Raw genomic sequence first — 144,179 nt, 5'->3', positions numbered from 1 at the left:
GGCCCAGCAATGATTTCAGTAACTTCAGATCATAATCATTATCTGTATTTTTTGGATGCCAGGTGCTGATAATGGTTCTGCAGTTGCCATTTACAGCTCCTATACAGGCATCTTTTGTTTCTTTACTTGTCCCACTACTATTTCCTTTTACCTTGTACCATCATCCCTTTGTCATTTAATCACTCTTGCTTTCCATGCTATTACTGACCTTCCCTTTTGCTCTTTCCTCCCCTCCCCACTTTTCCTGTGTCTGAACTTGCTTCACAATTGTTTCGTCCCTAATTCCTTTCAGTTTTGACAAAAGGCCATTGACCTGAATAGTTGGGCTGGATTTTGTGGCAACAGTGGGGCTCCTAGCACTGGGCCAAAAAGGCAGGGGAGCCCTGCCTCGGCCTTTTCGAGTCCCCCCGGCACTATCTTCTGTTGTTAAGGCAATCACAGGGCTGGCAGCTTAACAGTATAGGCAGCACCACCAGGAGCTGTGGCCACTGCCGGTACTGCAGAGGCCTTGGACCAGACCCAGGCCCAGCGCTGGAAACGTGGACCTCAGGTAAGTGAGGTAGGTTCGTCGGGCCCAATCCAGGAGGCCACGGCATGGTGGGAGGTAGGAAGGTGTGAAGTCCAGGGGGAGGGTGGGGTCCATGGAAGTGGAGGATTTGCCAGCGGGTGTCTTCTGTGGGCCACAGATTTCCCATGGAGGAGGGGCCCATAGTGCACATTAGGGCCTCAATTGGTCTCTTGGTGGGAAGGCTGTTGTCAGCCTATCCCACCCCCGGCAAAATCACTTGGCGACAGAGAGGCGATGGGCCCTCTGCCACACCGCCTCCCCCACCCTCATTCACCTCCTGTCATGATTCAATGGGCTCCCCTGCCTCTGACCTCACCACAGGGGAGCCCATAAAATCCATCCCATTAACTCTGTTTCTCTCTCCACAGATGCTGCCAGACCTGCTAAGTTTTTCCAACATTTTTTTGGTTTTTGTTTCTTCCTATTTGGCAGGTTTACTTCCTGGCTTTGCAAAGCTAACTGGAATTATTGGAAGTTAGAAACTTTATGCTGAGGGAAGAGAGGTAGTTGAGACAGTTCCCGATGCGGAGGGACACTGCCAATTTGTAAACAGAGCCTTGAAGAACAGTTGGCAAAGTTTAAGATTTGCACAATCAAGCCATCAACAGGGGCCTAACAATCTCCAGCGTCTGTAGAGTAGGGTCCAGATGAAGGGAATTTTATAATAATATAACAAATTTATTATCTGGTTTAAATGTGCTAAAACATTGGAAAAGGTGAGGCAGTCAATGAGTTATTGTAATTTCACTGAAGGTGCTAGCTAAGGGATTGTTGACAGATGAACAGTTCTCTTTCCAGTGCAAAGTCTCACTTGATAGGAACACTAATTGGACAATTGAATGTTGAGAATAATATGCCCGGTTCATAGCACTCATAATTTTCTAACCATTATGGGAATGAAGTCTTACAGTTTAGAGTTTTAGAAGTTAAGGTCATCGCAGTAGAGGAAAACTATAGAGCTGTAGGAATTTATGGATCAGACAAATTGATTCTTTGAAATAAAGGTCTTAAAATCACACCATGTGATGCCAGATATGAACTCGTGACCATTCATATCAAATTCCTTTGCCTTCTATTTTAACCAAGGTGTTCATCTTTTTTATTTTAAATGGGTAAATATCTCTGTTAAAATAATCAACAAAGGAATTTCAAAATTTGAATGGAATAGGTTTCAGCTCCTGTTTAGCTCTATTGCAAGTTGGGAAAAAAATGGAGAGCCAATAAACAGCCTCAATGAATGAAATTAAGTTAGACTTAAAACAACTGTTTGAGAGAGAATACTAAGCAGTTTGCAAAAGTTATTGATTTAATTTTTATGTTAAATTGGTCCATGCAACTGGCCTCTAAATGATAAGTTCAAATCCAACCCAAGCTGGTGGGATGGAAATTCTTATGTGGAATGTGTTTGAGCAGACTGAAGCTAATTTCTACTGGGCATTAAAATTATATTTAGCATAAATGGACATAGCTTAGAATTTCTACAGACACTGTTGAGAAGCAGAAATATACAGAGTGGGACCTCTGCTTGCCCCTTAGGCTTCGCATGAATTGGTCCCATATCATGAGGGCAAGGTCATTTGAACAACCCACGCTCATCAAGGTGCAACAGGGCACACAACCTCTGTGCAACTGAAAGCTCCCTGCTAATTTGAGAGTGATGCTCCAGGACCTTATCAAGCAGAAGATGCACCAAAGCAAAATAACTTGTTATTTTTATTTTTAGTTTTTTTATGTGTTTATTTTATTTTAGTTTGTTTAGTTTGATCCTACTGTGCCTACACACTGTTTTTTCATGTTTGTGCTTGGGGCCAGGCTGTTCAGTTTTCTGTCAATTAACACCCTCTCTGTACTAATGCTTTATCTTTCACCACACCATTAACATACCGTTTGCCTTTGCTCCATGACCTTCTGGTCAGTTATTCTCTGTGACCTTGTCCTATCAACACCTTCTCTTTTGTTATCTCTTGCCCCACCCCTGCTTTACTTGCTGAAAACCTCTGCCAGTTCTAATGAAGGGTCACTGACCTGAAACGTTAACTCTGCTTATCTCTCCACAGATGCTGCCAGACCTGCTGAGTATTTCCAGCATTCTTGTTTTTAGTCCTAAGGTTTTATGTTCATCGTTTAATCAAACATGTGCTATTTATCACATTATGTAACAACTTAACATAATTGCATATAATTTATAAATTGTACAGCATTGGAATTAAGGCCTATTTTTCTATTTTGAATGAATAAGAATATTTTTTAAAAGGCAGTCAAATCAGCTACATTGCAGTTGAAGGCAATAATAAAAGAACTATCAGTGAGGGATTCAGATATCTTGCAGAAGTGCAGTAACCTATAATCAATGAATACTTCGAGGCTCAAAACCCAATAGTGGTATAATTTTGAAATCTGGAATGTATCAGAGAGAAGTGATGTGGAACTTCATCCTCCAGGGAAGAGAATAGTTAATCTATCTAGCTAGTCTCAGTAATGGTGACCATCAAACCATTGTCGATTGTTGTAAAAAACCCATCTGGTTCCTTACCAAGTCTGGCCTGCATGTGATCCCAGACCCACAGTAATGTGGGTGACTCTTAAATGCCCTCTGAAATGGCCTAGCAAACCACTCAGTTGTACCAAATCATTACAGAAAAGTCTAAAAAGGAATGAAACCAGACGGATAACCCAGCATCGACCTAGGCACCTGAAATGACAATGGCAAACCCAGCCCTGTCGATCCTGAAAAGTCCTGCTTACTAACATTGCGCCAAAATTGGGAGAACTGTTCCAAAGACTAATCAAGCAACAGCCTGACATAGTCATATGGAATCAAACCTTACAATGTTCCAGATCCACCATCACCATCCCTGGGTATGCCCTGTCCCACCGGCAGAACGGACCCACCAGAAGTGATGGCACAGTGATATACAGTCAGGAGGGAGTTGCCCTGGGAGTCCTCAACATTGACCCCAGACCTCATGAAGTCTCATGGCACCAGATCAAACATGGGCATGGAAACCTCCTGCTAATTACCACCTACCGCACCCGCTCAGCTGATGAATCAGTATTCCTCCATGTTGAACAACACTTGGAAGAAGCACTGAGGGCAGCAAGGGCACAGAATGTACTCAGTGTGGGGGACTTCAATGTCCATCACCTAGAGTGGTTCAGTAGCATCACTACTGATCAAGCTGGCCGAGTCCTAAAGGACATATCTGCCAGACTGGGTCTATGGCAGGTGACGAGGGAGCCAACAAGAGGGAAAAACCTACTTGACCTTGTTCTCACCAGTCTACCTGTCACAGATGCATCTGTCCATGACAGTATTGGTAGGAGTGACCATCGCACAGTCCTTGTGGAGACGAAGTCCCATCTTTACATTGAGGATACCCTCCATCATGTTGTGTGTGGCACGATCACTGTGCTAAATGGGATAGATTTTGAACAGATCTAGCAACTCAAAACTGGGCATCCATGAGGCACTGCAGACCATCAGCAGCAGAATTGTATTCAACCACAATCTGTAACCTCATGCCCGACATATCACCCATTTTACCATTACCATCAAGCAGGGGGATCAACCCTGGTTCAATGAAGAGTGCAGGAGGGCATGCCAGGAGCAGCACCAGGCATACCTAAAAATAAGGTGTCAACCTGGTGAAGATACAGCACAGGACTACATGCAAGCCAAACTGCGTAAGCAGCATCCGATAGACAGAGCCAAGCAATCCCACAACTAATGGATCAGACCTAAGCTCTGCAATCCTGCCACATCCAGTCGTGTATGGTGGTGGGCTATTAAACAACTAACAGGAGGAGGAGGTTCCACAAATAACCCCATCCTCAACAATGGGGGAGCCCAGCACATCAGTGCAAAAGATAAGGCTGAAGCATTTGCAACCATCATCAGTGAGAAGTGCTGAGTGAATGATCCATCTCAGCCTCCTCCTGAGGTCCCCAGCATCACAGATGCCAGTCTTCAGCCAATCTGATTCACTCAAAGTGATATCAAGAAACGGCTGAAGGCACTGGATACTGCAAAGGCTATGGGGCCTGACGTCATTCAGCAGTAGTAGTGAAGACTTGTGCTCCAGAACTGGCCGTGCCAAGCTGTTCCAGTATAGTGACAACACTGACATCTACCCAACAATGTGAAAAATTGCCCAGGTATGTCCTGTGCACAAAAAGCAGGACAAATCCAATCCAGCCAATTACTGCCCTATCAGTCTACACCCGATCATCAGCAAAATGATGGAAGGTATCATCGACTGCACTATCAAGTGGCACTTACTCAGCAATAGCCTGCTCACTGGCACTCATTTTGGGTTCCACCAGGGCCAGTCAGCTCCTGACCTCATTACAGCCTTGGCCCAAACATGAACAAAAGAGCTGATCTCCAGGATTCTCTCCCCCAATTGGTTTGTTGTCATCATTGTCCTCATTCTCTGTATATGTGGTTGATATTCATTATCAAATTATGCTGTGGTTTTAACCACTGCTGTGTTGTGCAGAATACAGAAAACTACAATGATTCTCCCCATTGTCTCTAGGGCAGATCACTAACATTACAATTGTTGTTTGAGGGCTCCAAGGGCTTGTTCCATGCTGCTATCTGCCATGTTCATATTCTGCTTCATAACGTGCATGGGAGTTATGCACCAGTGCCAGCAACCACACTTTCAGTTGGTAGCCTAGTTTCCCAAAAGCCAACCTAATAATTGATTTTCTACTTCAAACAGGGAACACAATTATGAAATCCAGACCCAAGGAGTGCTCAATATGTGCTGTGTTTGACAAAACACTTTAGAGGCATATGCAGAATTCAGAACCAGTGCACATGTTGCATACCAGGCTCACTAAGACCATAATCCTTAAATTATGGTTAGGTCTCATGCTGGAGTTTGTGAACTGTATTTTGGATGTTCATCGCCCAATTAGGCCTCTATCCGCATGTTGGGACTTTGCTCCAAACGGGCCTTATTCAATAGTGCTTGCTGCTGTTTATTTTTCCACCTATTTTGCTTCCTTGCTGTATAGTTGTTAAGTTGGTTTGCCAGAAAGGAAATTACAGTCAGCTCCTTAAAGATGCCTTCAGTCTGATAGCTCTCTCTGTTCCCCGGTAGAATTTAATTCTGCATAAATGCCTATCCTTCTCTATTTGCAGGTTTTTGAGGAGGGATAGAATCAGATAAGGTGTTCCAGCCATGTTTATTTGCATCTTAGATAAAATGTTCATAATTACTGATGAACAAACTCAAAACTAATTCAATACTTGTGAATGCCAACTTTCTCCACTGAGTAAAAAAAAATCCATGTTTTATTTTTTAAATATTTTTTCAAAGAAGGTTTGTTTATCTTTCAGCTTCTACCTTAATCCTATGTTTATGCCCCAATATTTATTTCAGTGTCTGTAAAATGATATTAAAAAGTGAAGGATAATCAGTGTTTTTCTTTATTCATTCATGGGATATGGGTGTCACTGGCCAAGCCAGCATTTGTTGCCCATCCCTAATTGCCCTTGAGAAGGTGGTGGTGAGCTACCTTCTTGAACCGCTGCAGTCTTTGTGGGGTAGGTACACCCACAGTGCTGTTAGGAAGGGAGTTCCGGAATTTTGACCCAGCGACAGTGAAGGAATGGCGATATAGTTCCAGGTCAGGATGGTGTGTGACTTGGAGGGGAACTTGCAGGTGGTGGTGTTCCCATGCATTTACTGCCCTTGTCCTTCTAGTTGGTAGAGGTCATGGATTTGGAAGGTGCTGTCTAAGGAGCCTTGGTGCGTTGCTGCAGTGCATCTTGTAGATGGTACGGACTGCTGCCACTGTGCGTCGGTGGTGGAGGGAGTGAATGTTTGTAGGTGGGGTGCCAATCAAGCAGGCTGCTTTTTCCTGGATGGTGTTGAGCTTCTTGAGTATTGTTGGAGCTGCACCCATCCAGGCAAGTGGAGACTATTCCATCACACTCCTGACTTATGCCTTGCAGATGGTGGACTGTCTTTGGGGAGTCAGGAGGTGAGTTACTCGCCGCAGGATTCCTAGCCTCTGACCTGCTCTTGTAGCCACGGTATTTATATGGCTACTCCAGTTCAGTTTCTGGTCAATGGTAGCCCCTAGGATGTTGATAGTGGGGGATTCAGCGATGATAATGCCATTGAATGTCAAGGGGAGATGGTTAGATTCTCTCTTGTTGGAGATGGTCATTGCCTGGCACTTGTGTGGCACGAATGTTACTTGCCACTTATCAGCCCAAGCCTGGATATTGTCCAGGTCTTGCTGCATTTCTACACGGACTGCTTCAGTATCTGAAGAGTCACGAATGGTGCTGAACATTGTGCAATCATCACCGAACATCCCCACTTCTGACCTTATGATTGAAGGAAGGTCATTGATGAAGCAGGTGAAGATGGTTGGGCCTAGGACACTACCCTGAGGAACTCCTGCAGTGATGTCCTGGAGCTGAGATGATTGACCTCCAACAACCACAACCATCTTCCTTCGCGCTAGGTATGAATCCAGCCAGCGGAGGGTTTTTAATGAGTGATTGCCAATCAATTGCAGACTGGGTGCCTCAACAGCACATTCTATGGGGAAGCTTAGAATCACTTCAGGATTTCTGCATTTAGCTGCACACTGTGGACTCCAGAGCTTGCTGTCTGTTTCAGAGGAGTAGTGACAGTGAATGCGTTGCCTATTATTAAGGGAAATAGTGAGGCCTTTGGTCGTCTGTAAGAAGTTACAGAATAATTAAAGAGAAGCTGGGACCACTCAAGGTGTAAGGGGAGAGTATAATTATAGAAGTTGAAATTATGGGAGAGATATTCAATAAAATGTTTACAAATGATGGTGGGAATGAGAATGCAGGTACAATATAAAGGATGTGGAACAACTGAAGAAAGTTGCTGAATGGTAACTAAATGAATGGTTCCAAAACTAAACTCAAGAAGACAACACAAGAACACAAGAAATAGGAGCAGAAGTAGATGATATGGTCCATTGTGCCTGCTCCGCCATTCAATATGATCATGGTTGATCTTGGGCTTCAATTCTACTTTCCTGCCCACTCCCCATATCCCTTGATTCCCTGTGAGACCAAAAATCTGTCTATCCCAGCCTTAAGTGCATTCAACGATGGAGCATCCACAAATGTCTGGGGTAAAGAATGCCAAAGATTTACAACCCTTTGAGTGTAGTAATTTCCCCTCATCTCAGTCCTGAATGATTGGCGCTTTATCCTGAGACTGTGGCCCTGCGTTCTAGATTCCCCGACCAGCGGAAACAATCCCTCAGCTTCTACCCTATCAAGTCCTTTCAGAATTCTGTATATCTCAATTGGATCACCTCTCATTCTTCTAAACTCCAGAAAATATAGGCCTAATTTATTTAGCCTCTCATCATAGGACAACCCCCTCTGCCATGCAAGTATATCCTTCCTTAAATATGAAGACTAAAACTACACACCGTATTCCAGGTGTGGTCACACCAAAGCCCAATATAATTTTAGTAAGACTTCTTTATTCCTGCACTCCAATCCCCTTGCAATAAAGGCCAACATGCAATTTGCCTTCCTAATTGCCTGCGCACCTGCAAGTTAACTTTGTGTGTTCCTTGTATGAGGACACCCCCAAGTCTCTCTGAACATCACCACTTACCAGTTTCACACCTTCTAAAACATTTTCTGCTTTTATGACCAAAGTGAACAACTTCCCTCCATTCGCCATCTTGTTGCCCACTCACTTCACCTGTCTATATCTCTTCGCAGCCTTTCTGTATCCTCCTAGCAGCTTACCTTTCCACCTACCTTTGTCTCTTCATCCAAGTCATTAGGTCATAGAGAGATACAGCACTGAAACAGGCCCTTCAGCCCACCGAGTCTCTGCTGACCAACAACCACCCATTTATACTAATCCTACATTAATCCCATATTCCCTACCACATCCCCACCATTCTCCTACCACCTACCTACACTAGGGGAAATTTACAGTGGCCAATTTATCCATCAACCTGCAAGTCTGTGGCTGTGGGAGGAAACCAGAGCACCTGATAGAAACCCACGTGGTCACAGGGAGAACTTGCAAACTCCGCACAGGCAGCACCCAGAACTGAACCCAGGTCACTGGAGCTGTTAGGCTGCAGTGCTAACCACTGCGCCACCCACAAGTCTTTAATATAGAGTGTAAATAGCTGAGACCCCAGCACTAATCCTTGCGGCACCCCATTACTCACTGCCTGTCAACTTGAAAATGGCCCATTTATGCTGCTTCCTGTCTGTCCTCTATCCACGCTAATGTATTACCCCCAACACCATGAGCTCTTAGCTTGCCTATTAATCTTTTATGTGGCACCTTATTGAATGCCTTTTGGCAATATAGATATATAACATCTACTGGTTCCCCTTTATCTACTCTACTAGTTACATCCTCAAAAAGTTCTAATAAATTTGTTCAACAGGATTTCCCTTTAGTAAAACCATGCTGACTTGTTCTAATCATATTATGCTTTCCCAAGTGTAATGTTAAGACTCCTTTAATAATAGTTTCCAGCATCTTCCCAAATACTGATGTTAAGCTAACTGGGCTGTTGTTCCCTGTTTTCTCTCTACCTCCTTTCTTGAAAAGAGTGGTGTAACATTTGCCAACTTCCAATCTGATGGGACCATTCCTGAAGCTAAAGAATTCTGGAAAATCATAGCCAGTGCATCCACTATTTCTGCAGCTATCTCTTTTAGAACCCTAGGGTGTAGGCCATCTGATCCCATAAAGCACAAGCTGTTGAAAGAAGTCAGAGGAGATAGTTAAAGCTCTGGCCACAATTTTTCAATCATCCATAGATATTCAAATTGTGCTTTGTGACTGGAGAGTAGCTGATGTAGCATCTTGATCAAGAAGAATGCGAAAGATAAACCTGGTAACTATGATCGTCATGATTGGGTTGAATGGTGGTGCAAGCTAGAAGGACTGAATAGCTTACTCATGCTCTTATTTCTTATGTTCTTATGTATAAATCCTTCAACTGAGTATGGTCATGATGATATAGTGGTCATAATATTGAACAAGAATCCAGAGGTTGTGGGTTCAAATTCAATAAGGATCTGGTAATGTGTGAGCCAGCACCAGGAAATGACAATGAAAGTTTCTGGAATGTCTTAAAAACCCAATTGCTCAGGGCGATAAGGGATGGATACTAAATACTGTCGTGTCAGTGTTACTCACATCCTAATGACACATAACAAACAATCTACCACCAGTTGAGGGAAATATCTTTGAATCCATAGTTTGAGATAAAATTAGTGAGAATTTAAAAGTATTGGCAGCTGCCACTCTGAAAGTCACCAATATCCTTAGAAACTATTCTTGGCACTTTAACACTGCAGCAATTTGCTAAGCTATCATAGTCTCTAGGGTATTCTGCAGGTTGAAAAAGTAGGGGGACTATGCTAGAACAGTATAGACCACTAGTTAGGCCACAGCTAAAGTACTGTGTATAGTTCTGGTCACCACATTACAGGAAGGATGTGATCATACTAGGGAGGGTACAGAGGCGATTTATGAGGATGTTGCCAGGACTAGAAAATTTTAGCCATGAGGAAAGATCGGACAGGCTGGGGTTGTTTTCTTTAGAACAGAGGACCCTGAGGGGAGATTTAATTGAAGTGTATAAAATTATGACAGGTCTAGGTAGAGGGGATAGAAATGATCTATTCTCCTTAGCAGAGAGATCAATAACCAGGGGGCATAGATATAGTTAGTGGAAGGAGTAGAGGGGAGTTGATGAGATATTTTTTCACCCAAAGGGTGGTGGGTGTCAGGAACTCACTGCCTGAAAGGGTGGTAGAGGCAGAAACCCTCATTGTATTTAAAAAGTACTTGGATATGCACTTGAGAAGTTTCAATGCACAGGGCTAGGGACCAACAGCTGGAAAGTGCGATTAGGTTAGATAACTCTTTTTCGGCTGGCACAGACATGATGGGCTGAGGTGCTGTAAATTTCTGTGATATATGATTTCCTGCAATGTGTTTCAGGCGTGGATAGTGGACTCTTCCAATTCATTATCTTAACAACATATATGCAAACTACCTCCATTACCTGCACCTGAGATTGATATTCTTAAATCATTTGAAGATTGGACCCCTTAGATTTGGGTCCCTTGGCTCATCATTGGCCCTGGAAGAAATAGCAGGTGAGTGCAAGTGTATTGTAATACCATAAGGAATCATTCAAAATTGAAACTACACATGAGGGACCTTGTCCAGCCAGGCCTGAAAAGAAAGTGAAAACAGAAACATTAAAGCTTACTTTTTCAGCATCTTCTGACCCCTCGCTGGATTGGTCTCGCGGGAAACTGTCATTTTCCACTCAGGTTGTCTTGTAAAAAACACAGTCTGGTGCCAATGACATAACCGTGACCTGACATACATGGGTATGAAATTCTCCTGCAGTCTTTGGGCATGTGTCCTTGCCACCTGAAAATCATAGCAGGTCAGTTCCAGGCAGCTCCAGGGTGGGTAAGCGATCTAAGCGAACTTAATCTCCTTTTCACCATGACAGGTGAGTAGGTGAGCTGACAATAGGGGAATTTTACCAGGCCCTTGGCAGTAGGTTTGGAGGCGGAGTAGACAAGAAAAATTTAGAAAAATGACGTAGGACAGGAATGTCAACATGTTTCCTCCACCTCCTGCTTTTCCTAAAGGCGGCTTCTGTGCAATGACGGAAACTTGCCCGGCAGCGATGGGAAGCTAATTGAGGTTGTTAATGAAGCAATTAGGGGTTATTTTCCGATGGCAATAGAACTTTATTGCAGCACATAGGACCACGCCCCCATCCCTCCCCCAACAATGTCCGCAGCTTCTTAACTCACAGGAGGCAAGTGCACAGTGGGAGGTCAGAGTGCCATGAAAGTAATATGTAATCTGCATGTTAAGGTGAAAATTAGCAAGCCTGAGGTCATCTGCAGACAGAGGCTTGTAATTGCATGATTATCGCCTGGAGACTGATGTCACAGATAGTGCTACTGGTGAAGAAGTGGCAGCTGCTTTGCCCAACTGTTTCACGCCTCCATTTTGTCTTGCTCTCTCGTCCCATTCCCTTCAGCAGCACTCTCACTGCAGACACAATGAAGGCTGTTGGCTGGCCTTGCAATCGCTGGCACTGAATCGCCCTACTGCCTCCTCAACCTGGCCGCCAACTCTAATTGGACTCGATCCCGGAGGTGCCCTCTTAATTGGACGCCTCCTGGAGGATTGTAGCAGCAGTCCTGCTGCTGCGGTGATGGTGTTCGGGACCCTAAAATGGCTCTGCCATCCAGAAAAAACCTATGTGGTAAAATTCAGCCTAATGTCTCCCAGTATCACGTTATAACTAAAGCATCTTATCCCTGATATAATTCTAGTAAATTTAATATGACTTTGATATTTTTTCTATAATGGAGCCTGCACATAGTACTCTAAAGGTGGTCAAACCATTTGTCGCATTTCAGAATTTTTTTGAACATTTTTGTACAAAATGATTTGGAAGTATAATTTACTCTTAAGCCTTAAATTTTAAAGCAACTTAGATTTAGACAGGTTTAAAAAGAAAGGCCACAAACTACCGAGCCTTGGGGAATGTGTATTAAAGCCCGGCATTGATACTGTTACACAGGATGAACAGAAACAATAGGGAAGTCGTTATCTTATCCTCGGAGCTTTCAAGAAACATTCAAACCATAGGGAGATGCAATGCCTTTTCCTGTTGAGCTTTGCAGGAAGCTAGTATAGGGAAGCAGACCCAGTAACAGATTTGATTCACAACTCCTAGGGTCAGGAACAAAGCTCCAGATTAGTGTAGGGCCAGGAAAGAGATGAACAAAGACCTTGGCCGGGATTTTGCTGATATGAGGTAAGACCCAATGTGGGTCCATTGCCTGCGCAGGAGGGCTGTGGGCCTGTGGCAGCAATCTTCTAGGCAGCGGCCAATTAAGAGGCTGCTGCTGGGCCTGCTGTCCAATAAAGGATGGTGGGCTGCCTTTCCGAGCTGCTGGCTCAATCAGAGGACTGGAAACTCTGCAGCCTTGGCAGTGCCACGAGTAGAGGTGGCTGCCTCTGAGGCTGCAAAGAGAAGGAGAGGACACCTCTATATTGAGGTGCCCTTGCAGGCAAGCTGAAAAATGTATTTTTTTTATTCTTTCATGGGATGTGGGTGTCGCTGGCTAGGCCAGCAATTTTTTGCCCATCCCTAATTGCCCTTGAGAAGGTGGTGGTGAGCCGCCTTCTTGAACTGCTGCAGTCCATGTGAGGTAGGTACACCCACAATTCTTTTAGGAAGGGAGTTCCAGGATTTTGACCCAGCGACAGTGAAGGAACGGCGATATAGTTCCAAGTCAGGATGGTGTGTGACTTGGAGGGGAACTTGCAGGTGGTGATGATTCCATGCATCTGCTGCCCTTGTCCTTCTAGTTGTTAGAGGTCACAGGTTTCGAAGGTGCTGTCTAAGGAGCCTTGGTGCGTTGCTGCAGTGCATCTTGTAGATGGTACATACAGCTGCCACTGGGAGCTGGTGGTAAAGGGGTTGTTGAAAGGTGGTTGAAATGTTGAAGGTGGTGGATGGGGTGCCAATCAAGGGCTTTGTCCTAGATGGTGTTGAGCTTCTTGAGTGTTGTTGGAAATGCATTAATCCAGACAAGTGGACAGTATTCCATAAACTTCTGACTTGTGCCTTGTAGATGGTGGACAGACATTGGGAAGTCAGGAGGTGAGTCACTTGCCGCAGAATTCCCAGCCACTGTAGCTTGTAGTCACAGTATTTATGTGGCTGGTCCAGTTCAGTTTCTGGCCAATGGTAACCCCCAGGATGTTGATAGTGGGGGAATCAGCGATGGTAATGCCATTGAATGTCAAGGGGAGATGGTTAGATTCTCTCTTGTTTGCGATGGCCATTTCCTGGCACTTTTGTGGCACGAATGTAACTTGCCACTTATCAGTCCAAGCCTGAATGTTGTCCAGGTCTTGTTTCATATGGACACAGGCTGCTTCAGTATCTGAAGAGCCACAAATGGTGCTGAACATTGTGCAATCATCAGTGGCCATCCCCACTTCTGACCTTTTGATGGAGGGAAGGTCATTCTGTACCGGGACCAGGCAGGCACGCTCCAGTGATCAGAGGGGTAATCCCTCCTGTGGTGGCACGGGGCTGCAGGGTCAGCCATTGCCGCTGGGCAAGTCCCCTCTTCAGGACATGAAACCTCTGGAAACCAATGACCCCTGCCCCCCAAACCCTGGGAAGGCACAGGGAATCTGCTTCCATGCAGCTGGCAGCCTCCTCACATGGTGATAGTCTGTGCCGCCACTGGCAAAATGCTTGAGCCTGGGAAACTGGCCATCAATTGGCCTTTTAATTATTTAAATTGGCTGCCCACCTCCCGTTGGCAGGTGACCGAGCTGCTCCTGTTCCTGCCACTGTGAATATCCCCTGGCAGCATAAGCATGGTGGGCTTCCCTCCTGCACCTTTTGACGTCATTTTCCCACCCCTCCCATCTCCAATGGGCTGGTAAAATCTTGGCCCTTATTTTAGTAGTCTGTTTAAAGAAGTTAAACATGCTGGAGGATAGTTCAAAGTCATCTTGTTTGAGTCAAGAAAGGTGACCCATTGGTAGGAGAAAATATGGGCCAGATTTTCCACCTATTGATGGACTTTCAGCAGGGTGGTCCTAACATCTGGCAATGTGAAACTACTACTAGACTTATTAGCCTTGCAGGGAAGTTTGGAGGACAGAAAAATATCCTTCATTAATTTACATACGATCAGGAGTAGTGTTTTCAGTCCCTTGAGCCTGTTTCAACATTCAATTAGATGATAGATGATCTGTACCTCAACTCCATTACTTGTTGTGGTTCCATGTCACTTAGTGTCTTTCCTAACAAAATCTATCAGTTTTGAAATTTTCAACTGATCTCACTTCAACAGAATTTTTTGGGGGTAAGAGTTTGAGATTTCTACTAACCTTTGTGTGAAGAGGTGGTTCCTGACATCACACCTGAATGGCCTATCTAATTTTAAGGTTATACCCTCTTGTTCTTGACTCGCCCACCAAAGGAAATAGTTTTTCTCTATCTACCCTATCAAAACCTTTAATTAGTTTAAACACGTCTTTGAGATCACTCCTTAATATTCTATCTTCATGGGAATACCACTGTTGAATGAGTCTGAAACTCGGAGAGAAATCCCTTCATCCATCTGTTCTTAACTTCTATCTAACTTAGTATGATAGTCACCAACCTGCCCGCAAATTCTGCTCATATGAATTGCTATTCAAAGTATGCAGATAAACTACCAATATTTTAGGGGAAAAATCCCAGTAATAATCTAACCTTAACTCCTGTCAAACCCTGGAAATAAGAATATGAATTTCAACTTGCCGTCCGGGTGTAAAATTGAAGTTGCTGACCAGCTGTATTGATTTTAATAGAAATAAAAATTGGGCATTTTCTATATAGGATGGCCAATCTGCAACACCACTTTTACACCCAGGTGGAATGTTGAAAAATCTGGCTCAGGGACACTTAACTTCTGTTTCAGAGACATTTTATGCTAATTATGCTAATGTTGCAAAGCTGTTTGGTATGAGGACCTTTATAGAAATGGGTGAGACTGGTAGCCTTTTAGTATCACCATGAAAGAGACGTTAAACTTGTTTGAGTGTTTGACATGGGTAAACAGCCTTCAGTGACTTTAGCTGCGTAGCTCTGCTTCAAGTGGCAGAACGCAAACAAATTATCCCCCCACATCATCATTTTAAAAATATAGCATTCTTAATTCAAGATAAAAGTCAAGCAAGAAATACTACTGCAGCATTACTTTCAGAATGCGTTGATTAACAAGAAATGGAATCAAACAATGGCACTTCTTGAGAAAGGTTAACAAGGGATTAGGACATTCACTTCAATTAATATATAGACAGATGTCTGGAACTTCCTGTAATTATCATGCTTGTAATAGTAATGTTTGTTAATCAGGATCTGGAAGGGTTTTTTCCTCACTCTAGTCTGTGACCTGATTTTACTATCCCCAAAAGTAGACGAGGGGAAAAGAAAGGGAAATTAAGAATTTAAAGTGTGGAGAGAGTTCTGTAGAAAGGTCATTGACCTGAAACATTAACTCTGTTTCTCGTTCCACAGATGCTGCCAGATTTGCTGAGCATTTCCAGCACTTTCTGTTTTTATTCCAGATTTCCGGCATCTGCAATATTTTGCTTTTATGTTACTGCAGAAAATTCTATTCATTGCATAATATTTGCTACCAGAATTTTGTTCCAGCTTCACTCTGAATATCACAAAAATAACTGACATTTTAATATTGGCTTGAGGGGAAAGTGGTTGTGGCTTTCCCAGCAAGCTGAAACAGGCCATAGACCCAGAGAAGAGCCCAACTACAGTACTCTATGTGTGCTTTGGAGTCTCTCCCACCCCATAAACTACAACACCACCCCCACTGATTGCCCAGAACTTATTCTTCCACTTAACCTGGGCCCAGCCGTTGACCTCTGAACTATTTGATCACCTGACCGTTTCGGGTGGGAAGTTGGACAGCAGCGTGCTAATAAGACCTGATTTTCAAAAATTGGCTGGGCCTTCTGTTGCAGCTCCCATATGACTCAGTCACTTGCTAAGCCATGATCCTGTCTGGGAGTTAAAATTTTCCCCAATATTTCCATTTGGACTCCAAGGGTTTTGCACATATCCTGAATACAAAATGCACGAACTCTACATATTTTACTTTATTGTTGTAGGAGAGTGCAAGCTGGATGAAATCTATTGATGTTATTTCCAATATAAAAATACATGGTGAACATTGTTACCCATGATAACAGACTCCCAACTCTCAGCGTTGGAGTATAGATACTCATTTCTTCAAAAATTCCTAATGCACCCTGTTTCTGCAAGAGGAAATATAGAAATGTTTTATAGCTTTTGGATCAGATGCTCTACTTTCTTCAGATGTCCAATTATGTACATTTTGGGAATCGTGTTTAGGAATATAAGGGAGACAGGGGACTCTTTGGCTCATGTGAACAACTCATGTGATAGCTTCCGACAACCTTCTGTTTCCTTCCGATGAAAGTAATTGTGCATTCACTGGGAGACTGGAATTTTTCAGCTTAGGAAAACAGACCTGGGAAAATAATTACTTGGAATTATCATAACATGTGTTGAAATCCTACATCAACTTTAGGAAATGGAAGGACAGATGCAAAAGAGGAGTTCATAATGGGTGGAATTAAATACCCACTAAACATGCAAATTAACAATTTATTAGTAACATACAATGAGGATTAGAAATCCAGCTTGCTTTTCACAATAGCTCATTTCAGATCAGTCCAAGTTCCCTGGCTTCACCATTTAATGATGAACAATTTCCTGGATACAGCCATGGAGATCTTTAGCAGGCTTTTCAATTGTAACATTAACCTATTTCTAAGTTTCAGTTTGATGTGTGAGTTTTAAGTCTCTGCTGATGGGTGCTCATCCAATGAGACTGCCCAAAGGGATGCTTGTACTGGGTGGTGCACCCACAGAGCATGTGCAGTAATTTGCACCTGTATAGCTAACATCTCTTTGCAATGTTTAACATCTGAACATTTTCAAGATTTAAATGATATTCTTTTGTCAGTAATTTTAGGGGAGGTGTTAAATAGGTTAATGCCTCTATTAAAATAATAGAGAAAACAAAACAGAAACAGAAAATGCTGGAAACGCTCAGCAGGTCTGGCAGCATCTTTGGAGAAAGAAGTAGAGGTAACGTTTCAGGTCAGTGACCTTTCATCAGAACGGAGAAAAAAAGATGTCGCACATACCAGTTAAGTGCGGATATCCTAATATCCCAGTCATCATTTCTAGGCTTACATTTTAACCACAGTTTGTTGAATGGTATTACAGTTGTGTGAGATGAGGTTGAACTTGTAATTTCACAACATAATGCAAAATCTTGCAATATTTTATATAAGTCAGAACTATTTTTTAATGGTAACATTTTCTTGTCGTTTAGCCCAACCAACTGTCTGTCGGATGAGATGTTAAACCAAGGCCCTCTCAGGTGGATGTAAAAGATCTCACAGCACCTTTTGAAGAAAAGCTGGGACATTCTTTCTGCTGTCCTGAACTAAATTTATCATTTAGCGAACATCACTAAAGCAGATTATCTGGTCATTATTGTATTCCTGTTTGTGGGCCTTGCTCTGCGGAAATTAGCTGTTGTATTTTCCAACATGGTAACATTTCAAAAGTACTTCATTGGCGGGAAGGTACTTTGGGACATGCTCAGCTCATGAAAAGTGCTGTGTAAATGCAAGTTCTGTTTTTATTCTTACTTTTACGAAAAAAAATCCTATATTATTTTCTGTGAATATAAGTCACAAAATCATCACCCCTGGTTCTTAACGTTCACCACATACAGATGGAAGAATTTACTGACACACCCTGTTGGTTTCCATTTTCTGTTTTTAAAATTCTGAAAATTATTATAATCCAATTAAGGACTATCTCGACTGTGCCAAGTATGTGACTGTTCTGCCAACTATATGAACACTTTAAGCTGCGGTACTTTAAAAAAGCCACAAGACAGGTTTTGTGATTTTTTTAATTCATAAAAACAGAACATTTTTCTCTTTTTGAAGAAGCAGGTCTTCTCCTTGGTTTCAGAAGTTAATTTAGCTTATGATTTGGAGGGAGTTTAACAAAGGAATTAAGTAACTGTTTAAAGACGAAAGGGAAAGCTTAGTCAGAGGACTCAGAGAAGAAATTTTGGGAAAAAGCAGCCTTATTAATATTATATTATTGTTAAAATCCATGGGGCTGTTAATAGTTATGACACTAGTATTTTTGGTGAACCTATTTTGCTATAAAAGGGAAACCAGAACAGTCAGTAATCCTAAAAAAGAAAAAAAAAACTTGTAAAAGCCGATGATCTAATATGAAAACAAAAACTGCTCGACACGTACAGCAAGTTAGTCACAACCCTGAAGTGACAAATATATTTATTTTACTTTATTTAGAGATACAGCACTGAAACAGGCCCATTGGCCCACCGAGTCTGTGCCAACCAACAACCACCCATTTATACTAACCCTACAGTAATCCCATATTCCCTACCACCTACCTACACTAGGGGCAATTTACAATGGCCAATTTATCTATCACCTGCAAGTCTTTGGCTGTGGGAGGAAACCAGAGCACCCGGCGAAAACCCACGCAGTGACAGGGAAAACTTGTAAACTCCACACAGGTAGTACCCAGAATCGAACCCGGGTCCCTGGAGCTGTGAGGCTGCAGTGCTAACCACTGTGCCACCCATATGTTAATGCTTTAGCTGGAAATAGTTCTCATGAAATATTTCAACTTACCTTTCTTTACATCTTAGATACTGTACAACCTGCTGCAAATTGTCAGGATTTTCTGGTTTTGAATCTTCTTCTTTGGCCTCCTTGTCTCGAGAGAGAAAGGGTAAGCGCCTGGATGCGGTCAGTGGTTTGTGAAGTAGTGCCTGGAGTGGCTATAAAGGCCAATTCTAGAGTGACAGACTCTTCCACAGGTGCTGCAGATAAAATTGGTTGTCGGGGCTGTTAAACAGTTGGCTCTCCCCTTCCGCATCTGTCTTTTTTCCTGCCAACAGCTAAGTCTCTTCGACTCGCCACTCTTTAGCCCCGCCTTTATGGCTGTCCGCCAGCTCTGCCAATCACTGGCAACTGACTCCCACGACTTTTGATCAATGTCACAGGATTTCATGTCACGTTTGCAGCCGTCTTTAAAGTGGAGACATGGACGGCTGGTAGGTCTGAAAGCAGTGACGAGCTCGCTGTACAATGTGTCCTTGGGGATCCTGCCATCTTCCATGTGGCTCACATGGCCAAGCCATCTCAAGCGCCGCTGGCTCAGTAGGGTGTGTATGCTGGGGATGATGGCCGCCTTGAGGACTTTTGCGTTGGAGATACGGTCCTGTCACCTGATGCCAAGGATTCTCCGGAGGCAGCGTAGACGGAATGAATTGAGACGTCGCTCTTGGCTGACATACGTTGTCCAGGCCTCGCTGCCGTAGAGCAAGGTACTGAGGTCACAGGCTTGATACACTCGGACTTTTGTGTTCCGTGTCAGTGCGCCATTTTCGCACACTCTCTTGGCCAGTCTGGACATAGCAGTGGAAGCCTTTCCCATGCGCTTGTTGATTTCTGCATCGAGAGACAGGTTACTGGTGATAGTTGAGCCTAGGTAGGTGAACTCTTGAACCACTTCCAGATCATTGTCACTAATATTGATGGATGGAGCATTTCAGACGTCCTGTCCCATGATGTTCGTTTTCTTGAGGCTGATGGTTAGGCCAAATTCGTTGCAGGCAGCCGCAATCCTGTTGATGAGTCTCTGCAGACACTCTTCTGTGTGGGATGTTAATGCAACATCGTCAGCAAAGAGGAGTTCCCTGACGAGGACTTTCCGTACTTTGGTCTTCGCTCTAAGACGGGCAAGGTTGAACAACCTGCCATCTGATCTTGTGTGGAGGAAAATTCCTTCTTCTGAAGACTTGAATGCATGTGAGAGCAGCAGGGAGAAGAAGATCCCAAACAGTGTAGGTGCGAGAACACAGCCCTGTTTCACGCCACTCAGGATAGGAAAGGAGTCTGATGAGGCACTGCTATGCTGAATTGTGCCTTTCATATTGTCATGGAATGAGGTGATGATACTCAGTAGCTTTGGTGGACATCACTCAGTATCACTCAGTAGTAAGTCTAGTAGGAATGTTTCAGGATAATAATGCACCATGTTAGTTCAAGGTCAGCAAAAGTGCCAACTGAACAATCACAATGCTATCTGTCTTAATGTCAAGTCTGAGAAGACTGGATTCAGCTTACAATTGCTTAGTTGCCAATAAATTAAAATATTCGCATCTGCTACAATCACATTTATTACAGTAAAATCAACAATTTGAGATCCAATTCAGTGTCTGTTAAATCAAATTTAATTTACTGGAAGAATGTCACTTGCTGCAGTCAAATTTGAATTGATGCAGATCACTGAATCACCAAATATGGTATGAACTATAGCTTTGTACAAAATGTGATATGTATGGGCTGAGATATGTCGATTTTATGTAGCTGGCCATGTGCCGCGTTATTTTCTCCTTTGAAATAAACTGGTTTTCCTCACTGGTCGGTATTTACAGTGAATTGTGCTGCAGAAAACTTACTTTTGAAACCAGAATTCTATTAGTTCAAAGAGAAAAGTGGAATTCAAAAAGTGGCAACACTGATGAGGAAATTTGACATTTGTACAGAAATCAACCATGGAACAAAATCACTATCTTTAGAACATAAAAACATAAGGAAAGGCCACTCGACCTATGGCTCCATCCAGAGTTCATGTATGAATATTGAATCAGGACCATCTCTCTCACATCACCTGTTCAACACTAAAATGGCACTTTCCTGAGTTTGTGGTAAGTGGACAACCTCAACTGCCAACTATATATAGTGGGAAATCATGGCTGCTTTGTTCTTGATGGTGTTGGGCTTCCTGAGTGTTGTTGGAGCCGCACTCATCCAGGCAAGTGGAGAGTATTCCATCACATTCCTGACTTGTACCGTGTAGATGGTGGACAGACTTTGGGGAGTCAGGAGGTGAGTTACTCTCCACAGAATTCCCAGTCTCTGACCTGTTTTTGTAGCACAGTATTTATGTGGCTAGTCCAGTTCAATTTCTGGTGAAGGTAACCCCCAGAATGTTGATGATGGAGGATTCAGCGATGGTAATGTTGTTGAATGTCAAGGGGAGATGGTTAGATTCTCTCTTGTTGGAGATGGTCATTGCCTGGCACTTGTGTGGCGTGAATGTTACTTGTCTCTTATCAACCCAAGCCTGAATTTTGTCAGATCTTGCTGCATATGGAGACAGACTGCTTCGATATCTAAGGGGTTGTGAATGGTGTTGAACACTGCAATAATTAGTGAACATCCACATTTCTGACCTTATGATGGAAGGAAGGTCATTAATGAAGCAGCTGAAGAAGGTTGGGCCTAGGACACTACTGCCAACAACAACAAAAACAACTTATATTTATATAGCGCCTTTAACATAATAAACATCCCAACGCACTTCACAGGAGCAGTATAAGCAAAATATAACACTGAGTCACATAAGAAGATAGTAGGTCAGATAACCCAAAACTTGGTCAGCGAGGTAAGTTTTAAGGATTGTCTTAAAGGAGGAAAGCGAGATAGCGAGATGGATAGGTGTAGGAAGGGTATCCCAGAGCTTGGGGGCCTGGGCAATTGAAGGCATGGCCACCAATTGTGGAGCGATTAAAATTGGGGAAGCTCAAGAGGCCAGAATATAGAGGAGTGCAGATATCTTGGAGGAATGTGGGGCTGGAAGAGATTACAGAGATAAGGCTGCGAACAGGTTTAGAAGGATGAGGAGGGAATGTTTGTCTTTGTCACAGTCACAGAGGATGTCATTTGTGACTTTTGATAAGAGATGGTTTCGTACAGTAGCAGGGGCAGAAACCTGATTGGAGCAATTTGCATGTGGAGTTCCGGGAATGATGGGAAAGAATTTGGGAGGTGACAGCACGTTCAAGGACTTTAGCGAGGAAAGGGAGATTGGAGACAGGATGGTAGTTTACTAAGTCAGTAGGGTAAAGGGTTAGTTTTTGAGAGGGGGTTGATGACAGCAGATTTAAAGGACAGATGGACAACACCGAAAGAGAGAGAACGCTTAACAATATCGGCTAGCATTGGGACCAGGAAGGGAAGTTGGGTGATCAGCAGTTTAGTGGGAACAGGATCCCTGAGGAACTCCTGCAGTGATCTCCTGAGACTGAGATGACTGGGCTCCAAAAATCATGATCATCTTCCTTTGTGCTAAGTGTGATTCCAACCAGTGGAGCGTTTCCCCCCTGATTTCCATTGACTTCAATTTTACCAGTGCTCCTTGATGCTACACTTGATCAAATGCTGTCCTGATTTCAAGGGCAGTCACTCTCACCTCACCTCTTGAATTCAGCTCTTCTGTTCATGTTTGGACCAAGGGTGTAATGAAGTTTGGAGATGAGTGGCCCTGGCGGAACTCAAACTGAGCATCGGTGAGCAGGTTATTGCTATAGTGGAACAGCTTGGCTTAAGGCATGGCTAGTTCTGCAACACAAGTCTTCAATATGACTGCCAGGATGTTGTCAGGACCTTTGCAGTATCCAGTGCCTATTTCTTGATATCACATGGAATGAATCGAATGGACTGGCATCTGTGATGCTGGGGACCTCAGGAGGAGACTGAGATGGATCATCCACTCGGCACTTCTGCCTGAAGATGGTTACAACTGCTTCAACCTTGCCGTTTGCACTGATATGCTGGGCTTCCCCAGCATTTGGGATGGGATGTTTGTGGAGTCTCCTCCTCCCGGTAGTTGTTTAATCCACTTTTTTTTTATTTACTGTGGGATGTGGGCATCGCTGGTTTGGTCTGCATTTGTTGCCCATCCCTAATTGCCCTTGAACTGAGTGGCTTGCTAGGCCATTTTAAGAGACAACCACATTGCTGTGGAGTCCCAAGTAGGCCAGACCAGGCAAGGACAGCGGATTTCCTTCCCTAAAGGACATTAGTGAACCAGATGGGTTTTTACAACAATTGACAATGGTTTCATGGTCATCGTTAGGCTATCTTTTAATTCCAGATTTATTAATTGAATTCAAATTTCACCATCTGCCATGGTGGGATTCGAACCCATGTCCCCCAGCCCATTAGCCTGGGCTCTGGATTACTAGTCCAGTAACATTACCACTCTGCCACTGCCTCCCCCTACAAAGCTTTGATCTGATCTGTTGTTTGTGGGATTGCTTAGATCTGTCTATTGCATGCTGTTTCCATTGTCTAGCATGCATGTAGTCCTGTGTTGTAGCTTCACCAGGTTGGCACCTCATTTTTAGGTATGCCTGGTGCTGCTCCTGGCATACTCTCCTACACTCCTCATTGAACCAATGTTGATCCCTTTTCTTGATGGTAATGGTAGAGTGAGGGCTATGCCAGGCCATGAGGTTACAGATTGTGGTTGAATCCAATTCTGATGCTGCTGATGGCCCAAAGCACTTCCTGATTGTCCAGTTTTGAGCTACTAGATATGTCCTGAATCTATCCCATTTAGCATGGTGGTAGTGCCACATAACACAATGGACGATGTACTCAGTGTAAAGATGAGACTTCATCTTCACAAGCACTGTGCAGTGTCACTTCTACCAATACTATCATGGACAGATGCATCTGCGACAGGTAGATTGGTGAGGGCAAGGTCAAGTAGGTTTTTCCCTCTTGTTGATTCTCTCACCACATGCTTCAAGCTGAAGGTGGTAAATACGTCCTTCAGGACTCGATGAGCTCGGTCAGTAGAAGTGCTACTGAGCCATTCTTGTGAGGGACATTGAAGTCCCCCATCCAGAGTACATTCGGTGCTACCCTCAGTGCTTCTTCCAAGTGGCGTACTGATTCATCTGAGAGGCATGGTAGATGGTAATCAGCAGGAGGTTTCCTTGGTCATGTTTGATCTGATGTCTCAAGACTTCATGGGGTCCAGAGTCAATGTACAGGACTCCCAGGGTCACTCCTTCCTGACTGTATGAAGCTGCGGTACTACCTCTGATGGGTGTGTCCTGCCAGTGGGACAGGATACACCCAGGAATGGTGAAGGAGAAATCTGGGACATTGGCTATTGGGTATCATTCAGTGAGTATGAATATGTCAGGCTGTTGCTTGACTAGTATGTGGGACAGTTTTGGCACAAGTCCACAGATGTTAGTGAGGTAGACTTTGCAGATTGCACCTTTGTTGTTTCTGGTGCCTCGGTCTATGCGGTGTGGTCTGTCTGGTTTAATTCTTATTCGATTTTTCTCTGGCGGTTTCATACAACTGAATGGCTTGCTAGATTATTTTAGAGGGAAGTTAAGAGTCCATCACATTGCTGTGGGTCTGGAGTCACATGTAGGCCACACCAGGTAAGGCCAGCAAATTTCCTTCCCTAAAGGATATTAATGAACCAGTTGGGTTTTTACGACAATCCGGTAGTTTCATGGTCACCATTACTGAGCCTAGCTTTTTATTAAATTATATATTTACACTATAACAACGAATGTCAGTGCACTGCCATCCCCTGGAAATATAACACAACTACAAATGGAAATGCAATCCAGCTCGACATCTGGTGGATTAATAGATATATTTTAAATGATTAGTAGCTCAATTACTAAATGCACTTGAATCAAAATCAAACCATACAAGTTCAAGGCTCCGTGTTGCATCATATTCCAGACTTATTTCCTTTGCTTGGGTGACTTCTGTGGGCTTTTAGTTGTCAAACTCTTCAATAACCCATTTCAATTGAAGTTTACGCTGACTCAGCTGCTTTGACACATAAATCCCATTAAATTGCATCTCCTAATTAATCACCAATCACCACTGAGAGCAGTTGTGGACAGCTCCATAGACTAGATTATTTCAGAAGATGAGGGAAAGCTGCACTGAAGAAGTAAAGTAATAAAAACAAGAAATGATGGAAATGATCAGCAGGTCTGGCAGCATCTGTGGAGAGAGAAGCAGAGTTAACGTTTCAGGTCTGTGATCTTTCATCAGAACATTACCATATTCTATTCCTGACACCTGGACAGCCAGTGCAGCCTCACAATGAAGGGTGGAAGCAAGAGCACACGCCTGATGAAGAATCACCATCACTTGATCTGACACGTACAGCCACCAGCTCACATACTCTTTAAAGGGTAGCAAAGAGTCGGGATCGGCACATGGTGAATTACCAGGCATGAGCAGGCTACAACCAAGTCAGGTGGAAAGGATAGCATGTGTGCCAGCTCCCCTGGGGTGAGATCATGGATGAGTTCTGCAGCAGAGGACATACATGAGAGATGAGAATTTTGACGGGGCGATGCAGAGGAAAAGACTGATGGGCATGCACACAAATGCTTGTGCATTGGTAGGCATGCCATGGCCCTGCTGACACTGGGCTGCATGCAGAGCTCGGAGACCATCCTTTCCAGCAGAGAAATGTGGACAACTCCATGCATGACAGCACTTGCGAACCCAGCCATGATGCAGTGTCTGGTGGCCAATATCTCAGTTTCCACAGCAGCACAAGCAGAAGCCAAACAGCATGTACCAGAGGTCATGAAATCCTTGATTGCTGCCATGCAAGCCCAGCTGCTCAGACTGCTGCCATCATGGCTGCGGATATCAATGCTCAAAGGGACTTGTCAGCTTTCACAGCAATCCAGCAATCTGTGCTCCAGCAGATTACTGGGATTACCGAGGCACCGCCCTGGGGGAGTGTCAGTGAATCCATGGAGCACGAGTCTGCTGTCCTCATTCAGGATGACAACAGTGGTGCTTTTATCACTGCCACTCCACTAGTGCCCTTGCTGATGCCTCTCAGCCAGCCAGCCCAGACTGCTGCCACCCATGTTGAGGTGGTGAAACCTGGTGCCATGCCCTCAAGACTCAGAGTTGCTCAAGACCATCCTGTGAGGCCATCTGAAGTCTACCCCAGTGAAAGTCAACAGCCATTCCACCAGCCATGCTGCAGCCACTAGGGTAGCACTGTGTAGATACACTAGGACAGGCACTAAGGGAATGGTCAAGGGGGACTAGTTCAGTTTAGTATGTATTATTGGAAGTGTTGTTGGATTAAGTTGTTATGGAATGGTTTTTTGGTGATGTATTTTATTTCAGAATTTTGGCCAAGAGGATACTGTGATGGTCCATAGCAGAGGGATGGAAAGGTCCTGAATTGTGGAGCAGCGCTGATATGGGTATGATTTTAGGTGAACCGGAGTCTGATTACCTGCTCGCAGACAGTCTGTCCAGAGTGATGGGCTCTTGGATCCCTCCTCCTTTACTCCTCTTCCTCTTACTCCTCTTCTTCTTCTGGAGGTCATCGCCGAAGGTGTGGTGGCAAAGGACTGCACTCTCACAATCACCAGGTTTTGTAGAATGCACCAGACCACTACAAATTTGGAGACATGCTCTGGTGAGTATTGCAAGGCTCCCCCTGAGTGGTCCAGGCAGTGGAACCATTGTTTGAGAAGGTCAATGGTTTATTTCATGATATTCCTTGTCACAGCATTGGCTCTGTCCATGTGTGTTTGGTTGGTGGAGGTGAGTCACTTGTAGGGAAGATAGTCCTTGTCACTAAACAGTCTGGGAGTCACTATATGCAGCCAAATGTTTACTGGGATGTCTTAATGAACCTCCATTTTCTCCAGCTGATGTGATATGTGAGAAACACGACTCAGGACCGATGATTGACCTGAATCTAATCCATATTCCTGGAGGCTGCGTTTGTGCATCTAACCCTCGTCAAGTGAACTTAACTGAATCAATTGAATTCGCTCCTCAGCAGAATAGTCCAAAATCCTAAATAGTGGAACGGACATTGTGTAAAATGAAGATCCTTGTGAAGATAGCTTCCAGCTGCATCAACCACAAAGGCCAAGGACACAGTGATGCAAAATAATAGTTTCAGCGTGTTATCAGGAAGTTTTGAGTGCTGTATATATAGACCAGACAGTAATCCAGCTGTGTAAACAGTGAGAAGCTCCCGGGCTATATAACTAACATTTCCCAACAAAAATACTAACAGTTAGATTCCTGCTCATGCAAGATCCTATTCTAATTTTCACACTACACTTTCTTACAAATCATTATATTAGTAATAAAATTATAGGAATGGTACCAGTTGCCTATATGATTCCCATAAGAAGTTATATTTAATTTACTATTTAAAGAGTCAGTTTTACATGTGGCATAAATATTGAAATTGATTGGTAGGAGTTCACGAGCTTCTGTCCATTATACACACATGTGGCTGAATTTTACTGGCCCCTCAACGCCGTGGATCGCGATGTGGGGGCCAGTAAAATGCTATGGGTAGAGGCTCGCCTCAACCTGCGGCATTGAGATGGGCCTGCTTCATTTTACCAGCAGAGGCAGGACCTCGATGCAGCCCCCCCACTGCATGGTGGTGGCACCACAATCAATATATCAGAACGATTACTTACCTATGCTGATTATGCAGCCCGCCGCCTCTCCACCGACACTGCTGGATTTTTCGTTGAACGGGCGGCCGTCACATGCCGTCCCATTCATGATCTGAAAAGCCGGCGGGTCATCTCTCTGCATTATGGAAGGGAGGAGAGAGGGGGGGATACACAGGGGCCTAACTCTGCATTCTTAAAGGGAGGAGGGAGGGGGGGATATGCAGGGGTCTAACTCTGCATTCTGGAAGGGAGGAGGGAGGAGGGAGGGGGATATGCAGGGGTCTAACTCTGCATTCTTAAAGGGAGGAGGGAGGAGGTAGGGGGATATACAGGGGTCTAACTCTACATTCTTAAAGGGAGGAGGGAGGGGGGATATACAGGGGTCACACTCTGCATTCTGAAATGGAGGGGGTCTGGGATTACTGGAGGGAAAGCTGTGCTGGCATGAAGGGAGGTACCATGTACCATCCCTCTGTAAACAGTGCATGCTCTGTGTTTGTGAGGGGGAAATGGCACACTAGGCCCCCTGTGTGTGGGGAGGGTGCCAGAAAGGGCAGGGGCATTAAGGTTTTATAGATGGTGGGGGCAATCGATTCAGCTGGTAGGATCTTGATGTGGTCATGTTGTACCATTCTTAGTGTTGGTCAAGATGGGCAATGCCATGGCATGCCACATAGTTGATCCAGGAAAGCAGCTGATGTACCCGTCAATACCAATCCCTTCCCTGTTAGTAACTTTCGAATACATGCAGGGTTCGACTTTATTTATCACATGGAAATAGGTATCGCTCATCCTACATTGTGTGATCCTCTGCATGTGAGGATCTGTAAGTGCTAGAGGCAATATCAACAAGCAGCTGTGATCCACTTAGAGGCCCCCGGTCGTGAGCAGCAGCCCCCAAGGGGAGCATGCCATTATGGTTGCCGTGCATTTACAGGCCCCACATGACATGCCATTGAATGTCAGAGCACCAGTGTCAGAGGAGATTACACATAAAGAGAGGGTGGTGACATGTCTCTGTGCCCGGCTCAAGGATGATCTGCAGCCCATGGACTCTGGTGGACATCCCATGCCTTTGTTCCTCTTGGTGGCAATGGTTCTCAAGCCTGACGCCTCTGCAGCCTTTTAGGGGCCCACCAGAGACCTTTGTGGGATCACACAGTCAGCAGTGCACTGCTACATCAGGGAGGTCACCAATGCCCTGCACCGGAGGGCCAGTGAGGATATCCGTTTCAGGATGGACTCTCACAGCCAGGCCCAGAGGGCCATTGGTTCTGGCACCATAGGTTGTAATGTTCATAGACTGCACTCATATGGCCATCAGGCCCACTGACAGGCTACCACCTGCAGACGTCACCACTAAAGTAACCCTCTCAATCTAGGTGAAGCTGGTAAGTGAACACTGCAGATGCTTGCAGCGAATCTGTGACCGCTTCTCAGGCAGCTGCCATGACACCTGGGTCTTGCGCCAGTCCCGGCTGCCATCGCTGTTCACTGAACTGGCTCAGATGGATGGGTGGCTTCTTGGAGATAAGGGCTATTCTTTACAGACATGGCTCCCAATACCAGTGAGAGACTCCACGACTGCTGCAGAGGAGAGATACAACGCCAGTCACTGAGCTACATGAGCCACCATTGAGCAGGAGATTGGCATGCTGAAAGAGCTCCTCCAATGCTTGTATGGATAGGGTGATGCCCTGTACTACGGGCCTAAAAGGCCAGCTCCTTTCTTTGCTGCTCTGCACAACTACACACCTAATAGGCCTGGCATGATGAGGAGAGATGTCATCAGGATTCCTCCTCGGACTATGAGGACGCTGAGGACCTACAATATGAAGGACACATGGGAGGGCAGATGGCACCCAGGCTCTGCACGCAGGGCTAGCAGTGAGATAGGCAGATACAGAAGTGGCTTATCAGACAAAGGCTGTCTGCTCCACAGGAACCGACATGAGCTCTGCAAGTCACACAGCACCCTCGCTCACCTGCTGTGCATCAGTCCACATCTGCAGCATCCCTGTATAAACAATTAGAGGCAGCAGCTAACTGAGCCAATGGCGATGTCACTGCATCCGCGGAGACGCTCATGCGTAATGGTGGCATGGCAATGATGTTATTGCATACGTTGGCTCTTCTGAAAGGCCAACGGTGCAGAGGGATGTGACATTGTCGCTACATGCTGGCACACATCATTCGCACAGAGAAAAGGACACACATGTTGATGAGGAACATTTAGTGAAAGACATATTTACATTGCTGTGACACCCATGCATTCCCATTTGTGTCTGTGTGTTCTCTGTAAACCTCTGTAATACCTTTTATGGTCTATTTAAGTCTCATGTCTTGGAATGTGAAAATGTAAGATTATTCACCCAGGTGCAGCACGCCTACAAGAAGGAATGTTACACTTGAGTGGAAGAAGAGGATCGCAACTTTACGGGACACAGGGACACATCAGGTAAGTATGTGGCAGCAAAGCGGAAAGTGCTGGGGAAACTCAGCAGGTCTGGCAGCATTTGTGGAGAGTGAAGCAGAGTTAACTTTCAGGTCTGTGAACTTGGACAAGTTAACTCTGCTTCTCTCTCCCCAGATGCTGCCTGACCTACTGGATTACTGCAGCACTTTCTGCTTTGCTGCCAGATTGACAGCAGCCCCACTCTTCAGCAGTCAGGTGAGTATTCTTTGACAGCTGTCAGGAAGCAGGTGCTAGGCGCTTAAAATAGGGCCCCAGCACCCACTACACAACTGTGAAAGACTCTCTCACTGCGCCGAATGTCCTGCCTCTCCCCAGGTAATATCGGGGTTGGGGGTGGGGGGGGAAGCTCAGCGCAGTGATGCAAATGAGTCCCCGCGCATAATATCGCGGGCACTCTGCGGAGGCTGCTAAATGCGGGTGCTGTGTTGAGTTCAAAGGGCGCCGCTGCAGACGGTGGCACCACAATAAAATTCAGTCCATGATATATATATTGCACTTTCTTGAGAAATGGTTGAAAATATTATAGCTTTTTTAAAATTATTCATTCATGGGATGTGGGCGTCACTGGCTAGGCCAGCATTTATTGCCCATCCCTAATTGCCCTTGAGAAGGTGGTGGTGAGCTGCCTTCTTGAACCGCTGCAGTCCATTTCGGGTAGGTACACCCACAGTGCTGTTAGGAAGGGAGTTCCAGGATTTTGACCCAGCGACAGTGAAGGAACGGTGATATAGTTCCAAGTCAGGATGGTGTGTGACTTGGAGGGGAACTTGCAGGTGGTGGTGTTCCCATGTATTTGCTGCCCTTGTCCTTCTAGTTGGTAGAGGTCGTGGGTTTGGAAGGTGCTGTCTAAGGAGCCTTGGTGCATTGTTGCAGTGCATCTTGTAGATGGTACACACTGCTGCCATTGTGCATCAGTGGTGGAGGGAGTGAATGTTTGTACATGGGGTGCCAATCAGCGGACTGCTTTGTCCTGGATGGTGTCGAGCTTCTTGAGTGTTGTTGGAGCTGCACCCATCCAGGCAAGTGGAGAGTATTCCATCACACTCCTGACTTGTGCCTTGTAGATGGTGGACAATCTTTGGGGAGTCAGGAGGTGAGTTACTCTCCTCGGGATTCCTAGCCTCTGACCTGCTCTTGTAGCCATGGTATTTATATGGCTACTTCAGTTCAGTTTCTGTTCAATGGTAGCCCCTAGGATGTTGATAGTGGGGGATTCAGCGATGGTAATGCCGTTGAATGTCAAGGGAAGATGGTTAGATTCTCTCCTGTTGGAGATGGTCATTGCCTGGCACTTGTGTGGCGCGAATGTTACTTGCCACTTCTCAGCCCAAGCCTGGATATTGTCCAGGTCTTGCTGCATTTCCACACGGACTGCTTCAGTATCTGAGAAGTCACGAATGGTGCTGAACATTGTGCAATCATCAGCGAACATCCCCACTTCTGACCTTATAATTGAAGGAAGATCATTGATGAAGCAGCTGAAGATGGTTGGGTTACCCTGAGGAACTCCTGCAGTGATGTCCTGGAGCTGAGATGATTGACCTCCAACAACCACAACCATCTTCCTTTGCACTAGGTATGACTCCAGCCAGTGGAGGGTTTTCCCTCTGATTCCAATTGACTCTAGTTTTGCTCGGGCTCCTTGATGCTATACTCAGTCAAATGCTGCCTTGATGTCAAGGGCAGTCACTCTCACCTCACCTCTTGAGTTCAGCTCTTTTGTCCATGTTTGAACCAAGGTTGTAATCAGGTAAGTAGCTGAGTGGCCCTGGCGGAACCCAAACTGAGCGTCACTGAGCAGGTTATTGCTAAGCAAGTGCCGCTTGATGGCACTGTTGATGACACCTTCCATCATTTTACTGATGATTGAGAGTAGACTGATGGGGCGGTAATTGGCCTGGTTTGACTTGTCCTGCTTTTTGTGTACAGGACATACCTGGGCAATTTTCCACATTGCAGGGTAGATGCCTGTGCTGTAGCTGTAATGGAACAGATTGGCTCGGGGCATGGCAAGTTCTGGAGCATAGGTCTTCAGTACTATTGCTGGAATATTGTCAGGGCCCATAGCTTTTGCAGTATCCAGTGCCTTCAGTCGTTTCTTGATATCACGCAGAGTGAATCGAATTGGCTGAAGTCTGGCATCTGTGATGCTGGGGACTTCAGGAGGAGGCCGAGATGGATCATCAACTCGGCACTTCTGTCTGAAGATTGTTGCAAATGCTTCAGCCTTATCTTTCGCACTGATGTGCTGGGCTCCCCCACCATTGAGGATGGAGATATTTGTGGAGCCACCTCCTCCAGTTAGTTGTTTAATTGTCCACCACCATTCACGGCTGGATGTGGCAGGACTGCAGAGCTTCAATCTGATCCGTTGGTTATGGGATCGCTTAGCTCTGTCTATTGCATGCTGCTTATGCAGTTTGGCACGCAGATAGTCCTGTGTTGTAGCTTCACAAGGTTGACACCTCATTTTGAGGTATGCCTGGTGCTGCTCCTGGCATGCCCTCCTGCACTCTTCATTGAACCAGGGTTGGTCTCCTGGCTTGATGGTAATGGTTGAGTGGGGGATATGCCGGGCCATGAGCTGACAGATTGTGGTTGAGTACATTTCTGCTGCTGCTGATGGCCCATAGCGCCTCATGGATCCCCAGTTTTGCATTGCTAGATCTGTTCGAAATCTATCCCATTTAGTACGGTGATAGTGCCACACAACACGATGGACGGTATCCTCAATGTGAAGGTGGGACATCATCTCCACAAAGACTATGCGGTGGTCAGTCCTATCAGTACAGTCGTGGACAGAAGCATCTGCAGCAGGCAGATTGGTGAGGACGAAGTCAAGTATGTTTTTCCCTCGTGTTGGTTCCCCCACCACCTGCCGCAGACCCAGTCTAGTATCTATGTCCTTTCGGACTCGGCCAGCTCGGTCAGTAGTGGTGCTACCGAGTCACTCTTGGTGATGGACATTGAAGTCCCCCACTCAGAGTACATTTTGTGCCCTTGCCGCACTCAGTTCTTCCTCCAAGTGGTGTTCAACATGGTGGAGTACTGAGTCATCAGCTGAGTGAGGGTGGTAGGTGGTAATCAATAGGAGGTTACCTTGCCCATGTTTGACCTGATGCCATGAGACTTCATGGGGTCCGGAGTCAATGTTGAGACTCCCAGGGCAACTCCCTCCCTACTGTATACCACTGTGCCGCCACCTCTGGTGGGTCTGTCCTGCCGGTGGGACAAGACATACCTGGGGATAGTGATGGCGGTGTCTGGGACATTGTCTGTAAGGTAGAATTCTGGGAGTGTTACTGTGTCAGGCTGTTGCTTGACTAGTCTGTGGGACAGCTCTCCCAACTTTGGCACAAGCCCCCAGATGTTAATAAGGAGGACTTTGCAGGGTCGACAGGGCTGGGTTTGCCGTTGTCGTTTCCGGTGCCTAGGTCGATGCCTGTCCTTTTTAATTGAGGCAACTGGGCGATTGTAGGAAATGCCTTTTTCTAAATTGTAATTCTGCCTGAAAGGTTACAGGAATTAAATACCATTCCACCAAGATCAAAGACAACATCCTCTCAGCTGCCTGGATTTCCTGATCACGAACCAGGAACATAGTTTCATTTGCATGGATCGCAGTAATAATCTGCTTCAACTAGAACTGCTGGAAAAGAGAGACTTCAGGCTAAAGGCCTGCTCAAGTCATAAAAAAACCCCCCACCCGAACCCAACAGAACCACATTGGACCCGAACCCGACCGAGCCCGAGTCCCTCCATTTTCCCTCGAGCCCGACCCGACCTGAGCCACCTTGACCTGACCCGACCCGACCACCGCAATGTTCCCTTTACTTACCTTCTGACTCCCAATCTGCAGGAAACTGCAGCATGAGCGTGATGACATCATAGCGACGCTCACACGTTCACTGCGCAGACTCAGAGTTTCCCTGCTTGATGTCCTGGACTCCCAGCTCAGGTAAGTTTTTAACTTTTAACAATTCTTGCTGTATGTGTCCGACCTGGACCCGGCCTGACCCGGACCCGGCCCTACCCGAGCCCGAAGGCCTGACCCGGAAAAGCGGCCCGACACATGTCGTTGGGTCCCGTCGGGTTCAGGTCGGGTAGCAGGCCGGGTAGCAGGCCTTTACTTCAGGCAGAGAGGTTACATCAGGAATCTTCAGCTTTCCTGTTTCATCAACTGAAAACCCTGTCCGAGAAATTTGATTGTACCTGCAAGCGTCAATTGACAACTCTGGTGAGGTCATTGAACTTTGGTAGCTCTGTCCTTTATGGTACCCATGTCCTTTACAAGGAAGAAAATGCAACCTAGGCAATGTTGAAAGACGGGGTAATTCAGACACTAGAAGGGTTTAAAATTGATAAAGAGGACGTATTAGATAGGCTGACTGTACTTCAAGTGGATAAAGCACCAAGGATACTGAGGGAATCGAGTTTGGAAATTGTGAAGGCACTGGCCATAATTTTTCAGTCTTCTTTAGACTCAGGGCTGGTGCCAGAGGACTGGAGAATTGCAAAAGTTACACCTTTGTTCAAAAACGGGTGTCAAGATAAGCCCAGCAACTACAGGCCAGTCAGTTTAACTTCGGTGGTGGGGAAACTTCTGGAAAGAATAATTTGGGACAAAATTAATTGTCACATGGACAAATGTGGGTTAATTAAAGAAAGCCAGCATGGATTTCTTAAGGGAAATCATGTTTAACTAGCTGGAGTTTTTTGAAGAGGTAACAGAGAGAGTTGATGAGGGCAATGCTGTTGATGTGGTGTACATGGACTTTCAAAAGGCATTTGCCACACAACAGATTTGTGAGCAAAGTTATAGCTCATGGAATAAAAGGGATTGTAGTAACATGGATACAAAATTGGCTGAGTGACAGGAAACAAAGAGTAGTGGTTAATGGATGTTTTTCGGGCTGGAGAAAAGTTTGTAGTGGAGTTCCCCAGGGATCAGTGTTAGGAACCTTGTTTTTCCTGATATATATATATATATGATCTAGACCTTGGTGTACTATTTCAAAGTTTGCGGATGATATGAAACTTGGAAGCGTTGTGAACTGTGAGGAGGACAGTGTAGAACTTCAAGAGGACGTAGACAAGTTGGTGGAATGGTCAGACAGATGGCAGATGCAGTTCAATGCAGAGAAATGTGAAGTGATTTTTTTTTTTATTCGTTCATGGGATGTGGGTGTCGCTGGCAAGGTCAGCATTTATTGCCCATCCCTAATTGCCCTTATTTTTATTTTTTATTTAGAGATACAGCACTGAAACAGGCCCTTCGGCCCACCGAGTCTGTGCCGACCATCAACCACCCATGTATACTAATCCTACACTAATTCCATATTCTTACCACATCCCCACCTGTCCCTATATTTCCCTACCACCTACCTATACTAGGGGCAATTTATAATGGCCAATTTACCTATCAACCTGCAAGTCTTTGCCATGTGGGAGGAAACCGGAGCACCCGGAGAAAACCCACGCAGACACAGGGAGAACTTGCAAACTCCACACAGGCAGCACCCAGAATTGAACCCGGGTCGCTGGAGCTGTGAGGCTGCAGTGCTAACCACTGTGCCACTGTGCCGCCCTTGTGAAGGTGGTGGTGAGGCTGCCTTCTTGAACAGCTGCAGTCCATGTGGTGTAGGTACACCCACAGTGCTGTTCGGAAGGGAGTTCCAGGTTTTTGACCCAGCGACAGGGAAAGAACGGCGATATAGTTCCAAGTCAGGATGGTCTGTGGCTTGGAGAGGAACTTGCAGGTGGTGGTGTTTCCATGCATCTACTGCCCTATCCTTCTAGGTGGTAGAGGTCGCAGGTTTGGAAGGTGCTGTTGAGGGAGTCTTGGCGAGTTGCTACAGTGCATCTTGTAGATGGTACACACTGCTGCCACTACACGCCGGTGGTGGAAGGAATGAATGTTGAAGGTGGTGGATGGGTTGCTAAACAAGCGGGCTATTTTTTCCTGAATGGTGCCAAGTTTCTTGAGTGTTGTTGGACCTGCACTCATCCAGGCAAGCGAAGAGTATTCCATCACACTCTTGACTTGTGCCTTGTAGATGGGGGATAGGCATTGGGGAGTCAGGAGGTGAGTTACTCGCTGCAGAATTCCCAGCCCTTGATCTGCTGTGTCCCCACAATATTTATTTGACTGGTCCAGTTCAGTTTCTGGTCAATGGTAACCCCCAGGATGTTGATGGTAGGGAATTCAAGTTATGGTAATACCATTGAATGTGAAGGGGAGATGGTTAGATTTTCTCTTGTTTGAGATGGTCATTGCCTGGCACTTGTGTGGTGCGAATGTTACTTGCCACTTATCAGCCCAAGCCTGGATGTTATCTAGTCTTTGCTGCATGTGGACATGGACTGCTTCAGTATCTGAAGAGTTGCGAATGGTACTGAACACTATGCAATCATCAGCGAATATCCTCACTTCTGAACTTATGATGGAGGGAAGGTCATTGATGAAGCAGCTGAAGATGGTTGGGCCTAGGACACTACCTGAGAAACTCCTGCAGTGATGTCCTGGAGCTGAGATGATTGACCTCCAATAACCACAACCATCTTCCTTTGTGCTAGGTATGACTCCAACCAGTGGAGAATTTTCCCCCTGATTCCCATTGACTTCAATTTTGTTCGGGTTCCTTGATGCCACATTCAGTCAAATGCTGCCTTGATATCAAGGGCAGTCACTTTTACCAGTTTGGAGTAGGAAATTGATTTTTTTTTATCAATGCCATCAATGAACAGAAATTTTGTTGTTTTAAACATTCACTCTTAGTTATGTATTATTTTCTAAAATCTTTCTCTAGAGCTTCCCTGCTTTGTGAAATAGTTAGTAAAATAGTGTCTAGTAGGATGTTATAGCTGAAAGCACTGATTTATTTTGTTTTTTTAACATTTAGCTTTAGAAGTTATCAGTCGAGGACATCTATTCACTGTCAGCACAGATCATTGATTGCAGATGCATATTGTCTTCGAGAAAGTTTCTGTACTCTGCTTACTGTTGGATATTTCCCATTTCTTAGAGATGAGTGTGCAAAGCAAAATGATCTTAGTACTGATATTTGGTCAATGCACTGGGCAGTTAAAGGAATGTGTTAATGACAAACACAGGGCAGGAAATTAGGATCTGTAGTACCATTGGAGATGGCACTATGGAAGCCAGCTGCCCTCCTGGGGGTGCGCATGGTGCTGCCAGCCACTTCCAGCACGTCCTGCATGGTGAACCATCTTGAAAAGGGCACTCGAGCAGGTCTCCCCTTTGAGCATCGGAAATAACTAAATGTGTCCTGTCATGATGTTGCTCAGCCCAAGTGGCTGATGTGATACCTGGAGACCAAATTTGGACCATGCAGGTCCATTCAGCAAGTTCATACATCACTCACAAAAGATCAAGCTTTCAGCTGCAAGTTGAACCTTGCACTTGTGTTATATAAAAGGGCTAGGTACCTAACTTGCGGCTAAGGTGATGAAGAAGTTCTGCTATTGCAAAGTGTCTGGAAGTATTCTGGAGTGTTGTTGAAGGTGTTATGGTGAGTTCCTGGATTTGTCAGGGAGCGTTGCTCCATTTTCTCAGGGTTGGCAGAGGAGTAGTTCACCTATTCACACAACACGTATGGAGGCAGCAGTGACACTGTTGGGTGTGCAGCTCAACAGGGAGATATAACAGAGGTTGCAGAGAGATCAAGTGCTGCACAATGCCTACAACTTGCAGCTGGACCTGACAATGACAGGAGGCTATCTGACATAGCAATCAATGCCCCAGCATCTTGATGTGCATGCCCATCAGTGTTTTCCTGTATGCCGCCCCAATGAGCTCCCTGTAGTAGAGCTCATCAGTGATTTTGACCTCCAGTGAGCTGGCACACAAACCATCCATTACCCTTGGTCTGGCTGCATGACCGATAACTCACCACGAGCCAATCCCAATTCTATACCAGCTTCTAAGATACGTTGTTATGATCAGGTGAGCAGGGGTCAAAGGGCTCCCCTCCTTTCCCTCTCCTTGTTTGACCACAACAGGCTTATTTCTTTTTGAAGTCGATAAACTTGCCAATTCAGTGAGTGTTTAACTATTTACAGGCCATGTTCATTAAAAGAATCAACTGGACAGGTCTTCTCGAGTTTAACAAAGAGCTTTATTGTACTTAAGCTGATCTAAGTAAAATAATAAAATACACTCCAACATTTGCGTGCATACACACACACACACACACACACAGAAATAGGTTACAGAGTGGAGAAATATAGATTCGTCAAATTAGAATTCAGAGAAATAAAAGGGGTAAACAGTCTGTGAGGTGGTGACGCGGCTGGCTTCTGGTGTGACTTTCCTTTGGTGGTCCTGAGGCTTCCAGTTTGAAGATGTGGACGCTGATTTGATGGTTCTCCAGGAGACAGGAATGTGGCTGAATTCGTTCAAAGGAATCTCTGTGTTCTTTCTGGAAATGTCTCACAACTCACTAGCACCACCTTGAGTAATTAAGCACATCAATCGGTGAACAGACTAACACAATCAAATACAGATCAATTAAACCACTGAACCCTACAGTCTGCAGCAAGGAATATGCCTCAGTGCTCACGGTCAGCAGGCAGAGTTTGAAGCTTGCAAGGTTTGAGTGGGTTTTTTTTTCTCTCTCTCTGTGCTCCTCCTGGGTGTGCTGTGGCTGGGCAAGTGGCAGTTCTTGGGTCTTTGAAAGCAGAAAATTAGAAGGGGAATGTTGGGGTGAGGGAAGGGGTGTGAGGTGGAAAGCAAGAGGTCCATGTTGACACCAACTGCAGCCAGCTCATAATGCCAGCTGGATGAGCTAAGAGTTGAGAAGGGCCAGAAGGCAGGAACCTGAAGTTCTCAGTGGTGGAGGATGCAACGTGCTCAGTCGCAGCTAGCTGCATGATGTGGAGGACCATTTTCTCTATTGGGCTTAGGAGATACAGGCCTCCTTGTCCCCTGCTGGTTCTGCCCAGCTCCCTTCTATTATGTGCTATCTAATCCTGCAAGACTGAGGGCAGAATGTCAGTGATTGTGTTGTATTGTGTTTGGGTGATATGCCTGCTGTAGCTGAATAGCTGGAGAAATGTGAAGGCAGCGAGAGAGGAAGGTGTGTGAGCATGAGGTGAATATTATGCGTGAGTCCTGAGTGCCAAGGGCTGCTGATGGCTCTGTGATGAGAGGCTGGAGAATGTGGATAGGAGATTTTTTTCTTAACTCTTGCATAGGACGTTAGCATTGCTGGCCCAGCCGGCATTTGTTGCTGATCCTTAATGGTCCTTGAGAAGGTGGTGGTGAGCCGCCATGTCATGTGAACATAGGAACATAGGAAATAGGAGCTGAAATAGGCCATTCGGCCCTTTGAGCCTGCTCCACCATTTAACTAGATCATGGCTGATCTTCTACCTCAGCGGCATTTTCCAACACTATCCCCATATCTCTTGATATCTTTAATATCTTGAAATCTATCAATCTCTGTCTTGAACATACTCAAAGACTGAGCCTCCCCAGCCCTCTGAGGCAGAGAATTCCAAAGATTCACCACTATTTGAGTGAAGAAATTCCTGGTCATCTCAGTCCTAAATGGCCTACCTCTTATTCTGAGACTGTGTCCCCTGGTTCGAGATCCCCCCCCTCCCCCAGCCAGGGGAAACATCCTTCCTGCATCAATCCTGTCAAGCCTTGTAAGAATTTTGTAAGCTTCAATGAGACCACCTCACATTCTTCTAAACTCTAGGGAATATAGGCCCAGTTTCCTCAATCTCTCCTCATAGGACAACCAGCCATCCCAGGAATCAGTCTGATGAACCTTCGTTGCACTCTCTCAATGGCAAGTATATCCTTTGGCATGAATACATGCTATGCCGAATGATTTTTTAAAAAATCTACCGGTTGAAAACCTGAATTAAATTTTAAAAAGAAAGCAGCTAAAAATGTGCAATTTGCAACGAAATACCTCACATACCAAGGTATTGAGGTGGAGACGAATGTCTGGTTAATCTCCCACCAGAACAATGGCTTGAGCAAGTTGAATGAGCCTTACCTTCATTAACAAGACTTTCAAAGCCATCTTGGAACATTAACACAAAGGGTAAACACTGAAACAATGGGACCCTAAGAGATTGGAATTTAGACGTGATCTAATTAAATTACAAAGGAGAGAATACACTGGACAATCATGTGACAGGCCCTCCAATTGTGTGAAAACGTGCAGTTTCTTTTCGCTACAGGGGCCAAGCACCTGAGTTTAACCAGTGCAGGACCTAAGTGGGGGTCCGTCTCTCTGTCTCTGGGCAACACTGTTAGTTAAAACCCTGACTGCTGACTGCAAAACAAGTCTATCATTGCTGCAGACAGACACCCCAGGGAGAAAACCATTTACATCACTGTATCTAAAATCCTGAACCAGCAAATAAACCAGCCAGAAACTTCGGGACCATGAGTTCAGCCAGAAGACAACTGAATTAACAGACTCCACAAACTGTATATTCTTCTATTTGTTCTGGACTCTAATCCAACCAGCCTATTCTTCTTCACTCTGTAACCCACTTTTGTATGTGTGATTCATGTGTGTACGTGTGTGAGACAGAATGTTAGAGCATAGTTTATTATTTTACTTAGATCAGGTTTTGGTTTTAAGTACAATAAACCAACCTTTTTCTTGTTTAAACTCAAGAAAACCTCTCCGATTGGTTCTATTATGATCATAGCACATAAAAGGGTTAAACACTCACGGAATTGGTTAGCATACCCACTGTTTAAAAGAAATAAGTCCTGTTGTGGTCAAGCAAGGAGAAGGACAAGAGGGGAGCCTTTTGACCCCTCCATACCGGATCATAACACCTTCCTTAGATAAAGAGACTAAAACAGTACACAATACTCCAAGTGCGATCTCTATACAATTTCAGCAAGGCTTCTTTACTTCTGCACTAAAATCCTCTTGCAATAAAGGTCAACATATCATTTGCCTTCCTTATTGCTTGTTGCACCTGCCTGTTAACTTTCAGTGAGTTATGAGCAAGGACACCCAGGTCACTTTGGGCATCAACATTTCCCAATCTCTCACCATTTAAGAAATATTCGGCATTTCTGTTTTTCTGACTAAAATGGATAATTTCACATTTTCCACATTACATTCCATCTGTCATGTTCTTACCCCCTCACTTATCCTGTCTAAATCCCCTTGAAGCCTCCTTGCATCCTCCTCACAACTCACATTCCCATTTAGTTTTGTGTCATCAACAAGCTTGGACATTTTGCATTTGGTCCTCACAATCAAATCATTGATATAGATTGTGAATAGTTGGGGGCCCCAGCACTGATCCTTGCGGTACCCCATTAGTCACTGCCTGCCAACCTGAGAATGACCTGTTTATCTGCCCATGAACCAATTTGCAATCCATGCCAGTATATTACCCCCAGTCCCATGTGCTCTAATTTTGCTTACTAACCTCTTGTGTTGGATCTTATCGAAAAGCTTCTGAAACTTCAAAGACACCACATCCACTGGTTCCCCCTTATCGGTTCTGCTAGTTACATCCTCAAAAAACCCCAACAAATTTGTCAAACATGTTTTCCCTTTCATAAATCCATGTTGACTCTGCCCAATCCTACCATTATTTTCTAAGTATCCAGTTATCACTTCCTTTACAATAGATTCTAGCATTTTCCCTGCGACTGCTGTCAGGGCACCCAGGTGAAGATGCATTTACTGACCTTGACCACCCACGTGAGGTCATTAGACTACTTGTGGCACTGCTGCCAGGTACACGATGATGGGAATTGATCTTCCTGGCCAGCTGCTCTCACACCCTTCTGAGGGTTGTCCTTGAGCCCTCCTGGGCCCCCGTAGAACCATAATGCCTTTTCTTCTGTCCACCTCCACCACTAATGCCTCCAGCGCCACATCTGTGAACCTGGACCTCTTCTGATGTTCCATTTTCCTTGTTTAGAAGTGCAGCAATAAATTTAGCAGCAGCCTCTTGTAATTCAGTGCATCTTCCCTTTAAGAGGGTGAGACTGCCTTTAAGAACAGAAGACTGGTTGCACCATATGCTATCAGCAAATGCTTCTCATCTCCCTGTTGAGTGCAGAGTCAGCCAGCAGTGCCGAGAACATTAAGCTCTACACTATAATCAGATAAATGAGGTAGCAGCACCGAATTTGCGTCCTGCCCAACTCCACCAGAATGAGTGAGGGCAGGTTATGAATCTTAGCCTCCCCCCCCAACAAATAATGATGCAAACTAATTTTTAACCCACAATCTTTGGCTGCTGTTTCTTGTACAACTGGTCTTAATAGGTAATTTCAAAAAGAATCTGAGTAACTACTGAATGACAGACTAAGATTTACTCGTCAGGTTTTCAGCCCCAGCTACCTTTATTTTTCAATGGGAAATTGACACTTTTGAACATTATTCCCTCCCAAACAAAATCATGTGACTAGACAATCAAAATGGAAAGTAAGCATTTGTGAATAAACATTCAGAGATCAATCTCTTTTTAAAAATCTTTTGACCATTAAACTCATCCACTACTCTGCTGCCACTGCCCTAACTTGCACCAGATCCTGTTCACCTATCACCCATGTGCTCGCTGACCAACATCGGTTCCTGGTTGATTTTAAATTTTATAATTCTCAGTCTTGTTTTCAATCCCTCCATGGCCTCGCTCCACATTATCTCTGTAATCACCTGCAGCCCTACAAACCTCCAAGATATCTGCACTCCTCCAATTCTGGCCTCTTGCTCATACCCAGCGCTGAACTTTCAGCTGCCAAGGCCCTAATGCCTGGAATTTCCTCCCGAAACCTCTCCACCTCTCTACCTCTCTTTCCTCATTTAAAACACCCCTTTAGTACTCTTTCATCTCTCCTAATATCTCCTCATGTAGCCTGGTGTTAAATTTTGTTTCCTGTGAAGCTCATTGGGATGTTTTCCTGCATCAAAAGAGCTAAATAATGTGAATTCCTGTTGTTCTTATTGCAGGTCTCAGTCTCAGTTCAGTGGTAGGAGTCTCACCTCATAATTTCAAACCCCATTTCATCAACTTGAGCACATAAACTCGGCTGACACTCTAGTGCAGTACTGTTGCACTGTTGGAGTTGCCTTCTTTCAGATGCAATGGTAAACTGAGGTCCTTTCTAACCTTACAGGTGGACATAACAGATCTCAAAGCACTTCTTGAATAAGAGTAGGGGAATTCTCCTGTGCCCTGACTGACATTTACGCCTCAAGAAACATCAGAGTTTAATTGGTCATTTATTTCATTGTTGTTTGTGGGAGCTTGCTGGGCTGGACTTTGTTGCACTGAAAAGACGAGGGGAACCCTGCCAAGGCCTTTCGGAGCCCACTCCCCACCCCCCCTCCAGTGTGATTTAACGGCGCTCAGACACTTAATTGCCCGGCGCCGGGAACCCCATCCCTTGAAAGATGGGGACCTGCCTCTAAGAGCTGCCAGCCAATCAGAGGGTCGGTGGCTCAGTAGTGTCAGCAGCTCCACTGGGTACGGTAGCCACGGCCAGTACTACAAGAGGCCTTGGACCCAGGCCCAGCGCTGTAGCCCGGACTTCAGGTGTGCTGCCCTTGTCCTTCTAGTTGGAAGAGGTTGCGGGTTTGGAAGATGCTGTCGAAGGAGGCTTGGCGCATGGCTGCAGTGCAATTCATAGATGGTACACACTGCTGCCACTGCGCTTCAGTGGTGGAGGGAGTAAATGTTGAAGGTGGTGGATGGGGTGCTTTGTCTTTGATGGGGTGTTGAGCTTCCTGAGTGTTGTTGTAGCTGCACTCACCAGGCAAAGTGGAGAGTATTCCATCGCACTCCTGACTTGTGGCTTGTAGATGGTGGACAGGCTTTCGGGCATCAGGAGCTGAGTTACTTGCCACAGAATTCTCAGCCTCTGACCTGTTGTAGGCACAGTATTAATGTGGCTACTCCAGTTCAGTTTTTGGTTAATGGTAACCTCCAGGATGTTGATAGCGGGGGATTCAGTGATGGTAATGCCATTGAATTTCAAGGGGAGATGATTAGATTCTCTCTTGTTTGAGATGGTCATTACCTGGCACTAGTGTGGCGTGAATATTGCCACTTATCAGCCCAAGTCTGAATGTTGTTCTGGTCTTGCTGCATGTGGACATGGACTGCTTCAGTATCTGAGTTGCGAATGGTACTGAACATCATACGATCATCGGTGAATATCCCCACTTCTGACCTTAGGATGGAGAGAAGGAGATTGATGAAGCAGCTGAAGATGCCACATGGAAATATTAATTTAATTGTATGGAACTTTGCCTGAGACCTTTACTGGACACTATTACAAATAACTTTTAAAAAGCAGAACAGAGCAGCTAAAGATGGCCATGCACGAATTTTCACATGAAAAGCCAAAAGCCGACTGGAGACAGAGGTCTAGCTAGAATAATGGGGTGCACCCTGATTCAATTACCTAGAATGGTTTTGTCAATGTTGATCATCAAAAGCCATCAACACCCATTGACTTTGAAAGAGTCAACCCCGCCCCCCCACCAAGTATGTCTGAACAGCCTTGAATTTCAACGATCATTCCAGAAGGTGCTGTTTCAAACAAAGAGGTAGTCACATGACATGACTGCCTGTGTAACTCTGAGACCCAGGGAAGGAACATCTCCTATCATGATTAAAAGAATAAATCTTGATGTGGTCAAACCAGAGAAGGGGCAAAAGGGGAGCCTGAGACCCCTTCCTTACCTGGTTGTAACAATGGGATAGTGCAGAAAATGGCATTGACGTAGAAGATCAGCCATGATCTAGTTGAATACTGGAGCAGGCTCAAGGGGCCGAATGGCTTACTCCTACTCCTATTTCCTACATTCCTAAATACTTCTCTTGATGTCAAGGCCAATCACTCTCACATCCCCTCTTGGGTTCAGCTTTTTTGTCCATGTTTGAACCAAGGCTGTAAAGAAGTCAGGAGCCATGTAGCCCTGGCAGAACCCAAACTGAGCATTAGGGAGTAGGTTGTTGCTGCTTAAATGGCACTTGGTAGCACTGTTGACGACACTTTTCATCACTTTGCTGATGACCGAGAGTAGACTGATGGGGTGGTAATTGGCCAGATTGGATTTATCCTGCTTTTTGTGCCAATGGGGGAGAGCCCCATTCCATTCCACCCACCCCCCCCCCACCAAGCCCATAGTGAGGTCGCCTCGTTTTTACTGGGCGATCACCCCGCATGGCGGAGGCCCCCCCCCCACCATTGGTTACATCCCAGCTGCAGTAGGAAGAGGCCCTTAAGTAGCTGGTAATAGGCCAATCAAGGGCCTCAATTGGCCTCTGGGCAGGAAACCTTTGTTGGTCTATCCCACCCATGATTAAATTCCAGTGCGACAGGAAGGTGAAGGGCCCTTTGCCCCCGCCTGCTGCTGCAATTCTATCGGCCCCCCTGCCTCTGTACCCGTCTATGGGGGCTCATTAAATTCAGTTCGCTGGGTGCAAATTGGCTGCCATGGTTCCCTATACTACAACAATGACGACAGTCAAAAAGTAAGTTATTTGCTGTAAAGCCCTTTGGGATGTCCTGAGATGATGCTCTATTGATGGAAATTCTTTTTTTGATCTTTCTTAATGATGAATGGCAGAATTTGTGCATATACAGATCTGCCTGATTCTTTTAATTTTTTGTATTGACTTTTTCTTTGGTGACATAAATATAATAGTGTAAATTATAACAATAAACCATCTATTACTATCTTACTTCTTGTATCTTTCTCACCTTCCAATTGTGATGATGTGAAGAATTGCAAAAGAATGTCTTCCACATAGGTTTCTTTGCAGAATGAGTAGCATATTGTTCAAACAGAAAGAGAGAGACACACATGCACAAAGCACAATGAAGGCATGTTACAGTTAAAAAAGTACACATTCCTAACTAATATCTCCTTTTTTGTTAAATTGACATGACATAAAATGTTACAGCTTGTTTGCCAAGGTAAGTCCTTACTGCTAAGTTGTTTTATTGTGAAGCTAATAGCAGCAGAATGTTTTGTTTCTTGTGTGCACTTTTTGACAGAGCGTTTGACTAATGACAAAATGTTCTATTGCTCAGTCAACCACTGAGGGCAAGTAATCTTTTGTTACTTTGATGTGATGAAGTTGCATTATATCTTTCTACCACTAGATGGCAGTGCCTCACTGCACTGTTAGATAATTTTTGCGGGAGAAAATCATCCAGCCCTGACATTATATTTGATTACATGAAATCGACAGTAGAATGATTATACCTGCTATGCATGAACAAAGCACCGTTTGATAATCTATGCCCAGAAGCCAAAAATCTAAAGACCAACCTCCTTGGCTCTAATAATATAAAATTTATAATTTATTGAACAGCTCAAGAATATTAATTACATTTATTGAAATGATTTTGAAATCTGTCATATGTTAATAATAAAGTGGTTGGGGTGGAAGAGCACACTGGCAATCTTACACTTGTGTCACAGGCCTGGTACAGTGTGAATCGACATCCACAGTGTTGCATTCTGGTTGTATATCAGGACCCAATCTTAAATAGCCTATCAATGGGACACATGGAATAAAGTTTTGGCATCTCTCTGTTGGGAGGGAGATGAGAATAATGAGAGGGCAAATAAAGGTGTTTCCATATCTTCTTCTTCTTTGGCCTCCTTGTCTCGAGAGACAATGGGTAAGTGCCTAGAGGTGGTCAGTGGTTTGTGGAGCAGCGCCTGGAATGGCTATAAAGGCCAATTCTAGAGTGACAGGCTCTTCCACAGGCACTGCAGATAAAATTGGTTGTCGGGGCTGTTACACAGTTGGCTCTCTCCTTGCATTTCTGCTTTTTTTTCCTGCCAACTGCTAAGTCTCTTCGACGCACCACTCTTTAGCCCCGCCTTCATGGCTGTCCGCCAGCTTAGGCGATCACTGGCAACTGACTCCCACGACTTGTGGTCAATGTCACAGGACTTCATGTCGCATTTGCAGACGTCTTTAAAGTGGAGACATGGACGGCCAGTGGGTCTGATACCAGTGACGAGCTCGCTGCACAATGTGTCCTTGGGGATCCTGCCATCTTCCATGCGGCTCACATGGCCAAGCCATCTCAAGCACCGCTGGCTCAGTAGGGTGTATATGCTGGGGATGATGGCCGCCTCGAGGAATTCTGCGTTGGAGATACGGTCCTGCCACCTGATGCCAAGGATTCTCCGGAGGCAGTAAAGATGGAATGAGTTGAGACGTCGCTCTTGGCTGACATAAGTTGTCCAGGCCTCGCTGCCGTAGAGCAAGGTACTGAGGACATAGGCTTGATTCACTCGGACTTTTGTGTTCCGTATCAGTGTGCCATTTTCCCACACCCTCTTGGCCAGTCTGGACATAGCAGTGGAAGCCTTTCCCATGCGTTAATTGATTTCTGCATCTAGAGACAGGTTACTGGTGCTAGTTGAGCCTTGGTAGGTGAACTCTTGAACCACTTCCAGAGCGTGGTCACCGATATTGATGAATGGACCATTTCTGACGTCCTGTCCCATGATGTTCATTTTCTTGAGGCTGATGGTTAGGCCAAATTCATTGCAGGTAACTGCAATCCTGTCGATGAGTCTCTGCAGACACTCTTCTGTATGGGATGTTAATGCAACATTGTCAGCAAAAGAGGAGTTCCCTGATGAGGACTTTCCGTACTTTGGTCTTTGCTCTAAGACGGACAAGTTTGAACAACCTGCCATCTGATCTTGTGTGGAGGAAAATTCCTTCTTCTGAAGACTTCTGAAGACTTGAATGCATGTGAAAGCAGCAGTGAGAAGAAGATCCCAAACAGCGTAGGTGCGAGAACACAACCCTGTTTCACGCCACTCAGGATAGGAAAGGGGTCTGATGAGGCACCGCTATGCTGAATTGTGCCTTTCATATTGTCATGGAATGAGGTGATGATACTTAGTAGCTTTGGTGGGCATCCAATCTTTGAAGAGATCTGACGAGGTCAAAGGCTTTGGTGAAATCTATGAAAGCAACATAGAGGGACATTTCTCCTGTAGCTGGTGAAGGGAGAACAGCCTGTCAATGGTGGATCTCTCTGCTCGAAAGCCGCAGTGTGCCTCAGGGCAGACACGCTCGGCCAGTTTCTGGAGTCTGTTTAAAACGACTCGTCCCTAGGAGTGCAACAAACTGTATACCCACTTTCCTGCTGTCCAGGGAATAATTGCCTTGAAGTAAGACTTATTAGTGGGTGCAATTGATTTGTGTTCATTGTACGAAACAGGACCATAGTGAATCGACAGCTTTTTTTATACCTTGCCCCTTTAGTGTATTAAAATAAGCAGATGATTGCCTCTGTTAAAATAACAAGACAAGAACTTTCCTGTAAATCTAATTTCAAGTGGAATGTGTAATGAGGAGTGGAATATAATAAGAAAATAAACATCAAAATGTGCAATTTCAAAAATAACTTTCATTGATAGTTTTAATGTGTATATGTACACATTGGTGAGTACATGTAGGAAGTTATCAGTTGAGAGGATGCCAATTCTTGCAACTTCTTGTGCTCATCCAAACATTTATTCCCATATGAGGTGCATCATGGACTGTCAAATAAAGGTGTCTCTACCCCCATGTTGGAACAAAGAACAAAGAACAAAGAAAATTACAACACAGGAACAGGCCCTTCGGCCCTCCAAGCCTACGCCGATCCAAATCCTCTATCTAAACCTGTCGCCTATTTTCTAAGGGTCTGTTTCTCTTTACTTCCTGCCCATTCATGTATCTGTCTAGATACATCTTAAAAGACGCTATCGTGCCCGCGTCTACCACCTCCGCTGGTAATGCGTTCCATGCACCCACCACCCTCTGCGTAAAGAACTTTCCACGCATATCCCCCCTAAACTTTTCCCCTTTCACTTTGAACTCGTGTCCCCTTGTAATTGAATCCCCCACTCTGGGAAAAAGCTTCTTGCTATCCACCCTGTCTATACCTCTCATGATTTTGTACACCTCAATCAGGTCCCCCCTCAACCTCCGTCTTTCTAATGAAAATAATCCTAATCTACTCAACCTCTCTTCATAGCTAGCGCCCTCCATACCAGGCAACATCCTGGTGAACCTCCTCTGCACCCTCTCCAAAGCATCCACATCCTTTTGATAATGTGGCGACCAGAACTGCACGCAGTATTCCAAATGTGGCCGAACCAAAGTCCTATACAACTGTAACATGACCTGCCAACTCTTGTGCTCAATACCCCGTCCGATGAAGGAAAGCATGCCGTATGCCTTCTTGACCACTCTATTGACCTGCGTTGCCACCTTCAGGGAACAATGGACCTGAACACCCAAATCTCTCTGTACATCAATTTTCCCCAGGACTTTTCCATTTACTGTATAGTTCACTCTTGAATTGGATCTTCCAAAATGCATCACCTCGCATTTGCCCTGATTGAACTCCATCTGCCATTTCTCTGCCCAACTCTCCAGTCTATCTATATTCTGCTGTATTCTCTGACAGTCCCCTTCACTATCTGCTACTCCACCAATCTTAGTGTCATCTGCAAACTTGCTAATCAGACCACCTATACTTTCCTCCAAATCATTTATGTATATCACAAACAACAGTGGTCCCAGCACGGATCCCTGTGGAACACCACTGGTCACACGTCTCCATTTTGCGAAACTCACTTCCACTGCTACTCTCTGTCTCCTGTTGCCCAGCCAGTTCTTTATCCATCTAGCTAGTACACCTTGGACCCCATGCGGCTTCACTTTCTCCATCAGCCTACCATGGGGAACCTTATCAAACGCCTTACTGAAGTCCATGTATATGACATCTACAGCCCTTCCCTCATCAATCAACTTTGTCACTTCCTCAAAGAATTCTATTAAGTTGGTAAGACATGACCTTCCCTGCACAAAACCATGTTGCCTATCACTGATAAGCCCATTTTCTTCCAGATGGGAATAGATCCTATCCCTCAGTATCTTCTCCAGCAGCTTCCCTACCACTGACGTCAGGCTCACCGGTCTATAATTACCTGGATTTTCCCTGCTACCCTTCTTAAACAAGGGGACAACATTAGCAATTCTCCAGTCCTCCGAGACCTCACCCGTGTTTAAGGATGTTGCAAAGATATCTGTTAAGGCCCCAGCTATTTCTTTAGATTAGAGATACAGCACTGAAACAGGCCCTTCGGCCCACCGAGTCTGTGCCGAACATCAACCACCCATTTATACTAATCCGACACTAATCCCATATTCCCTCCAAACATCCCCAGCTGTCCCTATATTTCCCTACCACCTACCTATACTAGTGACAATTTTTTATAATGGCCCATTTACCTATCAACCTGCAAGTCTTTTGGCTTGTGGGAGGAAACCGGAGCACCTGGAGAAAACCCACGCAGACACAGGGAGAACTTGCAAACTCCACACAGGCAGTACCCGGAATCGAACCCGGGTCCCTGGAGCTATGAGGCTGCGGTGCTAACCACTGCGCCACTGTGCCGCCCTCTCTCGCTTCCCACAGTAACCTGGGATAGATCCCATCCGGACCTGGGGACTTGTCCACCTTAATGCCTTTTAGAATACCCAACACTTCCTCCCTCCTTATGCCGACTTGACCTAGAGTAATCAAACATCTGTCCCTAACCTGAACATCCGTCATGTCCCTCTCCTCGGTGAATACCGATGCAAAGTACTCGTTTAGAATCTCACCCATTTTCTCTGACTCCACGCATAACTTTCCTCCTTTGTCCTTGAGTGGGCCAATCCTTTCTCTAGTTACCCTCTTGCTCCTTATATATGAATAAAAGGCTTTGGGATTTTCCTCAACCCTGTTTGCTAAAGATATTTCATGACCCCTTTTAGCCCTCTTAATTCCTCGTTTCAGATTGTGCCTACAATCCCGATATTCTTTCAAAGCTTTGTCTTTCTTCAGCCGTCTAGACCTTATGTGTCCTTCCTTTTTCCTCTTAGCTAGTCTCACAATTTCACCTGTCATCCATGGTTCCCTAATCTTGCCATTTCTACCCCTCATTTTCACAGGAACATGTCTCTCCTGCACGCTAATCAACCTCTCTTTAAAAGCCTCCCACATATCAAAAGTGGATTTACCTTCAAACAGCTGCTCCCAATCTACATTCCCCAGCTCCTGCCGAATTTTGGTATAGTTGGCCTTCCCCCAATTTAGCACTCTTCCTTTAGGACCACTCTCGTCTTTGTCCATGAGTATTTTAAAACTTACGGAATTGTGATCATTATTCCCAAAGTAGTCCCCTACTGAAACTTCAACCACCTGGCCGGGCTCATTCCCCAACACCAGGTCCAGTATGGCCCCTTCCCGAGTTGGACTATTTACATACTGCTCTAGAAAACCCTCCTGGATGCTCCTTACAAATTCTGCTCCATCTAGACCTCGAACACTAAGTGAATCCCAGTCAATGTTGGGAAAATTAAAATCTCCTATCACCACCACCCTGTTGCTCCTACATCTTTCCATAATCTGTTTACATATTTGTACCTCTATCTCACGCTCGCTGTTGGGAGGCCTGTAGTACAGCCCCAAAATTGTTACCGCACCCTTCCTATTTCTGAGTTCTGCCCATATTGCCTCACAGCTCGAGTCCTCCATAGTGCCTTCCTTCAGCACAGCTGTGATAACCTCTTTGACCAGTAATGCAACTCCTCCACCCCTTTTACCTCCCTCTCTATCCCTCCTGAGGCATCGGTATCCTGGGATATTTAGTTGCCAATCATGCCCTTCCCTTAACCAAGTCTCAGTAATAGCAATAACATCATACTCCCAGGTATTAATCCAAGCCCTAAGTTCATCTGCCTTACCTACTACACTTCTTGCATTAAAACAAATACACCTCAGACCACCAGTCCCTTTGCTTTCATCATCTGCTCCCTGCCTACTCTTTCCCTTAGTCACGCTGACTTCATTATCTAGTTCCTTACAGGCTTTAGTTACTACATCCTTACTCTCCACTGACCTCATTTGGTTCCCATCCCCCTGCCACATTAGTTTAAACCCTCCCCAACAGCGTTAGCAAAAGCACCCCCAAGGACATCGGTTCCAGTCCGGCCCAGGTGTAGACCGTCCAATTTGTAATAGTCCCACCTCCCCCAGAACCGGTCCCAATGTCCCAAAAATCTGAACCCCTCCTTCCTGCACCATCTCTCAAGCCACGCATTCATCCTGACTATTCTTTCATTTCTACTCTGACTATAACGTGGCACTGGTAGCAATCCTGAGATTACTACCTCTGAGGTCCTACTTTTTAACTTGGCTCCTAACTCCCTAAATTCTGCTTGTCGGACCTCATCCCGTTTTTTACCTATATCATTGGTGCCTATGTGCACAACGACAACTGGCTGTTCACCCTCCCCCTTCAGAATGTTCTGCAGCCGATCTGAGACATCCCTGACCCGTGCACCTGGGAGGCAACATACCATTTGGGAGTCTCGTTTTCGACCACAGAACCGCCTATCTACTCCCCTTACAATCGAATCCCCTATGACTATAGCCCTTCCACTCTTTTTCCTGCCCTTCTGAACAGCAGAGCCAGCCACGGTGCCATGAACCTGGCTACTGCTGCCTTCCCCTGGTGAGCCATCTCCCTCAAAGAACAAAAGAACAAAGATAATTACAGCACAGGAACAGGCCCTTCGGCCCTCCAAGCCTGCGCCGATCCAGATCCTCTCTCTAAACATGTCGCCTATTTTCTAAGCTTCTGTATCTCTTTTCTTCCTGCCCATTCATGTATCTGTCTAGATACATCTTAAAAGACTCCATCGTGCCCGCATCTACCACCTCCGCTGGCTATGCGTTCCAGGTGCCCACCACCCTCTGCGTAAAGAACTTTCCACGCATATCCCCCCTAAACTTTTCCCCTTTCACTTTGAACTCGTGTCCTCCAGTAATTGAAACCCCCACTCTGGGAAAAAGCTTCTTGCTATCCACCCTGTCTATACCTCTCATGATTTTGTACACCTCAATCAGGTCCCCCCTCAACCTCCGTCTTTCTAATGAAAATAATCCTAATCTACTCAACCTCTCTTCATAGCTAGCGCCCTCCATACCAGGCAACATCCTGGTGAACCTCCTCTGCACCCTTTCCAAAGCATCCACATCCTTTTGATAATGTGGCGACCAGAACTGTACGCAGTATTCCAAATGTGGCCGAACCAAAGTCCTATACAACTGTAACATGACCTGCCAACTCTTGTACTCAATGCCCCGTCCGATGAAGGAAAGCATGCCGTATGCCTTCTTGACCACTCTATTTACCTGCGTTGCCACCTTCAGGGAACAGTGGACCTGAACACCCAAATCTCTCTGGACATCAATTTTCCCCAGGACTTTTCCATTTACTGTATAGTTCACTCTTGAATTGGATCTTCCAAAATGCATCACCTCGCATTTGCCCTGATTGAACTCCATCTGCCATTTCTCTGCCCAACTCTCCAATCTATCTATATTCTGCTGTATTCTCTGACAGTCCCCTTCACTATCTGCTACTCCACCAATCTTAGTGTCGTCTGCAAATTTGCTAATCAGTCCACCTATACTTTCCTCCAAATCATTAATGTATCACAAACAACAGTGGTCCCAGCACGGATCCCTGTGGAACACCACTGGTCACACGTCTCCATTTTGAGAAACTCCCTTCTACTGCTACTCTCTGTCTCCTGTTGCCCAGCCAGTTCTTTATCCATCTAGCTAGTACACCTTGGACCCCAAGCGCCTTCACTTTCTCCAGCAGCCTGCCATGGGGAACCTTATCAAACGCCTTACTGAAGTCCATGTATATGACATCGACAGCCCTTCCATCATCAATCAACTTTGTCACTTCCTCAAAGAATTCTATTAAGTTGGTTAGACATGACCTTCCCTGCACAAAACCATGTTGCCTATCACTGATGAGCCCATTTTCTTCCAAATGGGAATAGATCCTATCCCTCAGTATCTTCTCCAGCAGCTTCCCTACCACTGACGTCAGGCTCACCGGTCTATAATTTCCTGGATTATCCCTGCTACCCTTCTTAAACAAGGGGACAACATTAGCAATTCTCCAGTCCTCCGGCCCCTCACCCGTGTTTAAGGATGCTGCAAAGATATCTGTTAAGGCCCCAGCTATTTCCTCTCTCGCTTCCCTCAGTAACCTGGGATAGATCCCATCCGGACCTGGGGACTTGTCCACCTTAATGCCCTTTAGAATACCCAACACTTCCTCCCTCCTTATGCCGACTTGACCTAGAGTAATCAAACATCTGTTCCTAACCTCAACATCCGTCATGTCCCTCTCCTCGGTGAATACCGATGCAAAGTACTCGTTTAGAATCTCACCCATTTTCTCTGAGTCCAAGCATAACATTCCTCCTTTGTCCTTTAGTGGGCCAATCCTTTCTCTAGTTACCCTCTTTCTCCTTATATATGAATAAAAGGCTTTGGGATTTTCCTTAACCCTGTTTGCTAAAGATATTTCATGACCCCTTTTAGCCCTCTTAATTCCTCGTTTCAGATTGGTCCTACATTCCCGATATTCTTTCAAAGCTTCGTCTTTCATCAGCCGCCTAGACCTTATGTATGCTTCCTTTTTCCTCTTAGCTAGTCTCACAATTTCACCTGTCATCCATGGTTCCCTAATCTTGCCATTTCTATCCCTCATTTTCACAGGAACATGTCTCTCCTGCACGCTAATCAACCTCTCTTTAAAAGCCTCCCACATATCACATGTGGATTTACCTTCAAACAGCTGCTCCCAATCTACATTTCCCAGCTCCTGCCGAATTTTGGTATAGTTGGCCTTCCCCCAATTTAGCACTCTTCCTTTAGGACCACTCTCGTCTTTGTCCATGAGTATTTTAAAGCTTACGGAATTGTGATCACTATTCCCAAAGTAGTCCCCTACGGAAACTTCAACCACCTGGCCGGGCTCATTCCCCAACACCAGGTCCAGTATGGCCCCTTCCCGAGTTGGACTATTTACATACTGCTCTAGAAAACCCTCCTGGATGCTCCTTACAAATTCTGCTCCATCTGGACCTCTAACATTAAGCGAATCCCAGTCAATGTTGGGAAAATTAAAATCTCCTATCACCACCACCCTGTTGCTCCTACATCTTTCCATAATCTGTTTACATATTTGTACCTCTATCTCACGCTCGCTGTTGGGAGGCCTGTAGTACAGCCCCAACATTGTTACCGCACCCTTCCTATTTCTGAGTTCTGTCTATATTGCCTCACTGCTCGAGTCCTCCATAGTGCCCTCCTTCAGCACAGCTGTGATATCCTCTTTGACCAGTAATGCAACTCCTCCACCCCTTTTACCTCCCTCTCTATCCCGCCTGAAGCATCGATATCCTGGGATATTTAGTTGCCAATCATGCCCTTCCCTCAACCAAGTCTCAGTAATAGCAATAACATCATACTCCCAGGTACTAATCCAAGCCCTAAGTTCATCTGCCTTACCAACTACACTTCTTGCATTAAAGCAAATGCACCTCAGACCACCAGTCCCTTTATATTCATCATCTGCTCCCTGCCTGCTCTTCCCCTTAGTCACACTGACTTCATTATCTAGTTTCTTACAGGCTTTTGTTACTACCTCCTCACTGTCAACTGACCTCAATTGGTTCCCATCCCCCTGCCACATTAGTTTAAACCCTCCCCAACAGCGTTAGCAAAAGCACCTCCAAGGACATTGGTTCCAGTCCGGCCCAGGTGTAGACCGTCCAATTTGTAATAGTCCCACCTCCCCCAGAACCGGTCCCAATGTCCCAAAAATCTGAACCCCTCCTTCCTGCACCATCTCTCAAGCCACGCATTCATCCTGACTATTCTTTCATTTTTACTCTGACTATCACGTGGCACTGGTAGTAATCCTGAGATTACTACCTCTGAGGTCCTACTTTTTAACTTGGCTCCTAACTCCCTAAACTCTGCTTGTAGGACCTCATCCCGTTTTTTACCTATATCATTAGTGCCTATGTGCACAATGACAACTGGCTGTTCACCCTCCCCCTTTAGAATGTTCTGCAGCCGATCTGAGACATCCCTGACCCGTGCACCTGGGAGGCAACATACCATTCGGGAGCCTCGTTTTCGACCACAGAACCGCCTGTCTACTCCCCTTACAATCGAATCCCCTACGACTATAGCCCTTCCACTCTTTTTCCCGCCCTTCTGAGCAGCAGAGCCAGCCACGGTGCCATGGACCTGGCTACTGCTGCCTTCCCCTGGTGAGCCATCTCCCTCAACAGTATCCAAAACGGTATACTTGTTTTGGAGGGAGATGACCGCAGGGGACTCCTGCGCTGCCTTCCTGCTCTTTCTCTGCCTTTTGGTCACCCATTCCCTTTCTCCCTCAGCAATCCTAATCTGCGGTGTGACCAATTCACTAAACGTGCTATCCACGACCTCCTCAGCATCGCGCATGCTCCAAAGTGAGTCCATCCGCAGCTCGAGAGCCGTCATGCGGTCTAACAAGAGCTGCAGCTGGACACACTTCCTGCACGTGAAGGAGACAGGGTCATCAGCCATGTCCCTGAGCTCCCACATTGAGCAAGAGGAGCATGTCACGGGTCTGAGATCTCCTGCCATTTTTAATCTTAAGCTTAAACTTAGTTAAATGAAAAAGGAACGAAAAGTTTTTTACCAATCACACGATAAAAAAAAAGAGAAATAGAAAAAGCCTTACCTTATCTACACACCACCGAGTCCTTTTTTTTGGTTAGAGGAGGAGGGCGGGTGGGAGACACTACAGGTGTAGTGTCTCGGGTTCAGAAACGGCCCAAATATATAGGGTTTTACTTACCCAGCAGCCCCCTGGTCTCCGCCGAAAACAAAAGGAAATTAAATTTACTTTAAACTGACCTTCCCAGCTGCTCACTCGCTCGCACTCTCTGCTCCCGAAAAACAGAACAGAGTAACTTCCACCTTCAGCAGGGAAGGGAAAACTGGCTGTATCTGATTGACTGTCTGTTATACACTCCTTTAAAAAACTGCATATGAAGCCAGAACCTGGATATGGAGGTAGTTACTGTGGGGCCTTGGGGTGGAGCTTTTCTCAGTTTCAAATACTTCTGCTCCTCCTGGCCCGCAAGCAGTGCTATAAATATAGTTAACTTATGGATTCATCCCTTGTCACTTCCTTTCACCTGCCAGGTTTCCCGAGGCCTGGGAAACCCAGCTGACTGTGATTAAAAATAGAAGCACTGTTCGAGGGAAGGAACACAACCTCATGAAAATATTTAAATGACAAACCTGCCTCCTGCAAGTAGATTGCTCACGTGCCCCCTCATCCCGTCTCTGTAAAGACTGGAGGTAAGAGAGCTTAAGATGGTTTGGGCTCCTGTTTCAGATTTCTGGCTTTTTAAATTCCCACCCAAACCAAACCCATCCATTTTTGCAGGTTAAAACTCCCCCCACCACCCCCACATTGTTTTTCATTTCAAAAATAATACATTAATGAAGGTACTTAAATATATCAATAGATTATAACTTATTTAAGCATATTATTGTAACATGTATTTTTTATTCTTTTTTATGTTGCAATCCTTGTCTTGAACCTCAGATATTTGAGTTTGTGGGAAAGAAAAATGACAGAGAAAGGATCTTCCAAAAAACATATTTAGATTATTAAATTATCAATTTTATTAATGACTAAATTCAGATTTTTGCAAGAAATATGATTTCAAAACTTCTTTGAGTTTATTCGATTGGTTTCGTTTTGCTTTTCTTTTCCTGAATGACTGGCCCAGAATGTTTGATTTTGATCACTGCTACAATGAAGCAGCTACTTTGCAGACTCTGATATCTGGGATCATTTTCTAATTAGCAATATTTTAATATTTTCATTTTTCATATAATTACTGCTGTCCATTGAGCTCGACCCCAGAGACTTAAATCTCTGTGAGGCCGTCATATTACCAGAGCATTTAGAGAAAAATGGAGACTATTGAACTGCACAGAAGGCGATCCCTAGGCCTCTGCACAAGGATCAAATAGCACTGTGAAGAGCTGGGCTAAAATCAATTGTTTGCCACTGAAACGGGTCGATAAATAATATACCACAGTACTTTCAACAAAAACTTGTGATAGATTTGCTCATCATATGTGAGAAATATGCCATATTCACAAATAGGTAATGATGTTTCTTTTTGTATTTTGTAAAACGTTATCTGGTATTGGTATTAATTGATAGTTTGATTGTATTTTGTATGATTTCCAACAATTATGGCCGAATGAAAATAAATCTTAATTACTGGTCTCAATTCTGACAATATAACTATTTTCTGTATCAGTATAAGGATACATAAATAGATGCATAAATATAACAAATGAATATTGGAGCTGAAATGTGAAATGTGTTGGTGTGTGTACTTTGTTTTACTATTACCTCAGGTACAGACTTATGAAAACATGGGCCACTTTGCTAAAGTTGTATCATGCTGTCTTCAAGCTTAGAATTGTTACCTATTTGACAATGGAAGCTTTCACAGGCTAAACCAAAAAAATACAGTAAAAATATAATTACTTTCAATAAATACAAAGCATAACTTCATTAGCACCAACTTGCACTCAGAGTACCATTAAAATATAAAAATGTTCCAAGGCATTTCATAGAAGTATAATCAGATAAAAATGGACCCTGAACCAAAGAAGGAGATGTTAGGAGGGGTGTCCAAAACCCTTGTCAAAGATGTGGATTTTCAAGTGGACTTAAAGAAAGAGAGAGATGGAGCACTTTAAGGAGGGAATTTCAGAGCTTAAGGCCTAACTGACATCAGCTACTACATCAATAGTGGGGTGAAAGGAGGGGGGGAGTGGATTCCACAGAAGGACATAATTGAGGAATGGAGAGCTCTCAGGGAATGGCCATTTCTCCACGTTTTCTGATATATGTCACTGTAATTATTCTACCATATGACCGTATCTAAATGTTGCCTTATTGTCAGCGGTAATGCTCTGCTATGGTGCTGATAACTTTGTTTTTTTACCAACGCTTGATTGCTATACTTCAATCAGCATATACTAAAAAAAATCTATGCTGCTGTTGGTCCTCCTTTTTTTCCTCTAAAAAAGATAATAACTGGATACATGTGGTTGAATTTATTAAAACGTCTTCTCCTTCAGTGTTTCAGCATCACAGACTAACATCCATATTTCACTAACAGAGACAGAGCAAAGAGGCAGGTCCCCAAGTCTACCTCAACCAGAACAGGAATTAAACCCATACTGTTGGCCTTGTTCAGAACCACATGCTAGCCACCTAGTCAACTGAGCTAACCAGCCTCTGGGGAAGTTCCCATTCAAAGCCTGCCATAGATGTAGATTGCTATTATTACTAACCGAGGCAACTGTCAAGCACAAAAAAAGTCAAGACCTTATACATCAGACCAAGAAAAATAATCTAAAGAATAAAAGCAAAATACTGCAGATGCTGGAAATCTGAAATAAAAACAGAAAATGCTGGAAATACTCAGCAGGTCTGGCAGCATCTGTGGAGCGAGAAGCAGAGTTAATGTTTCAGGTTAGTGACCTTTCATCAGAACTGGCAAAGGTTAGAAAAGAATTGGTTTTAAGCAAGTGAAGATGGGGGCGGAGGGGGGTAGGAGAACAATAGGGGAGGTGTGTGATAGGGCAGAGTGCAGGAGAGATTAAATAACAAAGCTATCCTGGGACAAAGGCAAAGAGTGTGTTAATGTTTGTGGTGAAAGACAAAGCATTACTCCAGAGAGAGTGTTAATAGCAGAATAATGAGCAGCTCTGTCTACATGAAAAACAGGCGCATGTTTAAAAAATAAAATAAAATAAAAAATATAAAAATATTTTTAAAAAAGCCAGTCATGCTCTGAAGTTATTGAACTCAATGTTCAGTCCGCAAGGCTGTAGAGTGCCTAATCGAAAGATCAGGTGCTGCTCCTTGAGCTTGCATTGATGTTCACTGGAACACTAGAGCAGGCCAAAGACAGAAATGTTGGCAAGAGAGCAGGGGTGGTGTGGGGGGGCGGGGGGGGGGGGGGGGTGTTGGTGGTGGTGCGGGGGTGGCAGTGGGTGTTGAAATGACAAGCGACCGGAAGCTCGGGGTCATGTTTTCAGACTGAGCAGAGGTGTTCCGCAAAGTGGTCATCCAATCTGTGTTTGGTCTCCCCAATATAGAGGCGACCACATTGTGAGCAGTGAATACAGTATACTAAATTGAAGGAGGTATACGTAAATCGATGCTTCACCTGAAAGGAATATTTGGGGCCTTGTTTGGTGAGCAGAGAGGAGGTAAAAGGGCAGGTATTACATCTCCTGCAATTGCATGGGAAGGTGCCGTGGTAAGGGGACGAGGTGTCGGAGGTGATGTAGGTGTGGACCAGGGTGTTGTAGAGGGAACAATTCCTGACAGGGGAGGGGAAGGGAAGATGTGTTTGGTGGTGGCAACATGCTGGAGGTGGCGGAAATGGCCGAGGATGATCCTTTGGATGTGGAGGCTGGTGGGGTGGAAAGTGAGGACAAAGGAACCTTGTCGCAGTTCAAGGAGGGGAATGGGTCAGGGCAGAAGTGCGGGAAATGGGTCGGATATGGTTGAGGGCCCTGTCAACCACAGTGGGGGGGGGGGGGAATCCTCAGTTGAGGATAAAGGAAGACATGTCAGAAGCACTGTTGTGGAAGGTTGCATCATCAGAACAGATGCGTTGGAGACGGAAAAACTGGGAGAATGAGATGGAGTCCTTGCAGGAAACAGGGTGTGAGGAAGTGTAGTTAAGGTATCCATGGGAGTCGGTGGGCTTATAGTGAATACTAGTAGACAGCCTATCCCCAGAGATGGAGACAGAGAAGTCGAGGAAGGGAAGGGAGGTGTCAGAAATAGACCACGTAAAAGTGAGCGAAGGGTGGAAATTTGAAGCAAAGTTGATAACATTTACCAGGTCGGGGCGAGAGCAGGAAGAGGCACTGATACAGTAATTGATGTACCGGAAAAAGAGGTGAGGGAGGGGGCCTGAGTAAGACGGGAACAAGGAGTGTTTGACATATCCCACAAAAAGACAGGCATAACTAGGACCCATACGGGTACCCATAGCAACACCTTTTATTTGAAGGAAGTGAGTGGAGTTGAAGGAGAAGTTGTTCAATGTGAGAACAAGTTCAGCCAGGCGGAGGAGGGTGGTGGTGGATGGGGACTGGTTGGGCCTCTGTTCAAGGAAGAAGCGGAGAGCTCTAAACCATCCTGGTGGGGGATGGAGGCGTAAAGCAACTGGACGTCCATAGTGAAGAGGAGGCAGTTAGGGCCAGGAAACTGGAAATTGTCAAAATGACGTAGGGCATAAGAAGAGGCACAGATATAGGTGGGAAGAGATAGGACCAGGGGAGAAAAGATAGGGTCAAGATAGGAGGAAATAGGTTCAGTGGGGCAGGAACAGGCCGAAGTGATGGGTATACCAGGACAGTCCTGTTTGTGGATTTTGGGAAGGAGGTAGAAGCAGGCTGTCCGGGGTTGCCGGACTATGAGATTGTTTTCCATATACAGCTAAGAATTACAGTGTGCTCAGTCAGCTGTAAAATATTTTGTAGGCATCGCACTTCACAATGCATATCGGCATAAAAATATGTTGCAAGTGTACAGCACAAAATAGCTGCTTTTTCAATGCATGTTATGCTTATTACAAAAGAAGAGAGCATACAATAGAACATTGTGATAGCTTTACTTGATCCACTCATTGAATGTAGCAGATCTTTCCTTCATAATCCTTCATGAGTGTTTATGCCTTGTATCACAGTATTAGGTAGGATTCAAAGATGGCCATAATTCCTCATGAAAATCATCTTTCAAGTCAGAATGTCACACTGAAACAGCCATCACTGAGTAATAGCATTTTCTGATGAATACTCCACTTATTTAAGTAGTAGATAATTGAAGGTATAATTAAATAAATGTTTTGCATTTATATAGTGTCTTCCACAGCCTTATGATGCCTCAAAGTACTTTACAGACAATGAAATGCTTTTCCAATGTAGTCAGTGTTCTTCTGTAAGCAATTGTAAGAGTGACAACTATGGAATTGAAAAGAAGCAGATATAGTCTTATCTTAAAACCAACCTGTTGTCTTCAGTTCCCTTTTAGAGGACAGGTAGAGTTCTGAATCTATCATTCCCAGTTGATCACAATTTCAGCTATTTCTTGAACCACTATCTTATTTTCATTTTTTTTCAGTTTTCAAAAATCACTGCCTTGGAGTCAACCATTAGTCAAGATCTTGTTATTACTAAGATGCTAAAGAGTCGGATTAGCTGACACCTGTCATCTGTGAACACATCTCATGAGGGCATTTTAATCAACCTGACTGTCTTGGCTCATGGATAAACATACAGCATTCAGTCAGTTAGCGTCAAATACTGTGAACTATTAAATACTTCTAGAACATTCTATCGGATTATAAAGATTAATGAAATCCCCAAAAGTTTAAAAACACATCCTGTCAGGCAGTGATCATTTGAGACACTATATGACATTCTTTTCATGTACAGTGTTAAATTATCTCATCATAATTTTGTTAGCAGAAATTTCATTGATTTTTTTTATATTCAATGCCTCTGGTTCTATGAAGATGATTTTTAAAACATGGCTGACATAAATTATATTTTATTCACTATTCTTAATTTTTTAACCAATTTCTGTAAAGCACCTAAATGCTGGATTTTGGCATTTTAAAAATTGGACATTAATATGGAAACCTTATTTGCTTCTACAACCGGGTGGCACAGTGGTGCAGTGGTTAGCACCGCAGTCTCACAGCTCCAGTGACCTGGGTTCAATTCTGGGTACTGCCTGTGTGGAGTTTGCAAGTTCTCCCTGTGTCTGCGTGGGTTTCCTCCGGGTGCTCCGGTTTCCTCCCACATGCCAAAGACTTGCAGGTTGATAGGTTAATTGGCCATTATAAATTTCCGCTAGTATAGGTAGGTGGTAGGGAAATACATAGGGACAGGTGGGAATATGGGATTAGTGTAGGATTAGTATAAATGGGTGGTTGATGGTCGGCACAGACTCGGTGGGCTGAAGGGCCTGTTTCAGTGCTGTATCTCTTAAAAAAAAACATTCCATACACTGAAAATTCGCAGCATCAACTGATTCTACAGGAGGTATCTGGAATGCTGTTAAATTGTTTTCAATGTTATAGGTTCTTTTGAACCTTTAACCTAAATCATATTTATAAAATAGATGTTGTACAATATTTTATGCTTTATTTAAAAATGTATTTTGAATTACATTGGTGTAAATCATGTAACAATTTGAACATTATATTTGTAACTATTTCAAAGTATTCTACTGGACATTAGTATTATGTAAACACACTACACAGATCTATATATGAAAACTGTCATGGTTTTTCGAAGTCTAGGAAATAATTCTGTGAAGCTTCTGGTTTCAGTGCATTGAGTTGAAGGTAGTAGATATATGTGTTTGATAGTTTTATTTTTGGACTGTTGAAAGTTAACCAAAAGAATTCTGCAGCCTTTAACAAACATTACAGTTACATTTTAACTCTGAGAGTGTGATGAATGTTGACAGTATTGCTAAATTCTGAAGTCAACTCAAGTAGCAAGAACGATGGTTGAACAGAGGCCGCCACACGAGCTCAGCATGATGCCCGGTAGTCACCTCACGTCGCACATTATTGAACGAATCTTTCTTGACTGTGAGCAATTTTTGCACTTTGGAACACATTGATGCATGCCATGGTTCTGTCATTGATTTGAACTTAATCCATGTGTCGCGTGGTTATTGTGTTGCCATGATTCATTTAAAAGCAAACGTTTTTTATCACAGCTGGCTGGCTTTCACGATAGGGTGGACAGACATAGAAGGCAGATATTTCCCCTGTGCAGTTTTACTCATTGCTGGAAGGAAAATGAATGAAAACATTAGTCTTTGGTGCAAGTCTTAGTTTTGACAGTTTTAGCTAGGGGGTTTGGATTCTTGATCCATTTACTGTTGCCTGTCCAAGATCTAGTTGGTTTATTATGTTCCATGTCTCTTTCAATTTACTGAGATCTATATGATGTCCATTGAGAAAAACAGAATATATCATGCCCTTTTAGCAAGAAGAAAACGAATATAGGCTAGGAGTCTCGCATTGTGCTCTATTGGTTTTTCTCTCCATTATATTTGTTGCCTGCAGCCTAGCTAAGTTAAAGAAAGCGCTTTAGAAAGCACCAGATGTATTTTTTCTGTGCAAGACTGGGTGATTCTGGGAACCAAAGGCAGCCCTTGTTATTTGAGGTCGTGAGAGAATAAGCTTTGAATTACTGGAGGTCACAATATTACTTTTTTTCAAAAAGTGATAGAAATTCCCAGATAAGTTCTGAAATACAGCACATGGTGAAAAATGAAATAGAAATGGATTTATAACATTTACTTTTGTTGCAGTTTCAAATGTATAAATCAAGATATCCCAACCCAATTATACATTAAGATACTTTGGCTCTTATTTTCAGTCTTCTTTAGTCTACTTGTAACTGTGTGAGATATTTCTCTTACTGCTGCTGGTGTTAATGGAAGGTCAATGCTAGTGCCAGTGGAGGTTACATACCCCATTTGTACCTGTGCTAAGAACCAAGCAGTACTACACCATAGAGGAGGTGGGCCAGATAAATTCAGGGCTGGTGTACTCTGTACTTAAGCTGTAATATTTTCTTACATCTGCTCAGAAAGACATAGATATGCAGAAAACTTATGAGGACACTTTCTCAGTAGTATAGGTTGGGTTAAGTGTTTTGTCCACAAATTCCTGATTTCAATGGGAAGTCAGCAACTGAGGAAGGAAAATAAAACATCTACCACATAAATTTTGTCAAAACCTTAAATTTTGAAAGGTATAGCTGTACAGCTCTCCATTCACCTGTTTGCTATCTGTATAGCTTACAAGGTGGATTCTCAGCTGATGCTTCATTGTTGCTGCTCCAAAATCTTGGAGTTTCTCACCTAACACCATCATCACCACAAGGTTTAAACAGTTCAAGAACACCCAACACCACGTTCTGTGGGAAACTAAAATAGACAACAAATGTGGCCCTTCCAGTGCCATCCACTTCCTGGGAGTAAATGAAGATATGCTTCTGAGCCCCGCAATGTTTTAAGCAGAGTAATATTAACTTCCTGATGAGCTGCACACAAAGGAGAATGTTTGTTTGACACATGTTTTAGTTGAGCACAACTTTGCACCACTTTCATATGTCAGAGAAAGGGAACAATAATGCCCAACATTATTTCCTCCCCCCCCCAAGACTACGACTGTTGTCTGGCTCTGTATGGGTTAGATGGTGGAGGAATGGGAGAGGAGTGAGGCAGGGAATGGATGAAGGCAGAGAGCCTGAGGTAGGACAGGAAGGGAGAGGGAAAGAAGGAGGATGATGGGGAGAGGAGAACAGAGAGGGGAACAAGGAGGACAGTAAGTCTCGGGGAGGAGATGTGGAATGACGGTTAAAGGATGAGAGGAGAAAAGGAGATGAAGGAGGGTTGATTGCATGAACCCTTTTGTCATTTAATCTCTCCTGCCTGCCATTATATCATAGACCCTCCCTTTGTTCTTTTTCCCACCCTCCTCCCTTTCACTTGCTTAAAATTTATTACATCTCTAACTTTTCCCAGTTCTGACAAGACGTGAAACATTGGGCAGAATCTTCTCGGTCCCGCGGAGGTGGGCTTGAAGACAGGACTGGGAGGAAATTCTGACATGAGGGTATCAGGTCAGTGGCCTGATGCATTCCCACCTCCAGCCAATCTTGCTGGACATGGGTCATCATCGGCAATGGCTACCCATCTGACAGGCTGCCTGCAGAGGCTAAAGCCCACCAGGTGCCTGGAGGTGGCTCGTTGTTGGCTGGCTGGGTGCCCACAAGGCCTCCCTGTACTTATCCCCATCGCAGCAGCAGGGATCAGTGGGCCACAGCTGTGGCTCATGCTATCCCGTAAAGGGATTTCCCCTCCATAGGGGTAGCTTGGCAGCTGTGGCCACAGTTTACTTTCAAGATGGAGGCGCCCTCGCATTCCCCTCCTAGAGTGACAGCGGCCACTTCTGCTGATGGGGCTGCCATTCTTCCAAGGCTGCAGGTCTTCTGATTGGGCCTACAGCCTCAGAAACCTGCCCGCTGTCCTTAATTGGATGGCAGATCCGGAGGTGGACTCTTAACCGGCTACCTCGGGGAAGATCTTGTAGGTGGGTGCCATCAAGTGTGGGGTCAGGGCTCAGAAATGGTACCTCCCTGCAATTAGTCTTAAATGGAACAAGATTCCATCCATTATCCCTGTTTCTCTCTCCACTGTTGTTTCCAAACCGACTGAGTATTTCTGGCATTTTCTGTTTTTATTTCTGATTTCCAACATCAGCAGTATTTTGCTTTTGTGAAAGAATTAATGAGCTTTGATGGCTAAAATGACACATGGCGCATGGCAAAGGGGAAGACAAAAGACAGCTCAGAGTGGGTAGGTGGGAAGGTTGTGTGGGGGCATGGAAAATGCAGCTCAATTAGTAGGGAAAGTCTGGATGGCTAAAATAATGGTTGCTAACAAGGCAGGGGAAATATTCCTTAGTGGTGGAGGAATGAATCAATGACATGAAGCCCTTGGGCGGGTGAATTTAATGTCAAATAAAGAGAGGGAAAGGAAGATTTGATGAAGAGAGAGAGAGAAAGAGAAAGAAAAAGTAATAAAAAAGGAAATTTACAATTTGAACATTTTATACAACTAAAACTTGAAGGATTGTGTCGCGACCGAGGTGGAAGGAGTGCACTGTCTCCTCTCATTCCACTTCTCCACAGGCACAACATATATTTAAATGTTTACCCAGTTACCGATATGGTCAACCATGGACTCTACTCTTTATCCCAGAATAAAATACACCAACCAGGTTTCTTTAATAAACAACAAAATTATCCAATTAATATAAAACAAGACTTAATCAGTAAAAAAGCAAAGCATTAACACACAGATTGAAATATGAAAGTTCCCTTTTTACCTTAGACACACACACACACACACTCTTACGACCAGGTGAGACAAAGGTTTAGAGGTCCCTTTCTGCCTTCACCTGGTCTTACTGTAACAGGGCTTTTATTTTTTTAAACATGCTGTGTTTTTAGCTCCCCCTTGGTGAATCCTTGTTCACCGCTTTCCAATTATAAGGTAAAGAAACGAGCACAAACTGGCTTTCTTAGGTTTAAAGAAGAAAGGTGAAATTTTATTAAAACTTAAACTTAAACTCTAATTTGGTTGATGCCTATGGATACACGCCGCGCCCTATGCTAGCATGCATACGCGATACACACATGCAAGTAGAGACAGAAAAGAGCAGAAGAAATAATAAAGTGGAAAAGTTTGGGGCAGAACTCAAGAGGTGAGGTGAGAGTGACTGCCCTTGACACCAAGGCAGCATTTGACTAAGTATGGCATCAAGGAGCCCTAGCAAAACTGAGGTCAATGGGAATCAGGGGGAAACCCCTCCGCTGGCTGGAGTCATACCTAGCGCAAAGGAAGATGGTTGTGGTTGTTGGACGTCAATCATCTGAGCTCCAGGACATCACTGCAGGAGTTCCTCAGGGTAATGTCCTAGGCCCAACCATCTTCAGCTGTTTCATCAATGACCTACCTTCAATCATAAGGTCAGGAGTGGGGATGTTCGCGGATGATTGCACAATGTTCAGCACCATTCATGACTCCTCAGATACTGAAACAGTCCGTGTAGAAATGCAGCAAGACCTGGACAATATCCAGGCTTGGGCTGAGAAGTGGCAAGTAACATTCGCGCCACACAAGTGCCAGGCAATGACCATCTCCAACAAGAGAGAATCTAACCATCTCCCCTTGACATTCAACAGCATTGCTATCGCTGAATCCCCCACTATCAACATCCTAGGGGCTACCAATGACCAGAAACTGAACTGGGGTAGCCATGTAAATACCGTGGCTACAAGAGCAGGTCAGAGGCTAGGAATCCTGAGGCGAGTAACGCAACTCCTGACTCCCCAAAGCCTGTCCACCATCTACAAGGCACAAGTCAGGAGTGTGATGGAATATTCTCCACTTGCCTGGATGGGTGCAGCTCCAACAATACTCAAGAAGCTCGACACCATCCAGGCCAAAGCAGCCCGCTTGATTGGCACCCCATCGACAAACATTCACTCCCTCCACCACTGACGCATAGTGGCAGCAGTGTGTATCATCTACAAGATGCACTGCAGCAATGCACCAAGGCTCCTTAGACAGCACCTTCCAAACCAGCAAACTCTACCACCTAGAAGGACAAGGGCAGCAAATACATGGGAACACCACCACCTGCAAGTTCCCCTCCAAGTCACACACCATCCTGACTTGGAACTATATCGCCGTTCCTTCACTGTCACTGGGTCAAAATCCTGGAACTCCTTTCCTAACAGCACTGTGGGTATACCTACCCGAAATGGACTGCAGCGGTTCAAGAACACAGCTTACCACCACCATCTCAAAGGCAATTAGGGATGGGCAATATATGCTGGCCTGGCCAGCGTCGCCCACATCCCATGAATGAACAATAAATAAAAATCTCTGAGGATGTTTTTTTTGTCACTGTGCTTTGAGCTTGCTGTGGAGTCCTTGATTGAAGATATAGTCTTGCTTTTCGTTGGGGCCCAGTATTCTTCTTAAACCTTGTTCACTGTAGGAGACTTTTCTCTCTCTTGGGGTTCTTGTGGCTTCAGTGGGTATTGGAGTTCCATGAGAAAGAGATGGGAGAAGACAGGAGAGGCTCTTTTCAATACAAGAGCCAAGAGCTTTCTGCCAGTTCAAACACTATCTCTACAATTTAAAACTCTCCAAGTTGGTCAGCAGGGTAGTCACATGACTGGTATAACCACTTCTGGCTTTGTGTATTGGGTGGGTCAAAGAATGGTCCTTTGTTCCATCACTATCTGCTCATATGCAAAAATATCTTTCTGGCCAGGGGCCTGGCAATTCCTTGTAACAGGCCTTCTCTTATTCCCAGCAACAATTTGAAATTTAATGTCCATGTGGTGAAATTAATGTGCCTCATTCTTAGCAGGTAGGGGCTTGCATGACAACACACATACACATACACCGGTTAACCGGAAAAAATTGATTTTCTTTTTAGAGCTCTGTTACAAAAAAAGAATACTTTGGCTAAATACTTGATAATTCTTGAAGAAGAAAAAAAGATATGGAAAGATGTCAGTTGTCCCTTTTTTGATTTGGCTTCCCAAATACATGTCGATGGCTGTCAGAGGGATCATTTTCTGGAGCAATTTGTTCAGGCGACGTCGAGGATTTATCCAGCAGGGTTTTCCAGGGTCTCAGGAGAAATGTGGCTACATTTCCTTGTGGCCTTTCAGGAGGAATGCAGCATCAATTTCTGCATTTCTTACACTCGCTTCTAAGAGCTTCTCAAAGAGATGGAAAAGCTGGCAGGTTTTTCAAAGAGATGGAGAAAGGCTGAGCTGGGGTTTTTTTCTTTGGCAGGTTGATTCTTAAACTCCTTTCAGAAGACTGTCCAAAACCCCAACTGACTGTTCAAAGAGAAACCATAAACAATCTCAAGAGTCAAGCCTCCTGACCCCTGTAAATCTTGACCTGTCACTGCTCTGTAAACATCTCCTCCAAGTCAAAAAAGCCCCTGCTGGGTAATTATCTGAAGCCAGGTGACTTCCAGTAAGGGTTGTTTACAAATCAAATCCAAAAGACCTTACAATGACCTCTTTTTAAAAAAAAAACACAAAGCCCAGCATCTAAGGAATCCTTTTTTCAGTGTTAAAGCACACATCCTCAAAAGTTAACAAAAAATGGAAGTACTTTCATAACAATTGAGACTCCACACTTGTAATAGCTACTTTGTAGTGCCAGAGAGGTTGAGTGGCAGTAATTAATGCTTATCCTGTCGTTAAAAGGATACTTGAACTAAAATAGACAAGACTTAACTTTCTGTGCTGAGTTTAGCTCACATCTACCAAGTACAGCAGTACATCTACCAGTATCACAAGTACAGCAACTTCGAGCACACAATGCATTTCAGTCCCAGGCCAGACCATGAGGTGGTATTTTCTCAAAGCAAAGGGGGGGGGGTACGGTGCATTTTAGACAGCAATTTTTGGATTAACCGCATATCGCATGAGGTTGCTGTACCATTGGCACATAAATATTGGGGAGTACCATTAGCCTCATCGTTATTTTGACAGAAAATTATGGCTCACTACAATTTGTTGAGCATTTACCTTTTGTTTTATCATGAGACTGCACTAAGTGAAAATGCATTCCAACACTGACATTCAGTGGCTTTGTAGTGCTGTTGCATACTTACACACTGGACACAAATGTAGTCAACCAATGGAATTAACATTATGTAACTGGTCTGTTCACAATATAAGTGCCAAGTCCCTACAACATAACAGGCACTGAAGGTTAGTGTTGACACTTTTACAATGGATTTATCCTTATATATAACATGATGCAGATGTTTTCGATGCATTTTGAAACAGATGGCTGGATTTTATTTCAGGGATGGAGGCCCAGAGATGGGCCAGAAGGTGGAGGAGGGGTGGCCTTGCCTCTGCCTTTTATCGGACCCCCCGCCAAATTCAACAGTGGGCAGGTAAGTAACTGCCAGCCTTCAGGGATGCTTTCCCCTTTAAGGGACAAGATCCCGTCCCAAGAAGTGCCAGCCAGTAAGCGGGCAGGCAGTTCAGCAGTCCCAGCAGTGCCATCAGGTGTGGTGGCCACTGCTGGTACTGCAGGAGGCCCAGAAAAGTGAAGGTGGAGGAGTCTCTGGGACCAAGGTAAATGGGGTTGGGGTCGCCAGGGCCAGTTTAGGCAGGTCCCATTGAGAGGCTGGAGGGGGAATGGTCAGTGATGTTGGGGGTGTCTTGTTGGGGGAGCAGCTATCGCCACAGGGGGGATTCTGTGGGCCGTGTATTTCCCTGAGCCCACGAGGAAGCCGCCAAGTCTCACCTGGCGGTGTCTCCATGTGGCAGCGGGCCCCTCTAAAGTTGGCTAAATGCCAGTGGAGGTGGGAGGTGGCCCTTAAGTGGAGACACTTAAGTGGCTTAATTGGCCTCCCAGCTGGGGACAAAATGGCACAGGCGCAGGACAACGTTGGGTATGCTGTCTGGTGCCACCGCTTGCCATTTTGCCTGACTCCTGCCTCCTAGCCTCCAAGGGCTAGATAAAATCCAGCCCAGAATGTTTCAACCCATTTTCAACAGATAATGCTAATATTACATCAGGAATTGATATTTATTTTTGAACCAACTGGTTTATTTTGCATGAAATATGTGAATGAACAGAACAGTTTTCAATGAGCTTGAATTAATTTCCTATAGTTTCATCAGAATCTTAAGAATGTGCAACTTTGCTCTTTAATATGGGCCCAATTCATTTTACAAGTCAGCAATCTCTGAACTAATTGTCACAAACCTTAAGAACTCAGGCCTTTATGTATCCCTCTGAATGTTCCACACTCCCAACTGAACAAGGCTGCCCTTTTCAAGGTAAGAGAAAATCAAATGCTTGATCTCTGAACCCTCCCACAGCTCTCAGTGCTGAGGTTGGCTCATCAAGCTGCCAATTGAAGCTGCCACCTTGAATGAGTATGCTCCTCCTTTGATGGGAGAGCCATGGCAAAACTATTATAATGTATTTCCTTTGACCACAGTGCCAATTACATTTCAGTTATGCATAAAAAAGTTCTCAAAGGTTATAAGATAATGGCGAAATAACTACCAGTCATTGTATTTGTTACAAACAGTAGATCTGTTCTAGATACGGACTTGGGTCAGTGTCAGTGGTTACTTCCATCTGTAGACATTGTGTTCCTTATGAACTAGGGAGCCCCTTTGCTGTCCAATGTCTAGATGAAGCACAGAGTGTTATAGGGGTTAGAACAATGCCAACACTAGTTGGCATATTGTGTGCTGTGATTTTGCATGTCTGCTACATGCATTCTCTTGCTTTGCACAAGCTAAATTAAAAGTAGTCTAGTGAGATAAGATCAATTGTGAACTAACCAACTGGTTTATTTTGCATGAAATATGTGAATGAACAGAACAGTTTTCAATGAGCTTGAATTAATTTCCTATAGTTTCATCAGAATCTTAAGAATGTGCAACTTTGCTCTTTAATATGGGCCCAATTCATTTTACAAGTCAGCAATCTCTGAACTAATTGTCACAAACCTTAAGAACTCAGGCCTTTATGTATCCCTCTGAATGTTCCACACTCCCAACTGAACAAGGCTGCCCTTTTCAAGGTAAGAGAAAATCAAATGCTTGATCTCTGAACCCTCCCACAGCTCTCAGTGCTGAGGTTGGCTCATCAAGCTGCCAATTGAAGCTGCCACCTTGAATGAGTATGCTCCTCCTTTGATGGGAGAGCCATGGCAACACACTATTTTTCTATCCACACTCTAATTTTTAATTTCTGAAGGAGAACTATTCTAAAATTCAAGGTGGAAACATCTCTAGCATGCATTGCATGACTCTATTGTCTCAAACTGATCTGTTATGTGCATTTGATGTAGTCCAAATGGATTTTAGCAAGGCTTTTGATAAGGTCCCACATGGCAGACTGGTCACGAAAGTAAAAGCCCATAGCATCTAAGGAAAAGTAGCAAGTTGGATCTAAAATTGTCTCAGAGGCAGAAAGCAAAGGCTAATGGTTGATGGGAGTTTTCGTAAAAGGAAGGCTGTTTCAATTGGGGTTCCACGGGGCTCAGTAGTAGGTCCCTTGCTTTTTGTGGTATATATCAATGAGTTGGACTTGAATGTAAGGGGTATGATTAAGAAGTTTGCAGACGATACAAAAATTGACCATGTGGTTGATAATGAGGACGCATGATGTAGACTGCAGGAAGCTATCAAGTCAGATGGGTGGAACAGTGGCAAATAGAGTTCAATCTGGAGACGTGTCAGGTAATGCATTTGGGGAAGGCTAACAAGGCAAAGGATTACACAATAAATGGTAGGATACTGTGAAGTGTAGAGGAGAGGGATCTTGAAGTCCATATCAACAAATCTCTGAAGGTGGCAGGACAGGTAGATTAGGTGGTCAAGAAGGCAGAGAGGATACTTGCCTTTATTAGCTGAGGAATAGAATATAAGAGCTGGGAGGTTATGCTGGAGCTGTATAAAACACTAGTTAAGCCACAGCTGGAGAACTGCATGCAGTTCTGGTCACCACACTATAGGAAAGATGTGATTGCACTAGAGAGGGTACAGAGAATATTATCAAGGATGTTGCCTGGACTGGAGAATTTTAGTTATGAGGAAAGATTGGATAGGCTATGGTTGTTTTCTTTGGAACAGAGGAGGCTGAGGGGAGACATAGTTAAAGTATATAAAATTAAGAGGGATCTAGATAGAGTGGTTAAGAAGGCCCTATTCCTCTTGGGTTCCATAACCAGCAGGCATACATTTAAGATAAGAGGTAGGCAGTTTAGAGGGAATTTGAGGGGAATTTCTTTCACCCAGAGGGTGGTGGGGATCTGGAACTCACTGCCTGAATGGGTGGTAAGAACATAAACCCTCACAACATTTAAAAAGTACTTGGATATGCACTTGAAGTGCCTCAACACATAAGGTAATGGACCAAACACTGGAAAGTGGGATTTGGCTGGATGGCTACTTGTCGGCTGGTGTGGACACGATGGGCTGAATAGTCTCCTTCCATGCTGTAAATTTCTATGATTCAATGTGAAACAGCACAATTCTAAGATGGCTGATTCATTTGGTATTTCAACTAATTTTTCCTGAAGAACAACATAGGTAGCTTCTGTCCCTCTTTATAAACTGAACCCAACATCATAATTATAAAAAATAAACCCTTCTTGACAAAAAGAAAAACTCTCAAAATATTAGACTACTCTCTCCCAATTTGGAACACATTTTGGCTGCAAAATTGGGCCCCATAGTGCCACTAGTTTTGGTGCTGTAGGAACCTGGGTGGGGGGGACGGAAGGCACGGGTTCCGATTCCAGCCACTTTGGACATGGCTTATACAGATCATCATATCACGGGTGATAGTGTGAGCTTGCCATGCATGCTTCAAAAACATGCAGGGTGGGCAGATCATGACCTCAATCAGAGTTTAAGGCTGATTTGGTGCACGATCTGCCATTTTAGATCTTGCAGGTATGTTCAGCTGCATAAGGAACCCCCCCCACTAGCGTTATTTAAAGGCATTGGCTTGGGACTTTCAGGTGAGGTGCATTTCATTTTCTTTTGCTGCTGCAAAGTTAGAGGAAGTACTGTATACTCTATTGTTGCAGGAGCACACGTAAGTTGTTGGAGTCACAAGGGAGTGATGTTGGACTTTTCCAGGGAGTTCAGTAGAGTCTGGAGGCCTCTGAGCAGAAAATTTGTTATCACTCATGGGGGCGATAGTTGCATTCCCTCTTGGGCTGCAGCATGACAGGAAGATGGAGCATAGGCAGCAGAGATGGAAAGCTGTGTGCAGAGAGAGGAGGAGGGGGACTCTCAATAGAGGCTGTACATACCTAGGGTATTCAGGGAGCACCTCTCCTACCTCCACCTCAGCTAGAACTGAACTGAAGATAGGGAGGATCAATGCATGGCTTGAGACATGGTGCAGGAAGGAAGGCTTCAGATTCTTGGGTCATTGGAACCAGTTCTGGAGCAGGAGGCACCGATTCAAAAGGGACAGGTTACACCACAAAGGGACTGGGACGAGTGTCCTCATGGGGAGGTTCACTAGTGTGGTTGGGGAGGATTGGGGAGGATCGGGAGGTTGGGGAGCTTTTCATTGCAGCAGCTTATTCGGAAGCAGAGAGTGCTGAGCGGGTGATCAGCTGGGAAGGTCAGTTTCAACTTAAACTTAATTTTCCTTTTGTTTTCGGCGGACCGGGGGCTGCTGGGTAAGTAAAAACTTATTTATTTGGGCTGTTTAAAATAACTTGCCTTTCATTGTAGCAGCTTATTCGGAAGCAGAGAGTGCTGAGCGAGTGATCAGCTGGGAAGGTCAGTTTCAACTTAAACTTAATTTTCCTTTTGTTTTCGGCGGACCAGGGGGCTGCTGGGTAAGTAAAAACCTATATATTTGGGCTGTTTCTGAACCCGAGACACCACACCTGTAGTGTCTCCCACCCGCCCTCCTCCTCTAACCAAAAAAAAGGACTCGGTGGTGTGCAGATAAGGTAAGGCTTTTTCTATTTCTCTTTTTTTTATCGTGAGATTGGTAAAAACTTGTCGTTCCTTTTTCATTTATCTAAGTTAAGCTTAAGATTAAAAATGGCAGGAGATCTCAGACCCATGTTATGCTCATCTTGCTCAATGTGGGAGCTCAGCGACACGGCTGATGTCCCTGACTCCTTCACGTGCAGGAAGTGTGTCCAGCTGCAGCTCTTGTTAGACCGCATGACGGCTCTGGAGCTGCGGATGGACTCACTTTGGAGCATCCGCGATGCTGAGGAGGTCGTGGATAGCACGTTTAGCGAATTGGTCACACCGCAGATTAGGATTGCTGAGGGAGAAAGGGAATGGGTGACCAAAAGGCAGAGAAAGAGCAGGAAGGCAGTGCAGGTGTCCCCTGCGGTCATCTCCTTCCAAAACAGGTATACCGTTTTGGATACTGTTGAGGGAGATGGCTCACCAGGGGAAGGCAGCAGTAGCCAGGTTCATGGCACCGTGGCTGGCTCTGCTGTTCGGAAGGGCGGGAAAAAGAGTGGAAGGGCGATAGTCATAGGGGATTCGATTGTAAGGGGAGTAGATAGGCGGTTCTGTGGTCGAAAACGAGACTCCCGAATGGTATGTTGCCTCCCAGGTGCACGGGTCAGGGATGTCTCAGATCGGCTGCAGAACATTCTGAAGGGGGAGGGTGAACAGCCAGTTGTCGTTGTGCACATAGGCACCAATGATATAGGTAAAAAACGGGATGAGGTCCGACAAGCAGAATTTAGGGAGTTAGGAGCCAAGTTAAAAAGTAGGACCTCAGAGGTAGTAATCTCAGGATTGCTACCAGTGCCATGTGATAGTCAGAGTAGAAATGAAAGAATAGTTAGGATGAATGCGTGGCTTGAGAGATGATGCAGGAGGGAGGGGTTCAGATTTTTGGGACATTGGGACCGGTTCTGGGGGAGGTGGGACTATTACAAATTGGACGGTCTACACCTGGGCCGGACTGGAACCAATGTCCTTGGGGGTGCTTTTGCTAACGCTGTTGGGGAGGGTTTAAACTAATGTGGCAGGGGGATGGGAACCAAATGAGGAGGTCAGTGGACAGTAAGGAGGTAGTAACTAAAGCCTGTAAGGAACTAGATAATGATGTCAGCGTGACGAAGGGAAAGAGTAGGAAGGGAGCAGATGATGTACGCAAAGGGACTGGTGGTCTGAGGTGCATTTGTTTTAATGCAAGAAGTGTAGTAGGTAAGGCAGATGAACTTAGGGCTTGGATTAGTACCTGGGAGTATGATGTTATTGCTATTACTGAGACTTGGTTGAGGGAAGGGCATGATTGGCAACTAAATATCCCAGGATATCAATGCTTCAGGCGGGATAGAGAGAGAGGTAAAAGGGGTGGAGGAGTTGCATTAGTGGTCAAAGAGGATATCACAGCTGTGCTGAAGGAGGGCACTATGGAGGACTCGAGCAGTGAGGCAATATGGGCAGAACTCAGAAATAGGAAGGGTGCGGTAACAATGTTGGGGCTGTACGACAGGCCTCCCAACAGCGAGTGTGAGATAGAGGTACAAATATGTAAACAGATTATGGAAAGATGTAGGAGCAACAGGGTGGTGGTGATAGGAGATTTTAATTTTCCCAACATTGACTGGGATTCACTTAGTGTTAGAGGTCTAGATGGAGCAGAATTTGTAAGGAGCATCCAGGAGGGTTTTCTAGAGCAGTATGTAAATAGTCCAACTCGGGAAGGGGCCATACTGGACCTGGTGTTGGGGAATGAGCCCGGCCAGGTGGTTGACGTTTCAGTAGGGGACTACTTTGGGAATAATGATCACAATTCCGTAAGTTTTAGAATACTCGTGGACAAAGACGAGAGTGGTCCTAAAGGAAGAGTGCTAAATTGGGGGAAGGCCAACTATACCAAAATTCAGCAGGAGCTGGGGAATGTCGATTGGGAGCAGCTGTTTGAAGGTAAATCCACATTTGATATGTGGGAGGCTTTTAAAGAGAGGTTGATTAGCGTGCAGGAGAGACATGTTCCTGTGAAAATGAGGATAGAAATGGCAAGATTAGGGAACCATGGATGACAGGTGAAATTGTGAGACTAGCAAAGAGGAAAAAGGAAGCATACATAAGGTCTAGGTGGCTGAAGAAAGACGAAGCTTTGAAAGAATATCGGGAATGTAGGACCAATCTGAAACGAGGAATTAAGAGGGCTAAAAGGGGTCATGAAATATCTTTAGCAAACAGGGTTAAGGAAAATCCCAAAGCCTTTTATTCATATATAAGGAGCAAGAGGGTAACTAGAGAAAGGATTGACCCACTCAAGGACAAAGGAGGAAAGTTATGCGTGGAGTCAGAGAAAATGGGTGAGATTTTAAACGAGTACTTTGCATCGGTATTCACTGAGGAGAGGGACATGACGGATGTTGAGGTTAGGGACAGATGTTTGATTACTCTAGGTCAAGTCAGCATAAGGAGGGAGGAAGTGTTGGGTATTCTAAAAGGCATAAGGTGGACAAGTCCCCAGGTCCGGATGGGATCTATCCCAGGTTACTGAGGGAAGCGAGAGAGGAAATAGCTGGGGCCTTAACAGATATCTTTGCAGCATCCTTAAACAGGGGTGAGGTCCCGGAGGACTGGAGAATTGCTAATGTTGTCCCCTTGTTTAAGAAGGGTAGCAGGGAAAATCCTGGTAATTATAGACCGGTGAGCCTGACGTCAGTGGTAGGGAAGCTGCTGGAGAAGATACTGAGGGATAGGATCTATTCCCATTTGGAAGAAAATGAGCTTATCAGTGATAGGCAACATGGTTTTGTGCAGGGAAGGTCATGTCTTACCAACTTAATAGAATTCTTTGAGGAAGTGACAAAGTTGATTGATGAGGGAAGGGCTGTAGATGTCATATACATGGACTTCAGTAAGGCGTTTGATAAGGTTCCCCATGGTAGGCTGATGGAGGAAGTGAAGTCACATGGGGTCCAGGGTGTACTAGCTAGATGGATAAAGAACTGGCTGGGCAGGAGACAGAGAGTAGTAGTGGAAGGGAGTTTCTCAAAATGGAGACGTGTGACCTGCGGTGTTCCACAGGGATCCGTGCTGGGACCACTGTTGTTTGTGATATACATAAATGATTTGGAGGAAAGTATAGGTGGTCTGATTAGCAAGTTTGCAGACAACACTAAGATTGGTGGAGCAGCAGATAGTGAAGGGGACTGTCAGAGAATACAGCAGAATATAGATAAATTGGAGAGTTGGGCAGAGAAATGGCAGATGGAGTTCAATCAGGGCAAATGCGAGGTGATGCATTTTGGAAGATCCAATTCAAGAGTGAACTATACAGTAAATGGAAAAGTCCTGGGGAAAATTGATGTACAGAGAGATTTGGGTGTTCAGGTCCATTGTTCCCTGAAGGTGGCAACGCAGGTCAATAGAGTGGTCAAGAAGGCATACGGCATGCTTTCCTTCATCGGACGGGGTATTGAGTACAAGAGTTGGCAGGTCATGTTACAGTTGTATAAGACTTTGGTTCGGCCACATTTGGAATACTGCGTGCAGTTCTGGTTTCCACATTACCAAAAGGATGTAGATGCTTTGGAGAGGGTGCAGAGGAGGTTCACCAGGATGTTGCCTGGTATGGAGGGTGCTAGCTATGAAGAGAGGTTGAGCAGATTAGGATTATTTTCATTAGAAAGACGGAGGTTGAGGGGGGACCTGATTGAGGTGTACAAAATCATGAGAGGTATCGACAGGGTGGATAGCAAGAAGCTTTTTCCCAGAGTGGGGGATTCAATTACGAGGGGTCACGAGTTCAAAGTGAGAGGGGAAAAGTTTAGGGGGGATATGCGTGGAAAATTCTTTACGCAGAGGGTGGTGGGTGCCTGGAACGCGTTGCCAGCGGAGGTGGTAGATGCGAACACGATAGCGTCTTTTAAGATGTTTCTAGACAGATACATGAATGGGCAGGAAGCAAAGTGATACAGACCCTTAGAAAATAGGCGACATGTTTAGCTAGAGGATCTGGAGGGCCGAAGGTCCTGTTCCTGTTCTGTAATTTTCTTTGTTCTTTGTTCTTTGTTCTTTGATTTAAATTAAATTGGCAGGGAGATGGACACCAGCATTCAGAAGAAAAAAAGAGGAATATAGGTGCATAAAGGAGTGAGAGTGTTGGATAGTACCATTTTAGAATGGAGCAGACTGAGAAGGACTATGAGGAATACAAAGACAGGTTGACAATGCATGTATGTAAACAGACGCAGTGTGATGAATAAGGTTGGTGAGTTACAAGTGCAAATAGCCATGTGGAATATGATGTAGTGGCAATAACGGAAATGTGGCTTAAAAATGGTGAAGATTAGGCGCTTAATATCCAAGGATACAAGGTGTTCAGAAAAAATAGGGAAGGAAAAAAAAAGAGGTGGGATGAAAGTATTGATTAGGGAAGACATTGTAATTTTGGAAAGAATGTATGTCCTTGAGAGGGCTAAGACAGGATCCATTTGGTTAGAGTTGTGAAGCAAAAAGGGGATGATCACGCTATTGGTGGTATTCTATCGGCCTCCAAATAATGAGAGAGATTGAGGAGCAAATCTGCAGGGAAATGATGGAGATGTGCAAGAACTAGAGAGTTTTGCCCAATTATCAATTGGAATGGTGCTCGAGTCAAGGGTAAGGAGGGGGAGGAAATTCTGAAATGTGTTCACGAGAACTTCCTTGACCAGTCTGTTCTCAGTCCAACTAGGAAAGAGGCATTGCTAGATCTGGTGCTGGGGAATGAGGTGGGCCAAGTGTCTTTGGGGGAACAGTTGGGTAAGAGTAATCATCGTATCATAAGGTTGAGATTAGCAATGGAGAAGAGAAAGGAACAATCTAAAGTAGAACTTCTAAATTGGAACACGGCCTGCTTCAATTGGATGAAAGGGATATCTGGCCAGGGTAACATGGAACAGATTGACAGGAAAATCTGTAACGGAGCAGTGGGTAATCTTTGAGGAGGAGTTGTTTCAGGTACAGGCTAGGTACATTCCAACAAGGGCAAAAGACAAGGGAACCAAAGCAAGGAACTGAGGACACAGGCTTGATACACTCGGACTTTTGTGTTCCGTGTCAGTGCGCCATTTTCCCACACTGTCTTGGCCAGTCTGGACATAGCAGTGGAAGCCTTTCCCATGCGCTTGTTGATTTCTGCATCGAGAGACATGTTACTGGTGATAGTTGAGCCTAGGTAGGTGAACTCTTAAACAACTTCCAGAGCGTGGTCGCCGATATTGATGGATGGAGCATTTCTGACGTCCTGTCCCATGATGTTCTTTTTCTTGAGGCTGATGTTAACGGACTGAAAATTGAACAGCCGCAAGTAGAAACTTGACAAGAAAGTGGGTAAGCAAACTGAACAAACTAAGATGAAATAAAATAAAATAAACACAAAAAAAATGTTTTAAAAAGGAAAAAGAAAAAAATAACTAAAAATAAAAGTAAAATGGTGAGCCCGTCATGCTCTGAAATGATTGGGCGGCACAGTGGCGCAGTGGTTAGCACCGCAGCCTCACAGCTCCAGGGACCTGGGTTCAATTCTGGGTACTGCCTGTGTGGAGTTTGCAAGTTCTCCCTGTGTCTGCGTGGGTTTTCGCCGGGTGCTCCGGTTTCCTCCCACCGCCAAAGACTTGCAGGTGATAGGTAAATTGGCCATTGTAAATTGCCCTTGGTGTAGGGAATATGGGATTACTGTAGGGTTAGTATTAATGGGTGGTTCTTGGTCGGCACAGACTTGGTGGGCTGAAGGGCCTGTTTCAGTGCTGTATCACTAAATAAATAAATTAATGTTCAGTCCGGCAGGCTGTAGTGTGCCTAATCGGTAAATGAGATGCTGTTCCTCGAGCTGGCGTTGATGTTCACTGGAACACTGCAGCAATCCCAGGACAGAGATGTGAGCATGAGAGCAGGGGGGAGTGTTGAAATGGCAAACAACTGGAAGCTCGGGGTCCTGCTTGCGGACTGAGCGGAGGTGTTCTGCAAAGCGGTCACCCAGTCTGCGTTTGGTCTCCCCAATGTAGAGGATACTGGTGAGGATGATGGTTCCTCAAAGGAGTGCAGCCAGAGCAAAGTCTGTGGCACCAAGGGTGGCTCAGCTGCACAGGAGGGAAGGAAGAAGAATGGAAGAGCAGTATTGATAGGGGATTCGATAGGGGAACAGACAGACGTTTCTGCAGCTACAGGCATGACTGCAGGATGGTGAGTTTGCCTTCCTGGTTCCAGGGTCAAGGATGTCACAGATCGGCTGTAGGACATTCCTCTGGGGGAGGTGAACAGCCAGAGGTCGTGGCCCACATTGGTACCAACGACATAAGTAAGAAGAGGGATGAGGCCCTGACAGCAGATTTTAGGGAGTTAGGAAAGAGATTAAAAAGCAGGACCTCAAAAGCAGTAATCTCAAGATTACTCCCAGTGCCATGTGCTATGGAGCATAGAAATAGGAGGATTAAGCAATGAACATGTGGCGGGAGAATTGGTGTGGGAGGAAGGGCATCAGATTTCTGAGGCATTGGGACCAGTTCTGGAGTAGGTGGGACCTGTACAAGATGGACGAGTTGCATCTTAGCAGGACCCAGACGAATATCCTTGCAGGGACATTTGCTAGTGCTGTTGGGGAGGGTTTAAACTAGATTGGCAGGGGGATGGGAAACTGAGAGGGAGCTCAGATTGGAGGGAAGCAAATCTGGTAACAGGAAATAGAAAAGTAGAAAGTAAAATTAGAAGACACACGAAGTAAAGGCAAACATCAAATAACACCAGAATGCGGAATAATGTTAAAAAGACAAAGTTAAGGACACTCCATCTGAATTCACACAGCATCCGCAACAAGGTAGATGATTTGAACGCACAAATAGAGGTAAATGGGTAAGATTTAATTGCCATTACAGAGACATGGTTACAGGGTGACCAAGACTGGGAACTGAATATTCAAGGATATTTGTCATTAAGGAAGGATAGGCAAAAAGGAAAAGGAAGTGGTGTAGCACTCTAAATAAGGGACAAGATCAGTACATTAGTGAGAGAGGATCTTAAATTGAAGGATCAAACAAAGAACAAAGAACAGTACAGCACAGGAACAGGCCATTCGGCCCTCCAAGCCTGCGCCGATCTTGATGCCTGCCTAAACTAACATCTTCTGCACTTCCGGGGCTCATATCCCTCTATTCCCTTCCTATTCATATATTTGTCAAGATATCTCTTAAACGTCGCTATCGTATCTGCTTCCACCACCTCCCCTGGCAGCAAGTTCCAGGCACTCACCACCCTCTGTGTAAAAAACTTGCCTCGCACATCCCCTCTAAACTTTGCCCCTCGCACCTTAAACCTATGTCCCCTAGTAACTGATTCTTCCACTCTGGGAAAAAGCTTCTGACTATCCACTCTGTCCATGCCACTCATAACTTTGTAAACCTCTATCATGTCGCCCCTCCACCTCCATCGTTCCAGTGAAAACAATCCGAGTTTTTCCAACCTCTCCTCATAGCTAATGCCCTCCAGACCAGGCAACATCCTGGTAAACCTCCTCTGTACCCTCTCCAAAGCCGCCACGTCCTTCTGGTAGTGTGGCGACCAGAATTGCACGCAATATTCTAAGTGTGGCCTAACTAAGGTTCTGTACAGCTGCAACATGACTTGCCAATTTTTATACTCTATGCCCAAGATGTAGAATCAATCGGGGTGGAGCTAAGAAACAGCAAGGGGCAGCAAACATTGGTGGGAGTTGTTTATAGGCCACCAAACTGTAGTGATTATGTAGATCACAGTATAAATCAGGAAATTAGAGTTTCATATAACATGGATAATACAGTAATAATGGGCGATTTCAATTTACATATAGATTGGATAAATCTAATCAGCACTAATGCAGTGGAGGATGAATTCCTGGAGCAGTACGTTGAACAAACTAGGAAGTGGGCTGTTTTTTATTTTTAATATTATGTAATGAGAAAGGGATCATTAATAACCTTGCTGTAAAGGAGGCTTTAGGAAATAGTGACCATAACATGATAAAATTTTGCATTAAGTTTGAAAGTGATATAGTTCATTCTGAAACTAGGGTCTTAAATCTGGTAGAGAAATTTTGGCAAAAAGGAGAGGTAGTGACAATATAGACTAAATGGTACAGTCCTAAAGAGTGTACAGGGACAGAGGGACCTGGGGCTTCATGTGCATCAATCTTTAAAGGTGTATCACAGAACTTGCTTTGTTGAATGATAATTTTCTTTAATCCATTGACTGGAGATAAAAATACATAGTTTTTTTTTAAAGGCATTTAAAAAAGAACAGGTAGAAGATGACTATGCTGGCAGCTTAAGATGGGCACCTAATTTGCAACATTATACCCTACATTGCAAGTCCTGTGAGGAGGGAGACAAAATGTCTCCTCATTCCAAAGCAAGAACCAAGCCCCAGGAAGTTTTAGGGAACTGCTTGTTCTTTTTCTTTTAGCAAGAAGAAATACTACTAACTGCTACGCTTGAATACTGAGTGACTGTCATGTGATAAGCCTCTCCCCATCTGTGGTTTTAAGCTTGTGTTTCTCTGAAGCAGCAAGGAGAAGCTTCTGGACTCTGACATGTACAAACCCAAATGGGGGACCCTCTCTCTCTCTCTCCATTTCAGCTTACAAGCTTTGAACTCTGCTTGTTGACTGACCACCTTTGCCGACTCCGGCTACAATCAGAAACCCCATTGGAAGAGCCACCAAACCAGTCATTTACCTCTTCAAACTAGAAGCCTCCGGGCCAGTGAATTCAGCTAGAAGCCAGCTGAAACACCAAACGCCATAGACTGTATACCCCATTTTTCTGTGGACTCTAACTCAACCAATCAATCTTTTCCCACTCTGTAACTGATTTGTGTGTGTGTGTAAACCTTTAGTGTGTGTGTGTGTGTGTGTGTGTGTGTGTGTGTGTGTGTGTGTGTGTGTGTGTGTGTGTGTGTGTGTGTGTGTGTGTGTGTGTGTGTAATTTGGCGCATAGTTAATTATTTTCATTAGTTTGGTTTCGGTACAATAAAGTTAACCTCTTTCTTTGTTAAACTCAAGAAAACCTGTCTGGTTGGTTTTTTTTAATGATCATAGCAAGTAAATAATAAAATGTCTACTGAATTGGCCAGTACATCCACTGTAAGAAAGAATTAAACCTATTGTGGTCAAACAAGGTGAGGGAAAACGACCCTGCAAAGTCCTCCTTACTAACATCTGGGGGCTTGTGCCAAAATTGGGAGAGCTGTCCCACAGCCTAGTCAAGCAACAGCCTGACATAGTCATACTCACAGAATCATAACTTGCAGAAAATGTCCCAGACACCACCATCACCATCCCTGGGTATGTCCTGTCCCACCGGCAGGACAGACCCAGTAGAGGTGGTGGCACAGTGGTATATAGGCAGGAGGGAGTTGCCCTGGGAGTCCTCAACATCGACTCCAAGCACCATGACGTCTCATGGCATCAGGTCAAACATGGGAAAGGAAACCTCATGCTGATTACCACCTACCGCCCCCCTTCAGCTGATGAATCAGTTCTCCTGCATGTTAAACACCATTTGGAAGAAGCACTCAGTGTAGCAAGGGCACAGAATGTACTCTGAGTTGGGGACTTCAATGTCCATCACTAAGAGTGGTTCAGTAGCGCCATTACTGACTGAGCTGGCCATGTCCTAAAGGACATAGCTGCTAGTCTGGGTATGCGGCAGGTGGTGAGGAAACTAACAAAAGGGAAAAACATACTTGACCTCGTCCTCACCAATCTGCCTGTCACAGATGCATCTGTCCATGACAGTATTGGTAGCAGTGACCATCACACAGTCCTTGTGGAGACGACATCCCGTCTTCACATTGAGGATACCCTCCATCGTGTTGTGTGCCACTTCCATTGTGCTAAATGGAATAGATTTCAAACAGATCTAGCAATGCAAAACTGGGCATCCATGAGGCGCTGTGGGCCATCAGCAGCAGTAGAATTGCACTCAACTACAATCTGTAACCTCATGGCCCGGCATATGCCCCACTCTACAATTACCATCAAGCCAGGGGATCAACCCTGGTTCAATGAAGAGTGCAGGAGGGCATGCCAGGAGCAGCACCAGGCATACCTCAAAATGAGGTGTCAACCTGGTGAAGCTACAACCCAGGACTACTTGTGTGCCAAACTGCATAAGCAGCATATGATAGACAGCTAAGCATTCCCACCATCAAGGGATCAGATCTAAGCTTTGCAGTTGTGCCACATCCAGTCGTGAATGTTGGTGATTGGAAGATGGCAATTAATCAACTAACTAGAGGAGGTGGCTCCACAAATATCTCCATCCTCAATGATGGGGGAGCTCAGCACATCAGTGCAAAAGGTAAGGCTGAAGCATTTGCAACAATCTTCAGCCAGAAGTGCCGAGTGGATGATCCATCTTGGCCTCCTCCTGAAGTCCCCAGCATCACAGATGCCAGTCTTCAGCCAATGCGATTCACTCCACGTGATATCAAGAAACGACTGAAGGCACTGGATACTGCAAAGGCTCTGGGCCCTAACAACATTCTGGCAATAGTACTGAAGACCTGTGCTCCAGAACTTGCTGCGCCACTAGCCAAGCTGTTCCAGTACAGCTACAACACTGGCATTGACCTGGCAATGTGGAAAATTGCCCAGGTATGTCCTGTACACAAAAAACAGGACAAATCGAACCCGGCTAATTACCGCCCTATCAGTCGACTCTCAATCATCAGTAAAGTGTATGGAAGGTATTATCAACAGTGTTATCAAGCGGCACTTGCTTAGCAATCACCTGCTCAGTGATGCTCAGTTTGGGTTCCGCCAGGGCCACTCAGCTCCTATCTTCATTACAACTTTGGTTCAAACATGAACAAAAGAGCTGAACTCAAGAGGTGAGGTGAGAGTGACTGCCCTTGACATCAAGGCAGCATTTGACTGAGTATGGCATCAAGGAGCCCTAACAAAACTGAAGTCAATGGGAATCAGGGAGAAAACTCTCCGCTTGTTGGAGTCATACCTAGTGTAAAGGAAGATGGTTGTGGTTGTTGGAGGTCAATCATCTCAGCCCCAGGACATCACTGCAGGAGTTCCTCAGGGTAGTGTCCTAGGCCCAAGCATCTTCAGCTGCTTCACCAATGACCTTCCTTCAATCATAAAGTCAGAAGTGGGGATGTTCGCTGATGATTGCATAATGTTCAGCACCATTTGTGACTCCTCAGATACTGAAACAGTCCGTGTAGAAATGCAGCAAGACCTGGACAATATCCAGGCTTGGGCTGATAAGTGTCAAGTAACATTCATGCCACACAAGTGCCAGGCAATGACTATCTCAAACAAGAGAGAATCTCACCATCTCCCCTTGACATTCACTGGCCTTATGATCACTGAATCCCCCACCATCAACATCCTGGGGGTTATCATTGACCAGAAACTGAACTTTAGTAGCCATATAAATACCGTGGCTGCAAGAGCAGGTCAGAAGCTAGGAATCCTGTGGCAATTAACTCACTTCCTGACTCCCCAAAGTCTGTCCACCATCTACAAGGCACAAGTCAGTTGTCTTATGGAATACTGTCCACTAACCTGGATGGGTGCAGTTCCAACAACACTCAAGAAGCTCGACACCATCCAGGGCAAAACAGCCCATTGGATTGGCACCCCATCAACAAACATTCACTCCCTCCACCACTGATGCATAGTGGCAGCAATGTGTACTATCTACAAGATGCACTGCAGCAACGCACCAAGGCTCCTCAGACAACACCTTCCAAACCTGCAACCTCTACCACCTAGAAGGACAAGGGCAGCAGATGCTTGGGAACACCACCAGCTGCAAGCTCCCCTCCGAGCCGCACACCATCCTGACTTGGAACTATCCTGCTGTTCCTTCACTGTCGCTGGATCAAAATCCTGGAACTCCCTTCTTAACAGCACTGTGGGTGTACCTACCCCACATGGACTGCAGCAGCTCAAGAAGGCGGCTCACCACCACCTTCTCAAGGGAAATTAGGGATGAGCAATAAATGCTGGCCTGGCCAATGATGCCCACATCCCATGAATGAATATAAAAAAAATAACAAAGCATATGGGACCTTGGGCTTCATAAGTAGAGGAAATGAGTGCAAAAGCAAGGAGATTATGCTGAACCTTTATGGAATATTGCATCCAATTCTGGTCACCACACTTTCAGAAGGATGTGGGGGTCCTTAAGAGGTGCACAGGAGATTTACCAGAATGATACCAGGGATGGGGGATTTTAGCTACAAGGTTAAGTTGGAGAAGCTGGGGTTGTTCTCCCTGGAGCAAAGGAGATTGAGGGGAGATTTGACAGAGGTGTACAAGATGCTGACAGGTTTGGACAGAGTAGAAAAAGAAAAGCTGTTCCCATTAGCTGATGGTACAAGGACTAGGGGACACAGCTTTAAGTTTTTGGGCAAGAGATGCAGTAGGGAATGTGAGGAAGAAATTGTACGCAGCGAGTGGTAATGACCTGAAGCTCGCTGCCTATGAGGGTGGTGGAAGTGGAGATGGTGAATGTTTTAAAAGGAAATTGGATGGAATCTTAAGGGAAATAAACGTACACAGCTATGGGGATAGAGCTGGGGGGAATGGGACTGATGGATTGCTCTATAGAGAGCCGGCATGAACTCGATGGACTGAATGGCCTCCTTCTGTGTCATCAGACTCTATTGCGGCTCCAAATGGACCTGTAGCCATAGAGCAGGCTGAGGACGATGTTACCAGTGGCTGTCAAGGTCACCGTGGCCCTCAATTTCTTTGCCTCAGAATCCTTCCAGGCTGGAGCCACTGACATCGCCAACACCTCACAGTTTACCATGCGGCATTGCATCATGGAGGTCACTGAGGCCTTGTACGCAAGGTATACGGACTTTATTGCCCTCCCTCTAACTAGAGAGAATCAAGAGGAACTGGAACACGGCTCTACCAGGGTTGGAGGATTCCCAGGGAGCCATCGACTACACGCATGTGTCTTTCTGGGTGCCACACCTCAATGGGAGATGTACCGGAACTGCAAAGGGTTCCACTCCCTTCACGTGTAATTGGTGTGCAATCATGCACAGAGCATCATCTTGGTGAATGCTCACTCACCTGGCAGTAGTCACAATGCTTTTATCCTGCTCCAGTCAGCCATTCCTGTCACCTTCGAGCTGCCAGGTTGAACCAGAGGGTGGTCACTTTGCGACGGCTACTCACTGTATACGTCGCTCATGACTCTCCTCTGCCATCCGAACACACGTGCACAATGCTCATACAATGAGAGCCATGCTGTGTTAAGGAATGTCATGAAGCAAACAATCTGTGTTCTCAAACAGTGGTTCTGCTGCCTGGACTACTTGGGGGAGCCCTACAATACTTGTGGAGTGGTTCTCCAAATTTGTGATGGTCTGGTTCATTCTACAAAACCTCCCCTTGCCATCTGTCCTTCGGTGAGCACCTGGGAAGAGGCATCTGGAAAATCATCACTCTGGAAGTGCTTTCCATGAGCTGCCTATCAGACTCAGATTCCTCTGAAAACAACCCACATCACTGTTGCTGGACAATTCCCCACCTTTCCATCCCTCTGTTATGGTCCATCAGAGTGTCCTCTTGGTCAAAATCCTCAAATGAAAGAAACCACAAAAAAAAAGTTCCATCAAAACTTTATCCAACAACACTTCTATTAATACATACAAAATTCAACTAGCCACCCTTGTGCATCCCCTTAGTGACTGTCTTGCAGCTGCCTTTGCTTGGCCCGTGCTCCTATGCAGTGCTACCCCAGGGGCTGCAGCGTGGCTGGTGGAAAGCTGCTTTCAGTGAGGAGACTACAGATGGCCTTTCAGGCTGCCCTCAAGCAGCTCTGGGCCTTGAGGGCCCAGTTTTGGACTGCTCCTTAGCATGGACGGCAGCAGTCAGGATTGACTGGTTGAGAGGCATCGGCAGGCGCACTGGTGGATGGCAGTGGTGGGAGCATGAATGCTGTCGTTCTGAGAAAGGATGGCAAGTTTGTGCACCAAGGAGCCACTGCTACTTCCATGGGGCAGCATCTCAGCAATCCTATTAATCTGTTGGAGCACTGTTTGCTGGACAACTGTGAGAATGTGCAAGTCCCTTTGAGCACTGGTATCTGCAGTCATGATGGCAGCCATCTGAGCCTGCATGGCACTAAGCTGGGCTTGCTTGGTAACAAGCAGAGATTTCATGACTTCAGTCTGAGCTTCCACTGCAGCACTGAGACATTGGGTGGCTTCTGACTGTGCTGCAATGGAAGCTATTGGCTACTCACAGATACCCATTGCACACAGTGCATAGTATTGCAATTAAATCAGCAGGAGTTTCGGGTCAGGATAAAGAGCTATGACACTGTTATCATTGGATTACTGAGTTTGATTGAACTTTAGGAAGCAGCAGTCATGAATTTAGAGAAATGCATTAGGACCTCCCTTGTTCATTCTTTGTCAGGAGAAAATGATATGTGCTGATGGTTAACTATTCTTATCATGCTGTTGTTGGGAACTGCTGATGTCTTGGCTCATGGCAAGAGACAGGGCAACAAAATTGGTGTGGTCAATTCTGTAAGAATATCAAACCAATAATAATCTGTGAAATAATTTGTTTTTTGAGGAGAGGGGTAAATAAAAGGCAGAAACAAATTCATGTTCCCATCAGGGCAAGAATGAAGGAACCAAAGAGACGTGATTATCACTTTTCCTTTTAAAAAAATACTTTGACACTGAGAAAAAACAGTGGTCTTGAAAATCCACACCAATGTAGACACACCCACTCCCATCCTTAGACCAAAGTTTCCTTAGTTCGTGATGGAAAAAACAAATTTGGGATTGAGTGGATGGGGAGCAGTTGCGGGGTTGGGGGAAAAGTTGGCTAATTCCAACCAACATTCAGGCATCTTTGAAAGTCTACTAGGATCATGGCAGAGGTTTTTGATGGGTGCATCAGTGCAGAGCTATCAATTTACACCTATGCAGTGATGCACCCAGTTTTGGATTTTTGGAGCTACAATTTGGGGACAGTATCTGTCTGTCTATCTGTCAGTCTGAATGTCTGTCTGTCTGTCTAACTGTCTATCTGACTGTCTGCCTGTCTAACTATCTAACTGTCTACCTATCTATTTATCTATCTATCTATCTATCTATCTATCTATCTATCTATCTATCTATCTGTCTACCTGTCTGTCTGTCTGTCCATCTCTGTCTATGAAAAAGTCCATTCAGCTTGATTTTTGTTCATCACATTAAATAGCTCATGCAAATTTCTTTCACGCTTATATTTGGTTAGCTGAAATGTCATGTTCGTAAAATAGTGACAAATCACAAGTGAACAGTGCAGAACAATAGGATACTGAGTTATAAGAACATAAGAAATAGGAGCAGGATAGACCATATGACCTCTTGAGCTTGTTCCACCATTCAATAAGATCATGGCTGAACATTTACATCACTTATGAGGAGGGATTTTTAAAAAATGCTTTCTATTCTTGAAAGGAAGTGACTTTATAGAGGTAAATAAGATACATGCACAGAGTAGATAAAGTGGATCTTCAATTTCACCGAAAGAGTAGGGCAGGATGACAAAAGCTGAAAATAATCGGAACCAGATTTAGGATCAATGTAATGAGGTCAATTATAACTTGGAGCAGGGTTAGTTGATGGGGCCATGAATTGGGTGGCATACCAGAAATCTGAAAACTGGCAAGGCCCAGCCAATTTAACGGGCTGACCTCACTTTAATACCTGAAGTCAATCCACCATTCCAAATTGTAATGAGAAGCTTTTTATGTTGTCTGATGCAACATAAATGAGATGCATGGAGTTCAGTTGGTTGAAGATCTCAAACAGATTTATTAACGGCTAACAAGTATATACAGTGCAGAGCTATTTATTTACAGGACTTGCTTCTTGGTGTTGCAGTTACAGATAGAGAGACTGACATGTAGTCACATGGCTGCATCCTGGCATGCAGCTCATTAGCATACTAAGGTCTTAAAGAGACATCATTCTTAAAGGCATCCCCTTTCTTTTCAAAGTTAAGTCTTGTATGCTAAAGCAAAACAATATAAAATTAGATGACATAGATGGAGATTATGAAATTCACAAATATAGAGGCTCAAAAGTCCATATATCATTTCAGTGGTTCGACAACTCTTGCTCGGGGAATTCGAGTCTCATCTGTTGCTGTTTTTTCTGAAGTTTCTCCCTCTCTGCATTCAGTTTCTGTTGCTCTGCCTTCAGCATGCTAACATACTCTGCTAGTTTTCTCAAGATGACCACCTTTGAGGCCTTGTCATTCTTGGAAAGTTCCGGCACCTCACCTTGAAGAACAACAGACAATGCTTCAACTCATCCTCCTCTGCCTCTTCAGGCATTACGTGTCCTTCGCCTCTGCTCATCCTTCGCATCTGAAGGCTTGGGTCTCAAGGTTGAAGACTTATTGGGCGAAGAGTACTTGGTCTCGTGGAGCTATCTATCCATTCTGGCTCATTGTGGTGCTAGAAGTAAAGGCATGGCATAGTTGTAACTGTTGCTAGATTTCTAGACTGCACCGTTTGATGTTGGTCAGAGTCTGCGAGCGGGTTCCGGTCCTTGGAGATTTCCCATTGGCAATGCTCTCGTGGATAGTTATGATGCAGAGGTCTTCCACGCTGGTAGTTCTGCCACTGCTGGTCTGCTCATGTGTACTAGGCAGAACATTTGTACTTTCCATGCTGACTTGCCATAGCTTCATTGCATTATTGATGTGCTACTGCACCGGATAGATGACCCATTGTCAGAAATGGTTTCTTCAGGTGCACAGAATAGACTGAATATAGCACTGTGTCTGTGTCGACTGTGTTTGAAGTGTCTTTTACCTGTCTCACAATTGGAAATTTGGAAAAATAGTCAGTGACTAAAATAAAGTCGGCTCCATTAACAGAAAGTAGTTCAGCGGTGATTTTGGACCAGATTTTGGACTGATGGAATCTCGTGAGGGTTTAGAGTTTCATTGTGGCTGGTGGCTCTGGGATGCCTCACACATCCTCATTAACCTTTCAATTTCGTTATTCATCGCTGGCCAATAAACAGTGTCTCGTGCCAGTTGTCTTGTCTGCTCTATACTCATATGGCATTGATGAAGTTGTGACAAGATGTCCTGTCGGAGAGCTTTGGGAACAATCACTTGTTTCCCTTGAAGATGGCGTTTCTCGAGATACCGAGTTCATCTCTGTAAGGCCAGAAGCATTTGAGGGTTTCCGGCACCTCTTTTACCATGTCAAGCCAACCTTCTATGACGACACTCCACAGTGCCTTCAGTTGTGGGTTATTGGCAGTTTGACTGTAGTTGGTCACATTTGTGCTGACCAAAATGACATAAATCGATTTTGAGCACATCTTCCACCTCAATGTCCATGCTGTCTACTTGCAGATCCAGTGGAACTTCATTCTTGTTCAGATTTGGCAATCTGCTCAGCTATCCGAGGTGATCATTTTAATACCCAGTTTGTAGCAGCCGTCGAAGTCATACCCCTGTACCTTCACTAAGAGCTGCTGCAGTCAAGGTGGTGCGCTTGTCAATGGTTTGCACCAGATCATCTCCAGTGGTTTGTGGTCAATTTCCACAGTGAACTGCTTGCCAAACAGGTAGGTGTGGAACCTTGTGATCCCAAACACCAGAGCAAGTGTTTCACGCTCTAAATTTCATTAATTGGATTGTGCTGAGGATAAACATTTGACCCAAATGCAATTGGTTTGTAGGATGTACGCTCCTAGCCCTTCCTGTGAGGTGTCGACTTCCAGGATTGTCTTTTTCCTTGGATCGTAGTACTGCAGGGTACAGGTTTCTGCTGACAGTGCTTGTTTGAGAGACTCAAACATATGCTGATGGTCCTCCTGCCATACAAATGGTATGTCTTTAAGAGCTGTCTCAGTGATGATGCTTCATCAGAAAAATTTGGAATGTATGGTGCATAAAAGTTGAAAAGTCCAAGTCATCTCTGGAGGTCTTCCTTGTCTTGTGGAGTAGGCATATGCCTTACATCTTCGATTTTACCTGGGTCAGAACGGATTCTGCAACCTGAATAGATGGAGCCAAAGAGATTGATTTGACTTATATTCACCTGGCACTTCTGGCTTTTAAAAATGAGCTCTTCGCAACGAGCTACTGTCATCAGTGAATGAAGATTTTGATCATGTTCTTTGGTTTTGCCCATTACCGCAATGTCATCAGCAATGCATATACAACCAGGCACGTTTTCTATAATTCTGTGCAACAGGAATGAAATCAAGTTTTGGATGCAGGAGCCTGGCATTGCAGCACGTGGCGGCTGCTGCAGGGGACCTAAGGAAATGGTCATGGGCATAAGGTAAGCATTTTGGAGAGGATTTCAAAAGGGGCGGCACAGTGGCGCAGTGGTTAGCACTGCAGCCTCACAGCTCCAGTGACCCGGGTTCAATTCTGGGTACTGCCTGTGTGGAGTTTGCAAGTTCTCCCTGTGTCTGCGTGGGTTTCCTCCGGGTGCTCCGGTTTCCTCCCACAGCCAAAAGACTTGCGGGTTGATAGATAAATTGGCCATTATAAATTGTCCCTAGTATAGGTAGGTGGTAGGGAAACATAGGGACAGGTGGGGATGTGGTAGGAATATGGGATTAGTGTAGGATTAGTATAAATGGGTGGTTAATGGTCGGCACAGACTCGGTGGGCCGAAGGGCCTGTTTCAGTGCTGTATCTCTAAATTAAAATGTAAGGAGGCTGAGGCAAGGGAGGTCCACAGATTCCTTTAAAAAATCCTGGAGGAGCACTTCATTGATTGTGAAGCACTTTGGAGTGTCCTGAGTTCGCGAAAGGTATGATAGAAATGCAAGCTAATTCTTTACTTAGTTATAATTACAACTAAATAGATGGGACAGAGTAGCACTTGATACCCTTGATCAGCATTCTCAATGAGTATGTAATGATTTTGTTATTAATATAATTGTGATATATGAAGGGAAAAAATATATTTATTCACTTTTCTGTATTAAGCAAGTTGAACACAATGAAACCAAACCACCCCAAACCCCGATCCTGGTGTTTCTAGTGCACTCGTGCTGTAAATTCATCGGGGGTGAACTGGAAGGACCAGAAATTTTGCCAGTGCCCAATTTACCAGAACTAGGCCTTCTGCTGGAGTTTCCATGGGCCAAGGGGCAGAGCCACTTTCCATCCCTTATAATATCCAGAGGTGTCAAAAGGGGTGAGGGGTGAGGGCTTCCTATGTCATCATGTCACCTTTTAGAATTAGAATTAGAATTAGAACATTACAACGCAGTACAGGCCCTTCGGCCCTCGATGTTGCGCCGACCTGTGAAACCATCTGACCTACACTATTCCATTTTCATCCATATGTCTATCCAATGACCACTTAAATGCCCTTAAAGTTGGCGCGTCTACTACTGCTGCAGGCAGGGCGTTCCACGCCCCTACTACTCTCTGAGTAACGAAACTACCTCTGACATCTGTCCTATATCTATCACCCCTCAACTTAAAGCTATGTCCCCTCGTGTTTGCCATCACCATCCGAGGAAAAAGACTCTCACTATCCACCCTATCTAACCCTCTGATTATCTTATATGTCTCTATTAAGTCACCTCTCCTCCTCCTTCTCTCCAATGAAAACAACCTCAAGTCCCTCAGCCTTTCCTCGTAAGACCTTCCCTCCATACCAGGCAACATCCTAGTAAATCTCCTCTGCACCCTTTCCAAAGCTTCCACATCCTTCCTATAATGCGGTGACCAGAACTGCACGCAATACTCCAGGTGCGGTCTCACCAGAGTTTTGTACAGCTGCAGCATGACCTCGTGGCTCCGAAACTCGATCCCCCTACTAATAAAAGCTAACACACCATATGTCTTCTTAACAGCCCTATTAACCTGGGTGGCAACCTTCAGGGATTTATGTACCTGGACACCAAGATCTCTCTGTTCATCTACACTACCAAGAATCTTCCCATTAGCCCAGTACTCTGCATTCCTGTTACTCCTTCCAAAGTGAATCACCTCACACTTTTCCACATTAAACTCCATTTGCCATCTCTCAGCCCAGCTCTGCAGCCTATCTATGTCCCTCTGTATCCTACAACATCCTTCGGCACTATCCACAACTCCACCGACCTTCGTGTCATCCGCAAATTTACTAACCCACCCTTCTACACCCTCTTCCAGGTCATTTATAAAAATGACAAACAGCAGTGGCCCCAAAACAGATCCTTGCGGAACACCATTAGTAACTAAACTCCAGGATGAACATTTGCCATCAACCACCACCCTCTGTCTTCTTTCAGCTAGCCAATTTCTGATCCAAAGCTCGAAATCACCTTCAACCCCATACTTCCATATTTTCTGCAATAGCCTACCGTGGGGAACCTTATCAAACGCCTGACTGAAATCCATATACACCACATCCACTGCTTTACCCTCATCCACCTGTTTAGTCACCTTCTCGAAAAACTCAATAAGGTTTGTGAGGCACGACCTACCCATCACAAAACCGTGCTGACTATCGCTAATGAACTTATTCTTTTCTAGATGATTATAAATCCTGTCTCTTATAACCTTTTCCAACATTTTACCCACAACCGAAGTAAGGCTCACAGGTCTATAATTACCAGGGCTGTCTCTACTCCCCTTCTTGAACAAGGGGACAACATTTGCTATCCTCCAGTCTTCCGGCACTATTCCTGTCGACAATGACGACATAAAGATCAAGGACAAAGGCTCTGCAATCTCCTCCCTAGCTTCCCAGAGAATCCTAGGATAAATCCCATCTGGCCCAGGGGACTTATCTATTTTCACACTTTCCAAAATTGATAACACCTCCTCCTTGTGAACCTCAATCCCATCTAGCCTAGTAGCCTGAATCTCAGTATTCTCCTCGACAACATTTTCTTTCTCTACTGTAAATACTGACGAAAAATATTCATTTAACGCTTCCCCTATCTCCTCTGATTCCACACACAACTTCCCACTACTATCCTTGATTGGCCCTAATCTAACTCTAGTCATTCTTTTATTCCTGATATACCTATAGAAAGCCTTAGGGTTTTCCCTGATCCTTTCCGCCAATGACTTCTCGTGTCCTCTCCTTGCTCTTCTTAGCTCTCCCTTTAGATCCTTCCTGGCTAGCTTGTAACTCTCAAGCGCCCTAACTGAGCCTTCACGTCTCATCCTAACATAAGCCTTCTTCTTCCTCTTGACAAGCGCTTCAACTTCTTTAGTAAACCACGGCTCCCTCGCTCGACAACCTTCTCCCTGCCTGACAGGTACATACTTATCAAGGACACGCAGTAGCTGCTCCTTGAATAAGCTCCACATTTCGATTGTTCCCATCCCCTGCAGTTTCCTTCCCCATCCTACGCATCCTAAACCTTGGCCATGGTAAGCCTGTTGAGAGCAAGTAGGGCCTGAAATCACCATGGGCACATTACACTCCCTTGGCAGGGATGGATGGCCTGTGGGCTTTCAGCCCCTATTTATTTTCCATGAACCAATCACAAATCCATTCAATGTTTTTGAAACGCATAGAAACATCTTTCAGTGGAGATATTCACTTTACTTTCCACTCCCACATCTTAGGAATAACATTACTAAGGACTCTCCATAAGCAAAATAATGAAAGATCTACCAGCTGATGGAATCACTCTTACAGTTCGAACTTAGAGGCTAAGCGTCAAATCCATGCTGCAGAGCCCCGACTCCCATAAGCACCATCATCGAGATCAGCTAGTCTAATTGAAAAATAAATAATTTGACATCGCATAATCTGCATATGGTCCCTCGTTGATTATGGCCAGAATTTTTTGTTTGGCGGGAAGCCCCGTCCACCAGCTGAAAAGTCGGTGGTGAGCCTGCCTGGGGAGCCAGACTGGGATTTTTCGCTTCCCAGGCCCTTAATTGGTCTTGGGTGGGATTTCCACCTTCTTGAGACAGGATGTCCCGCCTAATGGAGCTGCCGGCCAATCAGCCATCACAAGCAAGATGAAGGATGGCCCTGGAACTAAGGTAAGTTTTTAGGGCCTTGCTGGGGCAATTGGTTAGGCCCCGGCGAGGCAAGATGCAAGATCTGTTAGTGGGGTTGGGGGGCAGGGAGATGCTGTGCATGGGCCAGTTGGGGCTTCGGGGGTGGCCCTCTGTGGGGCACAGGGTGCTCGATCAGGAGGGTCCCCCACCAGCCCGCAAGAAGACCGCCTGGTTTCACCAGCTGGGCTTTTTGAGGCATCTCTCATCTGGCCTCAAGGATAAAATATCTGTGTCAGCAGATGGAGGCCCTTAAATGCCTGTTAATTGGCCACTTAAGGGCCTTGATGGCCTGGGGCAGGCGGACATTTCTGGCTGCCGCCTGCGTAAAATTGCAGCAGGGGCAGGAGGGGATCGGGAACAGCCCCCCGCCTCCCACTCAATTTTACGCCCACCCCCCCCCAGCCCCGCCACCAGCCCGCTCATTTTGGGCGGGGGGGGGGGGGGGGGGGCGTAAAATTCTGGCCTATATGTTTGGTGAACTGTGTTTTTTATTGACAGGATTTCTTTGGATCAGGTGATATTTCAGTTGGGCACAGACTGGTAGAAACATCGTTCATCAAAAAGCAACCTATGGGGATTTTGTTAGCTGAGTGCAAAAAAGTAACATGATGATGCATTTCAGCATGATTTATGGCACTGTGCTGTGTGTTTGCAAACTAAGAAATAATAGAGGTCCACCAGTGAGTGCTCTGTTTCCAGGCCTCACTTAAAACAAGAGAATAGGATAATATCGTGAATAGCAGCTTGCAGGTAATTTAATATCCTGACTTTGACTTCAAATGCTGTATTTATTGGACTGTCATAAGGTTTGTTTATGTTTCAGTTTACTTCATAAAGTTAACAATATAAAATAAAAACTGATATTGGGAAGAGTATAAATATGATATCCTAGCAGTAAATAATACAAGGCATTGATATTTAACATATTGTTTCACCTTTTTTTTATCCCCAAGCATCATACCGTGAATGAGATCAGCATATCAATTCCACTTTGACTTTGCTGAGCGACATAAAACTGTCAGATTTGTGGAGGTCTGATGTTCCATTAAGTAATCAATGCGGATTACTGACTTTTAGGTAAATGCTGCTCAACTGTGTAAAGTCAATATTTGTTAGTTCATTGGCAGAATGATTAATCAATCAATACACAAAAGCTGGGGTCAGAAGCCGGACAATTGCAATGTTTACTTCTGCAGCCTCACAATTTTTTTGACGTAATAATTTTTTTAATTAATAGTGTTTTATTCCCTTTTATTGTGTTTTACTGTTGCTGGTGTGAGCAATTCCGTAAAGGCTATTGTCCCATGATTTTAAAAGTGCCTTGGTGCAATAGGTAAACAGAGATGGGACCAGACAGATTTTGGGCCCTGGCATGAGGGGAGTTCAGATTGCTCACTGTCATCATCAGTGTTCGGAAGAAAGCATTGTAGTTATATAGGCTGATAGCGATGGTTGATGCTTGATGGATTCTTTGCATTCTCTCACCTGGTTTTCCTACTTTCCTTAGATATGTCTAAAAAGCTACAAGTTAGGTAGATGCTGGTCAATTTAGAGCTAAGAGGTAAGACCAGAGTGCAAGCTTTATAGAAACTTTCAAAGGTAGATTTAGGAACCTTGGAACAAGAGTAGACCATTCAGCCCTTCAAACCTGTCCTGCCATCCATTAAATCGTGGCTGATCTGTATCATAGCTCCACCTCTGCACTTTCATTCTGTAACTCTTAATGTACTTGACTGACAAAATATATCAATCTCAGTTTTTAACTTTTCTATTGACCGAGCCTCAAAATATTTTGGGGGGAGAGAATTCCAAATAGTAGGGTACAATTTCAAAATTTGAAGAGGACACAAAACTTGGAAGCATTGTGAACTGTGAGGAGGACAGTGATAGACTTCACGAGGACATAGACAGACAGGCTGGTGGAAATGTGCAGACACATGGCAGATAAAATTTAATGCAGAGAAGTGTGAAGTAATACATTTTGGTAGGAAGAATGAGAAAAGGCAATACAAAATAAAGGGATACAATTCTAAAGTGGGTGCAGGAGCACAGGGACCTGGGGGTATATGCGCACAAATTGTTAAAGGCGGCAGATCAGCTTGATAAAGTGGTTAATAAAGCATTGGGATCCTGGGCTTTAAAAATAGGGGTAAAGAGTACAACAACAAGGAAGTTATGATAAACCTGCATAAATCACTGGTTCAGCCTCAGCTGGAGTTTTGTGTCCTGTTCTGGTCACCATACTTAGGAAGGTTGTGATAGGGAGCAGAAAATATTTATGAGAATAGTTCCAGGGATGAGAGACTTTGGGCTGAATTTTGTGGAGGCAGCAGAGGTCCTGCCACCAAAGCCAAAAGCGGGAATTGACCCTGGTTCAGCCAGCAGCGGGACCCAGGGAGGTATATTGCCAGCAGCGGCTGCCATCCAATTAAAGATGGTGACCTGCCCCCAAGAGCTTCCGGCCCAATCAGAGTGCCGGCAGCTCAGCAGCCTCAGCAGCATCAAAGTTAGCAGTGGCCATTGCGGAGGCGGCAGCACCACGGAGAGGGTGCCTCAATGGCGGGGCACCCTCAAAGAGCAGTAAGTGTGAACGGGGGGTGGGGGGGGCGCCAGGGCAACTAGGCCCCGGCAATTGGATGGGCGGAGGGGTTGCTGAGGGCTGGCGGCGCCATTGCCTCAAGGATGGAAATTACCCCTGGGGGGCAGCCCCTCATGGGCCATGGAGTGCCCGCTGGGAAGCCGCCAAGTTTCACTGGGCAGTCTACCCATGCAATGACAGGCCCCCCCAATGTGGGCAAAATGCCCTCAGAGGCAGGAAGTGGCCCTTAATTGTCTGCTTAAGTGGCTCATTTGGCCTCCCGGTGGCAGCCGATCTGCCAACTTTCCTGCCCCCCCAACCCTTGTAGCCTTCCTGCACCATTTTTCCATCTTTTCCACCCTGGAAAATACCAGCCTTCAGTCACGAGGATAGATTGGCGAAGGTGGGCTGTTCTCATTAAAGAGAAGGTTGAGAGGAAATTTGATAGAGGTGTTCAAAATCATGAGGGGTCTGGACAGAGTAGATAGAGATAAATTTTCCCATTGACAGAAGGATCGAGAACCAGTGAACACCAATTTAAGGTGATTGGCAAATGAACCAGATGCAACATGAGGAAAACTATTTTATGCAGCAAGTGGTTAGCATCTAGAATGCACTGCCTGAGAGTATGGTGGTGGCAAATTCAACTGGGGCTTTCAAAAGGGAATTGGATAATTATCTGAAAAGAGAAAAACTGCAGGACTATGGGGAAAAGGTGGGAGCGTGGGACTAGCTGAGTAGCTCTTACAGAGCACTATGGAAACGACAGGCTGAACGGTCTCCTTCTGTGCTGTAACCACTGTATGATTCTATGGGCTGAATTTTATGAGCTCTCTCAGAACAGGAACAGAAGCAGGGAACCCCATCAACTTGCATTGGAAGGCAGGAGGCAGCCTTCTCACCCCAGGCCAATTGAGGCCCTTAAGTGGCCAATTAATGGACATTTAAAGGCCTCTTCCCGCCACTGCCTCAATTTAATAGAAGGCAGAGGGGCCTGTCGCCATGGGGAGATACCACCAGGTAAAGCCCTGCCGGAGTAGATGTACTCTACAGGATGAGCGGCAAACTGATAACCTACGTCGCCTCCAGTCCAGAACCAAGGCCATTCCAACCTCTGTCATCGAGCTGCAGTATGCTGACAATGCTTGCATATATGCACACTCAGAGGCCGAGCTTCAAACCCTCATCGATGCATTCATGGAAGCATATGAAAGAATGGCCTTAAGCTAAACATCTGGAAGACAAAGGTCCACTACCAGCCTGACTATCAAGATCCACGGCGAACCACTGGACAACGTTGATCACTTCCCATACCTTGGGAGCCTCCTCTCACAAGGGCAGACATTGATGATTAAACTCAGCGTCGCCTCCAGTGTGTCAGTGCAGCCTTTGGTCATCTGAGGAAAAGAGTCTTTGATGACAAAGACCTCAAACCTGGGACCAACTCATGGTCTACAGAGCCGCAGTGTTACCTGCCCTCCTGTATGCGTCGGAAACATGGACACTGTACAGCAGACATCTCAAAGCCCTAGAGAGATATCACCAGTGGTGGCTGTAAAAGATTCTGCAAATTCAGTGGAAGACAGGCGCTCCAATATCAGTGTCCTCCCTCAGGTCAACATCCCCAGTATTGAGATATTGGTCAGGGCTAGTCAGTTACACTGGGCGGGCCACATCGTCCACATGTCTGACACAAGACTCCCAAAACAAGCTTTCTACTCCGGGTTCCATCACGGCAAGAGGCTACCAGGAGGGCAGAGGAAACACTACAAGGATGTCCTTAAAACATCCCTGAAAAAATGTGACATCTCCACCGATTCGTGGGAATCTCTTGCTTGAGACCGTCCAAAATGGAGAAGAAACATCCGCGAAGGTGCCAGCCAGTTCGAACAATGTCGACAAGCCCAGGCAGCAACGAAGTGCAAACAGCGGAAGGAGCGTTCGGAATTTCGAGCATCCCATTCACTTGCTTCACTAAACACCACCTTCCCCCCACCCATGGCAGAGTGTGCGGATCCAGAATTGGACTATTCAGCCACCTAAGGACCCACAACCCTGGAGTGGAAGAAAGTCATCCTCCTTCCCGATGGACTGCCTAAGAAGAAGGAAGCCTGGAGGCCTCCTATCAGGGTTGGGGTGGTGGTTCCTCCTTTAGGGGTAATCCAGGGACCCACAAGGCCCTCCCAGCAGCAATCATGGCCCCCGTTAGACCCACCTTCACTAACCCCACCCACCACCCCATTGCCGAGGCCTGACTTAATGGCCCTGGCGATCCCAACCCCACTCACCTCTACTGGGGTCTTTGCCATTCCTCTGGACTGCAGGGCCTCCTGCAGTACCGGCAGTCACCACTGCATCCCAGTGACACCGCCGGTACTGAAGAGCTGCCAGCCTTCCAATTGGTCCGCAGCTCTGGAAGCGGGAGCTTGTCCCTTAAAGGGATGGTAGTTAATTTCCTTCTCGCTGTTAAATAGCACCAGGGGTCCAACAAATGGCCGAGGTGGGGTCTCCGCCCCACCTTTTGGCCTGCCACTGGGACCCCTGTCTCCATAACAAAATTGAACCCGATGATTCTATGTGCATCAGCACCATATTTTCTGTCCAGTTATCAGGACTACACATACTCTATGACTACTGTCAATGTTATTGGTCACAAGGGCAGAACTAGTCCTAATAAATGATATCCCTATTGGTAATGCCAAACTTTCTTTTTTCAAAGTTCTGATGAAAGGTCACTGACCTGAAATGTTAACTCTGCTTTTCCCTACACAGATGCTGCCTGACCTGCTCAGTATTTCCAGCACTTTCTGTTTTTATTTCTATTTTCAAAGTTAAAGTTCTGACACTGGTCTATTAGACCAACCCACAATGACTACCATGGAGCACCAACACATGATTCCTTTCACTCATTTTGCTCGTGGAATTGGGTAACTATATAGTGAATAAGGCACTGACACCTCTACATTATTGACATCAACTATCCTCCAATATACATCTACCAGGAAATGCTGCCAAGGAAAATTAATGTTATAGACGAGAAACTGGATTAGCGAATCAGAGCAGAGACTAACATACCCAATTCATGGCACTCCTAATTTTGTAAAAATTAAAATTCAGCACTGGAAAAATCAAGAGCAACATGAATCAGGCATTCTGACCTCCATGCCTAATTCTTCAATTCATGCTTCCATCAAGCAAGGCTCCACAACAGTGTTTCATGCTCACACAATTTACCCTTACATGTTTATGAAATACTGCTCAGCATCTGTTGCAAAGGATTTTGGTTTTTGCTGCAAATGGTTGGCTGTCTGACTCTTGCTTTTGTTTAAAGTGCTTGCATTGCTAATCAAATGATGAATTATTCACAATGCTGGCTAAGCATTGTGCCTATAAAGCAAGTTTTATCATTGTAGCATGTGCCACTGTAAATCATTACAAGAATGAAAAATACCTCTTAAATGAATGTTCCCAGTACAGTCTTGTTTACTAACCTGCATGTATTGTATTCAGGATCTAATCAATCCTTCTTCCATAATATCATCTACAGCATTTGTTATGGCCTCAGTGAGACCGTTAACTTTAAAAATCTGAGGTATGAACCCCCAGACCAAGTTAAAGAATTACACAACAAGATTTCACATTTTAAGATTTTTATCAGAACAACTACACTAAAAGAAATAAAAGCAAAATACTGCGGATGCTGGAAATTGGAAATAAAAACAAGAAATGCTGGAATCACTCAGCAGGTCTGGCAGCATCTGTGGAAAGAGAAGCAGAGTTAACGTTTCGGGTCAGTGACCCTTCTTCGGAACTGACAAATATTAGAAAAGTCACAGGTTATAAGCAAGTGACGTAGGGGTGGGGCAAGAGATAACAAAGGAGGTCTAGATTGGACCAAGCCACATAGCTGACCAAAAGGTCACAGAGCAAAGGCAAACAATATGTTAATGGTGTGTTGAAAGACAAAGCATTAGTACAGATTAGGTGTTAATACACTGAATATTGAACAGCAGCAAGTGCAAACCTGAAAAAAAAGTGGGTAAGCAAACTGAACAAACTAAGATGAAATGAAATAAATGCAAAAAAAAAAGATTGTAAAAAATGTAACAAAGAATGTAAAAAAAAGGAAGAAAAAATAAATAAAAATGAAAGTAAAATGGGGGGCTGTCATGCTCTGAAATTATTGAACTCAATGTTCAGTCCGGCAGGCTGTAGTATGCCTAATCGGTAGATGAGATGCTGTTCCTCGAGCTTGCGTTGATGTTCACTGGAACACTGCAGCAATCCCAGGACAGAGATGTGAGCATGAGAGCAGGGGGGAGTGTTGAAATGGCAAGCAACCGGAAACTCAGGGTCCTGCTTGCGGACTGAGCGGAGATGTTCCGCAAAGCGGTCACCCAGTCTGCGCTTGGTCTCCCCAATGTAGAGGAGACCACACTGTGAGCAGCGAATACAGTATACTACATTGAAAGAAGTGCAAGTAAATCACTGGTTCACCTGAAAGGAGTGTTTGGGGCCTGGGATAGTGAGGAGAGAGGAGGTAAATGGGCAGGTATTACACCTCCTGCGATTGCAGGGGAAGGTGCCATGGGACGGGGACGAGGTGGTGGGGGTAATGGAGGAGTGGACCAGGGTGTCGCGGAGGGAACGATCCCTTTGGAATGCTGACAGAGGAAGGGAGGGGAAGATGCGACTGGTAGTGGCATCACGCAGGAGGTGGCGGAAATGGCGGAGGATGATCCTTTGGATATGGAGGCTGATGGGGTGAAAAGTGAGGACAAGGGGAACCCTGTCACGGTTCTGGGAGGGAGGGGAAGGGGTGAGGGTAGAGGTGCGGGGAATGGGCCGGACATGTTTGAGGGCCCTGTCAACCACAGTGGGGGGAAATCCTCGGTTGAGGAAAAAGGAGGTGATATCAGAAGCACCGTCATGGAAGGCAGCATCATCAGAGCAGATGCGTCGGAGACGGAGAAACTGGGAGAATGGAATAGAGTCCTTACAGGAGGTAGGGTGTGAAGAAGTGTAGTCGAGGTAGCTGTGGGAGTCGGTGGGCTTATAATGGATATTAGTAGACAACCTATCCCCAGAGATGGAGACAGAGAAGTCGAGGAAGGGAAGGGAAGTGTCAGAGATGGACCATGTAAAGGTGAGAGAAGGGTGGAAATTGGAAGCAAAGTTGATAAAGTTTTCTAGTTCGGGGCGGGAGCAGGAAACGGCACCGATACAGTCATCAATGTACCGGAAGAAGAGTTGGGGGAGGGGGCCTGAGTAGGACTGGAACAAAGAATGCTTGACATATCCCAAAAAAAGTCAGGCATAACTAGGACCCATGCGGGTACCCATAGCGACACCTTTTACTTGAAGGAAGTGAGTGGAGTTGAAGGAGAAGTTGTTCAATGTGAGAACAAGTTCAGCCAGGCGGAGGAGGGTGGTGGTGGATGGGGACTGGTTGGGTCTCTGTTCCAGGAAGAAGCGGAGAGCCCTCAAACCATCCTGGTGGGGGATGGAGGTGTAGAGCGATTGGACGTCCATAGTGAAGAGGAGGCGGTTGGGACCAGGAAACTGGCAATTGTCAAAATGACGTAGGGTGTCAGAAGAGTAACGGATGTAGGTGGGAAGAGATTGGACCAGCGGAGAAAAGATAGAGTCTAGATAGGAAGAAATAAGTTCAGTGGGGCAGGAGCAGGCTGACACAATGGGTCTGCTGGGACAGTCCCTTTTGTGGATTTTGGGAAGGAGGTAGAAGCGGGCTGTCCGGGGTTGTGGGACTATGAGGTTGGAAGCTGTAGAGGGAAGATCTCCAGAGGAGATGAGGTCAGTGACAGTCCTTTGGATGGTGGCTTGATATTCGGTGGTGGGGTCATAGTCCAGAGGGAGGTAGGAAGAAGTGTCCGTGAGTTGGCGTTGAGCTTCTGCAAGGTAGAGGTCGGTACGCCATACGACAACAGCACCACCCTTGTCTGCAGGTTTGATGACCATGTCGGGGTTAGACCTGAGAGAACGGAGTGCCTCAAGTTCAGAGGGGGACAGGTTAGAGTGAGTGAGGGGGGCAGAGAAATTGAGATGATCAATGTCTCGCCAACAGTTTTCAATGAAGAGATCAAGAGCGGGTAAGAGGCCAGGGGGAGGGGTCCAGGTAGAGGGTGAATGCTGGAGGCGGGTGAATGGGTCTGCTGGTCGGGGGGAGGACTCCTGGTCAAAGAAGTAAACTAAAAGAAATCCTCATTAACTAAATAGTAGTTTGTAAGTAGCTGATCCCCAAGTTACAGAGAAATATATTTTCTTCCTGCCTGCCAGAAATGGGTGGAAAGCAGCAGCTGGACAGTGGGCAGAAGTGGAATCTTGGGAAGCGAGGTTGGCAACTGGCATCAAAGGAACACCTGCCAACTGGAAAATAAGTTGTAGGGAGAGCCTTTTCGAAGCACCTCCTGGGATAGAACAGGAGAGCCTGCTCCTTCTGGTCCCACAAAGAAATAAAAGCTTACCTTTAATGGCTTGTTTTTGTTTCTGGATCCTCTTGCCACTGTCTTCACCTGGCTGGAGAACCTTGGCAACCTCCCTGCTCAGGTCAGAGTAATCGTAGCCTGATAATGTCATCAACTATGATTAAAATCACTCTTAAAAAGAATAGAAATCTCCAATCTCATCTGTGTTATATTGCACATGTTAAATTTATCTTTGATTTTTTTTAAATTCACCTCTGGATGTGGGTGATGTTGGCAGACCAGCATTTACTGTCCATTACTAGCTGCCATGCCATTCTAGTTGAATGACTGCTGTTGTATTTACCCCAGAGGGTTGTGAATGCGCCACCATTGAATATATTTAAGGCTGAGATAGAAAGGTTTTTGGTCTCTCAGGGAATCAAGGGATATGGGGCAGAGGAAAGTGGAGTTGAAGCCCAAGATCATGAAGCCATGATGCGGAGCAGCCTCGACGAGCCATATGGTCGACTCCTGCTCCTATTTCTTATGTTCTTATCATCTTATGTATGGTGAGGCTGATTCTTTGTAGCAGTTTGATACAGAGTCAACCATGTTGGTGTGGGACTAAAGTCACATATATACCAAATGGGTAAGGACAACAGAATTCCTTCTCTAAATGACCTTAGTGAACCAGTTGGGTTTTTATGACAATGTGACAGCTTCATGGTCACTTTTATTGATACTGATTTTTATTTGCAGCTTTTTAAAACTGAATTCAAATACTCAAACTGCTGTGGTGGGATTTGAACTTGTGTTTCTGGATAATTTGATAATTTGTGCTACGTTGGTCCTGTAAAATTACGAACTGAAGCCACAAAGGCTATTTCTATATGTATCATAATAGAAAGCATTCATATTTTTCTGAGTACAAAGGAAATCAATGCTTAATTAATTATGACAAATGGTCAACCATCAAATTGCAAATTTATAACAGCATCATGTGAATCATTTTAAAACATGAATATAATTATTTTGTCAAGATTTGTGTCTGGTGGTGCAGATAGCAAGAAACTGGTTCTACTAACAGGATGGTTGGTAACCAAAGCACACACATTTAAAATAATTGGCAAAAAGCTGGGGAGAGATGAGGAAACTTTGTTTCTACTCGCAAGTTGTTATGATCTGGGATGCACTATATGAAAGCGTGGTGGAAGCAGACTCAATAGTAACTTTCTAAAGGGAATTGGATATATACTCAAGGCAAACATTGCAGGTCTATGGGTTAAGAGCAGGGGCTTATTATTAATTGGACCGCTCTTCAGAGAGCCTGCACAAACATAATGGTGAGTGGCTTCCTTCTGTGTTGTATGATTCTATGGCCTAATACATGATTTACATACACATGCACTATTGCACATTAACAACCTAAAATATAATAAATACAACAGCTAATAAAATAAGAACTAAATCAAATTATATGAAGAAATATGTAAATATTTTTGTGAAACAAGCATAATGTACTAATTTAATACACAGAAAGGTAATGGAATTGTACATATTTAGCCATGATAGAAGAAAGAATGGAAGTCATTGCAGATAATTTTAACTTAAACAGGAAACTGGTAGGATCAAATCGGCTGTCCATTTTGCTTCCTGCCTGATTCTACTCTCCATTAAAGAAAATGGACAGTAAAATCAGATTGGGGAAAGTGGGGAGGGTGCATAAAACAGACATTTGACCCAATCAGTTGCTCGCCCGGCAGATAAAGTTAAAATGACTCCATTGACTCCACACTTCATTTAACTTTTCTACAAACTGAATTAATCCATACAGTTTGAAATGCACTTTTGTTCAAGATTATGACTTACTCAAATAGCTCCTGATATTTTACTGCAACAGCATGTGCTTTTCAGAATGCTCACTAATGTTTTCAAATTATAATGCTATATGGTGCTGAGTGAATCATCTGCCACATGCAAATCAGTATTGATTTTCTCTGCTTGAGCATACGAACACACGAACATACGAATTAGGAGCACAAGTCGGCCATTCAGTCCCTCTAGCCTGCTCCGCCATTCAATAAGATCATGGCTGATCTGTTTGTGTCTCGAATTCCACATTCCCGTCTATCCCCGATAACCTTTGATTCCTTTGCCTAACAAGAATCAATGATCCTGCCTCCACCACCTTCTGAGACAGAGTTACAAAGTTGCACAAAGCTCTGAGACAAAAAGGTTCTCCTCATTGCTGTTCTAAAAGGGTGACCCCTAATTTTAAAACAGTTCCCCCTAGTTCTGGACTCACCCACAAGAGGGAACATCCTTTCCACATCCGCCTTGTCAAGACCGTTATATTTGCAATTTTCCAGTCTGATGGAAGCTTTCCAGAATCTAGCGAATTTTGAAAAATCAACACCAAACTTCGACTACCTCATTAGCCACCTCTTTTAAAACCCTAGGATGAGCCCATCAGGACTTGACGACTTGCCAGCCTGCAGCTCCATCAGTTTGCTCATTACCATTTCCCTGATGATTGTAATTTCACCAAGTTCCTCTCTTCTTTCCACCTCCTGATTTACAGCTACTGCTTGAATGTTTTTTGCACCCTCTATAGTGAAGGCAGAAGCAAAATATTTGTTCATTTCATCCACCATTTCCTTATTATCTACTATTAGCTCCCCATTCTCACTCTTTAGAGGACCAACACTCACTTTACTTACTCTTTTCTTTTTTAAATACCTGTAGAAACTCTTGCTATCCGTTTTTACATTTCTAGCTAGCTTCCTCTCATACTCTAATTTCTTTCTCCTGATTAAACATTTTACCATTCTCTGCCGTTCCTTATATTCTGACCAATCATCTGACCTGCCACTCAACTTTGCGCAGTTATATGCTTAACATGTATGGAGTGAGCAGGGAAGCTGAGGGTGCTGATATTCTGATAAAAGGTCACCAACCTGAAACAAAAGGGTGATGGAGGGCATGCAGGTGGGGTAACTGGGAAAACAGGAGACAGTTGTGTCATTCCTGCTGTCGGGGAGCTTTCCGAAGGGTGCGCTGGGAACTGGATCAGCAGCCTGCTCAACAGAGATGGACAGCCTGGTTAAGGCACCAGTTAGGGGCAATTTTGTGGCCTGGATGGCATTTTGGCACCAGTGAAATGGCCCCCCAACACATGTAGAGGCCGCCAGCTGAATGGAGGTGTCCTCCGTGTGGCAGGCCAGGGGGGTGGGGGGGCGCATCGGAGCCAGATGCTCCATGCCCTATTTACAGGGCCTTGAGCAGGAAAGGCCCCAATCTCGGCCAAGCCCAATCCAGTGGAGGGGTTTCCCCTCCATCCTAATGGATTTCACGGCCTAGATTATGTTTATTGTTTCACAGCTGTAAGCCCAGCGAAGGTGCCTCCATATTGAGGCACCCTCGCGGTCCTGAACCTAGTTCAGCAGCGCTCACCTTTCTTGATGGAGCTGTCGACACTCCAGAGCTGCCGGTCCTCTGATTGCCGGCAGCACTGAGAGCTCCCCTGCTGTCCTTAATAGGATGGGGAATACGGAGGTGACCAATTAGAAGACTGCCTCCCAGAAGACTGCTGAGCCGGTCTTGCTGCCATTAAGTGCAGGTTTGGGACAACCATTTGGTCCCACGTCAGGGTCCCAAAGCCCACGGAAAAATCCAGCCCATTAACTATGTTCTTTTCCCACAGAACTTGCCTGACCTGCTGAGTATTTCCAGCCTTTTCTGTTTTTATTTCAGAGTTCCAGCATCTGCAGTATTTTACTTTCCTTTTGAGCTGTTATTTGCATTGCAGTGTGAAATTAATCTCTGCCTGGCCTTATTTCAACTCCCGCTCATGAAATTTAATTTTCTGATAATTGATTGCTTGTATCAGTTTCTCACAAAAAAAAACAAAATTAAACTATTTTTAAAAAACTGCAGTATATTCCTGGTGAAATTGAACAATTGCTGAATGTGTGAATTCCATTTAATATTTATAACACTCAACATTAATTTAATAGAATTATAGAACATATTTACTGGATATACAAAAAATACATAGCATAACATAACTTTTGAAATAAAAATGTCTCCCTGATTTGTTTGGTATGTTCCAGATCACAACTTTGATGGAACATTTTTAAGTATAAGGGAATAATAATGGAGAGTGTACCATTAATTTTACCTCCAGAAGCAAATGTATTCCAGCAGGAATGAAATATTGTACTGTACTAAGTGTTTCTATTTTGACTGATGTTCAGCAGTGCTTCCTTTCAAGGTGGTTTTTGTCTCTATTTTTGCTAACATGACAATCCTCATTCAGGATGCAGCACCGTCAATATAAAAATAAAAACAAATATTTAACATTTTCCCATCTTTCTATGAGGTCTTGACTTTTGCACTCAGTTGTATTAAATATTCCTTTAGCTTCTATATATTATACACTAGCAGAGCTATACAGATTAAACAAGACAGAAAAATGCTTTTTCTTTTATTAAAGTTTGCTAACTAATATTTATAAGTGCACCATTTAAGAGTTGTGTTTACACTATGTAACTCAGACTGTTGGCCTTTCTGCAGATCTGCAACTGATGCTTTCAGACAGGGTTGCACTGATAGTCTTGGGATCCACAGTTGGATATTATGTTGTGGATCTGTTACTCTCTATTGACCATCTGAGTGTTACCCAACTTAGCACCATATGGATGAAGAGGACTAAAACAGTGAAATTTGCTTTCTCGATTGCCAGATATCTATCCACTGAAGTGCATATGGTTGCTTTAATGTGATAGAGGTTCTCCCAGTTCACTGTCATATTCATAAACAATTACAAAGAATCTTTCTAATTTTACCTGGTTACAGACCATGCCTGCATTAAAATCAAAAATATAATATGGCTGAAGAAGATGGCGAAGGAATGAATGGGTGGTGAACTCAATGTATTTCCAATTCTCTTTTAAACTGTACAGCTGCAGAGTTTCATAGAAGATTGTTCTTCAACTATTATACAAAAAAAGATTGGATTGAGAAGGCATTTTAGCTATCAAAAGGTTATAGCCAAACCACCATAAACAGAGGTGGTTCACCAATGAATACATCCATTGTGTTAGTAATATGCGAAATTTATATTGTGGTTTTTCAGATTAATGTTCCATGCTGCTGTTTGCTTCAGCTTTTCTTTTATACTTCCTCAAATTGTTCTTTTGCAACATGAATTTCATTTCTGGTGGAGTTGAATAGCTGACGATTGTATCTGTTACTCAGAATGGTTCACAGAATGGTTACAGCAAAGAAGGAAGCTATTCGTCCTTTCGTACAGATGCTGGCTCTCTGAAAGAGCAATTCACCTTTTGCCACTCCCCCGCCTTCTCCTCATAGCTCTGTAATTCTTCCTTTTCAGATAATAATCCATAAACCTCTTGAATGCCTCTACCACACTCAGGCAGTACATTCCAGATCCTAATCACTTGCTGCGTGAAAATATCTTCCCTCATGTCACCATTGCTTCTTTTGCCAATTACCTTAAATCTGTTCCCCCTGGTTCTTGATCCTTCCACCAATGGGAACAGTTTTTCTCTATCTACTCTGTCCAGACCCATCATGATTTTGAATACCTCTATCAAATCCCCTCTCATCTTTCTCTTCTCCGAGGACAACAGTCCCAACTTCTCTGATCTATCTACGTAACTGAAGTTCCTCATCCTTGGAACCATTCTCGTGAATCTTTTATGCACTCTCTTTAATGTCCTCACATCCTTCCTAAAGTGTGGTGCCCAGAACTAGACACAATACTCCAGTTGAGGCTGAATCAATGTTTTGTACAAGTTTAACTTAACTTCCTTGCTTTTGTACTCTATGTCCCTATTGATAAAGCTTAGGATGCTGTCTGCTTTATTAACCACTCTCTCAACTTGTCCTGCCACATTCAACGATTTATGCACATTTACACCCAGGTTCCTGTACCCCCTTTAGAATTGTAACCTTTATGTTATATTGTTTCTCTGCATTCTTTCTACCAAAATGAATCACTTCATATTTCTTTGCATTATATTTCATCTGCCTCTTCTCTGCCCATTCCACGAACCTCTCTATGTCCTTTTGAAGTTCTACATTATCCTCCACACAGTTCACAATACTTACAAATTTTGTTTCATCTGCAAATTTTTAAATTGTGCCCTGTATACCAAGGTCTAGGTCATTAATATATATCAGGAGGAGCAAGGGTCCTGACACCAACCCTTGCGGAACTCCACTACAAACCTTCCTCCAGTCCGAAAAACATCCATTAACCACTACTCTCCGTTTCCTGTCACTCAGCCAATTTCGTATCCGTATTGCTACTGTCCCTTTTATTCCATGAGTTATAACTTTGCTCTGGGTGATCTGGGACCACTTGGATTGAATTAAGTAACTAACCCAAACGCCAAAATATGAAAGAAAAAAGTTCAAATTAAAATTAAAATTTACTGTTTGATTCTGATGGATTATATTACCTCTGTTATTAGACATGTTATTGGATATTCCACAATGGAAACTGGATCTTTTCAGCTTTATTCATTCAAATACTGGGGAAAGAAGAGAAGGAAATAGGAGGTCAAATTTTATTGATTATGCGAGAAGATTCAGTACAAACTTTTAAATAACAATTAACTTTAATTGTCTTAAAAATGTAATTTGAATGACCAACTTGCAGTGTAACAACAAATAGATGGAAATCTAAAAATTACTGTTTACAATATTAATAGATGAATGCTTTGTGGTTCGAATGATTTCTGTCCATTATTTTAGCAGAGGGTTATCCCCAAAGTAATGAACAGAGGAATATAATTTGAAATAAACAAGTTAATCACTATGTTAAAATCATGGACAAAGGAATAACAAATGAATATTTTACGCCTATCTACTAAAGTCACTCACAGTAACTTCTAATCTTTGAGGAGTAAGTGAAAGAGCCTATTTCCACCATTTTTAGCACATGACTTTAGTCTCATTTGCACGAATCTCACTATTCTTCTACCTGATGCATTCAAACATCTGTTTAAGCATCCCTCAACATCATTTTTGATTCCTGAGTAAAAATTGGCAACCTTGAAAATTGTGTCTTCGAAGTAAAATGAGTTCAATTGTAGGGATCAAAGGGTATGGGGCGAAAGCAGGAACAGGTTACGGAGTTGGATGATCAGCCATGATCATAATGAATGGCAGAGCAGGCTCGAAGGTCCGAATGGCCTACTCCTGCCCCTATTTTCTATTTTTTGATAAAGTTTTCCTTAGGTTAAATAGAATGTGATTGTTATCCTGCTTTACGATTACTCTCAAGATTAGCAATTTAGGAAAAAGAAGGAAAGAAGGAAAAAAGAAAGAAAGATGAAATATTCCTTATACTCTGTGCTTCTTTAGTTGTCCATATTCCTGGTCATTTCTTTGATGAGGTTGATTGCATTAGCCAGGAATAAAATGCCCTTGACAAATCCATGTTCACTGTCTCTGATTTCCCCATACCTTGCTAATTGTTCATTAATGTTTTCCTTATATGATTTCCTATTGGGGGTCGGTTAGCTCAGTTGATTAAATGGCTAACATATAATACAGAATAGCAGCAATAGCATAGGTTCAATCCTTGTACTGGCTATGGGAGTTCATGGAGGCCTAACTCCTCGCCTTGCCCCATGCTTGAGGAGTCTTCTTCTTTGGCCTCCTTGTCTCGTGAGACAATGGGTAAGTGCCTGGAGGTGGTCAGTGGTTTGTGAAGCAGCGCCTGGAGTGGCTATAAAGGCCAATTCTAGAGTGACAGACTCTTCCACAGGTGCTGCAGATAAAATTGGTTGACGAGGCTGTTACATAGTTGGCTCTCCCCTTGTGCTTTTGTCCTTTTTCCTGCCAACTGCTAAGTCTCTTCGACTCCCCACGCTTTAGCCCCGCCTTTATGGTTGCCCGCCAGCTCAGGCGATCGCTGGCAACTGACTCCCACGACTTGTGATCAATGTCACAGGACTTCATGTTGCGTTTGCAGACGTCTTTAAAGCAGAGACGTGGACGGCCGGTGGGTCTGATACCAGTGACGAGCTCGCTGTACAATGTGTCCTTGGGGATCCTGCCATCTTCCATGCGGCTCACATGGCCAAGCCATCTCAGGCGCCGCTGGCTTAGTAGGGTGTGTATGCTAGGGATGTTGGCCACCTCGAGGACTTCTGTGTTGGAGATACGGTCCTGCCACCTGATGCCAAGGATTCTCCGGAGGCAGCGAAGATGGAATGAATTGAGACGTCGCTCTTGGCTGACGTATGTTGTCCAGGCCTCGCTGCCGTCGAGCAAGGTACTGAGGACACAGGCTTGATACACTTGGACTTTTGTGTTCCGTGTCAGTGCGCCATTTTCCCCCACGCTCATGGTCAGTCTAGATATAGCAGTGGAAGCCTTTCCCATGCGCTTGTTGATTTCTGCATCAAGAGACAGGTTGCTGGTGATAGTTGAGCCTAGGTAGGTGAGCTCTTGAACCACTTCTAGAGCATGGTCCCCGATATTGATGGATGGAGCATTTCTGACGTCCTGTCCCATGGTTTCCGTTTTCTTGAGGCTGATGGTTAGGCCAAATTTATTGCAGTCAGCCGCAATCCTGCCGATGAGTCGCTGCAGACACTCTTCAGTGTGAAATGTTAATGCAGCATTGTCAGCAAAGAGGAGTTCGCTGATCAGGACTTTCCGTACTTTGGTCTTCGCTCTAAGACAGGCAAGGTTGAACAACCTGCCATCTGATCTTGTGTGGAGGAAAATTCCTTCTTCTGAAGACTTGAACGCATGTGAGAGCAGCAGGGAGAAGAAGATCCCAAACAGTGTAGGTGCGAGAACACAGCCCTGTTTCACGCCACTCAGGATAGGAAAGGGGTCTGATGAGGTGCCGCTATGCTGAATTGTGCCTTTCATATTGTCATGGAATGAGGTGATGATACTTAGTAGATTTGGTGGACATCCGATCTTTTCTAGTAGTCTGAAGAGACCACGTCTGCTGACGAGGTCAAAGTCTTTGGTGAGATCAATGAAAGCAACATAGAGGGGCATCTGTTGTTCGCGGCATTTCTCCTTTAGCTGGCAAAGGGAGAACAGCATGTCAATGGTGGATCTCTCTGCACGAAAGCTGAACTGTGCCTCAGGGTAGACACACTCAGCCAGCTTCAGGAGCCTGTTTAAAGCAACTCGAGCGAAGACTTTCCTCACTATGCTGAGCAGGGAGATTCCACGGTATTGTTGCAGTCACCGCGGTCACCCTTGTTCTTATAGAGGGTGATGATATTGGCATTGCGCATGTCCTGTGGTACTGCTCCCTCGTCCCAGCACAGGCAAAGCAGTTTGTAAAGTGCTGAGAGTATAGCAGGCTTGGCACACTTGATTATTTCTGGGGTAATGCTGTCCTTCCCCGGGGCTTTTCCGCTGGCTAGAGAATCAATGGCATCACTGAGTTCCGATTTTGTTGGCTGTACGTCCAGCTCATCCATGACTGGGCTGCATTGAGGGCGGTCTCAGTGACAACATTTTTCCTGGAGTACGGTTCCAGGTAGTGCTCCACCCAGTGGTCCATTTGCTTGCGTTGGTCAGTGATTGTGTCCCCTGATTTAGATTTGAGGGGGGCGATCTTCTTGATGGTTGACTCAAAAGCTCTCTTAATCTGATGTTTCCGGCATCGGAGGCCAGCTGACTACGACTGCATAGGTGTTGCCAGTAGTCATTTGCGCAGCGCCTGGCTGTTCTTTGTGCAACGCTTCTGGCTGCTTTAAGTGCTACGGATGTTAACTCGCTGGGGGCTTTCTTGTATTTCAACAGTGCAATGCGCTTAGCGGCTATGACAGGTTCCAGCTCTTCAAAGTGGGATTGAAACCAGTCTGCATTCTGCTTCACACGTTTGCCTTAGGTGGTCATTGCTGAGTCATAGATGGCGTCTCTGATGTGGGCCCACTTGGTCTCGGCATCCCCTCCAGGAGTGTTTCGAAGGGCTTTTTCAAGTGAATTTAGAAACTTATGTAACAGCTGTGAATAAGAAATTCTGCTAGTGTTGATGCGCGGGCGGCCCTTCTGCTTGGAGCGATGCAGCTTCTTTGGTTTGAGTCTAACTTTGCTGCTCACCAGGGAGTGGTCGGTGTCGCAGTCCGCACTGTGGAAGCTGCGTGTGATTTGAACGCCGTTTAAAGAGGCTCGCCTTGTGATGATGAGGTCCAGCTGGTGCCAACGACGTGATCTTGGGTGCCTCCAAGAAACCTGGTGACAGGGTTTAGTATGAAAGAACGAGTTGGTGATGCAGAGGTTGTGATAGGTACACAACTCAAGCAGTCTCTGTCCATTCTCATTCATCCTTCCAATGCCATAGCGCCCAAGGCAGGGGGGCCATGAGTCATGGTCGGCCCCAACCCTGGCGTTAAAGTCCCCCAGCAGGAACAGGTGTTCGGTATTGGGGATGCTACTAATGATATTATGGAGTTCCTCGTAGAACTGGAAGACAGTGATGAAGAAGAAATACTATTGCTAGATCTCGCAGTCACCAGATCAGATGCTGACACTGCACATACTTAAGAGGGTAGCTTAAAGACGGGATCTGCTCATGCTGAGACACTGGGCACAGTGGCCTGCAGCCAGGGTAGGGGACATCAGTCACGCAGGTGCCAGCTCACTGGAGTGTGAGGCTGCATATGAGTTCTCGTGCTGAGGACTTCGATAGGATGGCATACAGGGAAAGGCTACCGGGTATGCATACTGAAATGCTTAGTGCATTGGCAGACCTGCCAGAAAGCCTGCGATCACTGTCAAGGAGCATAATGTAGTCTGGCACCAACTTAGCACAGGGCTTTGCGCAAAGCTTGGCGCCCATACTTTCCAACATGGAAGTGGTGGCCAACTCAGTTTGCACTAGCAAACCCAACCCTGATGTGGTGTCTGATGGCTGATGCCTCAGCTTCCATTGCAGCACAAGCAAAAGCCACCCAACAGCAGGAGAAGCTCAGAATGAAGTCATGCAAGTTAAGCTTACTGCCACACAAGCTCAGACTGCTGCTATCACAGCTGCAGATGTCAGTGCCAAAGGGGCTTGCAGGGTATCACAGCAGTCTAGCAATCTGTCCTCCAACAGATTATTGAATTGCTGAGGCACCCCTATGAGGGAGTGGCAGTGGCTCCTTGGAGCATGAACCTGTTGTCCTCTCTCAGGATGATAATATTCGTCCTCCCATCACTGCCACTCCACCAGTGCCCTTGCTGTTGCCTGTCAGCCAGCTAGCCCAGACTGCTGTCACGCATGCCGGATGGTGGAGTATGAAGCCTTGCCTTCCAGGCTCAGAGCTGTTCCAGGTTATCATGTGCAGCCATCTGCATTCTCCCCAACTGAAATTCAGCAGCCTTCCACCAGCCATGCTGCAGCCACTCGGTTAGCACTGCATAGGAACACAGGGATGGACAAAGTCACACGGAAGACAGACACTATGGGAATGCACAAGGGTGATCAGATGTTTTTTGCATGGATTAGTGGATGGTTAGATTTATAAATTGGTTTGGAATGTTTGTTTAGTAGTGTCTTTTATTTCAGCATTGTGGCCAAGAGGACACCATGATGGTCAGCAACAGAGGAAGGTAATGGGCTGAATTTTGTTGAGCTCCTGATGTTGGGCTCTGTGGTTGGGGGTGGCGGAGGTGGCAGGTGGGGTTGTGGAAGATCGCTATGGCAGTGGCTCGCCACGGAGTCCAACTTCCGGATTGCCGGGATTGCCGGGCCTGATCTTCCCGGCGGCGGCGAGGCTCCGTGGTGGCCCACCCTGCCACTCGGCGACGGGACCTGACTTTAAATATTTAAATAACCCTCATGAATACATTTACATAGAATTCCCTGCTATCTTACCAGCAGTCCAGGATCTTCCTTGTGATGGGGAGAACTCAAAAGCCTTCACTTTCTCATCCAGGGAAAGCTTGTGCCACTGAGGTGGTGAAGGGGGGCACTTAGGATTTTTAGTGTAGTGGGGAGGATGAAGGGGTCAACTCTGCATTTCAAGTGTGGGGGGTGAAGAGGTGACCTCTGCACTTTGTGCAGTTTTGGGGGGGGGGGGGGGTGGTGGGGGGAATGTCAACTCGGCAAGTTAAGTACTAAAATGAAAGCAAAATACTGCAGATGCTGGAAATCTGAAATAAAAACAAGAAATGCTGGAAATACTGAGCAGGTCTGGTAGCATCTGTGGAGAGAGAAGTAAAGTTAACGTTTCAGGTCAGTGACCCTTCTTCAGACAAGGGTCACTGACCTGAAACGTTAACTCTGCTTCTCTCTCCACAGATGCTGCCAGACCTGCTGAGTATTTCCAACATTTCTTATTTTTATTTCGGCAATTTAAGTGTTTAGGGAGGTGGGGGAAAGAAGGCAACTCTGCAATTTAAGTGTTTTTGGGGGGGGAAACGGGGTGATAATTTATTTGTGGTGTAGTGGGGTGGGGGAGTACGGAGTTCAACTCTGCCGTTTGTGTGGCAGGTCTGGCAGCCCTTTAAAAATGGCGCCAGTGCATAGGCAGCTAACCCGTTCACTCATCGCTCAGGCCACCCCCGCCAAATGATTGGGGGGTGGGGATGAGGGTGGGGCCACCCTGCATATTTAAATGAGCCGCCGCGCATTAGATCGCGGCAGCGTGGCGGTGTGTGGCCCGTGTTTGCGGGTGGCATCTTTTTCGCCCACTGCCAGCGGGGCAGGAAAAGAAAATTCAGCCCAATGTGTGGGACTGCTGGTGAATGGGGAATTGGGGTTGTGTTCACTGGTACCACAGTCAGATGAGCTGATCACAGACTGCCCGGTCAAAAAGGGATGGATTGGTTGCCTCCTCCCTTTTTTCTCCTCTTCCTCATCGACCACCTCAGCTGCTGGTGAAAAGAGCTGCACCCTCGTGATGCCAAGGTTGTGCAGCATGCAGCAGGCCATGATGAATTGTGACATGTGCTCTGCCAAGTACTGCAGGGCTCCTCCAAAACAGTCCAGGAGCGGAAGCAAGGGCAGCACAGTGGCGCAGTGGTTAGCACCGCAGCCTCACAGCTCCAGGGACCCGGGTTCGATTCTGGGTACTGCCTGTGTGGAGTTTGCAAGTTCTCCCTGTGTCTGCGTGGGTTTCCTCCGGGTGCTCCGGTTTCCTCCCACAAGCCAAAAGACTTGCAGGCTGGTAGGTAAATTGGCCATTATAAATTGTCACTAGTATAGGTAGGTGGTAGGGAAATATAGGGACAGGTGGGGATGTTTGGTAGGAATATGGGATTAGTGTAGGATTAGTATAAATGGGTGGTTGATGGTCAGCACAGACTCGGTGGGCCGAAGGGCCTGTTTCAGTGCTGTATCTCTAATCATTCCAAGGGTCTGCTCAATGACATTTCGTGTGGCAGCATAGCTTTCGATATGTGCAGATTGTCTACGTGTGTGGGCTGTGCACTGGAGTCACAAGCCAGCTGGTCAGTGGACTGCCCTCGTCACCCAGTAGCCACCCTGGTCTGTCGGTCAGATGGTACTGCAGACTGCCACAGAACAAAGGCATCATGACTACTGTTAGGATGCCGGGCATTGACCTGTACGATACTCTGAGTATGGTTGCACACCAGCTAAACATTGAGGGAATGGAATCCTATCCGATTGTGATGCATGTCATAATTTACATGTAGCGCCTGCAAAGCAATGTGTGTGCAGTCAATGGCACCCTGCACCACGAGGAAACCTGCTATTCGAGTGAAGCCACGTGCTTGCTCTGCCTGCTTCTCTCTGATAACAGAGAATGAAATGTATTCAGCTCTCTTTGCATACAGAGCCTCAATGACCTCCCTTTTACAACAGTGGATAGCAAACTGGGAGATGTTGCAAATATCGCTTGCTCCAGACTGGAAGGAGCCCATGCATAAAAATTCATGGCTAAGGTCACCTTCACTGGAAATACTATTCTTGCTGCTAGGCTGTAGTTTGGGCTACAGCAGGTGGTAAATTTCAATGAACACCTCCTTGGTGAAGCAAAGGTGTCTACCTCACTGTTCCTCACTGAGGTTGAAATGGGAGGTTTGCTCCCTGCAGACCCTGGGAGGATATGGCCTCCTGCTGAGAGCCCTTTTCTCTCTTCTCCTCCCTCTTTGAGTAACGTTCCCTCCTCTGTGCCATCTCTGCTCATTCTCTCAAGTCAAGGGGGATACAAGCTACCCTATACGAGATACCCATTTCTGGGAGCAACTGGTCTGAGCAGAACTCTTGCAATCAGAACCAAGGCCTTCACTATGTGCCACACCTCTGCAGAATTCAGCAACTTTAAATAACAGTACATACCACAAAACACTTCAGCTAAAGCAACAGCAGCCAGTAGAAATCAATCAGCAATTGGTCCTCAGCATTACAGATGCCAGTCTTCAGCCAATTCGATTCACTCCACGTAATTTCAAGAAATGGCTGAGCACACGGGAAACAGCAAAAGCTATGGGCCAAGATAACATTCCGGCTGTGGAGCCGAAGACTTGTGTTCTAGAACTAGCTGTGCCCCTAGCCAAGCTGTTCCAGTATAGCTACAACACTGGTATCTACCCGACAATGCCCAGGTATGGTCCTGTCCACAAAAATTAGGATAAATCCAATCAGTTACCACCCTATCAGTCTACTCTCAATCATCAGCAAAGTGATGGAAGGTGTCATTGACAAGTGTTATCAAGCAGCACTTTTTTTATTCATTCATGGGATGTGGGCGTCACTGGCAAGGCCAGCATTTGTTGCCCAATCCTAATTGCCCTTGACAACTGAGTGACTTGCTAGGCCATTTCAGAGGGCAATTAAGAGTCAACCACATTGGTGTGGGTCAGGAGTCACATGTAGGCCAAACCAGGTAAGGACAGCAGATTTCCTTCCCTAAAGGATATTAGCGAACCAGTTGGGTTTTTACAACAATCGATGATAGTTTCATGAAACTATTATTGAGACCAGCTTTCAATTCCAGATTTTTAAAATTAATTAATTGAACTTATGAATTAATTGAATTTAAATTCCACCAACTGCCATGATGGGTTTGAACCCATGTCCCCAGGGTATTGGCCTGGGCCTCTGGTTTACTACTTCAGTGACATTATGACTATGCCACTGTCTCCCCTCTCTCAGCAATGATCTGCTCACCGATGCTCTAGGTTGGGTTCCGCCAGGGCCACTTGGCTCCAGATCGTATTACAACCTTGGTCCAAAAATGGACAAAAGAGCTGAATTCCAGAAGTGAGGTTAGAGTGACTGCCCTTGACATCAAGACAGCATTTGACCAAGTGTGGCATCAAGGAGCTTTAGTAAAATTGAAGGCAGTGGGAATCAGGGGGAAATCTCTCCAATGGATGGAGTCACACCTAGCACAAAAGAAAAAGGTTTTGGTTGTTGGAGGCCAATCATCTCAGTCCCAGGACATCACTGCACGAGTTCCTCAGGGTAGTGTCCTAGGCCCAAACATCTTCAGCTGCTTCATCAATGACCTTCCCTCCATCATAACGTCGGAAGTTGGGATGTATGCTGATGATTGCACAGTGTTCAATCCTATTGATAACTGTTCAGATTATGAAGAGTTCTTCTCTTCAGATCATGCAGCCCACATGCAACAAGACCTGAACAACATTAAGACTTGGGCTGATAAGTGGCAAGTACATTTGTGCCATAAAAGTGCCAGGCAATGACCATCTTCAACAAGAGAGAATCTAAACATCTCTCCTTGGCATTCAGTGCCATTACCATCGCTGAATCTCCCATTATCAACATCTTGGGGTTTCCATTTACCAGAAACTTAACTGGACCAGCCCCATAAATACTGTGGCTACAAGAGCAGGTTAGAGACTGGGAATTCTCCAGCAAGTAACTCACTTCCTGACTCACCAAGGCCTGTCAACCATCTACAAGGCACAAGTCAGCAGTGTGATTGAATACTCTCCACTTGCCTGGATGAGTGCAGCTCCAACAACACTTAAGAAGCTCAACAACATCCAAAACAAAGCATTCCGCTTGATTGGCACTCCATTCACCATCTTAAGCTTTCACTCCCTCCACCACCAGCACACAGTAGCAGAAGTGTGTACCATCTACAAGATGCACTGCAGCAACTCACCAAGACTCCTTCGACAGAATCTTCCAAGCCCACAACCTCTACCATCTGGAAGAACAAGGGCAACAGTTTCATGGGAACACCACCATCTGCACGTTCCCCTTCAAGTCACACATCATCCTGACATGGAACTATATTGTCGTTCCTTCATTCTCACTGGGTCAATGTCCTGAAACTCCCTCCTTAACAGCACTGTGGGTGTACCTACAGCACAATGGTTACAGCAATTCAAGAAGGTGGCTCACCACCACCACCTCAAGGGCAATTAGGGATGCACAATAAATGCTGGCCTAGCCAGCGATGCCCACATCCCATGAATATATTGCCCTTCCTGAGGCTGAATGCATGTGCAGCTGTGGGGGGTTAACAGAGGGCATTAGCTAGAATGTTCAGGTTGAAAGTGGCTTCATATCAGTGTTGCATGCTAACTGGCACAATTGGCTTACTATGCATATTCCTGGTGCATGGTCCCTGTGCCGATGCTAATGCTTTTACCAAATCGGCATCAAGTGTAGCCAGTACCAAAACAATACTTTTTTGGCTCAGATGTCCTAAAGGACCTGAAACAGCACCCATAGCACTGAAAATATGGGCTTTCCCAACCAAATTCTGCTGCCCATGTATTCGGCCATTGAGAAAGATAAGATACAGCATTCTTCCAAATTGCAAGCAGAGCTCCCTGAAAATGGCTGTGGATTCTCAATGAAAATAATCCAGATTTTTAAAACTCCTGTGAATTCTCAATTAAGAGATGATGAAATTACCTGAAATGCTATTTGTACTTTGAAGATACTCACTTGCTTAAAGCAGTATGTTATGGCCAGGTGAGGAGAGGGGTCCTCGGCTCCCCTCTTGTTCTTCCTCTTATTTGACAGCAATAGGGTTTATTCCTTTTTTAAATAGTGGTTGCGCTCACCACCTCAGTGAGTGTTTTACCTTTTATATTTAATGTGATTGTGAAAGAACCAACCAGGCAGGTTTTCTTGAGTTTAAGCAAGAAAGATATGAGTTTATTATACTTAACAATCTAAAACTGATCTAGAGAAAAATAATAAATTTACGCTACACATTCATGCACATATTCACACGGGACTCACACACATATGAATAGATTACAGAAGGAAAAGTAGATTTTGTAGTTGGATTAAGAGTCCAGAATAAACGGAAATTAAATACACAGTCTGTGAGTTGGATGATCCAGTGGTCCTCTGGCTGAAGTCGTATTCTTGAAGTCTTTGGCTGGTCAAAGTGCGCTTTGTGACTGGCCTGCTCGGTTCAAGGCTTTCTTGGAGGCAGACTTGTAGGTGGCTCTCTTCCTCTCGTCTCTGTTTGTAGCAATCTGTAGGTTTGGAGGGTCCACAGTCGCAGACGGGGTTCAAACGTGTTATCTGGAGAGAGGGTGAGAGAGGGAGAAAGGGAGAAGGAGGGAGGCACACAGCCTTTCTCTTGCTGCACAGTCTGAGTTACTGCCTGTTTGTCTTTGTTCAAGGAAACTTTTAGCTTTCACAAAGATGGACAGATGGTCACATGATGGCCTCAGTGTATTCACTGGAACCTTCTAATGATATTCAAGGTTCGGAATTGGCTCCCCAAGCCCCAGGCTGCCAATATTTATACTTGGAGGGCTTTGTTATTTCAAAGTCAAGGTGCTAGGATTGCCTTGAATGCCATGCTATTGAAGCAATCTTAGGTAATTCCATTACTTAGAGCAAGCCATTGTTCTGGTTCCATGCTGCTCAGACTTCTGTCTCTGGGTGGAGCCTTGGAATGTGAAAAGGTGTTTCAGATGCAAATTGCAGTAGCCATCTTGGCTGCTAGCTTTTTAAAAAGTTAACTGCAGGATTTTTTTCAGTAAAAGTTTAATGTAAGTTTCCAACTGATGAAATAATAATTGCTCATTTGGCATAACATGTTTTCTTGACAAGTAATAGTGACTGCTCATTAAAAATGAAGAAAAATCCTGAAATTGTGGATAAAAATCTCTATTTGTGATTGGGAGCTTGGATGGTATACATGTGTTACGAATCTAGTCTATATATTTTTGTCCTTGACATGCTACAGTGGTGATTGCAGGCATCAGGAGTAAAATTTCTTCACTATGTTGAAAGGTTAAAATATCTGGGGACATCATTAAATACTAGGACATTGAGCAGAGATTGGAAGTCAGGCAAAATACTTCACAAAAAGAGTTGTGGAATAATTTATTAGGGAGGCCTTTGAAAAAGATATTACATATAGATCAAGAGATAATTTGATGCATCTGTGGAGAGATGGATTTAAAGGATAGGGCAGAATGATATTTTCCCAGTCCTAAAAATCTTATATTCTTCTTATCCAAATCCAGCTTCACAGAAGTTTTTAAAACTTCAGAATGTATAAAACTTCTTAATAATTATAATTGTCAGTATCTGAATTTGTTCTTACTCATAACATAAAATAATTGGAAATGCTGTAAACATGAGTAACTGACCTGATATTTTGGTTCATTCATTAAGGATGTTTGGCTATTACAAACATAGAATCAGGAAGTGCAACCAGTAAATTTAATAACAAATATTACTGGCATTGGCAGACTTAAGTAGAAGAGATGCCTCTAAAGAGTAAAAGGCGATTACGCTAAAACATAAATGGAGCATTAACATTTTTAAAATCCCCAACAGTTTAATCTAATCTAATCTTAGCCAATCCAATTTTTTGTAAATGTAGGCTAAAGTTTAAAGCAGTCATTTGTATTACGTTCAGCAGCATTTGTTTTGATGTTTGTCATATCTTCAAATTAAAATGTATATTAAAATGGACTCATCATATTCATTGTTGCAATTTATTGTTTTCTGGAAAAGTTGAATAAAATTGCAAGCATTCTTATTCAGGAAGCTTTTGGAATTTTCACCAGTTTACAATTTATGTCGAAATTACTGAGCGATTGAAAGTGGCAAAGCACATGTAATGTTTCTGAGAGAGGTTGATCTTCACATTTGTTTTTTCTCCAGAAGCGGTATGTTACTTCCATGAGCACACGGAATAAAAGGGGAAAAGAAAGCAAGAAGCATAAATAAATATCGTTTAAAATAATCGTGTTTCACATGAAATGATTTCTGTTCAAGAAGAAGGAAAATTGGTGAGCAGCCTTTTGAAGCTGTGACCCATTGGCTGATGTGCACACTTTTTAACTGATGAAATGATTTCTGGAGGTACGGCCACATGCTGAGCTCTGTTTAAGCAGCATGAAACAATATTCTGAATTGAAAATGGTTGGCCTGTCAGGTTTAACTGTCTGCTAAGAAGATTTGTGTGTAAAAGAGAAACTTGCAGCTTTATGTAAATTATGCATTGTGTTGCGAATGATGACAGATTGTACTTTCACTGACTTCTAAGCAGATTTTATAATGAATTTAAACCAGAATGTTGCCAATATCTTAGTATTTTTAGTAACCGGTAATATAGTACAGTGCAGTCTTATTTTCTGAGATATAAACTCCATTTAATTTGAAAGCAATATCAAAATGACATTAAATATTTTAAATTATTCAATGCAATTTATAATACTGCATTTGTCATAATGGCAAATAATGTTTTTGAAAGTACTGAGCAACTTAACTTATACTAAAATTGTTTTAAATATTAGCATTTTGGAAATACATTTAAATTAAAGAAAGTGCAACAAGAACAGTTTCTTGCATGTGTGAAATACTTGTTAACAGAAATATGCCTGTCATTCAAGAGATAGTGCTCATGTTGCCATGGAAAACATTAGCGATGCATTTGTCTTCCTTTGACAGGTGTATCCAATAGCATGCCTCATTCTTTGTGGGGGGTGGGGGGGCAATAAATTGTTTCACTTTTATAAGAGTTAATCAGTATTTTTCCTTTCATTTGAAATTACTGTAAAATCTGATGTATAACTCAGACCTCAGTGATTTTATTACATGTTATTACACCTGGGAGTATGACCTGTGTATCCACTTTAACAATATATTGTTGCTTTTCCATTCAGCAACCCGTATTCTTTCAAAAGGCGGCTCGTCAATTTTATTTCTTTTTGTACAGAAATCATTTCATGTGAAACATGTTTATTTAAACTTCATTTATTTATGCTTCTTGCTTTCTTTTTTCCCTTTTATTTTGTGTGCTCATAGAAAATGTAGAAGCTCAACATCTCTCAGAACCATTGCAAGTGCTTTGTAACAGGGCCACTTTCAATCTATCAATAATTTATACTTTACTGACCTTTACATTGGTGTGCTGTGTACACTGGCTTTATTTGAACATTTAGAAGAAGACATAGTTATAATAAGACCTTGAAGAAGAAAGTCCATTGAGCACGTAAGGAGGTTCCTGTAATCTCAAGGTCCAAATCTCCCAGTCTCTTTGGCCATAGCTATTACCTGCTCTGAATGGAGTGCTGGTCATGATGGAGTAATAAAAACAATTGCGTGGATGAAGTCACCCTGTTTTTTTTTGTATTATTATAATACACCCACTGTATCTAGATAGAAAGTATTATACACCCCAGGTAGGAGCTTCCGTTAGGTTGTGCTGGCTTTTCCAGCATAATTCACCCGTAATCTGCCAAACCAGTACGAAAGATTGAAGAATTTCAAGTGCAATTTACGTTCGATGTAAATCCATTACCTTTGCGCTAATTTTTTAAAAATCACGCTAGAAGCCGGCCCCACCCACAAAGCTGGCTATGGGCCGAGATCGCACGAATTACCATTCATAATTGCACCCGTTTGCAAGCCTTCGGGGAGGCTCTTAAAATTAATTCTAGGTGCAAGGACACTAATAGTCACCTTTTAAAAGCCTTTACTTCTTTATAATTTACTAAGAAACTGACTACTCGTTATATATGTATATAATGTTATACGATCTTTAAAGTGTTAGGAAATAATTAACGAGGAACTAGATGTTATCTTTAAATGTTCCAGTTGGGGGCCTCATTCACAGCTGCATTGGGGAGTCATGTTATATGTAACACAAGAATCAGGTTCTACAGTACAAAGCATGGTGCTGTAATAAACCAGACTGACTCCAGCTTTTTCCAAGATTAAAGTGTGATTCTTTCCAACATCTGGGAACCAGAAACAACATAAAGATGAAACATGGTGGCAGCGAGTGACTGTGAGTAAACCTACAACATTTTTAAAAGCATCAGATAGAGAAAAATGACCCAAATTAGTGCCAGAGAGGAAGACAGAAAAACTGAGTGACTCATGTGAAAACTCTAAACAAAAAGATCGAAATGTCAGCTGGGACAGGAATGAATGCACTGCTACAGTCCATCATGAATTGGGGAGCTGATGATGCCGTAGAGAGGTTTAAACAAAAGTGCAATTTGGCATTCAATAGTTTCCTAAAAGGCACTAGTGAAGAGGAGAGGGTCAGCTATATCCTTCTGTGGGCTGGAGGTAAAGGATTAAATGTATTTAACAGCTGGGACCTAAGAGAAGAGGACAGCAGAAATCCAGACAAAATTTTTGAAAGATTCATCACCTCATCACCACACTACCCACGGGGACACGGATTTATAGAAAGACATGTCCAGATGCTCAAAAGAACACTTGTGAAATGCCAAGAGATGAAGTAAGACCCAAACCTGGCCTTATTGTCACTCCGATCCACACCTGTCAAGGCTGATTTGAAATCACCTGCAGAACTGATAAATGGAAGAAAATATAAGACAACTCTGCCAAGCAAAATACATCCTTCAAGTGACCAGGAGGAAGTGAGACAACAACTCACTGAAGCACAAGTAAGAGGAGAGCAACACTTCAACAAATATACTAAACCCCTACCAGAGCTGTTGAAAGGACAAACTGTACACGTACAGGATCCAATCATGAAAACCTGGAGCCCAGCAAAAGTTGTCAGTGAAGCTGAGACTCCAAAGTCATATATCATTGAGACCGAAATTGGTAACCAAAAGAGAAGGAACAGAATCCATATTCGACCTACACCTGAGCTGGAACAACAGAAAAGATCATCAACAACACCAGAAACATCACTATCCAGCGAGACAACATTAACAATATCACCAGCAAGTGACACAACAGCACCTGTACATTGTGCCATCTCACCACTAAGAGCAACAAATGCCAAATCTACAAGATGGAGGCACAACATCTTACCACTCAAGAGATACGGTGAATAATATATTTTTTTTAAATACACGTTAGAAAAGACTCTAAAAAGGGTTCAGATTTTTCCACAAGTTGGATGATAATCTTCTTTATTTATATTGACAGTCATATTGATATAGGTGTTTTAAAGAAAGAGGGATGATATATATGTATATAATGTTATACTATCTGTAAAGTGTTAGGAACTAATTAGCTAGGAACTAGTTGTTATGTTTAAGTGTTCCATTAGGGGTCTCATTCACGGCTGCACTGGAGAGTCATGTTATATGTAACACAAGAATCAGCTTCTACAGTACAAAGCATGGTACTGTAATAAACCAGACTGACTCCAGCTTTTTCCAAGATTAAAGTGTGATTCTTTCCAACATCTGGGAACCAGAAACAACATAAAGATGAAACACTACTCTATGCCAATGTAACTGGTAAATGGTTCTGTATAGTTTTTTAAACTTATTTTCAGTTATTTAAAATCAGGTTACTCACAGGTGATGAGTGAGACACTCAGATTAAAACGTTTATTTTTGTGATATGTCCTTTTTTAGCTTCATTAATAAAGCTGCTCCAGGTTACCAATCTCAAATATATCCGGAATATTTTTTAAATGCAAAATATATATTTTTCAAAATTAAGTCTGAAAGCTGCCCTATTGCACTGGTTTGGCAATATGAAAATTAGTTTGAGCAGAAACCTGACCAAACAAAATTCTGAAAGTTAGAGCAATTTTGAGAGCTATTTGCATCTTAATAGCTGATTGTACCCAAAGTGGAAACTCTTAGCCCCCATGTCGCTTCTCGTACTAAGTTCCAGCAGTGGCATAAGGCAGCAAAGGGCTGTTGAAAAGCTGCCCACCTGATTTTCCTCCCATAAGTGCCAAGAGTACACTTTAAATTGAGTGGAATGGCACAAGACATTCAAGACAATACCAGTGTATTGAGACAGGGAAACAGGATAGGATTCAGTGGGATAGAAATTTGCCCATGCCCAATTTTGGACATGAAAGCGGTGTTGCAGCAACAATGCATACCTAATACTGGAGTACCTAGGCTGGCTCAAAATTGGACCTCAGACCTTATATAAATAATGTCGGTGACCTGATTGACCTAATGGCACCTGCCATGCCTCCACAGGGAGCTTGCTCATCTGCTGGTTCAAATCACGGGTCTCCTGTCTTGCTGAAGACAATGGGGGCCGGCATTTTTAAAGTGTCTGACTTCTGTAACTTTGGCAACCAGTGGCGCTATGGAGCCCAATTTTGCAGCCTTAATACTAGGGACGCCTGAAGAATGGCCCAACTCAATTCTGAGTTACACATTTATCAAGTGTCTTTGGGGTCCATGATGTTGATTCTCGAAATTGGGCCTCGTTGCACCATTTTACAGCCATAGAATGGGCATTACAAGGTCTAATCACCAGTCCAATATATTGAGCAACATAGTGGGCTGAATTTTATCAGCGTGCTGCACTCTGTGGCAGCGCGCTGTGAAGATGTCAGCCTTCCGACATGGAAGTGCTGCCGCTGAGCACCCGCGGTATTACATGCGGGGGCTCATTTGAATGGAGGGGGCGGAGTGGCCGCCCCCGATGACATCGAGGAGGCAGCCGCCCCATCCCCGGCAACGGCCTTCGGCGCCACCATGCAGGCGCCATTTTTAAAGGGCTTCAAGCCCTTGAGGAGAAATTTACATTTTTAAAGGTGCTGGGTCAATGAAAATTTAAATTAAGATTTTTCGATACCTGCAAAACCCTCTCCAACCCTCCCAATGTACAAACAGTTTTTTTTTGGCCTATGCCCCCCAAAAAAATAAGTTATCAGTAGCAACACCCCGCGCCCCCCCGGACTTTATTCTCTTTGACCACAAGCCCCTTCCCACCATCCACACACCCAATGAAAAAGGTTTTCCATGCTTCCCCCACCCGTCGCCCTGATAATTTTATTCCTTCCTCGTCTCCACCAGTGTCTTGCCTCGGAACTCTGTATGGAGTTCTGAAGGCCCACGAGTTATGGCAGATGACTGTAAAATCAGCGTGGGACGCTTGGCGACGGCAGGTAGGTTCATTTGCATTTTAATTACCCTCATTTACATATTTTAATGACAGCTTCACCGCCAAGCAGCACGGTGCGGGGGCGGGGGGGTGGGGGGGGGTGCTCCGAGGCCTTGCAGCTGCTGCTAATATCTGGCAGGGTCTTCTCGGTGTCATGGGTCATGGCGGGCCGCTCCCACTATCATTTTACGGGCCTTCCCGCCACGACCCACGGTGTCGTGGGGCTGGTAAAATCTAGCCTACTATGACAGAATTAAGGATGGTCAGCAAAGATTTATTAAAATCAAGTTGTGTTCAGAAAAATTTATAGAGTTTATTGAAAAGGGCATCAATTGGTAGACAAAATGCACTGAGTATATATTCTGTCTATACATTTGATAAAGTTCCCCATAAGAAGCTTCCAGGAAAAATTCTTACACATGATGTCAGAGGATATATAACAGGAAAAAGAAAAACAATGATGTGTTTATGTAATGCTTTTTGTGACAACAGGACATCCCAAAGCACTTTATGGCAAATGAAGTACTGTTGAAGTGCAGTCACTGTTGTAATACAGGAAGCACAGCAGCTAATTTGCACACAGTAAGCTCCCACAAGCAGCCATGAGATAATGACCACATAATCCACTTCAGTGATGTTGATTGAGAGATAAATATTGGCCAGCACACCAGGTGATACTAAAAGCATAATAGTGCGGACTGGAAATCTGAAATAAAAACAGAAAGTGCTGGAAATCCTTAGCAGGTCTGGCAGCATCTGTGGAGAGAGAAGCAGAGTTAACGTTTCAGACCTGAAATGTTAACTCTGCTTCTCTCCCCACAGATACTACCAGACCTGCTGAGTATTTCCAGCACTTTCTGCTTTTGTTTAAAACAGGTGATACTTCCTTGCTCTTTGAAATAATGCTATCGGAGATTCTTACATCCATTTGAGAGCGTCCACAGGGCTTCAGTTTAACATCACACCTGAAAGACAGCATCCCCTCACTACTGCACTGGAGTGTCAGCATTGATTTTTGTGTTTAAGTCCTGGAGTGGGACTTGAATCCACAGCTTTCCTTGCTCAAAGGTGAGAGTGCTAACTACTGAGCCTCAGCAGGTATGGAGGTGGGCTGATGGATCGGATACAAATAATTAGGCTGAATAGGTGTTGTACAGATAGGAGAAAGGTTCAAAATGGTCTATCCCAGAGTCAGTGCCATGTCCATTTTAATTCTTGGCATGTATAGATGATTTGGATTTTGGATATAGGGAAGAAAATTTCAAACTTTGTGAAGAGAGAGACAAAAAACTCATTAAGAACCCTGCCCACATCTTCTGCATCCATGCATAACTTCCCTTGTACATCTCTGATAGGCCCTACCCTTTCCTTAGTTATCCACTTGCTCTTAATGTACTGATAAAACTTCTTCGGGTTTTCCTTATTTTATTTGCCAATAATTTTTCATGTCCTCTCTTTGCTTTTCTAATTTCCTTTTTTACTTCACTTTCTATACTGCTCTAGGCTTTCTAAAGTATTAAGTTTTTTGTGATCGTCATAAGCTTTCTTTTTCTGCTTTAACTTGCCCTGTAAGCTTCTAGATAACTAGGGGGCTCTAGATTTGGCAGTACCACCCTTTATTTTTGTGGGGACATGCCTACACTGCGCCTGTAGTATCTCACTTTTGAATGCCTCCTACTGGTTTGCCACTGATTTTCCTTCAAGTAGCTGTATCCAGTCCACTTTCATCAGGTCACCTCTCAGTTTTGTAAAATTTGATTCCCAAAATTTAGAACTTTTACTCCTGTTTTTATCTTTGTCCTTTTCCATGACTATGCTAAAACTAACCGTATGGCGTATTGCATACAGTTCTGGTTACCAAATTACAAGAAGGACATTGGAGAGAGTACAGAGGAGATTTAAAAGAATATTTCCAGGGTTTGAAAGTTGCAACTATGAGGAAAGAATAAATAGGCTAGGATTGTTTTCCTTAGAACAGAGGAGACTGAGGGGTGACTTAATTGAGGTATACAAAGTTATGAGGGGTCTAAATAGAGAAGACAGGAAGGACCTGTTTCCCCTAGCAGAGAAGTCAATTACCAGGAGGCACAGATTTAAGATGATTGGTAGAAGGATTAGTGGGGACATGAGGAAAAACCTTTTCACCCAGAGGGTGGTGGGTGTCTGGAATTCACTGCCAGGATCAGTGGTGGAGGCAGAAACCCTCAATTCTTTTAAAAGGTACCTGGACATGCCTCTGAAGTGCTGTAACCTGCGAGACTATGGACAAAGTGCTGAAAGGTGGGATTAGATTGGGCAGCTAGTTTTTTTCGGCTGGCACGGACACAATGGGATGAATGGACTCCTTCTATGCCATAATTTTTCTATAGTTCTATAATACCTTTGTTGCACCAGAAGTGCGGCAGGGTGTAGCTTCATTTTGTTGCTGTCACATGCCCACTCTAAATCCCGGGAATAGGGTCATTATCATATTGAGATGCCAATGACATGACAGATTCGCCCACCCAATGGAAGTGCCACCACATCGGCATGACAACCTGGTACTCTGAGGGGGGCAGCCACAAGTCAATCGGGCTGAAGATGAAAAGATAGTCAGGTTTTGTTTCTGAATATTCCCTTTACTTTATGCCCAGAATCAAGTAGCAGTCAATCCTTCTGGGATTGATTGCCATTCTCTCATCCTAATGAGGTCCATTTGCAAACCAGAAAAGCTATTATACTTGGCTTCTGCATGCATATGTATGGCTGGGGCATTTGGCAGTATATCAGTCAAGATTCTCAAAGAACTTGAAGATGGGATGGGGATGTGCCTCCTCTCCATTGGAATGTGTCATTGCTGCATCCCTGGAATGAAAACTCAGCAGAGACGATTCTGCCCCAAATCTCAATGCCTCCACTGATACAATGCCAGAATTCTACTCCAAGGCAAAGCAGAACTCCTGTGCTAAAATGTCTAAGCTACTATTGCTACTCACACTTTCTGTTTTGGAGGTCGAACCAATTGCCTTTGTTAAAGCATTTTCATATGCTTAAAAATCTGCTTTACAAATTAGTTTTCTAACCAGTGAATAGCTTATATTCAGAAGAACGGTGCATTATAGGTGTGCCCAAATATGGGAACAAACCTGTGCCTTATGCAAGAGGATTGATACAAACATAAATCTGGTACTGAAGGTTAACTATCTCCAAAGGCTAGCAGTACGTACATATTATTGAAATGTTTGGCATTACCTTTTCATTGAGTTTTTAATTTACCCATGTGCCCATAGTGAGTATCAAAAAGCAAGAGAACACCTCATAGTATAGAACTGAAGGATGTCATTGACATGACAAGCAAACCATTTGTGAGGGTCCAAACAGAGCTATTTCAGAAATGATATGAATGCGCAACAGTAATGTAAAAACATAATAATAAACAGACTCTGATTCCAATGTATAATGCTCCCTGATGAGATGCTGGTGACTGTGTATGATCTACAGTTGTGAAATGATGACTACACATGGGTCTCTTAGTCTGTGAGGCTTTACTCCCAGCCTGGAGCCTTCTCAACATGAGCACAGGTTGCAGCGAGGCCTGGAAAACGTATGTCAGCCAAGAGCGACGTCTCAATTCATTCCATCTTCGCTGCCTCCGGAGAATCCTTGGCATCAGGTGGCAGGACCGTATCTCCAACACAGAAGTCCTCTAGGCGGCCAACATCCCCAGCTTATACACACTACTGAGTCAGCGGCGCTTGAGATGGCTTGGCCATGTGAGCCGCATGGAAGATGGCAGGATCCCCAAGGACACATTGTACAGAGAGCTCGCCACTGGTATCAGACCCACCGGCCGTCCATGTCTCCGCTTTAAAGACGTCTGCAAACGCGACATGAAATCCTGTGACATTGATCACAAGTTGTGGGAGTAAGTTGCCAGCGATCGCCTGAGCTGGCGGACAGCCATAAAGGCGGGGCTAAAGTGTGGCGAGTCGAAGAGACTTAGCAGTTGGAAGGAAAAAAGACAGAAGCGCAAGGAGAGAGCCAACTGTGTAACAGCCCCGACAACCAATTTTATCTGCAGCACCTGTGGAAGAGTCTGTCACTCTAGTCTTGGCCTTTATATCCACTCCAGGCGCTGCTTCACAAACCACTGACCACCTGCAGGCGCTTACCCATTGTCTCCCAAACCAAGGAGGCCAAAGAAGGGTGCCAGTTTTCCCTGGACAGGAAAGTGAAGGTGTGAGTGCCACACGTCACGCTGAAGATCGGGAATTTAAGGTAAGATCGCTGTGGATTAGGTTTTAATTAATGCAGCCATGTCATTTAAATACTTAAACCAGGTTCCAGTTGCAAAGCGGCGGAGGGGCAGCAACGGAGTTTCCCCGCATCTGGGAATATCGGGCCCGACAATCCCAGCGTTGGGTTCCGTGGCTGCTGCTCCGATTCTCCAGTGCCACCTCCCCCCACCCCCCCCCCCCCACCCCACCACGATATCCAATGTCGGGCTGGGAACAAAATCCAGCCCTATTATATGTTCCTGACCTTTGCACCCAGGAAGAAAGGGAAATCTCCTGGAGCAATGGTCAGGTAATTTGCCCTTTAACTAGGCTTTAGAAAGTTCCATATGCATACCATGAAGCAAGGCTTAAGTCAATCAACAATAATAACGTAAAATATGGGTTACACACCATTGCCACCAGTCAAGGTATATGCACTTTTACCATCTAGTAGAGCTTGAGAGAAAGAGAGAGCTATTCAAGTGAAGACCAAAGAGAAAATAAAAGCAGATTCTCCAGCTCTAATGAAGTTATATTAGGTTGACTGACCTCCACATTGTCAACCGACCTCTACCAGGAGAGCTTGTAAGTAGGTTCCTTTTCCCCATTGCTTCTGTACTTTCCACACGCTACATGCAACTCAATCTACAATAGCTCTTTAATTACCTTCTTATCTGCACTGTTGGATACAGGTACAGATTGTCTATGTATGCTGTTTAAAGGCTTCTTATTCCATGGCATTCCTACATCAGTAAATAGGCTAATCAGTGTCTTATTCTGGAAATTATGATTGTAGTACCTCTTGGTATTTGGAAATACTATTCTTACACTTATAACAAATCTATAATACTTTACAATATTGTTTTTTATATTCTTAATACTTCCAGTGTAGCTAGAACATTAGAAATGTTAAAGAGCTTGCATTGAAAAATGCAGTCCAGAAGTATTATAATTTATTTCTGCCTTTTTCATGAATTTTGTATTTCTCAATGTGAGGGATGGTGGTTTTACATAACAGATACCTATTATCACCATCATGAACTTGGAAGTCGGTGTAGTATAGATTGGATACAGATTATTTTTATTTTTAATTTTTCTTTGGCCTCCTTATCTCGAGAGACAATGGGTAAGCGCCTGGAGGCTCTCTTTCTATCAAGCTCTACTAGATGGTAAAAGTGCATATACCTTTACTGGTGGCAATGGTGTGTAACCCATATTTTACGTTATTATTGTTGATTTACTTAAGCCTTGCTTCATGGTATGCATATGGAACTTTCTAAAGCCTAGTTATAGGGCAAATTACCTGACCATTGCTCCTGGAGATTTCCCTTTCTTCCTGGGTGCAAAGGTCAGGAACATATAATAGGTCTGGATTTTGTTCCCAGCCCGACATTGGATATCATGGCGGGGTGGGGGGAGGTGGCACTGGAGAATCGGAGCAGCAGCCACGGAACCCAACGCTGGGATTGTCGGGCCCGATATTCCCAGATGCGGGGAAATTCCGTTGCTGCCCCTCCGCCGCTTTGCAACGGGAACCTGGTTTAAGTATTTAAATGACATGGCTGCATTAATTAAAACCTAATCCACAGCGATCTTACCTTAAATTCCCGATCTTCAGCGTGACGTGTGGCACTCACACCTTCACTTTCCTGTCCAGGGAAAACTGGCTCCCTTCTTTGGCCTCCTTGGTTCGGGAGACAATGGGTAAGCGCCTGCAGGTGGTCAGTGGTTTATGGAGCAGCGCCTGGAGTGGCTATAAAGGCCAATACTAGACTTACAGACTCTTCCACAGGTGCTGCAGAAAAATTTGATTGTCGGGGCTGTTACACAGTTGGCTCTTCCCTTGCGCCTCTGTCTTTTTTCCTGCCATCTGCTAAGTCTCTTCGACTCGCCACATTTTAGCCCCGCCTTTATGGCTGTCCGCCAGCTCTGGCGAACGCTGGCAACTGACTCCCACTGACTCCCACGCCACACAAATTAAACCTCTGTCTTTTCCACCCCATGAAGGGGCCCTTCCTCTGAGAAAAGCATCTGTATTGTATCAGTGTGACATTTTCCTATTTCTAACCTGAGCTATCTTGTGCTGCCCTGAGTGAGATTGCAATATGGGGCAGTTTTATGCTGTAGTCCTGTGTCCATTAGAACGTTGATTGAGAATGCCAAATGTATTTCACCTAGGATTATGGCAGCTATCAGACAGGGGAAGTCTTCATCCCTGCAATAGGGGTTTGGGATGAAGGTGTGGGTATATATCCAAAAATAGCACCCAATTACCTTCTCATAAGATTTTTTGCATTGGTCTAATTAAAGTTTTCATTTGACAGAATTGTTTTTTGCAATCTAACTGGAAGAAATATAAATGGAAGAGAATATAGAACACCTTCATACTCCCAAAGTTAAAAAGTGATAGATATAGATGTGACCCATCACAAAGGGCTGGAAGCAGCACAAAAATGAGAAAACAAACATCGGTACAGATTCCAGATAAAGGAGGAATAAATCTATCCTGATGTTCACCAAAGGTGTGAACTGATTTGCCTTGGGAACTGGGAAGTATGATTTAATTTCTAGTATGGTGCTCAAACAGTGGTTAGTTCCTTTAAGTCAGATCTAGATTATAAATTCTTGTGACTGAATTCTATTTTTTTCTATATTTTGCATTTGCACAGTGTTTCATTGCACAGATTTTGTTCAGTGCTACAAAATAAATCTTAATTTGCTGTATTTGTTTAATCTGGGCCCTTTTCTCAATTTTGTGACAGCCTTGGATTATGCATATCTCCACTTACTATTCCTTATTCTATCCCTGTCTTTATAACTCTGCATCCAACATTCATTCTAAATTTCATATTCCACATCCTAATATGTGCATCTTACAGTTACGTTTTTGACCTAACAGAATAAGATGGGAGAGAAAGGAATGCAAATAGTGGCAACCAACAAATAACTAAATGGAATTCTATAGACTATACAATGATCGATATATGCCTGCTGCTACCATCAGCTATTTTATCAAAAATGTTTGCTAAGAGTTTTAGGCCCTAATATTTGACTTTAAAACTCCCTTTTGACAGTGTTTGCACTGGCTAATGTGTGTTAAATGTGGTGTATTCAAAGTACATACTCCCTGTAAAATTGACTTCCGCCTTAAATTGAAAACTGGTGCTACACCAGCATAGCCCTTATTACCCACTCATACATGATTGCTCTGCATAGATTTTGTCCTTGGTTAAGTTAAACCAACAGCCCAGCAATCCTGGACACCAAAATGTGCAGGGTTTATGACACAGTCATCAGCAACCTTGAAGTAAGTGAAAATACCCATAAATCACTTTGATATGTTATTTTTTCCCCAAGAAAGTGTAATAGAAGCACTCCAGAAGCATTGCCATCTGGTAGGGGCTCTGCTGAAACTGTTTATATAAGCTGTTTCTGGAGAGATAGTATGGCGTAATACCAGATTTCCATATACTGAACAAATATTTGAGACCAAGCAACCAGCTGTTTTCAGGATGCCATTAAGTGACTAGAGTGCTGTAACAGTCGATCTAAACAACTCATCAGCCCAGCCAATGGACTGTCATTCCCTAGTCAGTCTGTGGTCTCATAGCAGCAGTCTGGTTATTTTTCTCTTGTCTGATAAATGCTACACACTGTGCACAGATTGCGCAAATCCTGCTTTGATTTTTTGTGAAGAGTTTTATGAATATAGGATTCACGAGGACATTATTAATGAACTACTCAGTTTGTCCGTTGCTGGGTCGTCATATGTATTTAGTATCATCTATCTTTCTACCGATAACAGACTGAAGAGTGCATTACTGTGTAACCAGGCTGCCCTGGAATGGGACTCAGAGTTATAGGTAGTGATTCCACTGGGTGTACGTTTTGCTTCTTCCAAATATGTAGGACAAAATAACAAATTCATATCGTTTCACTTTTAAAAAAATTACATGGACTTAAAACTCTTAAAAGCTTTTCAGGAATATGTTTTACATTTCCATTTTGTTTTCAGAAGCATGTTTGTTCTCATTATTTACAGAATTTCATTTAGCTGATGATATAGCTAGTGAAGAAAAGTTTTTCCAAAATTAAAAAAGGGGAAAATATCCCAGAACTTTGATATAAGCAATGACATACATTTAAAGATATTTTGAAATAATGCTGAGCATAACTGCTTTATTTTTGCAGTATTTTCTGTCTTTATTTTAGATATCTAGCATTCTGTTCATGTCTTTAAATAGGTTTGTTTTAATAATTTTACAAGTGTGGTTGTACTTGGCTATACAGTTTAGAAGATTTCAATTTCAATCCCCATCTTATGTTGAGTATGCTGATTTCAACTGGGAGCATTTCATCAGGTCCTGCAACTGGGCTTTGTGCTTTGAACTAGGGATGAGATATCAGCCAGGGTTCTAGATCCTAATTGCTATCTAATAACCTGTTTAAAAAATTATTTATATGTGACTTTGGGTGAGGACAAAATCAAGCTTGGCTGTAATGGGTAACACTCAGGTTTTGAATTTCTGTGAAGCTCTTCTTCACTTGGCTTGACTTCACTTGGAGAGAAGGTCCAGGAAAACCTGGAAAATGGAGTAAAGTCTCACTCATGAAGAATCATTCTTGGATGACGACCAGAGGGACAATATAACCCATAGAACCATACCCCCATGAAATCAATGACTGGGGGAAAAGTTTAAACAAAACTGAATAATTTTGAAATTAAGTACATGGAACTAATGGTTTTCATTTAAATTAAAATTGAAAATGCTGGAAATACTTAGCAGGTCAGGCAACATTTGTGGAGAAGCAGAGTTAACATTTCAAGTTGGTCACCTGGCGAGCTGCTTACTTTCATAAACCATATATGTTTATGACATCCACCTCTACCTCCCCAACATCTATCTCAACCACTCCACTGCCCCTGTACTATCAGACTACTTGTCTGACATTCCATCTTAGAGGATCTACAATTTACTCTGTTTAAACATTTATAGGTTCAAAAACCATTGGTTTGTGGCCCCATATACTCGCTACGGATTCCATCTCTCGCCCCCAGTCACTGTCTCAGGGTCATACAGACTGGTTGCAGTCTCAGCATCCTATTCACCCCCAACCAAAGCTTCCAACTCCATATACACTCTCTAATATATAAAAACCTTACTTCTATCTCCTTAATAACCTCCACCACTGCCCCAATCTCAGCTGACCTGCTGCTAAAATGATCACACATGGCATTCTCACCTCCAAATTTGACTATTACAATGTTTTCCTGGCTGACCTCCCATTCCCAACCCTCAGAAAACTTCAATTTATCCAATGGTCTATTACCATAGCCAGTCGTGCACTGTTCACTTTCCATATGAACTACATTGGCTCCTGGCAACCCCCAGTGAGTTAAAATTCGTATTTTAGTATTTCCCTTCACTATTTCTGTAACCTGCTCCAGCTCTAAAATGTAACCCCCACCCACCACCACCGACTCCCGTCCCAAACTCACCACTATCTTCTCAAGGGTAATTGGGGATGGGCAATAAATGCTGGCCTGGCCAGCGACGCCCACATCCCATGAATGAATAAAAAAAAACCTGAACTCTCTGTTCCTCTGACTCTGACCTACTGTGCAACCTGCCCTCCCTTTGCCTCATCATTAGTGGCTGTACCTTCAAGTACCTGGATCCCACAATCTGGAATCTCATCCTAAACTCTTTCATCTCTCTACCTACCCCACTTCTTTAAAACTCTTTAAACAGGTTTTTGGTCACACCTCCTACAATCTGATTGCTTGGCTCTGGCATCCAGTTTTCTGATTATGGCTTGGGATGCCATAATTTAAAAAAAACTCTTCTAAATCTCCTCTTGGCCTTCTCTACTCAAATGAAAATTTCCCCAATATCTTCTCACATCAGTAGCTTTGCATCCTTGATGTCCTCCTGGTGAAACTACACTATACCTTCAATATGGCTTTAAGTATTGCGACTCCTCAGATACGGAAGCAGTCCGTGTAGAAATGCAGCAAGACCTGGACAATATCCAGGCTTGGGCTGATAAATGGCAAGCAACATTCCCGCCACACATGTGCCAGGCAATGACCATCTCCCTTTGGCATTCAATGGTGTGCCGATCACTGAATTCCCCAGTATCAACATCCTGGGGGTTACCATTGACCAGCAACTGAATTGGAGTAGCCATACAAATACTATGGCTACAAGAGCAGGTCAGAGGCTAGGAAACCTGCAGTGAGTAACTCACCTCCTGACTCCCCAAAGCCTGTCCACCATCTAAAAGGCTCAAGTCAGGTGTGTGATGGAATATTCTCCACTTGCCTGGATGGGTGCAGCTCCAACAACACTCAAGAAGCTCAACACCATCCAGGACAAAGCCACCCACTTGATTGGAACCCATCCACAAACATTTACTTCCTCCACCACTGACGCACAGTGTCAGCAGTGTGTGCCATTTACAAGATGCACTGCAGCAATACACCAAGGTTCCTTAGACAGCACCTTCCAAACCCGCGACCTCTACCACCTAGAATGACAAGGGCAGCAGATGCGTGGGAACACCACCACCTGCACGTTCCCCTCCAAGCCACACACCATCCTGATTGGAACTATATCGCCGTTTCTTCACTGTCACTGGGTCAAAATCCTGGAACTCCCTAACAGCACTGTGAGTGTACCTACCCTACATGGACTGCAGCGGTTCAAGAAGGCAGCTCACCACCACCTTCTCAAGGGTAGTTAGGGATGGGCAATAAATGCTGGCCTAGCCAGCAATGCCCACATCCCATGAATGAATAAAAAAAAGTAAAGCCATTTCTATAATTAGGTGCACATAAATGTAAGTCAAATTATCATGCTGGGAATCAGTGCCAGAACTGGCATCAAGCTGGTAAGCAGCTAACACAAACCAATACATCAAGGAAGCCTCAAATCAATTTATGCCAGCTATCAGCCGACATGTGTGGCTTTTAAGGCAATAAAAGGTGTAAATTCTCAGAGGAGCCAGGAAATCCCCCAACTTGTCCCTTGATATTGGCATAGTCAGGCAGAAGATTTGCCAATGAACCCCTGATCAGAATTTAAAAAGGCACAGCCAGATGGAAATCAATCTTTCCACTCTTAACAACTCCATTGACGTGGAATTCATGTCTGTGTATGATATACTGTCCAAGGGCCAAGGGACAGTATAGAGAAGAGAAAGATGATGGAGGCCAAGGATAGATCCTTGGGGGACTCCAGAAGTAACAATATGGGAATGGGAAAAGAAGCTACTGCTGGAGATATTCCAGCTACAATTGGATAAGAAAGAGTGGGTCTTATGGTGAGACAAGATAGGGGAGGGCATGGGGGAAATTGGAGTGAAACTAGGGAGAGACAGTTGTCAATTAAATTATGAGATGCCTGCAGGAGTGCCAGCCTTGACTCAGTGGTAGCACTCTCACCTTTGTTAGAAGGCTTGAGTTCAAAAGTTTCATTCCAGAGACTTGAGCAAATAATCTAGGCTGTCACTTCAGGACAGTACTGAGGGAATGCTGCACAATTGTCTGGCTGCATTTCAAAGTTAAGCATTCATTGGCTGGAAAATACTTTGGGATGTATTGAGGATGTGAAAGGTGTTATTTAAATGCAAATTATTTCTTTTATGGAGATGTACAATTTCAGTATTGCAAATGGCAAGTATTACATTGTGTTTACCACACAGAAATAGGCCATTTGTCTCAACAGGCCCATGCTGGTGTTTATGCTCGACGAGCCTCCTCCCACTCTTCTTCATCTAAGTCCATCAATATATCATTCTATTCCTTTCTCCCTCCAGTGTTTATCAAGCTTTTCTTTAAATGCATCTATGCTAATTGCCCCAACTACTCCTTGTGGTAGCAAATTCCCTGTTTTAACCACTCTCTGGGTAAAGAAGTTTCTCCTGAAATCCCTATTAGATTTATTAATGCCTATCTTATATTTGTAGTCCTTAGTTCCGGTCTCCCCTTGCAAGTGAAAACATCTTCTCTACATCTATCCAATCAATCTCTTTCATAATCTTGAAGACCTCTATCAGGTCATCAGATCTTGGCTCTTTTGGCCAAAAGAACCCCAGCCTGTTTGATCTTTCCTGATAGTTATAACCTTTCAGCTCTGGTGTCATTCTATTACAACTTTTTTTGCACCTTCTCCAATGCCTCTATCATTTTTATAATCTTTTTTATATTATGGAGACCAGAACTGTTCACAGTCCTCCACTACAGTGTAGTTTAATCAACGCTCTGTACAAGTTTATCACAACCTCTCTGCTTTTTAATTCTCTCCCTCTAGAAATGATCCACAGTGCTTTATTTTTATGCCCTTACACACAGCTACTTTTTGTGATCCGAGTATATCTATCCCCAGTTCTTTCCACTCCTCTGCACCATTTAGACACTTCAGCCCCAATATTTACTGGAGGAGAAGACTTCTGGTTCAGGCCTACCTGATAGACATATGTGTTTTTGTTAACAGGTTCCCTATCCGGAGGCCAGCCTAATTACTGGATGGCTCCCAATTGGGTAGGGAATGCTCCAGAAGAGGCTTCAGTCCAGGAGCAGGCAGATATCTTGCTGCTGGAGTAGGATTGGATGGTAGTGGGGGGTGCGGGTGGGGGAACGGTGGGTGTTGGTGGATCAGCACAGTTTGGAGGATCAGTTAGAGAGTGGGAGCTGAGATGGAGGCTCGTAATTTGGTGGGGATGATTGTTTGGGGAAAGCTCCCACCGCCTTTAAAAGCCAAAGTGGGAGTGTTTGAAAGGGGGTTGGGTGCAGTTTAAAGACTTTTTTAATATTTTAATATCCCACTTGACCCAAATATTTTTGTGGTTTGAAATTACACCTTATGTACCAAGGAGTGACGTATCCGCAGGATTGAAGACGGTCGCATACCCAAGGACCTTCTGTATGGTGAGGTAGCTGGGGTCAGACAACAAGGGGAGCATCCAAAGCTCCACTTCAAGGATGCTTGTAAGCATGACAAGGAGGCCTTAATTGTCGACTGTTGCACTTGGGAGTCACTAGCTGGTGAAAGAGGAAAATGGTGACACATCCTGTGGACTGGTGTGCACTACCACGATGACCAGTTGTTCCAGCAGCTTGGCAACAGGCACCAATGTCAAAAACAATAACTCACAGCTTCACTTGGCAACTTCACGTGCAGCACTTGTGGCAGAACCTGCTTCTCGAGCATTGGCCTTCACAGCCATTAGCAAAGATGCACCAAGAGAAGACACCCCACCTAAATGGATTGTTTGCTGCGTGGCCATCATCTTTTGTAGATAGAAGGATGCCAACCATTCCAAAGAGTATACAACCTCCTTATTCTTCCTACCAAATTATACCACCTCACA

This window comes from Heterodontus francisci, chromosome 1 (genome assembly GCF_036365525.1).
Source record: "Heterodontus francisci isolate sHetFra1 chromosome 1, sHetFra1.hap1, whole genome shotgun sequence".
NCBI lineage: Eukaryota > Metazoa > Chordata > Chondrichthyes > Heterodontiformes > Heterodontidae > Heterodontus > Heterodontus francisci.
Note: the sequence above shows the minus strand (reverse complement) of the source record.